The 106774-nt window shown below is 40.2% G+C and overlaps 7 protein-coding genes and 1 long non-coding RNA gene across 20 annotated transcripts; 4 read left to right on the forward strand and 4 right to left on the reverse strand.

Annotated features, from left to right (window-relative positions):
* Positions 1 to 5314: 5314 nt before the first annotated feature.
* On the reverse strand, positions 5315 to 37819 carry phldb1a (pleckstrin homology-like domain, family B, member 1a). Of its 6 annotated transcripts, XM_065962905.1 has the most exons (25): positions 37663 to 37819; positions 34398 to 34496; positions 33701 to 33824; positions 31768 to 31938; positions 29699 to 29824; positions 27329 to 28368; positions 22553 to 22780; positions 22324 to 22455; positions 22084 to 22221; positions 21430 to 21558; positions 20059 to 20214; positions 19850 to 19960; positions 19658 to 19747; positions 19444 to 19575; positions 17973 to 18095; positions 17639 to 17797; positions 17338 to 17475; positions 16003 to 16110; positions 15841 to 15919; positions 15319 to 15466; positions 14908 to 14998; positions 12987 to 13133; positions 11920 to 12139; positions 7384 to 7469; positions 5315 to 6271 (listed from the first exon to the last, which is right to left on the reverse strand). In XM_065962905.1, the coding sequence occupies exons 1-25, from the start codon at positions 37663 to 37665 to the stop codon at positions 6131 to 6133; spliced, it is 4119 nt and encodes a 1372-aa protein (XP_065818977.1). In that variant the 5' UTR covers positions 37666 to 37819; the 3' UTR covers positions 5315 to 6130. The 6 variants fall into 6 exon arrangements, with proteins under 6 accessions (XP_065818977.1, XP_065818979.1, XP_065818978.1 ...); XM_065962907.1 differs by lacking the exon at positions 19444 to 19575; XM_065962906.1 differs by lacking the exon at positions 21430 to 21558 and having other exon boundaries at positions 37663 to 37818.
* Positions 37820 to 44198: 6379 nt separating this feature from the next.
* On the reverse strand, positions 44199 to 45185 carry h2ax (H2A.X variant histone). The gene has a single exon (XM_020646200.3). The coding sequence runs from the start codon at positions 45076 to 45078 to the stop codon at positions 44650 to 44652; it is 429 nt and encodes a 142-aa protein (XP_020501856.1). The 5' UTR covers positions 45079 to 45185; the 3' UTR covers positions 44199 to 44649.
* Positions 45186 to 45787: 602 nt separating this feature from the next.
* Positions 45788 to 67298, reverse strand: c2cd2l (c2cd2 like). Of its 2 annotated transcripts, none has more exons than XM_020646180.3 (15): positions 66935 to 67298; positions 66262 to 66696; positions 55233 to 55328; positions 54871 to 54990; positions 52975 to 53085; positions 52240 to 52350; positions 51998 to 52097; positions 51778 to 51910; positions 51151 to 51215; positions 50813 to 50934; positions 50147 to 50318; positions 49827 to 49919; positions 49280 to 49374; positions 48645 to 48858; positions 45788 to 47785 (listed from the first exon to the last, which is right to left on the reverse strand). In XM_020646180.3, exons 2-15 carry the CDS (start codon positions 66619 to 66621, stop codon positions 47535 to 47537), a joined length of 2043 nt encoding a protein of 680 aa, XP_020501836.2. In that variant the 5' UTR covers positions 66622 to 66696; positions 66935 to 67298; the 3' UTR covers positions 45788 to 47534. The 2 variants fall into 2 exon arrangements, with proteins under 2 accessions (XP_020501836.2, XP_020501835.2); XM_020646179.3 differs by having other exon boundaries at positions 49280 to 49413; positions 66935 to 67297.
* Positions 67299 to 68762: 1464 nt separating this feature from the next.
* dpagt1 (dolichyl-phosphate (UDP-N-acetylglucosamine) N-acetylglucosaminephosphotransferase 1 (GlcNAc-1-P transferase)) lies at positions 68763 to 73060 on the forward strand. The gene is made up of 9 exons (XM_020646165.3): positions 68763 to 69213; positions 69390 to 69510; positions 69607 to 69820; positions 70485 to 70631; positions 70748 to 70832; positions 70922 to 71110; positions 71235 to 71322; positions 71712 to 71867; positions 71965 to 73060. The coding sequence occupies exons 1-9, from the start codon at positions 69047 to 69049 to the stop codon at positions 72028 to 72030; spliced, it is 1233 nt and encodes a 410-aa protein (XP_020501821.1). The 5' UTR covers positions 68763 to 69046; the 3' UTR covers positions 72031 to 73060.
* Positions 73061 to 73731: 671 nt separating this feature from the next.
* On the reverse strand, positions 73732 to 74578 carry LOC136182401 (uncharacterized). Its single transcript, XR_010668667.1, has 2 exons — positions 74454 to 74578; positions 73732 to 74064 (listed from the first exon to the last, which is right to left on the reverse strand). It is a non-coding gene; the product is annotated as an uncharacterized lncRNA (long non-coding RNA).
* On the forward strand, positions 74574 to 79378 carry hinfp (histone H4 transcription factor). The gene is made up of 9 exons (XM_020646185.3): positions 74574 to 74733; positions 75932 to 76158; positions 76364 to 76475; positions 76559 to 76711; positions 76827 to 76904; positions 78101 to 78221; positions 78321 to 78459; positions 78557 to 78681; positions 78764 to 79378. Exons 1-9 carry the CDS (start codon positions 74574 to 74576, stop codon positions 79089 to 79091), a joined length of 1443 nt encoding a protein of 480 aa, XP_020501841.2. The 3' UTR covers positions 79092 to 79378.
* A 311-nt stretch (positions 79379 to 79689) lies between these two features.
* Positions 79690 to 84399, forward strand: si:ch211-117m20.4 (sushi, von Willebrand factor type A, EGF and pentraxin domain-containing protein 1). Of its 7 annotated transcripts, XR_010668666.1 has the most exons (6): positions 79690 to 80246; positions 80459 to 80623; positions 80739 to 80906; positions 80989 to 83066; positions 83432 to 83506; positions 83602 to 84399. XR_010668666.1 is itself a non-coding variant. In XM_020646214.3 (5 exons), exons 1-5 carry the CDS (start codon positions 80129 to 80131, stop codon positions 81339 to 81341), a joined length of 666 nt encoding a protein of 221 aa, XP_020501870.2. In that variant the 5' UTR covers positions 79690 to 80128; the 3' UTR covers positions 81342 to 84399. The 7 variants fall into 7 exon arrangements, 4 of the variants coding, with proteins under 4 accessions (XP_020501870.2, XP_065819027.1, XP_020501869.2 ...); XR_010668664.1 differs by having other exon boundaries at positions 80989 to 83506; XR_010668665.1 differs by having other exon boundaries at positions 83432 to 84399.
* A 3437-nt stretch (positions 84400 to 87836) lies between these two features.
* On the forward strand, positions 87837 to 105478 carry abcg4a (ATP-binding cassette, sub-family G (WHITE), member 4a). Its single transcript, XM_020646187.2, has 15 exons — positions 87837 to 88514; positions 90269 to 90506; positions 95863 to 95980; positions 96102 to 96234; positions 96320 to 96370; positions 97188 to 97333; positions 97430 to 97553; positions 97767 to 97881; positions 97984 to 98123; positions 99634 to 99732; positions 99876 to 100044; positions 100137 to 100237; positions 100314 to 100472; positions 101556 to 101674; positions 101841 to 105478. The coding sequence occupies exons 2-15, from the start codon at positions 90278 to 90280 to the stop codon at positions 102064 to 102066; spliced, it is 1929 nt and encodes a 642-aa protein (XP_020501843.1). The 5' UTR covers positions 87837 to 88514; positions 90269 to 90277; the 3' UTR covers positions 102067 to 105478.
* Positions 105479 to 106774: the final 1296 nt, after the last annotated feature.

Here is a 106774-nt window from a genome sequence, read left to right on the forward strand (position 1 = left end):
CCCCCATCTCATTTGCTGAGTTGCTTCTCTGTGACATTATAAATGTTGCCAAAACCAATTGGCTTATTTCCAGTTCTGCTGAATTTGCATATTGACGGGGACACCGGTGTGTAGCCCGTGATAGATTGGTCCACAGAACAGCATGTCCTTATATCGAGTAAGAGTCCAAACATGCAACTTGAATGGATTACACCTGATCTCATTCTCTAGGATGGCTAGAGAGCAGTTGTTCTTACACAAAGGGAGACATGTGGACTTTGACTTGTGTTAATTTACAGGAAGTTTACGGGAAATTCTATTGAATTGGGGTAAAAACTTTGCGTATGGACGCTGTTAATCTGAGTCATTTAAAGGGCCAGTCTTGTGTTCATCTGAGCTATTCAGCAAAATGCCCACTGAGTAATAGCTGTCGTATGAATAAAGCTTTGAACGATTTGTAGAAAGGAAACCTGATGCAATCGAGATAAATGTAGTTGTAATGGAGACCAGATTGAGATAGTATAGAAGCTGGTGAAGATGGAGGGTCTCTCAGGAAATCGCTGACAGCTCTTCCTGTCGGTATTAATTGGTCCACCGAGGGCTTTGCGCATCATGAGAGAAATCCAAGGTGCTTCTAATGAAAGCACTGCTGCATTTCCATGAAGTCTCCACTATCCAGTACAATTCCCTTTGTCATATTTAGGGGACACGGTGTTAATTACGCAGCAAAACACCTTCAAATCTCCACCAGGCTTTGAGAAGTCCAATGGCATCGGAGTCTCAAAACAAAATCTGGATACGCTAAATGTAAAAAAAAAAGTTCTGAGGAACAAAAGAAAAAAACAAGCTTGATAAATAACAAGTGAGCGAGAAGACAAGTCAACTTTCTGCCAATTAGAAGTGTGATTCATTGGAGATGTTTATTATCATTCCTAAGGCGAGACAAGGCTGTCCATCAGTTGGCATCCAAATCATTGTCTGAATATTGTGTATGAGCCGAGAAGTCAGAAAAGTCAACGCTGCATGCCAAGTGCACGTATGGCACGTTAGTGAGGGTTTCACCATCATTTCATCATCATCTCTCTCAGAATTTATTGTCCTCAACTTTTGCCCCTCTTTGAACATACGATGAAAACATGGAATTCAGTTACGACTTGTGAATGGGAGCAATCTCAGAGGAGATTTTGGGAGATGTTTTGGTGTGCGCGTTGAGCCTACAAATCACGCTCGTTTTGTTTCTGTGTTTGGCATGACAACAGATAATCAAGCCTCCAAAATGTGACAAGCGTAATATCATTTCCAATCGTTGAATGTTATCTAGGCTATTTGCATTCAGCCGTGACAGAGGATCAGAAGCAGTCAGTCACAGGGTTGTGTTTATTTACTATTCCTCGAGGACTTCGTGGTAAATTAGAGGTGTTTGATGTAAAGGACTACAGCTCCTGTGTTGTTCTCCTTTGGGATGTCACAGCTTTTAGTAGATCTCACCTAACTCGCTCTGACTGACAGCGTGCAGGGCCAACGAGGGCTCAGACCTGACATGAAATAAACTTCACATCGTCAAAGTTTGGAAACAGAAAATGAGGTGTTCAATAAAAAAAAAAAAGTCTTGGAGGAAAACCTCACATTCAGATTTTTAAATGATGTTTCTTTTAATGACTTTTTTAATAGTTTAATACCAGCAGAAAGAAAACACTCAAATATTGATTGCTAAAATGATAATGTATGTCAAGATATTTTCACCTGAAGTGACTGTTCGTGCATCACTTTAAAATTTTAGCTCCTTAAATAAAACGTGTCCCTCGTGGTCCGTCGGTGTCATTCACAGCACTCAGACTGTGTCAGGCCGCCCCGCAGATCCTTTTAGACCCCAGAGTCCGAACGTCTGTCACCTCTGAGTCTTACATGGACATTCATCCAGCCCATACGCCTTCTGTTTAACTTAACAGGCACTTTATTTCATTTCAATGCTGCCCTTTAAGTTTGAATTAATCAGCCTCCATGTGCAAAAATACTTCAATTCCTTTTCATTCATCAGTCTATTTTCATGTCATATTTGATACAGCTTTAGCTCTGAGTGACTTAATATTCAATCATCGGTTGAACTAATTCCTTAATTACCAATTGCACAAGCAAACAGGAAGACAAACAGAGGTTAAAGGTCAAGGCCATGTTTACCCAGCGACGTTTGAAGGCACACTCACAGCTTTGTGAAGTGGACCTCATTACGGTGGAGGGATCAGAGAAAGCAGCGAGCTTCTGGACGGACTGAAACATGAAGCTTCATGTATACATGTTTTCATGTCACACAAATAATGAAAACAACATACATGACACAAAGACACACTTGTATAAATCAGCCCACTTCAGGAGCAAAAAATATTTCTTATTATTATTATTTTTTTAAATATTGTATCTATTGTATGTATTGTAATCTATAACTTTAGATTACTTGTATATTAAGCGTCTCCCATGAATGACAATAAAAGCTGTTACACCTGTGCAGTTAATCGACATCAGTGAAGACATAGTAGGTCATTAACTGAGTGTGAGTGTGAAGGGATGGTTTACGAAAGAGCCAGGATGAACTTTCATTTGGTGTCTATTTTGGCATGCTGAGGCAAAGAGATACATCTTATCTCTTTTCAGATCCCATCAGTGTGCAATGTCTTCAAACCCCCACACTTCCTTTTCACTGGGTACCTCTCTCACGGTGTAACTTTGGCTGCAGCCAACTTTGAAACAAACCAGATAAGTGAAATAAATACAGCTGCACCTACATATCAAACACCAGACATGTTTTCAAAAAAGAGACGGACTTAGGGGCTTTATTCTCTCTATGTGTGTGTGTGTGTTTTGTACGTGTGTTTATTAGTGTGTGAGACACCTCAAAGGCATGCTCGACTACACAGAAGTGAAAATGCCTGGTTTTTGTATTTTTTCTCTCAAAATAATTAAAGAAGTATTTTTTAAAACTGTTTTTTTACTCGAGTCGTTTTGAGCTTTGAGTTCAGAAGAGTTTTAGAAAATCCCAGAAAGCTTTATATAGTCAAGGTTTCTTTTGTAAAATCCCCTCCAAAAAAAGGATTACCCTTGTCTCTATAAACTTAAAACAGTATGCTACACTGGTGGATGTATCTCAAAAACAATAAGGAGTTATATCGAATGGTATTATCGGATTCAAAACAACCTTACATTTGAACAATATTCAGTTTGATTACATTTTATTTGTATATAACGTGTCTAATTAACGCCTAACTTGTTTTTGTTCATGTTTTTTGTGTGACTCTGACTTCTAAAAAAGGTTGATTAAGATGTGAAATTAAGTCGTTTAAATCTTGTTTTGAGTAACCACATGTATTTACAGATTCCACAGCAAAGTGTGTGTTTGTTGTTTGTACCTCCAACAGAGAGACAATCTGTGGCACCTTTTCTCTTCACTTTTATCACTTGAGAAAGTATTTATCTAAAGTTCTTTAGATAGAATTAGGAGTGAACACAGTCATACCAAGTTTTCCCTCTGCAGTGACACACTGAAAAAGACTTCCCTTTAATGGCTGCTATTAGTTCAGTAAAAAAGAATCATATCCCACACTCGGTGCCGTCGTGGCGTTCACAATCTATATTTTGGTTGGCCTCATTAGGTCAGCGTGCTGCGCTTTACTTATTCTCCCCCCTCCGGATATTTTTCACCCTTCATTGTTGTGCTGGGCGTGAAATCTGAAAAACATGTTTCTTTTTATTGTAACTTAATGAAGTTCATATATCGTATGTGTGCCATGTTTTGAATTGAACAACTGTCATCTTAGTTTGCCTTCAAAGAGCGTGAAGATGATTTGTTCAAAGCAGTAAACATAAAGAGATGAACTTTCACTTGTGCATCAGATGCATTTAGTGAACGCTTCTTTCATCTTCTATATCTGCGTGTGTGTCTGTCTGTGTGTGTGTGTCTGTGTGTGTGGGCATGTTTGACGCTGGGCCGCACACTTTTCCCTTTAATCTCCTAAATTACTCTGAACTCACATGCGGATATGAAGACTTATAAATTACAAATATCTGCGCTGAGAGTGTATGAAGGGTTGTAAAAGTGGAAGTGTTTGACAGGCGATGGTATGAAGCCGCTCTCATGGCAGAGAGATATCTCTATTTCATCAGAATATTTGAGCTTGTTTTCAGACAAGGTTAATATCTCCCATTAATATTGACAAAACACATGTGAGACCAGTGCTAATTCGCAGCTCGACCATTTCATTTTGTGCTTTAAAGGCCTCGGGGAAAAAGGCCAGTGAGAGTAAAGCTCATTAATATTTCACCAACAATAAGACTGGGTGTCACTCCCGCTCATCACCGCGGTAATGAGCTCACACCGGCCTCTTAAAGATCTGTTTATTATTCAGACGGCTGCAGCAGAGACTTTAAAGATAGTGAGCGTGGCACCATGAGGGGAAATCTCTCCCAAGGTCAGAGACACACTGATGACTGACTGCGATGAAAACCGCAGAGAGCTATAAGTAGGAGCCTTTACCTGTAATGAACTGAATTGGACGTTGGTTTAAATAAACATCACTGAGCACAACATGTTTTTGAAACTAAGGGGGAAAATTAAAAATGAACCTGTCAGATGCTCACTCTAATCTGTTCTTGTCAGAGGCAACGTGTGTTTCCATGATTACCTGCATGTCTGTTCAATATTCCAGTGATCCCTGCGGTAAATTAATAACCTTCCCAGTCCTACATAATTATCTATCTGCACATGTACCTTTCTGTCACAACAGATACAGAGGGTGTGAGTATATATATATATATATATATGTCAGAGCAGGAATTTAAAGAACTTGTTTATGGTGACTTTTCCAGATGTGTTTTTTTTTTTTTTTTTTTTTACATGATTTCAAATTTCTCAATGTTGAATCATGCATGTTAAGTTGCATGTAATTTCACTCCGTGTTGTGTTCTTTTTGTTCCTTGTGGTCTCTACTAGTGCAGCGAGGGCCACATCATTAATTACATCGGGTATGATTTGTAATACTTCCCGTACACATAATCCGAGCTAATTAGCCAATTAGCTAATTCAACTAGCCGCCTATTCTTGTGTAAATAGAGACGGATCTGAAAGGAAACACCTATTATGTGCCCTCGTTTTTTAAAGTGGATGTTCACAGCTATTGAGGGGTGAGTGAGATTATTTAAGGAGGGCTTTTAATTAGCAGCTTGTTTGCATAGAACCACTAATTAAAGAATTAAAGAATCAAGAAAAAGGGTCGTTACTGAATGTTTTCGCTTTAGCCAATCAGTGAGTAACAAAGCAGCTCATCAGACAAACAAACCGACAAAATGCGTCATATGTTTTTATTCACTGTATGGTAGTTTGACAGCATCTTTTCCACTATAATTTATGCTCTCAGCTCATCTTTTAACATCTCCGCGTTTAATACAGACACATGAATGCTGCGTTATTCTTGTGAATAAAAAGCCCTTATAACAATATATCAAGTCATATTAACAGTTACATTGTACAATTCTGACAAAAGATTACAGGAAGTATTTGGCACCAATAATGTCACCAGATGATGAGTAGCTTTTTAAAATAGCTTAAAAATCTTTTTTTTACTAAAATGTTCTTTTTTTTTCTTCACTTTTTTTTAGTGTTTTGAAATACAAAGATATTATTTTTCATCTGAGGAAAAAAAGAGAACAAACTCGAGGGAAAAATGAGAAATGTATCAAAAAAAAGGCATCGGTTAGAGTGATAACACTGCATGCACAGACTGGCTTCATAGGTGTAAAATTGTCCTCTAGTTCCATCTGAATATAAAAAATGTATATTTGAATGTTAACATAGACTTTGTTTACAGAATGTGTTTGATTATAAAACCATCTGCAGGTTGCTCAAACTATTTTCCTTCTAATATTGTCTGCAAGATAAATATCGATCATATGTTCTTACAGATGTACCTCCATCCCTTTACCCTCATTTGCTCAAAGGCATCAGGCGTCTTGTGAAAGCTTTCATCTTTTCAAACGTTTGTCCGTTACTCGCCATCAGGCTTCAGCCCGAGGTTCGTCCAGGAATCAGCCCACAGGTGCCTGGGTGCCTCTGCCGCCCCCCCCCCCCCCCCCGCCCCCCCAACATCTGTCACCCTCTGGTCCCTCAGCTCATGAACTGGGTGTATCCCTCGGCTCCCGTTACTATGACATCCATCCAGATCCTCATGGCCTCTGGGGACGGGGCCACCATGTAGTAGAGGCGGTCGTGGGTTTTCACACAGAAGGTCAAAGACGGGTTTGGACTCTGGAGGATCACAGAGAGAGAGAAGGGGGACGTTTTTAAAGACCAGAGGACTGCAGGCTGCACCTGCTGCACCTTTTCCATCTGAGACCAAAGTCAGAACTACAGACCAACATGTGACAACACTTAAAACTTATCTACGTTTAAAAGTCAGTTTACGTCGTTTATTTTATTCTGTAACACACCGACATGTGAGCAACTCATGATGACAAATCAACTAAAGTTAAGACAAACATATAAACTGAGTTCTTTATATAAAAATGAATATATTCATAGTATATTTGTAACAATGTGGAATTAAATAATATTTCTTTTTTAAAACAACAACACAAACAAGTGCAGAAACATTTGTATTTTGTTTAAGGTCTCTTGAAAACTGCTTCACATCTGACATTATTTCATTCAGTTTACAGACTGTACGTTCATTCATTCATTCATTAAACCTTTTTAATATAGTCCAGAGATCATTGAAGGACAAACCTCATTCACGATGACATCGAGTCATTACAGAATCAGTTCAAAGACAGACAACAAATCATGAAAACAACCAGAAGACAGATGAATACACGACTGCTAATCTCAACAAACTGGGTGATTTCTAAGAAGCTAAGACAAATAAAAGTAACAAGTAAACATCAGAGTGAAAGAAAAAGATTTACTCAAAATATGAAGCCAGCTCAATAAATAAAACACACTTTTGTCAAACAGTTTCAAACAGGTTGAGAGGATTAAAATTAGGTTTATAAAATGCCCGAAAGGTCAAAGTTCATTTGTATCTTTTTTTAAGAGTCGAGTGCAGAATAAGAAAGAAGCTGTTTTTTCCAGTTCTACATAGTGAAGGCTTTAAAATTACTCTATATTGTATTTATTAAAATACTTAATTTAACATTTTATTTTTTAGAGTTTATTATGTGGATTAAGAGTCAGAGCAAATTCATGATGATGATGTGTGTTAGTACTAAATCAATGTTTTAAAAACTCTTGGTGACATGAATATTTCCACTGAGGACGTAGGATTCATCATAAGAGCTTTTAAAGAATAAAAACATGCAGAATCATCCACACAATATACGATAAATCAGATGAAGTTCTGAATGTAACAGAATGTTGTTTACCTTTGTGGCACTGCGCAGGTGATCGTAGTAAACCTCTTCAATGGCCTGAAAGTAAATGAGTCCTTTCAGTTTGGTCTCGTGCTTGTCTGAAAGAAAAAGAAGAAGAAATATTAAGACACGTTACATTAGCTCTCGCACTGATGCAAGACCTCTGTCAGCCCCAGCTCTACAATCACCCGGTGATGTGGGGATACTTTGACATGTTTGTTTCAGTCACATAACAAAAAGTCTCATTTCAGACGGATTAATGCGCTTATTGTTGGAGGCAGGAGAAATGTAGAGAAGAAGAAACGGTCAATGCACAACTCCTTCATGGCACCTTTTTTAACATTTTGTTTTTATTAATATTTTATATATTTGTAATTGCTTCTTATTTTTAATCTTAATTTAAATTGAATTATTTTTGCTTTATTTCCTCTGCAAATTGTTTTGCACCAAAACACCAAGTCTAATTATTTATGTGCGTAAATGTAGTTGGCAATAAAAAAACGATTCTGAAAGCGTCGAAGCTGTGGGCTATTTGTTTTATTTCACTTCTATTAAAACATAAAAAATTGACAAAAAGGGCAAAATATGAACTTAAACTGTGACGCACACTTTCCTTAAGAAGCACAAATTATCAGTTTAAAACATATTTTTTAAATAGTTAAAAAAACTGAAATTTTGTAATAAATCAAGCAAATGTGACTTTGACATGTGGGAAAGGAACCACAGGTGTGATTCAAAACCTTAGGCCGCCCAGACTACAGCCTCCATACACTAACCACTGCTCCACCAGCACCCCGATTCTTTTGATTCTTAACTTAATTGTTTGGTGACAATGGGAAGAAATCCCATTTATTTTTATTTTTTTTGTCTTTTCTTAGTTGTTAAGTTTTAATGGAATTATTCTGAAACTGATTAACACAAACTTGAATGTGCAGAGAAACAAACCACTAAACAGCTGATGAGTACAAAAGGTCTGAGCTTCTTCTCCCATGAATAGGTATGAGCAGCAGAAGTTAATTACAGGAGAGAGTCTATTTCCAGCGATGCCTGCAGTCTTTAAATCCTATTAATCTGACTTGTTTTCTTCACTCGCACTTTCTGGATTTGTCTCCGTGTTTTTTTTTTTTAGACATTTTCCTGCCGGCTACTTTTTTCTTCTTCTTCTTTTGTAACTCTTAAAAAGAAAGTCCTTCTTATTTTTTTTTTTTGTTTGTCTCATTTGATCTTTCAGTACAACATTTCCCTTCAAGCAGGTCAGAGCTTCTGTCCAGTCCTTTGAGATTGTTGCTCTTTATTCAACGAGCGTCTTTAAAGTCAGAACTGAGGAGTTTGTGGTTTTGTTTCAGGAAAAACCAGAAGACGGATGAAGTTTTCCAGTTTTCTGATGAACTTTTGTCATATTTGTGAGGCAGACTTTTTAATATGAAGTAATTTTTCTTTGTGTAAAATCTGTTTTTCTGAGTGTCTGTATTCCACTCCTGTCCAAACAAACACTGGTCTTTCCGTCTCTTTCATTCACAACTGAAGCAGCTATACGGAATAAACATCCAGCAACAATTAAAGGCGATCTTTTCAAACCCGCCTGACACTTTCTCCTGCTTCCCCCCCCCCACACACACTTCTCCAAAAGTCAAATCTGCTTAGTAATGAGATAAATGTTTTTGAAATGTGAGTTTCGTTTTATTAGTCACGAACAAGCCAGGAGCTAGCCTCCTCCCCAAGAAAAACACATCCAGAGAAAGTCTTGCATCTTATTTCATCACCATCATCACCATCATCTTCGTCAGGAGTAAGAGGGTGAAAAGGCTAGGCAAGTGAGAGGAGAGAGAGGGAGCAGAAAGGAGGAGAGGGGCAACCGTAATGAAAATATCCCTGCATCCTATTTTTTTTTAACTGGATTGTAAAAAAAAAAACAATGTCGCCAAAAAACACGCTCGTGAATTATTCAGAAAACTAACTGTGCTCATTTCAGATTCAGGGGACAGTCTGATATCCGGGAATCACAAACCCACTTCAGTTTTTGAACACACAAGAACAAGGAGAAAGATTCCACTTAGTGCAGCTTTAATGAGTGTTTGGATCCACGTGAACAAACGCTGGTTGGATCTGAACTCAGGTTTCATTGGGGGAAAAAAAAAACAACACAGCAAAGTGTAGAACTGCTGTCGGCTGAACTGAATAACTTGGTCTGGGCGTTTTGTACCGCAAGACGATGTTACAGAAAGTTTACGAGTTGACACACGAGCTTCTTCTTCTGTTAACTAACTCTGCAAAGGACGGAAACTTCAGCGGGCCGAGCCGAGCAGAACTTAAACGCTAAATGATCCTTTTTATATAAACTAGAAGAAGTGATTTGACGGGACGCTGTCGGCTCCTCTAACTGTGAAGTCGTGTTGCCGCAGAGCGTATTGAGAAGTCTGAGAGAGAGGCTTTCACTTTAAGGCCTCAAAGGCACGAGGGAGGGAAGAAACTTGCAGAGGAAAGTGGTTCTTTTGTAGTTTTTTTCTTTTGCAAATTTGCCGACAAATAAATGGATTTTGATTAAAAAAAAAAAAAAAAAAAAAGCCTGAACACATGGAGATGTTGTTTTTGGACAACTTACAAGAAGAAGGTGTGTTGTCTGAACTACGGTGGCCCAGAATGGCTGCTTTTTGATGCTGGTACATCAAGTTCAGAGGTTATTTAATCTTGGTATCATAAGAAAACAGAAGGATGATTTTTTCTTAAGATAATAAGTAGTGTTCTAGTCAAGACCAAACTAACCGAGACAAAGACATACAGAGTCCAGAGTGCTCCAAGTCCAAGACAATTAGGGATCGAGAACAAGTCAAAACCAAGACCATAACAATTAATGAGAAATTATATATAATCATTATCTTGTCTTTAGGGGGCATGTCACTAATTTTGACCACAACTCCGGGAAGGTTGCGGTCTTTATTACAAATGAATTGAAGTTATTTGTTCTTTTTGAAAGGGGAGTTTTTCCTTCTGATCACAGTGATGACGTGAGAAAGAAGCCCATCAGTTGTGTGACCGCTCTTGATTTAAAATCTGAAGTCCGCCCAGACTAAGATTGAGTAAAAATGTTTGCGACAGTAGATTTGGTCCGGTGTGTTTTTCTCCTGAGAGCTGTAATCAGTTTAATTTTTTACTTCTTGAAACCGACATTTTAGCAAATGCTTGGTAAATCTTTTATTAAAGCGACACTTCTCTTTGCTCTACCTGTGAGTTCCTTAAGATATTTAAACAGCTGACAATTTTTCATCTTCAATAACGGCTTAATGTTCCTTTGACTTCCTGCATTTGACACCGGGCCATCTTTCTTTTTTCCTTTGAAATGTAGTTACCTATTTTGTCTCAGCAGATACAGAGAGGATTCATTGACTATTATTGAGGTGACACATTAATGAAATCCTCTTCCAGCTGAGAAGATAGTTGAGTTTAAAGCTTAGATTAATCATGGCACCAGATCAGGGGAAAAGGAATCCTTCAAAAACGTCCTTATACCAACTCTGAACAATTCCAGTACTTCTCCTGAGAGGAACTTACTCTTCATGCTCCCTGCATACATTATTCATTCACTTTGTTATAGTTCTGTTTAAGATATTGATCTGGGATTATACCGACTCATGAATACTGAATCACTGGTGTGAATTATGGTTATTATATTTTTTAACAGATTTCGCTGCCAATCTGACTCACTCTCACGTCTCCATGACTCCTCGCTCAGTTTAGTGTTTATGACATCAAAGAGGGTAAGGTGAATGAAAGTTTGAAGTAAGAAGTTGACAGTGTGATAAAAGAAAAAGAAAGAGAAGAATCAAGGTCTGAAATAAATGCAATAATTTTCTTTTATGACGATTAATCGCATGCTGTTTTGTCGCTTCAGGCGCACCGTAGATAAGCCTCCGCAGTGACTCCCAGTAGTCACAGTGATGGAAAAGAACGACACAGCTGCATCTTTAAATGTCTCATTTCACTTAAAAAAAACTTTCAGACAGTTCAGTTGACGAGTCATAAGTAATATCCACCTCATGACATCAAATCATTAACCTTTGTTACCGTTCCTTTGAGCTGATTTCTTTCAGTTTTTGATCCTTTTACCGCGGTCAAGTTATTTCTTAACTTTCAATCTAGCAGAAGGCCGTCACTTCATTTCAAAATAAAAGCGGGGTTGAATTTAAACAGTAAAGTAAAGTACTCTCAGCTAAAGACCTTAAAAAAATCAAAATAAAAGCCTATCAGTTTTTTGGGGTTTTTTTAATGTAAAAAACCCTGCCCTTTACTTTTTTCAGATTTGATGACAGAAGTGTAATTATAGGATTGTCTCACAATATATCAATTATCACTGTATCGTGATATTATCGTTATTGTGGATAATGTACCGCAGGTGTTTTGTTTCTTGAGTTGCCTTGTGATTACGGCCCTTTGTGTCCGTGTGGGATTTATTACCTCTGGATGTCAATAAGACTTCCTTATTAAATTAAAACCTAATATGTGACATTGACTAAATGTACCCATTGTTTTTAAATGTCTTTGTGTCCTCACCGACATAATAAGAGAAGTTCCTCTTGAGACGGTCAAAAACGAACCAGCGTTTCTTCCACGACTTGATCTTGCCGCCCATCTTCACCAGGTGACCCTTGCACATCTTCTCGTTGAGGATGACGAAGGGGCAGGTGTCTATGTTGTGACCCGACGACTCCACGTGGGAACGCAGGTCAAACTCCTCCTTCCGGTTTGGCAGATAGCGCGTCATTGGACGGGCCTGGGAAAAAAAAAAAAAAAAGTTTTCCTGTAAGTCTCGTAATCAAGGCGTGACAGAAGATAAAGATAAAGTGGTAAAGTCACTTTTATTATGCCATGCCCAGACTGGAAGGAAAATGAGCTTTCTGACTCATTGTGGATGTTGTACTGAGAATTGTTTAAAATATAAAGCTTAAGCAAACCACAACACAGCAAGAAACTTCAGCTAGGTTATGGTAACACACTGCAGCCGCAAAGCCAACCTGGGGAGATGAGAAGCCATACTCTCAACTCTACTATCAATAACATATCTTTGAAAAAGTAAGAAAATACAATTCAACGATCATGAGTATCACCTGTGGGAAGCTGAGCCACTTCCTATGATGCCCATGAAAGGAGCCTGAGTTGTGACATGAACTTCTTCATCACACAAACAATCATCGAAGCTTTTATAAAAAATAAAATATTGACAGCAGCAGGTCGGGAATGAAGCTTTCCAATAAGTTGAATGTCGTGTTTCAGCGTTTGATAATCAAAGGGTTTGTGTTTACTCACATCACTCGTACCATGGCGAACTAGTAATTACAGACACTTAGTCGAGATTAAAGCTTTTGTTATGTGTTCATTATATTTGAGTTCACCCTCCTCCACATTTCTCTCTGTTCTTCTTCTCAAATTCCCCACCCTCCTCCACGCTCTCTCCTCTTTCTCTCCCCTCCCTTACAATCTTTGATCCTCCCATACACCCATCCTCTCTTAAGTGTCTCGCCTCTCATCCTCTCCCCCAAGTCTACCGTCCCCTCCCTCCCTCCCTCCCTCCCTCTCTCTTCTTCCCGCCGCCGCCCGTCTCCTCCCGCTGCTCCACTGACCTGGGAGAAGTGTTTCTCTCTCATCTTCACCTCCTCCTCCACCAGCCTCTGCCTGTGGGCCGTCTCATCCAGAAGCCTCCTCTCAGCCTCCTCTCGCCTCCTCCGCTCCTCCTCCAACATCTGCCGCCGAGCCTGCACCTCCCTCTCCTGGGAGCGTTGGGAGAGGAGACAGAGGAGCAGATGGGGAGAAGAGAAGAAAAAATAACAGAGGGGAGGGGGGGGGAGACGGGGACAATATGTAAATGGAAGGCAAATATTGCAATACAAAGTGAGTGAGTGTCAGAAGAGGCACGGGAGAATTCAAGTCCCAATCCAGGGTTTTGTAAAATAGATCCCTTTAGTGTGTATATAGAAGAGTACGCTTTGCTGATGTAAAATGATCCTTTGCAGCTTTCAGATACTTACATACAGGTCTGCTTTATTTCAACATGTGGAAGTAATACAAAGGTAAACAAACTACTTATTACTTCATTTTACTTTCACAATGCTGCTCTGTGTTTTTTTTTCTGTATTAAAAAAGAGAGACCTGGGACTTCTGTGATATTTCAAAGTTATCGTTTGTAAACTCTCCCGGGACGAGCTGGGTTTGGTGATGATATGATGTCACCATTATAGAAAATGTCCTAACCAAATTAAAGATTGGAAACCAACTTTGAGTAAGAACATAAAAAATACGGTTATTCAATTGTTTTTTGTTTTTTTTAACGTGTTTTTCTTTCTTTCTAAAGTTTCCTGCAGTAAACTTTAATTTAATGATTTTATGTCATGTGCGTACATTTACTCCATCATGATACCTACTGATATGTAATCTTCTTTTATCGATTTTGCACAACCTTAACTTCAGCAAACTAAACCAAACAAGTTTAACTCCTGGAAATAACCTTTATAATCCGTGGCTATATTTCCATAATTAAATTGTTGCAAGCAGCTGAACTCAGAGATTTAAAACTGCTGTTAAAACTGCTAGATAAAAAATAGTGTAAATACATTTTGGACAGCATTAGTTATTCCAGAGGTGATTCAATAACTTCAGGTCTGACAAATAAATCTAAAGCTGCATTTTAACTGCATTTGATTAAATATGATGCCAATCATTATTTTTCTTTCAAACTGTTGTTATGGAAAATCAAAAAAAGACACTCACATCCCTCAGTGGGTGCTGGATCCAAAAAAAACAAATAGGCAAAGAAAAAAGAAAAAGATCACACACCAAGAAGCTCCCGTTTGAAGGGTGTGTTGATCTTGACGTTTCGAGCCAACAAGTCGAAATGTCACTTTTTTTCTTTGTTTTTCATTCAATTTGTTTTTGCCATAATTTGTCAAAATTAGAAAAATTAAATTTCCCATGGCCCATGAAGATGTAAATACTTTTTTATTGTTAAAAGAAGACCAGCCATATTTTATTTTTTTTGCAGTAAAGCAGTAAGTCTTCAATTTGAAAAGATGCAACTGTTAAATTTTGAAATATATCTTATTGATTATCAAAAGAGGTGCAGATTTATTGTCCAACAATTGACTAAAAATAATAATGCAGCTCTATTAAAACCTAAACTGAATTTAAAGTCAAGAGAAGTGTAGAAAGTTATGGTGATATAACTGTTTATGACTGATGTCTGTCTCTAGGTGAGGACGTATCATTAAAAAGGCTCAGTCAATTCTAGATGAACAGAAACACACGCTGACATGCCGGACAAACAGACGGAAAAACTGTCAATTCTTTCAACTGACTTACGGCTTTGAAAAACTTCAGATATGTATAAAATGATTAATTGTTATTGGCAGTTTTTTTAAGATGCTCCAGGTAATTTTTTTCTTGTTATTTACTTTTATTGTTTATGTGAAAGTTGGCTGCGTGTGAATGTCTGCATTCATGTAAGAAAGAGGTTTCCACGTCCACTCTCTGCCCAGTTTGGACACTCACTCTGTTCTCAATCAGCCGGGCTTTTTCCTGCTGCGCCTCCTTCAGCATCTTTTCCATCTCCTCTATCCTCTGGGCCTCCAGCCCACAGGCACTACAACACACAGAGGGAGAGGAGTGTGTGATGACAACAGTGCAAACATACATGCCTGGAAACCAAACACTGACAGCAGGAGGAGATGCAGACAAAACAAAAGATCCTCCGTGAGCAGCTCTAAACTGAAGCTTTGAACTAACTGAAAACTTAAAACAGTTGGCATGGCAACAGCCAGTGTACGAGCAGTCCCGGGAGCAGACATGTAACAAAACAGCTTGTCACGGGAACAAAGCACAGTGACCCTTCTCCTTGGAGATGGGGCAGACTTGAGTGTTCCCATGGAAACAGAGCCAATTGCTCATTTCCCAGTCTCTCACCTTTCTGGGGTACAGGCGGAGTTGTTGCCGGTGGAGACGCTGGTCTCCATGCTGTCTGAGCTCTCCAGGCTCAGGGTGTCGTACGCCTGGTTTCCACTGGGTGGTGTCTGATGATGGAGGATGGAGTGATGGACTGTGGGAGACAGATCTGTGCAGGCAGAGACAGCTGTCATAGACTCACAGCGCCCTCTACTGACTGTTACAAGTCTTTGCTATCAGTCCATTTTAATCAGATAAAACAACGTAGATCTTAGACACACCGGGCTGATCAGAAGGTTTATAATCCTGTTTTTTGCTTTTCAGAATCAGGTAATCCATTTGACATTGTCTTTACTTTTCAAAGACAAACTGCATTCGATTACAGATTTGATTACATGATCTGTACCAATGATACAATTAATTATTCCTTAGAACAACCAATTATCAAAATTCAATTCAATTGAACCACTGTGCACTTTCCACCTGATAGAGAGGGGAAAGCCTCCTTGTGCTATAAATACGAGAGACGACTGAAGGACTTACCTTTGTTCTGCAGGACAAACTGTCTCCTGGACTCCATGTCTAATGGGTTTGACATCTCTCTCAGCATCAACTGTAGCCCCTGAAAAGACACATTAAAAAGCATCTCTAATTTAAATACTATAAAAAAAAAAATGTTTTCATGTGTTGAACTGATTTGCTCACCTTGGTGGACGCATTTCTGTCATGAGCAGCAGCACCTGAGTGTGACAGAGCTGCAGCGCTGCATAATGCTGCCTGTCCAACCTCACCGTCCGATTTTGACTTTAATAGCTGAGAAAAATAAATGAATAAAAAAAAAGAAATTAGTGATTTTTTTTTTTTTTATATATGTTTGAGTCATAAAAAAATGTTTTTTGCTCCTCTTCTGCTTTCTGTCTTAATCTGGTAGTTTTTTTTCTATAAAACAAAACTGACAGATTTTTTGGATTTTTATTTTTATTTTTTTATTTTTTTACTTGCTGCACTCATCTTGACAGAAGTGAAAAGTAGCCAAGTGTATTAACTTAAGCACTGCACTAAGAACAATTTAGATCCACTTTACTAAAGTATACACAAGTAGTACACTTGTTCACAGATAAACATATTTGATAAATTTAGTTTAGTATTTTTTGCAGATTCAGATTAATAATAAAAACTATAATCAACATGCAGTATGATCTATTAATAATAAAAACTATAATCAACATGCAGTATGATCTATTTATAATGTATTATAGGTTAGAATACGATATTAGTGTTTATCAACCCACGGTTCTCAGCACAAGTTGTTCAAATGTAATGTACACTTTAAATTCATTAATTTAAGTGAAAAACTGAGGGTGCAACTTTGAATTGGAACAGAGTATTTCTGCTCTGTGATTTCAGCACTTTTACCTGAGTGAAGATCTCATAAGTTCTCCCACCACCATATCTGGGCCACTTTGATTCATAATGCTCAAAAAACAAACTCTTTGAGCAAATTATTTGTAATGCAGTTGTCTTTCAATTTCTCCACAAGATAAGCTGTAGTATTTAGTTTTTCTCAACTTTTTACAAGTCAACACAAATGGTGGTTACAAATACTTTTTTAGCAAGTGTTTTTTTTACAGGACAACATAATATCATACAGAATTTTTTGATTGCATGATCAAATAACAAAATGAAGGTTTTTATCTAATATCAGAATTGAAAAATAAGAAGTACATTCCCTGTAAAGCTATATGCATTATGACTTGGTGGCTGGTGCCAGTGCTTTAAATTATTCCCATGACAAATGATTAGCTTCAGGACAAGTTCACATTCTACCATGTCCTGTTTCTTCCACTAGAGGGCCATACAGTCTCGTGAAATATGTATAGTAAGGCACCAGAGAGCCCTCACTCAGGAGATTAGACAGTAGATTGAAAATGCATGTGACCTGCTGTTGGTGCCCTTTATCAAGACGCTGAATTTAACACACTGTAAAAACGAACGACCACGAGAACATTGAGCAGTGACAAGAAAGAGTGGAGAATGTACCTGCCCCTGTCTGCGTGTGGAAAAAGTCTTTGCAGGCAGTGGAGGAGGACATGACTGCTCCCCAGCAGACATGATCTCCTGGTACCAGCTCTCGAGGTTAAGTGGAGGCATTACATTCCTGCTCAGCTCAGGCTGGCTCTGAGGTGACGACAAGCAGACAGGCAAAGAGGAGCACAGGAGCAGCATCAGTGCCAAATGCATCAAAGCTGATAGAGAAGATAAACATGACAGAGTAGCAAGCTGCAGTGATGGTGTTACCAGAGAAATGTGGCCCACCAATCGGCAAAGAGGAAAAACAAACCTGTGCTGAGAGAAAAGCGGGAGGACCACATGCAGTTTGGTGGTATGAGAAGGAGGCGTGAGAGGAGGCATGTTGGAATGATGGAGTAGATGAGGAAGAGGGGGGATCAAGTCTCTGCATCCCAAAGATCTGGCTTAACTGGTTGACTGTGATGTACTCCTTCAAACGTACAACCAGTCAACACAGGCACACATTGAAACAAGACACATAAACAGACAAGAAAGAGAAAAAAGGTGAAATAGAAAGTAAAATAAGCTGCATTTATAGCTACAATATTTTGAGATATTGTCAAAGTGAAAGATTAAGGAAACGCAACAGAGAGTAGGGTGTCTACCTCACATGGCAGAGTTGGAGCCGCAGTGAGGGAAAGGCAGTGGAGAGCAGCAGGGGAAGAAGAGTGAGGTTGCAGAGCAGCATTTCCGTACATCCTATAGATATCAGAGAGCCGGAGGTACTCCTGCACCAACAGCCATACACAGATAAGATGGCTAAAGAGTCACTGCTTCAAAAAAAAGTCATGTACATAGCTTATACATGTAGACATCACCACTCACATGGCCTCTATTATTCATGTGAATATGGAGGAAACTTTACTGTTCAGTCATGCCAAATTCACCTATTTGGTTTATTCGTTTGGCATCTCTGAGGGTGGTAAGCTAAAATGCTCTTATGTTGTCCTGCTGTGTGGTGTAGAAATTAAACTAAGTTGCATATTTGACAAATATAATTCTGCAGCTGCCTTTTCGAGAAATGTTACCAGGTCGCAAAGCGATATGGCTTTCGGTAACCCCAATCAAATAATACTACTCGAACAAAATAACTTTATATGTATTCAAACCCACTCCATATTTATTGTCAGAGTATGGGGAAGAAGTTTTGGTAGCCTACTCTTATATCAGGTTTCAGGTAAGGCTTATCTCGATGGACGACAACCTCCTATCAAATAAAACTTCAAGTACAGAATCACTTAAAAACACCACTACTCCCTGTATTTGTACTTTAAGGAGAAGGGAAGAAGCACACACTTTTTAACGCCACATAATAAAACGTTCAAGTTTCAGAGGAAGGAAGCCACATGGTAACATCTCTGCTACCCTTGTTAGCAACTGGAAAGACATTTTATAGTGAAAATCCACAAGAAATACTTCAAACTATACATTTACAGCTAACATTCAACCTTTTGATAGACTTTCAAGCTGCCTAGCTTACAATAATGATAGCTGTTTAAGATAAGATAATCCTTTATTTATCCCACAATGGGGAAATGAAAAATCGTTAGCTAAATACTGCTACATATTTGATAATTCATTTGAAACCTAAAGAAAACGGATAATTTAAACATTTATCCATTCACTGGCTAATATTAATGTTTGAAATAACACAACACGGTATGGAAGGTCTGAATCATACACCTAGCTAACGCCAGTGTAAACTAGCTAATACTAACGTTAGCTGTTGTAACTTGCTGTTGATAATGAGTCATCAAGTTTGTAATAACCTCGAAATAAGAGCGATTTTCATCATAAAGTTTGCATGTCAACATGTGGAATCAAGATGTTTTACATTTTAGTAGCATTTGAGCTTCCCACCCTGAGGAAAGAAAAAGACTGCTGTGTTAATTTGATGAATTACTGGAAGGCCGACTAACATTTTAGAAAGTCTACCATATTACCTAGACAATGTAGAAGACTTAAACTACTATTGAGAAAGGCAAAAATAGTAGGCTGCTATTTTTGCTTTTCTTAGTCATTAAAGGTGTTTTTTTTTTTGTGTTTTTATTTTTACGAATGGTAACGAGAATTTACCTCTTGCGGTCTAACAGGATATATTTCAGGGGAGGGGGTGTGAGAGGATGAGAAGGAGGCAGAGGAGGGACAGAGGCTATGAGGAGGACCGTCCGCATAAGCAAGGTCAGGCTCGCTGATGTGAAGAAATTCCTGTTTGAAAAGTTTATCTCAGTTTTAAAAAAGTAGTAAGTTTCCTTGAGCGTGATGTCATGTCTCACAGGTTCCTGCTCACCTCCTTCATGCTGCTGTTGTGTTTTGGGAAGTTCCTCCCTCCTGTGATGGCGTGGTACCTCTTCTCTAGAGCACACAATCTGTCCTGCTCCTAAGAGGTAAAACCGCATAAACATAGTTAAAGCTATTTTACACTGATTCCCCCTGTTTTAGTAGTTAAAAAAGCTAGGTTTGTTAGCATTTAAAGGCTAACCTTGTGTAACAGCTGCAGGGTCACTGTCCTGTCTTTAGCAATCCTCTCACAGTCTTGAGCTGCTTGTAACCCAAGCTGCTTCACCTGAGCGTCCAGAGCACCCATCTTCTCCTGCAAGTCAACAAGTCAGTTTTCTTGATGCCACTCAGACTCACAATCACATTTTTACCCCATGATTCATGTGTTCTCTGTTTTACTTGTATCCCTACCTTCCTCTTGGCCACACTGCAATGATACTCGGCTCTCTCCTGGAGAAGCTGTGAGCTCTGCGTGTCCTTCTTCTCCTCCAGACTGCTCTCTGCCTCCAGCTGACAGAACTCCAGCTCCTCAAACTGCTTGGTCCCAGACTCCAGAGCTTCAGCTCTCTACATATGGATGTACGAACAAGTTATTCACACTCTCGATTCAGTAAAAGATAGACTACAATGGGTATTAAAGTTTTCTTAAAGTGAACACTCTCTCATCAAAATACCAAAACCAACTAGTAGTAGTACTTTCTGAGTAACTCAATTTTTTAAACTTATTTCCCTGTGCAACATATTCCTTCCGTCTCAGGAACAAGGCCGCCCACAAGGGGGGAAAAGGGGAAAGCTTTCGGGGGCCCAGGCACATAGGGGTGCCTCAGCACTACTTATTAATTCAACAAAGAAACACATTTTATACATTTTTGCTTGTTTCAAAATGTATATCCCGTCTTTTTAAAATGGTATGAACCCCTTTTTAGCAACATTAAAGTTGAGGGCGAGCCCATTGAAATTCCCTGTTAACGCAACCGAGCCAACAAATGAGTAATGATATTGTTTAACGACATCTGTCGAGGGCCCATTCACTTGGCCTTTCGGGGTCATTTATTTGAATTTGAATTTATTTAGTAGGATATCCCCTTGAGATGTACCATTTCTTTTTGAAGGGGGTGGACCACATTAGGAGTAGCTACTAAGGCAGTAAATGCTAACATCCTTTAATCCATAGTTGAAAAAGTCCCCAACAAATAGTTCATCTGAGACAGGCTGGAGTGGCCGTAAAGTATTTTCAGATTTTAGGCATTGTTGGTTTTGGTGTTTTGATGGGATATGTTCACAATAAAAAAAAACAGACAAAAACACAGGCCTCATCCTTTAATATCCATAATGATGAACGTAAAACACCAAATCTGAGAGTAATCTAATCTGTGTGCTAGTGTGACTTGAATCATTCATTGTAATTGCCATGCAAACTTTTAGGGCAAAGCTGTTAATGAGATTAATTTATACTTACTGCAGCAGTTAAACTTGTAAGCGTCCAGAAAGAGGAAACTGATTAAACAGCGATCTACAAAAAGCTGGAGCTGGAGCTTCAAAAGCGTTGTTTACTGTACAGCAAACGACACTAAAGTAATAGACCTTAAAAGTTAAGATGAAGAAGAGCAAGAGCAGCAGCAGAGGGAAATGCAAAGTCTGCAGATGTGCATGTAACTCTAAGCGCTTGTAAATCGAGTCATTGTTATATCTGTGGCCTTCTGTGCAGGTCATACAGTACTGGGGTATCTGGTATATTATAACTCACTGTTGCCAGCCTGTGGGCTGCGTGAGAACACTGACCCTGCTGAGCTGCTCCTGTAACTGTTCCCTTAGAGACAAGGGGCACTTATCAAACTGCCTCTTCAGCTCATTGTACTCATTCCTCTGCTTTTCCAGGGCCTTCCGCTCAGCCGACACATTAGCCCTCCCCTAAAAACACACAGACACACATGTACGCACAGTTTTGTACGCATACACACACACCAATGGAGGGAGAACAAAAAATAAAAAATCACAGACAACTCAAAATCCATGCAGCCAAGCTTGAAAGTTATTACAAGGCAGTTAAAGAATTAGGGGATTAAAGCAGATGTAAGGTTGTCGTCGGGAGTGTTAGGGGTTACAATGCTTGAAAGATTTGGTAAAATGGGACAAAATTATAAGTTATGTGTATGTCTGAATTGAACGTTTTAGTGTTTGTCACATCCATCCAGCTTTAAGTTGTATACATTTCTTTAAACCCAAGAAGTTTTGGATGCTTGAGATAGAAGATAGTTTGTGGTTTAGGGCAGGCAGGAAGTTAAAAAAAAGCAGTTCTATATTGATATATTTATCAAGACTGTTCATTCATGAAGGAGTGAGTTTTAACTTTTTCAAACAGGTTTTACGTTTACGTGCAACTGGAGCAAACCGGCAGCATATACTGCATCGCATAGTTTTCTCCGGGCTGCCCACCTTGTCCTTCTCTTTCTGGGTGGCCTTGTCCAGCTGGCTGAGTTTGAGCTGCAGCTGTGAAATGATTTCATTTTCAGCCTCCACCTGCTCCTGCTCTGCCCGGCGCTCTGCCTGCAGCAGGGCCTGCTCCATCTCCACCTGCAGACAAATGCAAGGTCAGAGTCTGCAAACGAGCAAACAAGCATGCACTGTCCAACTAGATAGATACTTCAAATTAAAAAAAAAAAAAAAAGCTTCCACCTCCTGTTTGGTCTCTTGTAGCTGCTGCTCCAGTTCACTGACTCTCTGCTTCCAGTCATCAACCCGGGCAAGGACCCTGCTCCTCTCCTCCTCCAGGTAGATTTGCTCTTGCCCAACTAACAGCTCTTCACACTGAAGGACAAATTTAAATATAAATGTATAAATGTGATTTGAAAAAGAAAAATAATCCTACATTTCACTTGTGTGCCTGTATGAGAGTGTTTATGACCTCTTGGTGAGTGCTCTCTGTGCTGCTGGACTCCTCTCTCTGGGTCTCTTCATCGTTCTCCGTCACCCTCTGGGCTCGGTCTAATCCCTGAAGAGACATACCGCGTCCTGTCTCCGAGCAGCTTCCTCCCAGAAGCCCACTCCTCACCACCTCAGCCAGCTCCACAGCACTGTCCTCATGGTTATACTCTGCACACAGATTCAGGATGGTCTCCAGTCTCTGTCGCTCCTATAGCAGAGATATGAGGTAAAGCATGCAGGCCTACGTTAAGGATCATATTGCAGATTAGCTTCACGTGTCCTTGGCTGACATTGTCCCATTTAGCCAGCTGTCCCTCAGACACTGGCACGGGACGGGGCTGCAACCTGATAGCCGAAGAGAAGCTGATGTAGTTTGTCTCTCAGGAGGGGGCTCATAGTAAAAGCTGTCAGAGCTAGAGCTGTTTATGAAAACCTTTTAATAAGACATGGTTTGAATGTTGCTCTTTTACGAGATGTGTTTTTCCAATTATCATTCTTCATTGTGTCGTGTATTTCTTTGATCAAATGTCACGTTGTGCCAGCTTGAAGCCAGACTGTTTCTGAAATTATTCTAGACAATGGGTCTTCTGCTTGAATCTAAAAAAAAAACACAGAATGTGTGACAGTGATTACAAATCTGGCAAGACGAGAAAGAATTGTGCCTTGTGATTTCTGCTGCAGTCTTATTCTTTCCTAAACCGTCCGCCCACTTCTGTCTGGTATTTGATTCACTCAGGCTGTTAAAATAACCACAACAACTCTGTCGTAAGCTTCGACTTATACTGTAAAATGAATGACAGAGCCAGGTTTAAATGCTGTTTGGCTTGTTCATTCCTTGTGAAAATCAGAAATAGCAATAAAGAAATAGACTATATTAAACTAAAGTTTAAACTTGTAAGATGTCAGATTAAGCATCCCCCTCCACGCCCACGTGAGGAGATTTTTGCTGGTTATGAAACAGACTGAAATCAATTTTTTTTATGACTCACAAAAGCAAACAAGACCATCAGAAACAACATTTATATTTCTACTGTGAAACCCAATTTAAAATACCTGTAACTGGGGACACGAGTTGGAAATTAGCAATAGCTATATACTCTTTATGCAGCACATCAGTTTCATGCTTTGTATTGAAATTATGTCAAATTGCATTGTCCCTATTAAAATAAATACATTCAAATTCAACTGCTGCAAGTGTATTGACAGTATGCTGAAGAAGCGACATTAAATAGGTGATATATCTGCTGTTATTAGAAACCAGGATGAGTTTTTTTGCCTTTTTTTGCTGAAAATCCTATGTTGGCATGTATAGGTTTTTGTTTGATAACGACGACTTATAAGATGGTTTCTATACTGATTAAAGCTCTCAAGAACTGCCCTCAATGTTGTGCTTTGCCTCTGGTCACTTCCTGTCAGCACCTGTGTGTCCAATCAGACTCAAAGCTGATCGTTTGCTCTTACTGACATTGTTCCCTTTTTTTCTAGATCCTTGCTTGTGTTGTTCTTACTCTCTGATGTACGTCGCTTTGGATAAACGCGTCTGCTAAGTGAATTGTAGAATTGTAGGATTGTAGGACAAGATCAGAAAAAGATGTACGCTCTTCGTCCACACGGGGCGCCAAAATCAACACAAACAAAAAGGTCCACACAGAGGCTTTAGGTAAAATGTAAAGTGATGAAACTATATATTTAGAACAGTTTATGCTAAAAGCAGAAGTTCATAATTTTGAAAATTTGTGCTCCTGCGGATAATTGAGTGGATATAGATACTACTCTCATACCTGTCACCTAAATTCAGGATAGCCTGCTAGCTTAGCTTAGCACAAAACAGAGTGGGAAAACCGTTGTCATGGTCTTTGAGAGGGCAAAATAACTGCCCCTAAGCATTTCAGAGGTCACTGATTAACATTGTGTATCATGTTATCTCTAACATATTTGTGTTTTCAGAATTCCCGAAGTATTTAACCTTGCTACAACTCAAATTGGATTCTTTCCAGTGGGTCAAAATAATGTAACACTGTTAGAAACTCTTCTACTTTGTTAATAACAATTAAAAAGTTGGGCTAAACAAATCCCGAGAACAATCTCTCCAGCCTGACCTCATCAGAAATACAAATATTTGTGCTATGTTGTCAGCAGTTTGGCCTCTTTCCAAGAGATCCAAAGCTAAATTTAACATTTCTATTATATCTCTTCCTCCCTACAGTAGCTTTGCCCTTTAGTTTCAGTGAGCGATAAGGGGCAACAGGTTTTTAAAGTTCAGCTTTCTCCCTGTGTGTATGCTCGGTTCAATAATCTGAGATAACAAAACAAAAAAAACACATCAACAAGCATATACCTCTGCCAACTGTGCCAAGAGAGCAGTGTGCCAAATGTAGGGCTCACTGAGAGGAAATCCTCCCTTTGTCTCTCTTCTATAGGTCTCCCCTTCATCATTTGTATGTGATTCTTTTAAGGCTATTACAACCAACAAATCAAGAAAATATTCTAGGACCCAAAATGTAGAAAGTTACAACCCAGCTTGTCTGATATTAAATGTTATTTGTGAAGGAATAAACAGAACAACTGCCACAGAAATAAGGGACAGCTTACGGATGCCATGATACTGTATACGCGTATCTCCTCTTAAAGGAATACATCTTTGGGTATGATGAGTCTGACTTTTTTTATTCACACAGTGGATATTTAATCAGCTTGTTTATGTCCTATGTGTTTATGTAGTGCAGATATTTTACTGTTTATATGAGGACAACCACTATCAAAAACATGAAAACCTCCCCTGACAACAAACAAATCATGGTGATGGTTTGTCAGAAGAGGTTCTTCATGGGATACTGTTTGCTCTCAGACTTTCATGTGGCTAATTGGGTATTACAGCTCAAAACACCAAAACATTACTCAATGCGTCCTTGGCCCAAAAAGAGTCTTCTCTTTTGTTCTTTTTTCTGTTTATGTGTTTGCTGACCCCTGCCTGAACATGCTGGGTGACTCAACACAAACTGTATCCACACAGCAGGCAAACTCCCGTCAGTCCAGCTCAGATGCATGCGGTCTGTAACTCTCTTATTTGTTACAAGAAACCTTTTGGTTCCTGAAATAGTCTGTGAACATGGAGAGCTGGGAATCACACCCTCCTCTTCCCTCCCTCCCTCCCTCCCTCCCCCTGTGGTCCCTTCAGCTGTCAGTTGCAGGCTGGGGTGGGGGCTTAAGAATGGAGGTGTTGGGGCTGGTGGGTGTGGACTGAGGATGGATAAGTAGTAGTCTATGATCTGGAGTGGGTACGAATAGGAAAGAGCCTTTAGTCAAGCACGTCCAGTTCAGAATGAAAACTCCACTAGTCCTTTTGATAAATATAGTGTTGAGCAACATCCAGCCGCACCCTTCGCTCTGGACCTTAAGACATGTGGAAGAATGTTCACCCCGCGTTACTCAGGGCCACATGGGCCGATGATGCCAGTAATGCTCTGGAGAGATGCGCTGGTGGCAGAGCGCCAGGAGACTTTGACGAGATATCTGAGGGCAGACTCGATGTCTGCGGTGCCAGAAGTCTCATCGCTTTCTTCACATCACTGATTTCATGTCCTTTAAAACTATGACGGTTGTTAACTCTCCTTGTTGCTATTCATTCTGATGAGTTATGTTTTCCATCATGCAAAGAAAAAAAAAGCTTTTTTCACTCTTGGGACAAAAAAGTTTTCCAAACTAGCCCACTGGTCCGACTACAAGAACGACTTCAGAACACTTAAATGGCTTCAATCAAAATGGTTTTGATTAAAAGGGTGAGGTGAAACCCCTGCTTTGTGCACACTCCCTTGTTGTTAATTCCCTTGAATATAACATGATGCAACCACAAAATGTAAGACACCCCTCATTCTTGACAGGGGCCTAAAAAAATGCACATAAAGTCATCCTGAAAAATGTGGCCGGTTTTAGTTCACACATGCAATTTTCAGGGGTGCAGTGCATATGTGAAAAGTGCTTGTGATAATGTAGGTCCAGTGTAGGTGTGGAATTTGTGTATGTGTCATGTGCGATTGAAGAAAACATCAAAACAGGATGTGGTATTCAGAGCTACAACTGCATCGTCTAAAAACTGGTGGTCCAACCCACGAGTCTTGGAAATTACTTGTAAAAGGCATTTACATAATGGAAAAGATAACTTTCAAAATAAGACTGCAAAATGCAAAATTCCTTGACACATGGTTTCCATGGCAACACGTGATGGAGGATGTTTAGATACAGGTTGGCAAGGGAAAATGTGGTGATATCTTAATTTAATAAAATATATAATGAACAGGGGATGTATGGAAACATTATTTCGCTTCCAAAAGCTGAAAGTAAATCATGGTTATGTTTTGTTTTGGGTTTGTGTGTGTTTATTTTTTTATGTGGGTTGCTTGTTTTTTGTTGTTATATTTTTCAAAAAATAATAAAAATAAATGAATGCAAAAAAAAAAAATAAATAAGCTGGTGGAACCTCTGTGCAATTAATGAAAAGACAAAAAACGTCATCATAGCCTCAGACTCTTCTTCGTCTACCATCTTGAATATGTTGTAAAAAAATGACACTGTGGTTTCAGCAGCATTTTGTTTATGTCATGTCCCGCCTCTGGAAACACCCAACATGTCCTCCCTATCCAACAGGGAGAATTCTTCGAGACTTCCTCAGTTTTTTTCAAATTAGCATCCAGACGCCTGCTGTCCCTCTCATGTAAAAATGATCTTTTAAAGATAAGTAATACATAACATCACTTACTATTTTCTCCATCTCCTGCTCCCGCAGCCTCTCCTCTCTCTGCCAGCGGTGGTACTCCAGTAGCTCATCCTCATTGTCACTGATCTTAGAGATGCTGTTTTTGCGTTCCCGAGTATATGGTTTTGTAATACTCTGGTCCTTGCTGGAGGATCCGGTCATGCAGGGGGTCTTTCTTTTGCCTTGAGGACTTGAAAAAGGAGATAAACCAGACATAGAGCCCAGGCCTGACATGGTATCTCCAGGTCTTGTCTGCTTCCCTCCGGGCTCCTTCTCCAGCTCGGGGTGAGACAAGGGACTCTGGGCGTACATGACCCTCATGGCTTCTGCCTTTGAAGCGGTCTGCTTGCGATGTCCCTGGGGGCTCTCGGGGACAGGAGCCGTGCCCTGCAATCCTGGAGTCCCCTTGCGGGACGCGTAAGGGCTGTGAGGAGGAAGATTTCTCCGACTTGTGGATCCAGCGGGCTCTGGAGTCCTGATCCTTTGAGGGACATCTACATGAGAGTGGTGCAAATCTCTCATGGGACTGGGCGATCTCTTCTGCAGGGAGGAACCTCTCACCCGGGGGCTGGATGGAGCTGCTGGGGAAAATTTGGCGGGGGATGGTATTTTAGAGTTTTCTGTGCTGTGCCCTGACCCCCTGCTAGGTGTGGGGCTCGACGTTGCTTCTGCTCTTACATTCCTAAGAAGCTTCGGACTCTCTTGGGCCCTCAGACCTTCACTAGTACCGCTCCCAGCCACAGAAAGTGTGCCTCGTGGATGGGGGACAGGAGCGCTGTTGATTTGAGGGGACCTGGACGGTACAGGAGGGGTTTTGTTGCCAAGGTTCTGACCGCGAAAGCCGCACGAGTCCTCTGTCGTGGAGCCGTTTCTCCCGTTGAGCATGTTAGGAGGAGAATTCTGACGTATTGGCAGTTTGGATCCTGATGAGGAGGAGGCTTTCAGCACCAGGGAGTCCTGCAGGTTCTTTGCCAGGTTGTTGTTTTTAGAGTCTCCATTACTTGTAGGAGACTGATAGTTCCCGTTTAGGACACTGTGGATGTCTGAAGGGAGACAAGAAACACTTGTGAGTGAGGATGCTTGAGAGGGCAGTTGCAAAAACACACGTAAACAAAACACTGTGGGAGGGATCTGTCAGTCTCGTGTCATCTTTGTCCCAGTGACATCTACCTCACCTCAGGTCTGGGCTGTAGAACACAGCAGGTTGCCCGCATAAGGTAAAACACACGCATGCCTTGACATGTTGCACATATTAACACACAGCGTCTCAGTGGTCCACTTTAAATAGTGCTAAATGTCTCAGAGCCCATATGTATGAACCAAACCCAGCAGTTGGGATGTCGGTGCTTCTCAGTTTTGTCATAATCCTGTAGGGATCTGGAGCTGGCTAAATATAAAAGCTGCAGTCGTGTAGCTCATACAGAGCTGATGAAATCAGGGCCTGGTCAGGAAAGAGTGGGCAGGGTGTGGTGGCTTTTACCGTACAGACAAACACATAAGGTCATTGGAGAATGGCTTCTAAATATCATCAACAGCAAGATTATGTAACATCATCTGAATGTAGGTGTAACAGGGAAGATTACAACCATTTGTCATAACGGGGTCACAGGTTGAGCGCAAACCAAAGATTTTTAAATGAACTAGATCACAATGTAGGCCAAAGATAATTAGTCCTGAACAAGCTATTTTTTGCACCGTTTTTTGCAAGGATGGTGACCAATATTTCGGTCACTCTTCCAAACCAATTGTACTGCAGATATGTCTGAAAAGAGCTAGAAAACTTGGTTTCAACTTTTGAATTGCAAGAGTACAAATACAGCATTTTTTTTCTTTAATAAAAATGTCTTGTTAGTGTCAACAATCGTTCATTTCCCTCCATTTAACAGCAAAACTGAATGTCTTCAGTTATCTTTTATCATGTTTGCTGAATGTCTTCAGTTATCTTTTATCATGTTTGCTGAATGTCTTCAGTTATCTTTTATCATGTTTGCTGAATGTCTTCTCGTTGCGTTTTTAACTAACATTTATAAGGACTTAAATCCTTTAACATGGACCGAGTCAATAACTTATTTGATCCCATCTATTCTCTGTAACTGATCTATTTCCTCCTGTTTAGCAAAAAAAACTTCTTGATTTTTATACAAAGTATTGGAAGCCTTCTGTGACAATCACTACAAACATTTCCTGAGCCCAAAGTAACTACTGAGGAAACTGTGTAACCTTCTAACACACAACTGGTATTGACCAGCTTATTTCTGTATCCAACATAGGTTGATACTAAGAACCTGCATGCACTGACTCTGAACATAACACCATGTGAGCTGTTAAGTCTGGAGGTAATTAACTCTCTAAATGCCAAAGCAGAGTTTTTACCGTTAGGATGAGATTTTGTGCTGCTCAGTCCTTGGCTCCCTCCAGGCAGCATGCTCTTCATCCGCAGGGCTTCCTCTGGATGGTTGAAGCGGAAAAAAGCAGACTGACCAAAACACAGCATGCACCCTGAAAGGACAGGGGACCATGTGGAGGGAAAGATGTCAGTGATGAGTAAGCACGTGTCAAATAATTTGCACAGGGGGGGGGTGATTGCAAAGAACTATTTCTGTTAAATCTAACATGCTTTGAATTTAAAACACATTTTAGCTTGACAAATTAGATAATAAGGGCACTGTTGAGTCAAAGAAAGTTATGATCCAGCAAGAGGAGGAGGAGGAATCTTTTAGTGCCATTTAGTAAACTAAAGTTAATCTTTTGGAAACTCACAAAAAATAAATTAAATCAACCTCTTCTTCTTTCCTTGAAATCCGCCTTTCAACAATGTTTGAAATGTTCCCCGACGGTCATACAAAGAGTTTTTTTTCCCCCACTTGTTGATATTCCACTGGTAGCTCAATATTCATTTCATCCTTCAAAGTGAAGTCAAAGTTCCAAATGACCGCAAAATTGTTCCTTATGATATGGATACAACCGTTTCCTCCATTCCAAAGCTGTTTTATTCAGTATTTCATCACCGTCCTTAGAAAGAAGCAGAGCCTGAAGTATTCCTGTTGAGCAGCTGCTGCCTCCACACACACACCAGCCGTCAGCTTCAAATGACACTGTAGCTGCTGGCTTTGGTCCCATAGAGAGGGGACTGAGAGGGGTGGGACTGTTTTACTTTTTTATAGTATGTAAGGAAGCATGTCACTGGAAGGACATGGGGCTGTTTACTCAGTAGAGGCCTGATTATGTTCATGTGTTTAGTACAGTAATATACAGAGCTAAATTGGAGTCATAAAGTTGGTAGATAAGTCAATTGTTCTTAGTCATGCAACAGTTCATTAGTGTTCATCTAGCTTTCAGCTAAATCATAAGGTCATTGTAATAAAAAGCTCACAATGATAACGCCAAAATACAGATGCCAGGCTGGTGCACTTGTTTATAACAGCCTGTATAAAAAGATGGACAACACGACAGCTCCCGGAGAGTGAAGCCCAGACATTTGAAGCTCCTCCTAACTAACACTTATAAAAGAGTCTTGAGTCACGTTTCAAACCGACACAAGTGACTTTTCTGTGGACTTTGACGGCCTAAAGGACTCTTTGCAGATTTATCGGTAAGTTAAATTTATGTTGAGGTTAGCAGAAGGGGGGAGGGCGTCAAAAACCCCCAGTTCAATATGCCAGGGCTTGTCACTCGGGGTATATGGGCGTCACTTTTTTTAAACTCGAGGAGGTCTATCTTTATGGACGCTAACTGGTTAAAATCACCATCTTAGTTTAGCATGCTAACTTTTGCTAATTGGTGGCGTAGTTTGTATGTTTGCTAATGAGTAGCGGCAGCATAATGGCTGGTATTTCGTCATAAAACAACATTTTTGACTTGATTATGGTGCTTTAAAAGCTTGGACACCAATGAAATAATAATTATCTCTAAGGGAGATCAAATTTGATAGCAATCTTTTTTTAAAAGCCTTCGAGCCATTTTGCTTGATAGTACAGATGTTAACCTCATGGTAGCGCTAAAGGAAAAGACCGAGGATCATCATCTGGCAACCATGAATCTTTGTTTAAAATTTGGTGCAAATGTATCTTGTCAATATGGCGAACAACTCCCCACTTTGAACTTCTGCTGGTACTACATATAAAAGACCGTATAGTGGTCAGCATTCATCCCCTGGAAACCATGGATGCTTGTACCAGACTTCATAGCACTCCATCAAAGTCATTTTTGAAATATTTCCGTCTGAATCAAAACAAACAATACTGACAAGGACTTCCTCTCCAACATGGGAATTCAAAACTTTGACTCAATCTCTTCCTGTTGTAGACACGATGTGTTTCTGTCCTTCTCACTGTGTAGTAATCATTTGGCAAACATTTTACAACTTTATTTTTAAGAGATACAAGTTAAAAACATATTCTAACACAGACGTGTGTATATAACAAATCTCTTGTCAGAGCTACCTTGTGACAGGCGATATGGTTTTGTGATGGGCAGCCCATCCACTAAGCACTGGTTCCCACATGGGTACAGTGTGATGCTGCCTGCTTGGTTCTCAATGTAGCAGTGTGTAGCTGCGATCCCGGGGCCCTGCAGAGGGATATCTGTCCCCCCGCTGCCCAGCGTGGTCCTCCCTGCAACCAGAGAAAACATTTTCTCAGCGTCAGTTACCAGAGAGCTGTGTACATACTTTATGAAGTATTCTTAGGTTGCTGTTTGAAGCCAGAGGTGACGGTGTCGTCTCAGAGGTCGAGGCCTTGTCGGCAGAGTCACAAATGCAGTCATCACGTGATGTGATTGAATGTTGGACAACAGCTGTTGGAGATGTGTTTAAGCCGGGGCAAATGAAAGGATTCTTGCCAGAATTATTATAACTACAATTTAATGTGTTTTAATTAGATTTTCAGTTATATTAATACAGCTGCCCGAGTGCAAGGGGTTTAACCCAACAGAAACACATGCATTATGTATTCCAATGTGATAGCTGAGAAGATGCATAGCAGAGAAAAATACCCAGGAGGCTTTTCTCTAGGGCGCTAATGTCACACCCTCTTCGTCTGGTGTCGGGGCGACGTGCAAGACAAAATCACAGATGAGGGTGTAACTGAGACTGTGGTAAAGTTTGAGTAACAACACGATTGTTGGAAAGCATCAAGTGTCATCACTTTTAGTAGAATTCACTACTAATGAGTAGTTCTGTAACTTACTGATTAAAGGACAGCCAAGTTATTGACAATAATGTGCTGATGGAAGTGTCTTTACATTCTAACAATAACTTAGAGTATAGATTCTGTTGTCTGCACAGAGATGTCTGCAGGCTTATGAGCTAATAATAAGTATAAGTAATCAGGCACTCTTAGAGATATATGATATAGTCACTATAAAACAGAACTGGGACAGCATGATAAGGCAGGAATGCAAATTTGTCAAGATAATCACGAGGTTTCAAATGTCTCATTCAGCAAGATATCTATAAAGTAAGTGACTGATCAGCACACTGTAACTGTGCAGACATCTTATTTACATAATTCATCCTGTGATAATGAGTCAGTTAGGGGTTTCTGAAGATCTCCACTTATGTATCTCATTATCTTGAGATGACTATGGGGGTATGACCATTATAGAGAGTTAATTCCAGTTATTTTCTTGAGATCTTACTTTCGTTCTTGTTATCTTGGAATAACAAAGCTGGTTTTGTTGTGACGGGCAATCCAGAAAACAAAACAATATGCTGTTCACTGTGATAGACCAAACCACAACATGCCTTGGTGCCATTGCCCACTCTAAAGCCGGGCCTACACTCTGATTGTAGTAATGAAACACTTGATTATAGTTTACGATGCACAACATGTAAAGCTCATGACTTTTCTGCTCACACTCTACGGTCAAATTGTAAAGCCAGACCTGAGTGCTCACACTGAAATTGTTAAAATCGTGAAGGAGAATTTATTGATTTAAGCCAAGTTGAAGTCACATACATGTGTGTTTCAGTTGTCTCATATGCACAACTTAAATGTGTACCTCATAAGCTGTATTGTCTGTTTTTTTTTCTTCTAGAGATAAATAAGTTGTGGTTTAAGATGTCAGCTGGAAATGAACCATAATCACCTGGAAGCGGTGTAACTGAAGTGTATGGTTGCATTCCCACTTAGGGCCTTCCCATAGATGTAAATTTTAACAGGCAAGGCAGGGTACCTTTCATACATAGAGTCATTTAAAGTGCTTGACAGAGTTAGAGCCTAAAGGACATCATTAAGCACATTAAGAAATTAAAATACAAAACATTTTAAACTTAAAAATCAAATAATAAACTGCAACGTCTTCATATCTCATCACCATCCAACAAAAACCAACATACAGTCCATAACATGCACAAACACAAGCGCAGGTCTTTACCTTCCTGAAGTGGAAGCAAGGTTATAGCCGTGCTCAAGCGTCCACTTCCCAAACTGACCAGGTGGGGGCGCTCTGCCTGGACTCTGAGAGACTTGCCTGTCTCTATCAGGTCTAAAGGAGTGCTCTGCCAAGATAAGGATGGAAAACATCTTCAGCATGCTTCTAACACTTTCAAGTGTTTCACCTATAAATATATGAACACTAAGGGGAGTGGGTGTCTTCTATTGGATTAAAATAAAGCGAAAACAATCCTTCTGACACCTGTCATTTTTTGTATGAATGAATGAATTGAATACATGAAGAGGGTAAAATGTGATGTTAGGATTTCAGCAGTAAATGAGGTGCTACAATATTCAGCCTGCACTGGTAAATGAGAAGCCTAATGTGCAACGTGAATGTTTGTCCACAGCTAAAAGGTTTTATTGTGTCATTTTAACGAGATGTTTTATTACAGGGCATTAAAGATTAAGAGGAATGCAACAAATACCGTCTATATTTGAGTGACATAGTAATCACAGATGACCGTGCAAAGTTCATGTCTTTGCATTTCAGCGATTAATGTTGATACAACTACACTGTAAATGATTCCTACGTAACTGATTTAGTCTGAGTCAGAGCAGATGGCAACATTTATCAGTTTATATAATCCGAGGTGTAGCAGCTGTAAACAGTTCCTGAAGAGAGAGCCATGACTCACCTGTAAGACCTGGTGCGTCTGTCTCCCCTGGTCCACTTTAGTCCTGCTCATGCGCTCCATGTTGGCTGGACTGTCAGAGTTATCTGACACATGAAGATCCTGCAGCAGGCACACACACACACACACACACACACACACACACACAGAGTAAGAGAGAGAGAGAGAGAAGAGCAGGGTATGAATGGGGGCACTGGGAATACTGCTACTACAGTTGTACTACAATGGGAACAGAGCTTTCCTTAGAAACCAGCCTGCCCCACTTATGAGCCCATGTGACCAAACCATTATAGTGGGTAATTGTCTCGCCCAAAGCAGACACACAAAGCCATCCATCATAACACTAGCATTGATTTTATGTCTTAATTTAAAAAAGAAAGACTGATTTTAAAGAATTAAGCGTAGCAACATTAGCACGCTTTTATATAATCTTCATGAGTTTATGAATCGATTATATATATATGAGCTCTGTAGGTGTGTGCACTCAGTGTAATGTAACAAAGTATTAATACATGTAGTGCAACTATTTTCTGGGAGTATGATTAAGATTTCTGTCCACTTTCACTTTAACCCGACTATATTTCCTAAATGAAATGTGTACTTTACTTAAATACATTTCCCCTGAGAATCTGTTTTCTCTAAATTAAACCAGGATTGATGTGGTAGTCTCATCATTTTAATGTTTTAAACAGAAAATCCAGCTTCATATGAATGGATGCTAAGAGGTTAGAAAACTGAACATGTGTGCAAAAACAACAAAATCGTCTAACTTTCGCCATCGACGTTAGCAAACAAAACCATCATCGTTATCATGATCAGTATCATTAAGTGTGAAGAGGGGTGTTTAACTTTTTCTTAAAGGTGAAAAGGGGACTCTGCAGATCGAACAGAGTTTGGTAGTTTTTTCCACCTCCAGGGGGCGACCTTGTTTTTTTTCCAAGTGACTCTAAATTTAAATTGGTTTCGAGTTAAACATAAAGTTCCATATTCTTAAAATTCTAACCACTCTTTTTTTTATTTCCACCATATGTGCACTTTAACTTTCAGTTGTTAAGTAAAATGAATATAAGAAAAAGAGTTAACTGAGTTAATTTAGACCAGCTGGATTTGAATTCTTCAAAAGTTATTTTCTGGTATGATATTTGTACTTTTACCCAAATGTGCCTTTTAGGTTCTTTATCAACCTCTGGTCTGCACATCAGGGGTCTGATCACTGCCTCCTCAGACCCTCATGACTCACTGTGACTCATGCACAGAGCCTACACATGTACACACACAAACATACACAAACACACAATATAAGCAGACAGATGCTGCAGATTACATCCAGCTGTCTGCTCATCAGATGAGAGGGTAAGAACAAGCCGCGAGGACCAGACAGACCTCAAACAATCACACACAGACACATACGCACACCAGATGACTCACCATGTTTTCCTTCTAAAAGCTTGTGTCCCCGTCTATTACTTTCACACACATGCTGTCCCGGCAACAGTTTGGTATCATCTCAGCATTCCTGAGCAAATCTGAGACAGACACAACTTTTTCACTATCTAGTGTCTGTTTTGTCTACATGGAGCAAACAGAGATGAAAATGTTGATTTCTTCATTTCAGGGAAGAAAATTTGACTTCATTCATCTGACAGTCTCTAGATACAAAAAAAAGTGTCTGATAATATTTAGAAAATAAGCAACATAAAGTGTCTCAGTAAGGGTTTGGGCCTAAATAAGCCTCAAAATCAGCTTTTAATAGTCAAGTCAGTTAAACTTACCTAATTGACATTGATGTGAAAAGAAAAAAGAAAGCTTTATTTTCTGGCACAGTGAGTTAGTATTTTGTAGGGAACTCTAAAAATTGTCAGTTAGAAAGATGTGTTGCCTCCTGTGATTTTTTGGTGGTTGCAGTTTAGATATTGTGACTTTGTCGGCAAAAGCATATAGCTCCTTTCACACATGCACACCTGAAAGTTTCGAGAAGATTTCAGGACAGTCTGCCCCTGAATTCTGCCAGAGTTTTCCTATCACACCTCCTTTAAGTTGTTTTTCTGTATAACAATGCCTCATGTATTTAGACGTAATCACAGAATCAGTGAAATTGTGGACAAACATCACCCCGCCCACGTGCTTGCAGTGAGTTGGATTTAAGGCTACCTGCTGCGTTCACTTATCAGCTCATTGACTTCTTGCCCAAATTTTACTAGGAGGCTGGCCGGAAAATGTCAGAAGGTTTGGGTTCACCCTTTCTGCCTAACCTGAACATTTTAGGAAATTTCCTGGATTTTTATGCATGTGTGAATAAGGCTTCTGATTCCAGTCAAACTTCTTTGCTCATAAAGTCATTCACTAGGACCTCCTGATCTGCATTTCTCATTAATTCTGCTTTTGACTCTTCAGGAAATGACCACATCAGCCCTGTCACACAACAACACATGACTGTTACATCAAATAGAAACGCTTCAAGCTCTCTGTCGCTCCTGACATCACCGTTCATTTCAAATTCTTCACCAAAAAAAAAAAGGTCAAAAAACGCTCCACAGCTGCTTGGCTCCAAGTTTAGCCCCGGCAAAGACAACAGGACGTTCTCTCTACGTCTGATGTCACCACAGACCGCTGGAATCACACTTATCTGACAATCCCGTCCAGTGTGTGTGTGTGTGTGTGTGTGTGTGTGTGTGTGTGTGTGTGTGACACAGAGAACAGACCATCCCCTCTTGTTCAGCTCTGACACTGGACCCCTCACGCCTCTGCCGTCAGCCCACTGCCTGTCAACACTGACCCTCTTTGAGCCACGCAGCCAGACACAGGAGCAGAGAGTGGGCATGGAAATGTGTCTCTGGTTGTCTGACTCACACACACACACACACACACACACACACACACACACACACACACACACACACTCCAGCTCCCACAAGCCTCAGTGATTTAACGTACACACCCAATCCGGAGAATAGTTTTAAAGCTTGAAAATGCTGGGCCTTGCACAGTAACCTGTCATTACGGGGGCAGTTATGTCCTTCTGAGCTGCCATGAGCTTCTGAAAATAGACACCACCAGCCACACAGTCTGCATTGCTACTCTAAAAGAGAAATGATTTATACTAAGATTAAGTTTACTCTGTAAAATATAAAAGGAAAATATCCTCTTAAAATGAAGAGCAAAAATAAGAGACTCTTATTGAAGTGCCACATAAAAATAGGAAACTATTTTTAAAAGCTGTGTTGTCAAACACAAATAAATTGTTTTTTTGTAGCCTTGCAGCTCTTACCATTCTTCTTCTCTTGCAAACTCCTCAGGACAACAGCTATCCATTCGTATTCCTGGAGTTTCTTAATCCATAGAGCAATGTCCACATGGTTGTTTATGTCTTGCTCTTAGCTTTTTTCATTCACTCACTGATCTCCTCTGCTATTTCCCTCCTCCCAACCCCTTCTCCTCCCTCGTCCCGGTGCAGAGTTACATCCCCGACACGCAGCAGCGGAGGGGGACCCGGCATCTGCACTTGCCATCCAAAATGAGCTGTTTTGCTATGACTTAGAAAATGTGTTGCATTTATTTGTAAGTCAGATTCCTTTGTATATTCAGAGATGTCAAAATGTTTGTAGAGAGAATTTAATTTTAAAAAATGTGTCTGTATATAACCACTCGTAACTGCAGACTTTATGTATTCTAAGGCTAAACCTGTCGTCCCTAGTGTCATATATGATGTATCTGAATGAAAACTTACACGTGTGTTGTTCTGTGCATGTATGCATGTGCACATGTATGTATGCAAGTTTGTTTAATCTGTATATATAGACATTTGTTTCTCACTTTTCCCATTTTCTCTCTTAATGTTTCTTTCGAGAACTTTTACATTTCTTTTTAGAATGGTTGAGTTATTGTTGTTTTCTATCACAAGACACTGACTAGACTCTTCTCCTCTGTCGCCCCCTGGTGGTGGAACTGCATTCTATCTGCAGAGTCCCTCTGCACCTTTAAGAAAAAGCTAAAGACCCAACTCTTTCATGAATACCTACGACCTTAATGATGACGATGGTTTTGATATTATTGATGATGATGATGATGATGATAATGATGGTAATGACAATGGATTTGTTTGATAACGACAATTTTAAGATGGTTTCTATACTGATAAGAGCTCTCAAGAACAGCCGTCAAATTTGTGCTGTGCAATGCCTGTCAGCACCTGTTTGTCCAATCGGACTCAAAACTGATCATTTGCACTTTACTGACATTGTTTCCTCTTTCCTAGATCCTTGCTTGTGTTGTACTTACTCTCTGATGTACGTCGCTTTGGATAAAAGCGTCTGCTAAGTGAATTGTAGAATTGCATAAAAGCCTTAAATTAACATATTTAAATACAGCTCTCACTCCTGTCTGACATCTTTGTCATGGATTCTTTTAAAATAGGATTTATAACGATAAGGCAAAAGTTCAGATCCTCCTCAGAGATGTGTTCACTCCTACAGGATTTCCATTCATTGAACCGTGTAGGCTGCAGCACATGATCAGAGGGGGCTGCAGTGACATTGTGTATTAGTAAAGCAGGTGTTTAGGGTCTGATCCAAGGAGGGAATCAAAACATTGTGTAGGAGTAGGAGATAGAAAAGACCCTGTGTTCTCTAACTTCCTGCTCTGAGCCATTGATGTAACAAACTAAAGAGCGGGTATTTCCACTCAATAGTTGCACAACAATTCATGAAAATATGACTAAGCACAATGGATCATAATGCACCCTCTATGCTTGATATATCAAAAAATGATGAGATTGAGAGTTACTACACTCCACAGGAAGCGAACGAACACATGTGAGCCATCTTCTCAGGCGTCCCACAGGAACCGTTTGGCCCAGAGACAGACACAGAAAGAGTGGAAGAGAGAGTGGGAGAAAAGAGTCCACTATTGATCTCTCAGGGCTTTTCCCATGGTTGGTGGGCCAGAAAGGAGGTGGAGGAAATGAAGAAGAAGAGGAGTCACTAAGGAAAATAATAAAACAAACAAACAGTTGCAGCTAAGTTACCAGATGGACTGGAAGCAAAGTCTGCAGAGGAGGGTTGATGTTTGGAGTCAGTGGTGATGTGGAGGTAACAGCTGAGGGGGTGAAAAGTTACTGAATGTTTTTGAAATGGTCATTTCAAAGTCGAGAATTCAGTCGAGCTACAGCGACCGAGGTAATGAAGCACAAGTAAGCCCAATCAGTCTTTACAAACTAATAGAATTTAAAACATCATCTAACCTAAAGAGGCATAATTCAAGAGTTTTCACATTTAAATTTGAGCATGTGCATAGAAGAAGATGAATTATTAGAACACTGCTTGGCTTCAATAAGGTAGCATTATTATAAAGATTATGACATGATTAATTAAATAAGGGTTTGAAAAGCTGAAGTTTATGACATGTTTTAACATAAATTTAGAGACCCAGTTTGAATGAGTTTATTCTTGTTAGATAAATAAAATGACTCAAATTCCACCTGAATGAAAGTGCGATGTTATTAAGGGAAGTTCAAAGCTCCTGTGACGAACTCTCTGTTTGAGTTGGTTCTGGCGCCCCCTGTGGACACATTGGTGATTACCTTTTGCTTGAGTGCATTCTGTGTACGTGTAAGAAGTGTTTTGTGATGGAAAAATCTCATGCTGCGGTATTCTAACAATCATTTACTTTGAATCTTTGAGGCAGAAAGTGCAAACAAAGGCAGTTTTTTTTTAGCGTGCTGTAACTGACAAACCCTGCGGCAGTGGTTACATGCAATAAAAATAAATGAATTAAGAAATCTTTCTTGTCACAGTAACGTTGCTTGCGTTTGGAGGAGGTCACATAGAGGCCTCAGTATTCATTTCAGATTGTTTCATGTCCAGAAAAGTTATGTAAAAAAGTTCATAATAAAAATGAAAATCAGTTTTACTGATATATAAATCATGCAAAACGATCCAGCTGGATGAGTGATTCTTATTTGCCGTCTGTCGTTGCCATACTATGACTTGATTTCCCCTTTAGAAGTTCTTGGTCGTACGCCTGACAGACATTCAAACAGGTTATGAGCGCTGTGGGAGGATGATAAGAGTTCATCACTACTGGAAGAGTTTCCAGTTAGAGTAAAGCTGTCATACTGGTTTTAAATCATTTGTCTTGTTCAAGTTTCAGATTGGTCGTCTGAGTGTTAATACTCACTCTTCTGCCCTGCCAGAATGGTTTTTATAAGCAGATGTCTGCAGATCTATTCAAGAAGTCTGGTCATGACATTATAGGAAACAGGTGGAGGAATGCAAAGTGCAGTCAGGTGGAACCCGCTAATATTCACGTCCTTGCTCTGAACCCAGTCCCCACTTCCTCCCATTGGCACAAATCCTTCCTCTTCCGCTACATTTGACAGACCCAAACATGACTTTTGACCTGACCTTGACCTTAACTCAAATGAAACATGACATACATGCCTGACAGACTCAACGCAGGATAAGAAGACCCTGCAGATTTAGACAGATTAACACCATCTACAGCAGCCAACAAGGTAGAGGCAGGACATTATTGTTAAACACAGAGTCTAATTTTGCTGCGTTGTTGTATACAAACAAAATTAATTCCTCATCGTTTATTGACAAAGATAAAAGGTATTTTAAGGGGCTGTCATGAAATGTGGATTCTTTTGTCTCAGCATTTGTAATATTTTTTTTTCCTGTCATGATGCTTTTGTCTTGTGTGAAGCACTTTGAATTGCCTTGTTGTTGAAATCTGCTGTATAAATAAACTTGCCTCGCCTAGCCTTGCCTATATATCTAAGTATATCATTGTATACAGCAAAAGGAGTTTGCTCTGCTTGAGATAACACTCACATACTCCTAAAGCGTAACGAAATAAGTCATCACAATGCACAGAAAGTACATCTTGTGATCAGCTTCTCTTCTGAGGCACAACTCCACAAAACCAGAACAAATCACCCTCAGGAGACAAGAGGCTGTGGATATTCCCAAAACCTTATCCTTGAGTCTCCCACCAAACAGATGTGCTGTCTCCTTCTCAACATCTGTCCATTTGTCTCCTAGAACGTATCAATCCAAACATTGGGAGAGTGAGACATACACAGCCAAGCAACATGTAATGTTTAGATACTTATCAGTGTCCCCTAAATGGGTTAAATTAACTCTAACCCTAAAATGTACTCAAACTAGAATCCTTAGCTCCTGATGTAGCCTGATCTCATATATAAAGTTATCCACACACAAAATACTCAGTCCTCTTTTTTTTTGTAAACAGATAACTTACACCTGTTTTGTTCTTTGTCATTTAAGTAAAAAAATAGCTGACAGGCAAAGAGACTCTAATAAATAAAAAATGATCAAAAATGTGTAAACTCTCTCACACAGTGCACTGAGTGTGAAATAAGAGGGTCATATAGACCGTAAAGCATGAGTGTAAACTTCAACAATAGCCCCATTATCTGCTCCTCTAACACACTCCTATTGTACATTTCCAACACACACACACACACAAAACACACACAAATATTTTTGTTTCTCGTTACCAGAACTGGCTCCAACCATCGTCTGGTCTGTTGAACGATTCAGTCCAAAGAATAAAAAACATCAGAGGCGAGACATCTTCCAAACTCTTCCTGAGAAAGTTCTCCCAGCTCCCTCTCTCTCTCTCTCTCTCTCTCTCTCTCTCTCTCCTCCCTCCAGCATGGAAATATGCTGTCAGTCCTTCACTCCACTGTGGGTGAAATATTCCCTGCATCCACACATGCATCTTTCTGCCGGGTCCACCCCTCTTTCCGGCCCTTTTTTCTCTCCCCACTTGTTTGGCTCTCAGTCCGTATCTGTACATTTCTCCTATGCTCTTTTGAGGCATATCTTGTTTCCTAGAATTTAACTTTTTCTCATGTTATGCTCATGCCCAGTGCAAACATCTAGGCTTCTGTGTTTTCCCTAAAAAATTCCAGAGATATTTTAAGATGTTTTTTTCAGCTCATTATTTTTTTTTCCCTGTAATAAACAAAAAAATAGAAAAAAGTACGACGATGAGATAAGAATCTCCAGAATGGTTACACTGGGAAGGCTTAAGTTTGTTTGCACTTTTAAGACAATTAAATGTCCTACGCTCTCCTAAACCAACCATACCTGTGGCTTCAGATCCCTGCTTTGTGCATAAAATAAGACAAACACTACACAGCCACACAAACACAGACACACTGAGGAAGAACGGAATATGTTTGCTTAGCTCTGCCCCAAACAGCTGAGGGGGAAAAAACACAGACCATTTTAGAGCCTTTTAACAGAGTGCAAATCAGTAAATTATAGTCATCACAGCCAACGGACACTCTGGTTTTTCCTCCCAGGGTGGAATTTTTAGCCTGGCTGTTGGTGTTGGACACGTCGTCAAGGCCCGGGTAATTGGTTCAGCCTGTCCTGGGATCAGTTCAAACTTGTCGCGTCATGCTGCTTTTCCCAGTAATAAAACAATCAAAGCAGACAGAAATCTCTGCATGCTCTTTTCCTGTGGAAAGGTTACGGGTGAAAATCAGCTGCTTAGGTAATGTGCAGCACCGGTGACATCCTTCTGAACTGATGGGTCCTCAGATATTTTACTTTTTCCTATCAGGCTTACTAGTGGTGATTTTAAGTTCTTCATTTCCAATTAGAAGTATTGTCATCCGTCTTTTTTTGGCATGATGGTGACAGTTGAATATCTGCTAGAACAATACGTGCCCTGAGAATAATTACTAAATGAAAACACACATGGACATCAACGCCACACATTTCCTAGATTAAGACTTGAAAATAATGACCCCTGGTGGAGAAATCAGCAAAGTGCACATTCATCTAAATCAGGATTATTTGGTTGCCTAAATAAGATAAATTATTGGCTATAATTTCTGCTAAAACTGTTAATTAAATGGATTTTAAACACAATGCAGAACATATTTTGCAGAAGCATTTGTCTTGTCGTGGGTAGATATGAGACAATCTCAGTAATGCTGATGCATCTCATGTGTTAAGTCACACCTTGGCACTGTGTGAATGTATGGTAAGATATCAGAGGGCATCATTTTATTGAACATTTGTATTAATAGCAGGGAAACATCTTTTGATGAGTTGTTTTTTTTTCTTCCAAATGGTTTAATTTGGCCATTCTAGGTTTTCATGTCAAACATGCCACTTGTGGTGGTAAACTGAACAACATCTGAAAAGCAGCAGAGCCACGTGGGCACCATAACATGTCATTGTCATATTTAAGGAGGAAACACCTGGAGCTCCACATAGAAAACCGTTACTGTTTTCTAACCACAAAGATGCACAAACAATGTTTTCCACTTTACCTCTACACATCTGTTTTAACTGAAACTAACAATACTGAGAGTGCAGTAACATTTAACATGATCCTATACCTACATGGAGACTTCTCAGGTGAATCATGTCAGGGAGTTGTTGATGTATATACAGACAAATGGGCACTTCTGTTTGGCATATTTGGCTCATTTCTATACAGCCCCAAACAAAAATTGACCCCTTATTTCCAGTAGTTTAAAGCAGGGGTTCCCAAACTTTTCAGGTCATGACCCCCAAAATAAGGGTGACAGAAACTGGGGACCCCCCTACTGGTCTTTAAGGTAGTTAGTTAGGTATATAACGTAGCAACAGCCACGCACTAATAAACCTATCCAAAAACTAGTAACACAAAATACAACAGCCTAAAATAATTCAAAATTTCATTTCACTTAATGATACTGTCTTATATGAAATTAAACTACTTTTTGTATATTCCCAAAAATGGTAAAAAGATCTACTTATGCACTGTTAAATGATTTTTAATGGAAGGAATCTCGCGACCCCCCCTCTTGGTGGATGGCGACCCACCTTAGGGTCCCGACCCCCATTTTGGGAACCACTGAAGTTTCAGTTTTGTTGATTGGTTTCTTGACCCCCATTTTCACTAACCATCCCGCATTTACATTCCCGTTTAGAAGCCCTCTGAGTCAGCTCTGCGTCTGCGTTTCTCACCACCTTCTTTACATTATTCTTAAGACCACAATTTCCCAGTTTAAGATCAAAAAAGTAATTCTAGTCTGTTCTAATAGCACAATGCAGCCTGGTCAATCAAGTAGAAATGACAACATTTAAAAAAAACAGGCGGGTTTATTAAGTTATATGCTGCGTAAATCAAAACAAAAGCTGCATGAACAAGGAGTCGCTCTTTCAATGAGAAGTGGGGTGGCCCTTAAAAGGGCCTTTGGGGTAAAAGTTATCAGCCATGACGCTTAATACTCCTGAGACTGAGAGGAGGCCTTCTTTCCCGCCTTGCCGGAGCTGGGTGCAGACTGGCCGGTCTTCTTGGGCAGCAGGACGGCCTGGATGTTGGGCAGGACGCCGCCCTGCGCGATGGTCACCCCGCCGAGCAGCTTGTTCAGCTCCTCGTCGTTCCGCACAGCCAGCTGCAGGTGACGCGGGATGATGCGGGTCTTCTTGTTGTCTCTGGCGGCGTTTCCGGCCAGCTCCAGGATCTCGGCGGTGAGGTACTCGAGCACGGCGGCCAGGTACACCGGAGCTCCGGCGCCGACTCTCTCCGCATAGTTGCCCTTGCGGAGGAGACGGTGGACGCGGCCCACGGGGAACTGAAGACCGGCGCGGGAACTGCGGGTCTTTGCCTTGGCGCGGACCTTTGCTCCTGTTTTGCCTCTTCCAGACATGTTTTTAAATCTTGAGTTATTAGTCTCCCAAAACAAAGTACTGCAGTAGAATATTCGGAAGCGATGTGGAAGTCGCAGCAGCACGACCTGGATATAAACCACGATCTTTGTCCCGCCCTAAGACGTGATTGGCTTGTGAAACGACTAAAGCCAGATATGATTGGCTCTCAGAGGTCAGAGCACACAGAGCGGAAATTACGTGTGGGATAAGTCTCGGGGCGTCAAACCAATCACAACGGGTCTTAATCAAGAAATAGAAGATGATTGGCTTTTGTTTTTCCTCCTTTTCGGTGAATGGGTAGTAAGGGGGAGAGGCGGGCGTGAAAGACCAATCGAGAAGGTTCCCTCCCTCCACCAGTTTTTGGCGCTTCTTTCAATTTTGCAGGAAGAGAAAAGCAAAAAGTGAGTAAATCAATATATATGAATGGGGCATTCAAGTTTGTTGGTATGTTTGAATATCTAAAATAAGAGGAAGAAGTTTGTTGGTATGCATATATTTATTGTTTTCATCTTTATATTTAGCATCTCCTGAGCTGAGCAAAGCTGCACGTGAAAATAAAATCCTCACACCTCAGTGTAAATGAAAAGCATTACGCATCATAAGGTCAAATGTATTGCTGTTTAAAACACAGAACCTCAGGGTAAGTGTGTGTGTGTCACTCCTTAATGAAATATATCCACAGTAGCCCAGATTCTGGTACCAAAGAAGTGATGCTCCAAAAATAATTTATTTGCAATAAATTACACATTTCAAATATAACAGAAATCACACATTTGTTAAGATTATATCAGCGGCTATCTGCTTCCCATTCCAGCATTAGACAGGATAGATTGTGTGCCTTCAGACAATGAAGTGGCTTTGTTTTTTCTCAGCATTTTAAATGGTTGTAAAGCACATGGTACTTTTCGTCATAGTCCCTGGGATTGCAGTGGCTCAACCTCTGTGATCGCTTTTCAATAAAAATCCCTTTATTCATGAAAGAAAACACACCTTATAATTTAGTCAAAAGTAATTTGGTTTTTCTGATGTCCAACAAAAAAAAAAAAATGCAGATTCTATATTTTCTCTGTATCACACAAATGCCCCAAAACCCTATGTACATTTTTACATACTGGTTCAGTGTGCCTTTACAGGGCACAGCGGGTTTCCTTGAAACTCAACTTCTGTTTCATTTCTAGCCCTGAGTTTGTACTCGTTTCTTAACTCCGACCATCACCTCTTCAGAAACTGTGACAGTCCTGTTGCTCATATTTCATTTTCAATCTCTTAATGCTTCCTAAACATTGTTTTTTTTTTTCCAATCTTAACTGGAGAACTTTACCTGCATTATCACTCATGTAAGACTTACATAATTATTCAAGAAGAACTACAACATGATGATGCTCCTTTATGTAGTTACAGGATAGGGTTTGCATGGTTTAGTTAAAAGATTATTAGCGAAGCATTTCCTGCAAGTGAAAGCTTTGCAACCCTGCGAGGCATCACCCCGGATATATATGCAAGTTAATGATTGTTATTGCGATAAGAAAAATCCATATGAGCATGACTGGAGTCTTAATAAATAGTTTTGATGCACTCGGCTCAAATGGAGCCAACAGAAGCCACGCGTAAAGTAGGAAATCATTCTTCTTTCAACCAAAAGAAAAATCACAATTAAAAAAAACACAAAATCCAAACATAATTACCAGCTGGTCAGGTAGGTATCCTGGTAGTTGAAGTTTTAAAAGTAAACTGAAATGTGTCATGATGTACAGACAGTACTTTCATAAATTAAAGAGTACAGTAAATATATTATTTTTTCAGCGTCTTATATAAGATACAACATCGACAAACATTCTAATGTTGAAGCAGAAATCAACAGCTAGATGAAGAGTGTTTTTTTTTTTTGCTTTAAATTACCTTTGCATGGAAAAACACAACAATGTCTTTATTATACAATGCAATGCAACTATGATGACTTTTTTTTGGAAGGTCAAATAAAAAGCACTGTATTTCATTAGATCCACATAATAATAAATTACCTTTATACAACCCAGGAATTTTACATGTGCGGTTTAAAAAAAAAAAAAAAAACAACCTTAAGAGTTCAAAGTGCAACCAGCTGCATCTTACTCGCCTTTTATGTCATTACATAATGTCAGGACATTCTTGGTATTCTTGTTAAAATACCCTCACTGTAGTTTGTTTTCCAACTGTGCATGAGGTATTTCCATGCAACTTTTACCTGCCAATGACCCTGCAGAGGATTTCTTCTCAAATTAGACAGAATGAGTTACTTGATTTATCATGATGTCCGTCCTGAAGGTGCAACTATTTCTCTCCAGAGGAAAGACCTCCCAGAGGTATCCTCATCTCAAGGTGTATAACCCACCTGGGGTGTCACCCTGTCGAAACTGGATTCTTGCCTTGTTCGGTCGTCTTACAGTCAAGATGAGAAAATGTCCTAACTGGCTTGTCAGTTATCCAGAGAGCCTGCTCCTCCGTTGGTCGCAGTGGCTTTGCCTTTTGATTTTCCTGATGAGCGGAAAGAGAAGCGCTTGATGAGACGCCTGGAGAAGCTGCCAGACTTTTTACGGCTGCTGGTTGCTGCAGCAGCAAAGTTATTGCCCATGTTGGAGATGTCTTCATGTGATTGGCTGAGGCAGGACTCCTTTTCTCGATGTCTTCTGCGGAACAACAGCTTCGACCCGCTCTGCAGAAAGCTCACTGCAGCAAACAGACAGAACACTTCAATGTGTCAAAATGTGAATCCACATGTGCAGTATTGAGACTTTGTCAAAAACACTTGGCCAGTCAGCCAACTACTAGTTAAATGAAACAGTTCACTGATACTGTAAGAAAGCAGGCTCATCCAATTGGTTTTCAAGACAGTTCAGCATGAATCCCCTCAAACATCCATTTGGTCTGTTCAGTTTGTGCTGCAAAAAGGCCACCAGAGGGCAGCAGCAAAAGCACTTAAGAGTCGCTCATATCATACAGCCTGTAAATTAAATTCTGATGAAATTATGTAAGACTATAAAACATGTTGTACAATGAATTTTATAACTTCATGGAGATGTTTCAAAGAATAACAATGAGTGCAAAAATAATGAAAGGTAACATTTTCAAAGACAAAAAGGGTAAAAAATCTTTTCATATGTTTCAATTATTCAACATCAGGGGCTCCTATGGCAGAGTTGTCTGTTTGCACACCATATATACAGAGACTGTAGTCAGTGGTGTAGTGATGCCTAAAGAAGTGGGTATGTTCTTAATTTTTCCCAAAATATCCAAAGGATAAACATCCTCTGCTAAAGACATATTTTGACATTTAAACTAGCCAACAGACTACAGGCTGAAACTACACAGTGACGCATTTTGAGTGAACTATTTGTTATTCCTAAACAGTGTTGGGGGTAATGCATCACAAAACAATGCACAATGTTTCAATGTAACTATTATTATGATTATAAATAATTGAAATATTTCATTTACACTTTCATAACAAAACTTACCGTCAGATAAAACCTCTTCTTGTAATAAATTGAATCCCTGAACCAAGCACAAACAAGGACACCTGGCTTACCTTTATGGTCCTTCAGGCTGCGTGTTTCCAAGGCACCAGTGGAACCAGTATCTGACTCCACATCGTCCACAGACGGACGCTCCGACACGTCGGAGGGTGTGGTTTCTTCTGGATCCTGGTAATGCCCGGCACCATAATGGTTGCCATGCATGGCTGCATCCATGGCTGCAGCATAGCCGCTGGACAGCGCACAGTCATCTTCAGAGAGCGGAACCTAATGAGGGACAGACATAATGAATCAAACGATGCCCTTTAAAAAGCATATAATTTTGTGTCATATTTCCAATGCAGCCACTGAATACAGCGCTGACGGCTTTCAGAACGGAATCAGGTCAGAAGACTCTCATCCTGCCGTAATGTGATCCTAGTGGGGTTGTGCCTGTGGACTAAATTTAGCTCAAAGTCATTTCACCTTCTTGTCATTGTATTCTGAGATTCCTTTAAAAGAAGGAGTTTTTCTGGACCTGTTATTGTAGTTATAGTAAAAAATATATAAAAAAATGTGCCAGTAGCTGACCTCCCACTGATGAGCTCAACGACGTTGAAAGAAAAAAAAGTACATCAGTTTTGATGTATCAGTGTTTGCACCAATTCAACAAGCCACCGCATTGAAACGAGGTTTTGAATTCTCTGACCTTGGACACGCCCGAGATGATCAGCGTGCTCCTTTTGGTCGGGGTCTTCCGAGCTGCTTTGGATGCCGACTCTGTCAGCTGCCGAATGGCCGTCTCTGCAACGGGATCCAGGCCATTAGACAGGCGGCTGCTCTCTGAGCAACAAAACACAAATATGTAAATCAGCACTACACTAGTTCACTGTGAAATACTGTTCAATATGAGATTTTGAGTGTAGTGCACATCAATTTGAAAATGTATGCTTGATCAAATATTTGTATTTTATTCTTTTTTAATTTCTAAGAGGTATTATATATATATTCTTATCAGCAAAAAAAGGTAATCCTGTTTATGTTCCAAGTCTAAAATCCTGTTTCCTGTATTTAAGCTGGCGGGTTGCAGCGGTAAAGCCCTGTTCAGGATTTTGAGCAGGAGTACCTGCACAGAGAGGACATGATGCTTGCTGAAAGGTGCATTCCTCTCCTCTCATGTTACACAGCAGCCTGCTGCTTAGCCTACTTTGCATCTGTTATGTAAAACAACGTCTGGCCTTCCAGCCTGAACTCACTGCTCGGGTTGGGGCTGCCTTTGGCATCTGACAGGATGGTGGGCTTCTTCTCCGTCACCTCCACTTTGGATGGCGTCCGCAGAGGAGACTCACCTGAAATGCATCCCACAAAGTCACTTTTAATATAATCACAACACTTTTTTTGTTTTTCTCTTCTGTTGCGAACATGGTGATACTTTTCTAACAGGGTTAGAAGATGTTAGAAATAGAGGCAGGCTGCATCTGAACAGGCATGAAATTATGACTGACAGAGAAATATAATGAAGTTTCAAATGCAGCATTTTCTCAACAAGATCGATTGTAATATTTGTCAAACGAACCTGGGCTGCGTTCCAGTTTGAGTCGAGACTGAACGGTGGTCACGGTGGTGACGATGGTTCCGTCTGGCATGATGGTCCGGTCCACATCCACTTTCTTAGTGGGGGTGACAGAGGAACGGTGGGGCAAAGCATTGTGGGTGCTGCGAGGCTCCTCTGCTTCAACGTACAGCAGCTGGAGGAGTTAAAGAAACAAACAATGTATGTATTTATGGCTTTGGACTTTTCATTTAGCAAATAAATGTCTTCAGGGAAAGACTTCGTTGAAACCCAGGAGCTTTATCTAAACCGACATGTTCATCTATCTGCAGGGATGATTTCAGTTTGATTACCAGTGTGGGTATAACAGGTTACAGGAGATGTAGAGGACAACAGGTGGTGTTAATGTAAATATTGGCCTGCAGACATAAAGCAGATGTTACTGTATTGCTGTCTTTGAAAAATATGTAAATCACAAGAAGGAAAAAAAGGCAACAAGTCTGCAGAGACAGCTGTCAGCGGCATGACAATGGACCACTGTTATACAACGCTGCCTCGGCCTTTGTAGTGAATCTTTGTTTCAGTTAGATAATAAACTGCGATGATGTAACAGCACACTTCAAAGCATGAGAATGGCTTTGAAAGTGTTTTTTTTTTTTTTACAGCGGTGTGCTGCGTCTCTACACTCACCTCTGCTGTGACTGTGGCGTGTGGAGCCAAGCCGTGGCCGGGGCTGATTGACAGTGTGTGCTGACCAGTGGGAACTTTGTGGCAGAGGTCGAACACTATGGAGGCGTAGCCGGGCAGGAATTCTAATGGAGATTAGAAAAAATCAAAAAGCATTAAAACGTTCTCTTTAGCACTTTCACATTTTCTACGTTACCAAAAAAAATGCTATGAGAGACCGTCGCAGCCTGCCAACAGCACATTAAAGGCATCAATGAATCTGCTTAAGAAGTCTAAACATTCATGCTGATCAGGCTTTTGAACGGCAGCCAATAGTAAATTGCTAAGCAGCAGTGCCTTACGTTCCCTTTTTCCATTTCGCTCCAGAAGTCTGACCCTCAACTCTTTGGTCTCCAGCCCGAGCTCCCTGCAACACACAGGGACAAAACACACGTTAGATTTAAAGGGAAACCGCAAAATACAAAGAAATACAATTAAAGGAATATTGCAACTCTAAGGCTGATTTCTCCTTTAAAGCTTCTGTAAATCTTAAGTTGTGACAGCATGAGAATGACTTGACAGCATGAGAATTCTTGACTGTATTGGCTACTAATCCCTCCTCTTGAAATGTCAATGGAACATGTCTTACAAACCGCAGGTCGCTAAACCTTTAGAGACGGTGTAAGACTCCCACACTGCCCACATTTTCATTCATGTTTGAAAAGGAAAAAAAGTCAGTTTGTCAAACAGGTGACTTCTTCTGCTTTAAATCAAACTCTTCTCTGAATCAGCAGTAAGCTATACGAGCTTGTCAGCATTCATTTGATGCGTCATATTTTTTGTCTGACGGGCCAGTGTTTGTCAACAGGACTGATGTCGAATACCGTTGTTCTACCGATAACATAAGTGCATCTCTAGAAGTTATAATTTTTAAAGTGATTAAGAAAATGTTTTGGCAGGAACAGCACACAAGCTCGAGCCTTCCTCACAGTGAAATCTCTTCGCCCCATTCCAGCGGGGCGTTCGGGTTGCCGGGCACAGACAGGAAGCTTGTTGACCTCTCTGTGGAGGGTTGGTCCAGGTTCAGGACACAGCACAGCTCCCCTGATCTGGAGAAATGACCTGCGTGCACACAGAGACACAGTGAGACCTCGGCAATCGGCAGGAAGCCGGGCGGATATGATCTGACGCAGAGGGAGAATGTCTGACCTTTACTTAAGGTCGCCCCGAGCTGCCGGAGCAGTAGTCGTCTCACCAAGACGCTCTGGGGTGCAGAGTTTAATCCCACAGACAGATGGTCCATGGGGGCCTGGGAGCGTGAAGGGGGGGGGGGGGGGGTTCCACAGCAGAAACAGTTTAACTCAGGATGTTTAATACAACATTCAGTCTAAGCAAGTCATAAAACAAGTCTTGGTTAGTTTGACTTTTATTAAAACCTAAACATTTCTTACCAAGGAGGACACGCAAGTCTTGAGGTTGAGGACCATCGCTGGCTGAGTGCTGAACAGAGTGTCCTCTATCAGTCCCTTAATGGTGTCCAGGTCGGCGTTACCTTCAGCGCTCTGATGGAGAAGAAGGATGTGTTGGAGCGGGAGAGTTGAGAAAAGTGAGTAGAAATTGGGTCTTTTAATCACTTTTTGTGCCTCATATCATTGTCATTAAAAGAATATCAAAGCAGCACAAATACAAAAGAATTGTCACGGCTGCTTTAATCTCTTAGTTTGCTTGAGAAGCCTTGCACCTCTGGGGGACTGAACACTGAATATTTCATACTCGCTAATTAGCATGAATTAAAAAAATAGAAAGGTTATTTTTTTTAATCACTCTCAGTGTTTTTCCCAAAAGAGCTTTTTTCTTTGTCCAGAACAGAAACAGCATCTATCTTTTTCCTTAATAGACCTTGTTGCTGTTTCAGACAAAAAGACATGACATGGCTTGCAAGCGCACATTTATACAGCTATTTTCAGAACGGCATTTCCTCCATGACTCATGAGGAGCGTAATGAGGCCGAGAGTGACTCGCATGCAAAACACGACGTGTTGACTGAGATTGATGAAGCATTTGAATAATGTGTGTTTTCTGTTTTGAATGTGCACGGCTTCTCCATACCGAGTCTGATCAGTTCTTCAGAGCTGCGTGAGGCCGACGTACGTGTATCAGGGGGGATCAGTATCAGACGTTCTCACCTGTCTCTGCAGCCTGCAGGGAGTCACACTCAGAGTAAACGACGGCTGCTTTGAAAGAGTCCAGGACATCAGCAGACCCTCATCCGCCATCTCCTCCAGAAACACAGCCACCTGATGCAGACAGACAGGGAGAAGGTGTGAGAAATAGAGGCGACATTGTCAATTGTCAGTGCATATCTACATTAGTTCATTTAGTTTAGAAAAGGCAGGTAGGTGACTGTGATGTTGCTTCATAGTAACTGTTCCTTTAAGATGCTTTAATCTCAGGAGAAAGGTAAGTTTAGGGAAATGAGGCTTTGTTCAGACAAGCGGAGGGTGGAGCCACACTCTCTCTCTCTTTTGTATTATGGACAATTACACAATTACCCCATTAAAACTTTGTCCTGTTGATTCTCTTGTGTTGAATACAAACGAGGGAATTGTTAATAGTGTCAATCTCCGGCTTTATTCAGTGAAAACCCTCAACTAATTATACTGTTTCATTTTGATAATTAAATTTAAACAAGGTCTCCTCCTCCTAAGAGAGGCAGACCGTACTGGCAGCTGAAACACATTTTACAGTGTAAACTATCAGGTCACATTTCACTTTAAAAATTTAGGGAAATTGTGAGAAACAAAAAATGTAAAGGACTCTTTTTTTTTTTAAAATCAGGTGATAAGACTTTCTTTTCTAAAGCTAGATGGTGGAAAGAGTTAAGTCCAGATGGAAAAAACACACTTACAGGATTTAACATCTGCACGACTATGTTCTTTGAATCTGTTGAGGCCAGTGCAATCCTGTTTGCTGTTGGGCGCAGCGGCAGCAGGCTGAGGGCAGCAGATGCGAACTGACTGAACAAACTGATCCGCGAGGCCAGTGAAGACGTGGGAGTGGAGCTGAACTCTCCGAGAGCAGGATGCTCTTCAAGCTACGTGTCATGCCATACGATGCGATGCAAAGTGATACTTGCAATGCAATAGAATGGGATGCAATAAACTGTATTGACTCATTGGGGATTTGTCTTAGACTTCAGGTGTTGTATACATTTAGCTGCCTCCACAGTAGAATCAATAAAATATAAAAATAAAACCAACAACAATCCACTTGTAAAAATAGAAGCACATACCCATGACAAACAAACAAACAAACAGCATATTGCACATTACCCATAATGCACCAGATCTACATAAAACACATTATAATCAGGGAAAAAGACGAGATCATCATGACCATGTTGCCTCTTTGATGATGAAATCCATCCACACCATAAGGTACTGGTGAAGCACAGAAGCACCTTCAGTTCAAGACTCATTCCCCCATGATGCACCTCAGAACACAACAGGAAGTCAATCCTGTTAGTGGCCACAAAAGCTTTTGAACTTCACCCTCTGATTGTCAGACACTCGGTCTGACCCGGGACTAATTTCACTGTCAGCTGCTATAAACTCCTTCACTATTCATTGTTTATGTGCATCTGTGAAACACTGAAACTCAACTGGTCAATATTTCTTTCATGAATCCTAACTATGCAGAACTCAGTACTTTTTGTACTTCTGCTTATAGTAATTGTTTTATTCCAATTAATATTTCATATTTATCTTCATGTCATATCTTGTATAACAGCAAGTGCAACAGCCAAATATTATTAAAATAATGTATCTCTGATTCTGATTTAATTTGGCTAAAACACACGTGCATTGCTGAAATAAAACAGAGGATATTGACTGTCATAAGAAATAAAACTATAAAAGACTCCTCATCACATGACCATGACAGTGCGGACTGTATCACATGTGATGTTTTTGTACTCATTTGAATAACAATGCAAATAGATCTCTGTCATTGTCATTTGTTTTAGAAGCCTCCCCTCGAATGTGCAAATTGCAAAAGAAAATCCAGGTGGTGAGCTTTTATACCTGTGCCACAGTAGGTGCTATGGTGATCTGATAGGTGTCCATGGAAACGGCAGCATGTGACTGCTGAGTGACGGTCACAGGAAATGTCACTGTGTCCACCCAACATTTACAGTGTAACACCTGCAAAACAAGAAGAGACAGCACTGAAAGACTGAAGATAAAATCCCTTTGTTTCTATCACACATCCTGAAAATGTGTCTTCATCTGCAGCTCATTTGACATGACACTGAAATTTGGGCCAGGATATTTCATCTCATGTCTTGCCCTCATTAAAATGTTAATGGGTGAGTGGCTAAGAAATGTCGGCTTCAGATGTTAATCCCTGTTTGTGTTAATGAACGTGATACATTTAGATTACTCACCATTCTGTGTGCTGATTGGTCAGTGCAGGTCACGCTATCTATGGCAGAGGCAGCCGTTAGCTGGAGACTGCTGTCAAAAGTGATCTGGATGGAGCTCTGGAGGAGACGGAGGGAGGAGAACAAATGTCCTAAATATTACATAAGAGAGTGAGAAGAGACACTTGGGGTAGACGTGCAATATTTTGTACTGCAGTTTGCAGCCTTTCATGTAGCTGGTTAGCTGGCAGTCCCTGTGCTCTTGGATCTTTGGTTAGAAAAAGGAATCTGCTGCTGCTGCTGCTGTAACATTTCAATGTAAATGCAAATGTTGTGAATTTTAAGTAGCAATGTTTTGAAACCCTTTTTTCCTACCGAATCCCAATGCCAAGGCATGTGTCATCCCTTTTCAACCAGTTTTAATAAGTCTCAGAGCTCCCCAAAACATGTCTGTGAAGTTTCGTGTTCTAAATCCACTCTGATCCTGTATTTGATCATGCCTATAAACCCCTCTATTTCAGCCCTGCTCAGAACAGGCTGTTTCTGTGTCTATAGCTTTAAATGCAAATGAGCTGTGTTTGACCACGCCCCCTCTGGAAGGGCTCGAGTGGTTTGGGCTTTCTTGCACCATGCCATACTTTACGTTGAGAAGGCAGACTCAGAGGGCAGAACAAACACCTAGCTGTGGGAGTGTCACCCACCTGGGGGAGGGGTTACTGCCCTTTATGATGTCACAAAGGGAAACTCTTCAAAAGGGCCTGTTTGAGCACACATTTTCTACTTTCAAAATGTGCTGTTGCGGTTTATTATAAAGGTGTTGTTTCATTCAACAACCTGTTTGGAGATTTATAATCTAACCACAGACAGGAGGAAAGATCACATTACATTTAATCCCCCCCCCCCCCCCCCCCCCTCAGGTATCAACAGAAGTACTCAGTAAAGCATTACTTTGAACTTTTAGTTGAGTGTAAATTTAAAGACCAGTAATTTTACTTCTACTAAAGTACAATTTAATCAAAGTGACTGTTCTTTTCTTTGAGTATAATATTCTTGTCTTTCCACCCCAGAGCTCCTTCCTGATTGGCCCAAATGAAGCAGCTACCAAAGCTGTATGAAATCAGCAATCTGTTCGACACTCCTAGAGGAGAAGGATGTGAGGGGAGCCAGTTTGTCCTTTGTCTTGACTTTTTTACAGTGTTGTCTTCAGAGGACCGTAAGTAATGAAGAAAATAGTTTTTTGTTGTTGATGTTTTTTTTTGTGGCCGGCCTGAAAAAAACTGTTCAAATTAGAAATCTGAATTGCGGTTGTCAATCCTTTCCACTCACAATGCCTGCCAGCCACACGTGTACACCAACAGGTTCCCCTCTTATACAACTTTTACGAGAAACATGTTGTGATTATTCTTTTACAGCTGTGAACTACTTGAATTATACAGAGTTATTTCATAGCTGTAAGGCTTCATGTACTAGTTTCTTCATATTTGGTGCCTTGTCTTTTGTTGAAATAAAGTAATAATTAAAAAAAACTATGAATGTTGTATTTATTATTCATTACAGTACACAAACGTCCTTTTCCCTGCCTTTAAAAAAAACAGGTTTATTTACTGCTGGTTAACTATACTTGCCAGAACATTCTCCCAATTTCTGCACCAACAGGAATATCCTGTGATGAAGAAAGGTTACTCCTCATGTGTCATTACAACACTCTTAATAAACAGTCTCTTGCGAGGAGCCATAGTGTATATGTTAAGAAGCAGTTTCTACAAACATGCTTGTGTATTCAATAAATGGCAAAGCATCATTGTTTTTTTGTTTTTTTTCTCCAGGCTGCTCAGTGGATTTGTGCACTCGGATGAATAATGCCTGAAGGTGCTGGCAAAAACATTACGACATATGTTTGACCAAAGACTGCTAGGGAATATAAGCTTGTGGATTCTCTGCCTGGATCTGGCTAATAAAAAAAAAAGTACAGAGCCTCTACTTCACCTATCAGCATCCATTATCAAGCCTGCATTGGTCAATGCTTAGTCATGCTTACAGCCAGGCAGATTGTACTGTGGGAGTGTTAGACTTGGAAGAGACCCCTAACAAGAGGAATTATTGTCTCAGTTGTAAGACAAGATTCACAAGGAAACGTGACAACACCAGTGGCCTACTCTCACCGTGTGAGCGTGCCAGAGGATCTGCTTCAGACGCCGGCTTTAACGGTCTCAGGAGAAACAAGCCAGGGAACACAAATCCCCTATTGTCAGGACATATGTTCCTCTAAGGTCCAAGTCCAATCACTATCACACACAACGTTGGAGGCGGGGCAGAGGTGGGAGGATGATATAACGAAAGTCTGTGGTGTGTATCTGTGTGTGTCTGTGTGTGTGTGTGTGTTCCAGTCAGAAGGGCAAAAAGCCAAGTGCAATGCTGCAAGCTTACGTAGGTTTCCCTGGACTCAACACTGCAGTCACATGACCGCAGAGTACAACCGGCTGTGTTCACCTCGGTTGGCTGGAGCCTCTAAAACTGCTCAGTCACCCAGCCGTTCATTACATCCAGAGTGCAGAACAAATATGATGTGATGTATTTCAGATCGTGAAAGGCGTTAGAGAAACCCAATAATCACGTGGTCGTGATTGTGCGTGGTTTTGTAGATGTTGCTTTAGTGAAAGCTGCGTCACTGCAGTCGAACACCACCCGCATATTTTTGCTGTGAGGCTAATTTGAGTTGGCAAGAGGACGTGAGAGAATTCTCCTAAATGTCAGGCTGTTTTTGTGAACACACACAATCTTGCAAAAATGGACATAAAGAGAGCAAAAAACAATCATAAGTTAACATCAGTTTTGCATTTTTGTGTGTTGATATAGATTGATCTATACATAGACTTCTATTCCACATTCGTTGCACCTATATGGCAGGTCAAATAACCACAAGGCCACCAGACGTCCTCCCTAATATGCCAATATTTAAACCTAAAAACCCTCCGATCCAGAGACATCTTTCTGAGAGGAGTCACTTCACATTTACATCTTAGATTTGTCACTTTTTATGTAAAACCTAACAAATACATATGACAAATAGAAAAAGACAACCTCATCATTTTGCAGATTACTTCAGGACACATGGCAGCAGAGGCTCGCCAATATTTGTCAATCAAATTCTCGCATGCTTAAGGGAAGGTTATGTCATCAGATTTGTTTTAAAGTCGGTGTTGTTTATGGCGCTCGGTGCTGTGAACAACAAACACTCTCTGGGCTGAACTCTAATCCAAGAGTTGTATTCTTTAGGGCTGACTCATAGACTGTATGAAACATGGACATAGTGTGAATGACGCCAGCCATCGGTTGTAGCGTTGTGAAAGCTGATGATAGCGGCTGCCATACTGGACATGCTGACTCCAAATAACCTCTGGCTAATCCAGAAGCAGGCAAACACATCTCGTTAGCGGAAACAAGCCCATCCAGCTCCACTAGTTTGTTATTTGGCCAACAAAGTCCTAACAATGAACAAAACACAAACAAAGCCTAAAGTTTAAGGTCAGTAACAGGATTTAGCGGAGTTCAAGTCCATCCTTTTTGCAAACAGCTACAACACGCCCGCCTGTCCGTCAAATCAGCCATGTCCTTATGACACCTAATTATACATAACTCTAAGCCTTAATGTAAACATTCTCCCCACTAAACTTTTTCCCGGTAAAGAAACGAGCTGAAGAGAACAAACCTGTTTTCAGATCCAGACAGTAAGCTTGTTTATTTCTGCTGTAAAAATCTGTATTTTAACATGGGCTCAAATGGGGATTTCTTTATTTTTGGAGCCTGCCTCAAGTGGACATTTGAGCAACTGCAATTGTTTTGCACTTCCACAAGTGAATTATTTTTTTTACCACTCAAGGTCGCCGCTTAGGTTGACCATGGTGCTAGCTTGAAATTTTGAAGTTTATGTATTTGTTTATTTATAAGGGACACATAATGAACATTGCTTCATATGTAAAATACAAAGTATACAGGTTTCTAGCCTTAGGCTAAAAGCCTAGGCTTTTAGTTTTTACCTGCTTGGTCAGAAAGGTAAAGTCTTTCCAATTATTTTGGTCCATCCGTGTCCTGACAATAAAGTAAGGTTGGAAAACATTTATATATTTTGTATAAAAGGACGTAGAGAATCTAAATGTTCACCTGTTCATTATCTTTCTACTCCTTCAAAGAGACTGGACTCAAAACATTTTTGTTGCATCTACTGGCCTCTCGATAGCCATCTGGTGCTCTGTGGTGTTGTGTATCCTCCTGGCAGAAGCAACAGAGCTCGTTTTGTCATGGAGAGGCCAAAGCTAGCAGCATCACCACACGTTTGTCCTTGTGAACCACCACAGTGTATATTAAAGATATTTCTGGAGAGAGACCGTTCCTGAGGACATCCACGGTGTCACTTCAGGTTCGTCAGCGTCAACCCTTTGGGTCCGGCTGTCTGAAAAGCATGTGGGTCAGCCAGAAATACACTCCCCCTGTGGCTCCTGTTGACCCTCATCTTCCTTTTATGCCTTTTCTAATTGCAGCGTGGATTTCAGGTTTTGGCAGCAAAAAGGTACAAATGTTTGTGGTGTAGAAAAAGTTATTTTTACATTTTGTTTCACCTCTTTTACTTTAAGACAACAATCAAACCTAAATATAATGTTAATGTTTCCAAATAGCTTTAGAGAAATATGTTAGCCCAAACACAAGCCCACTGCTCTGACAACATGACAAAATGAATTACCGTTACTATCACTGGGATGTAAACGTGTGTTTGCAATGTTAGCATGCTAACACAAATGCAAAACAAAGTAAGTATGCTAACAGGTGCTTCAGAACTATGTTACACTGTTAAGGTAAACTTTCACTGACATTAGCATGTATGCAGTCTCATTCAAAGCATTTTAGCATGCAGTTGTAAGCATTTAGCCTTCGCTTTAGCTAGTGATGCTAGCTTTACATTGTAGCAAGCTGATTCAACTGATTATTTTCAAAGTTATAAATAATTACAGCATTTGAAGAGCTGATTGTGTAGCTGTATACAACTACTACGACATAATGTGTCAAACACAGCCATTAAAACTATGAAAAGTAAGGACTTCTGTTAAGCATTTAGGATCCAGCTTCCGTTAGCATTAGCAATTTGTTCATGAACTATTTGATATAAGAATAATTAAGAGTGTGTGTCTCCACTTTAAATGCTGAGTCAAAGGAGCTGTGTGGCCAATAAATAACTACGGTGGGTGAGAATAAAAGTCAATTTGAGTCAATTTGAGTAAAACTTGCAGGTGAATGTAATCAGCCAGCTGTGACTGAAACAAATGAGTGCTTGTTGTCCCCTGTCGTTAAGAAGAATCTACTTGAAACATAATCATTGGGGGCATTAATCATCTACCAGCAGCTCACAGCCAGAGAGGGAAGAAGTGAACTGTGTCCTCTAGCTAATCACCAGCCTCTGTATAATTGCAGATCGTGAATGGACTCGGAGCTTCCTTCCCTGCAGATGCACACTCGATTGCTCTATTAATCCCCCTCTACAGTACCACCCACTGAACCCTTGGCATCATGTGTCAGCTGCAGGAGCAGGAAGAGTCTGACAATATGATTATGATCTGCTGGTCTGAAGAGGCCAGTCCTTCAAGCCCAGTGCACCCAACTAATCCAGTCAGACATCTGAGAAGCTCCATATCAAGTCCTCCTGCCAAGGCAAGATTACATCCAAAGACTCCCACAGTAATACTTCAGCATACAGACATTTTCAACAACAGCAGCTGAGTCATGCAAATACAAATGCAGGGGTAGTTTTTATGCTCCTGTTCAGATTTATGTGTCTTTAATGTCTTTGTGTGACAGGATTTGAGTGGAGCAAAAGTCTGCAAACCATGTTTAATGGCTTGTGTTTAATTTACAAGACCCTTTAGAGGTATACACTTAGCATGCTTAATTGTTCAAGTGCTTGTGCATGACAAGTGCAGCTATAGTTACTGGTGACTCCATGGAAATTACCATCATGTAAGAAAGTGCAGACTTAGGGCTGGATTGTTGGGTGTCTCACGATTCGATTTTATTTCGATTCTTGGGGTCACGATTCGATTCATAATAGATTCTCAATTCAAAACGATTCTGGATTCATAATTCAAAGTTTGTTTTTGAGTTAGTACATACTACAGGATCTACTCCAGTCATCTGTGAGACTGGCTGAATTTCTTGACGCTCCATTTGTCATTTTACAGATCTAAACAGCTAGCCTGAGCACTTCGATGTTTGTAAGTTATGAATCTATTTAAAATCTAATTTTTTACAAAAATCGAGACTCCTGTAAACATACATTGTGTGTTCATAAATAAAGAGGACGTCCTTTAATGCCACATTTAAGAAACTCAGACAAAGCCTGGAGCTAAAGACTATAGACTTGGTGTATATCTTTAGACTAAACCCCAGCTGCAACACATCAGCGCTGCTACACTCTTTTCCCCATAAGCTTGCAATTGTCTCATCAAATCTGCATCTTAAGTCAATCAATATCTCTTCAACCTTTTCAGAATCATCCACCTTATAATTTTCCTTTGGTATTTAACTTATTGACATAAAAATTAAAAAAAATCTCCAGACTAAGTTTGTTAAATGAAGAATCTAGATAACACACTGACACGTTATCTCTTGCCAACGTGGTGCTTTAGCTTGTAGCATGTGTTGCTGCTCTCCATGTTTATGTAACATCCCCCCCCCCCCCATGTTGCTGTCATGATTCAGCCCCATAACGCATTTTTTTTGTAGGCTTGTCCTTTTTTGTTCTTTTTTTTTTTTTTTTTTTCTTTTAATACTGGATTTCAGGGGTCAGGGTCATGGCTCCCCTCTGGATAAGTTCAACTCCAAGGACATCAAACTCAAAATTAGTGAGACAGCATGAGCTGCTCTGTAAGTTTGCCGTGTTTGCTCATTCCCATTGGACGGTTGGAGGAGGTCCAGGATGGTGTTTCTCTCTCTGTGGTAGTGAACTGGGTATCCATGAAAGCATCCAAAAAGTTAACTAAGCTACTGACACTTGTGAAATCTTTATTCTAAAGGTTATTAGAAATTCTTTGTCAGTGTCCCCTGGTTGCCTGGCAACTTCACATTGACAACATGACATGTGGAGGTCAATGCCTTACAGCCTATTAGGTTGTGTCTGAAAAGTCGCCCTCATCCCCTTCTCCCTATATAGGGATTTAAATGTAGTGGATTATATTGTGCACTTATTCGGCTCCATTAAAAAACATTTTGGACCTTACTCGCTCACTCTGGGCCCTGACAGTGATGTCATTGCTATCACACTAAACTAAAACGAGCAGCTTAACTCCAGCCAGTGATCAATAATAACGGTAAATTACAGCATGAATTTCAGTTATAACTTGTGATATTCTGAGTTTATTTTCCAAAACAGTTAAAAATAATGAATCTAAAAATAACAGAAAATGAGTCTCAGAGCGGTTGGAAATAATTTTGAGCTCTTCTTTGGTCCAGCCAAAAGCTTGAAACCCAAAGACGTTTACTGGAACAGGAGACGGGGGAAAAAAAACTTTAACTTATTCAACTTGTCTTTGATTGGATGAATTTCATCATAATTATTTAAAGACCTCCGTCAGCATCAATCTTCGATGCCACACAAGTACTTAGGTTAATGCTATAAATGGGATTTTCTGCTAATCCCCACATGATCACACTGAAGCTGTATCTTTATCACGCTGTTGCTCCTCCGGGGAAGCTCACGTTTGCTCCGATGCAGAAACATGATCAACGGTAGATGAGACTGCATGGGACGGTAGTTTGGAAAGTTTGTCTGGTCAAACTGGCTGTTTTGAAATTGGCCTGGTATGCCTGGTAGGTGACAGGTGTTTGCAGGAAGCAAAGAATGTGAAGTGACTACTTGCTGGTGGCCACACTTAATAATTGCCACAAAGCCCCACAGCAGGTTTTTCCAGTCCAGATTTAAGGGAGCAAGTGAAAAGGCAGGAGGATCGGTGAACCATAAGGTACAACTCTGAGTCTCAGCATGTTGACAGAAAGACAGAGTTAGTCGGCTTTTCTAACTTTATCATGAACATCTGAAGAGTCAACAATACTCTAACCTTTAATGCATCTCCAAAGACAAGGATGGAGTCTTTACCTTGGTGCTCATACGTTGTTCTGTGTATATTTAGCAACACATGTTTGTGATTTACGAAATCAGTTTTAACTTCAGAGCTTTATTAACAACCACACAAGTGATTTGCATACGTCCCAGACACAAACAGATTGCTCTGCAGGCATAAACAATGACTGGCAAATATTTCGTTGTGATGAATGTGCCCAGGGAGCTTTGGCTCACATTCTCACTTCACAAACTAAACACCACATTGGACATATGGACGCATGCAGCTCGTCTCTGTCTCCTCAAACACTGATGTGTTTACCAAGTCTGGAGAATGATATTCAAATAAACTAAATACACCCTGTAACTGCAAGTAAAAGCTCTGTATCTGGTGATTCTGTAAAGCACTTCACAAGTCCAGTCATCACAGATCAAACACACTGAGAACCGTGAAGTTATGAGGGTCTTACGTAACAAAAAGACTAACAGCAACCTCCTTTTTAAAATCACAAAACCCTTTGGAAGTAATCTAATTTCTAAAGTAGTGATCTTAAACGTGCACAGAAATGTACAGATTCTGTGGTATATGTTCAAAACTCTACACACAAACTGTCCTCAGAGGAATATTTGGTCCCTGTAACACTGTTTGAAGATAAAATGCTACGTGAGAAGTTATGGTGGGGGGCCGCAACAGTGAAACCGGAACTCTCCTGGTCGCTTTTTTTTAGCTCCAAACAGTGCTGCAGGGATCCATTTTTTTCTTTGAATAAAGTTTGTGTATTTAGTTCAGAAAATATAGCAGAGAATTGTTTCACTTCTCCAACTTTCACATTTTATTACCAAATCTAAAGTGCACCTTTAAAGTCCTCAAATGTGTTAAAACAGCCAAAAGCCAAATTATTGTTCCATTAATAAATCTATCCCACCTACAAGAAGTTCATAATGTTCAAATAGGGAGCGAGGCAGCGTTAGCGTCAAAGTTCAGCCAAGGTTCGCTCCAGTGTTTTGGAGTGTCTTGGTAACCGGGAGCAACAAAGGTCACTAATTGGGCCATTGTAAGGTGGCACGCTCTCATTTAGCATCAATCAAAGAGAGTCGGTCGGTAGCCCGCGGTTCACTGACCTCTTACAACAAAAAATGTTCCGCACTTTGATGAAAACAGATACGAGCTGACTGAGCGGGCTCCATGCTGCATACCGTACACATCATGCGTTGGTATGCAGAGAAAATTCATGAAGAACATCCCGAGAGCATGAGGGATTCACATGAGGAAGCATTAACACGAAGCAATCACAGTCTGCAAAGCAGCTCTGTTAGCTTCTCTTCAAGCAAGTGATCTCCAACGACAGCAGTCTGCACACTGTGGAAGCTATTAGTCATAGTAACTTATTAACCATTACATAATTTATTATCAGTATAATTAGTGTATATGTTGTGATAACTCAATACTTTGTTACACAAACTTACAAAACTGATAAACCTGAAATTAACAGCATGATTCAAAGGACATAACTTAAGATAACGTTGATCCAGTAGAGTATGAATCCAGAGAGCAAAAGGTTCATTATCTTCCTTCTGTATTTTTACATGTATCCTGTTTTTACTGACTGGTGGAAGATTTTTATTTCCGCCTTGTTTTATGATCTTGTTTGGTTTTTCAAAGGTTCACCTTTAAAGCATTGGGCACTACGCTCAGTGAGTCAGTCATGCCTTTGGGTTATTTATTACTTACTTCACTGTAAGCCACTTCTATCTGAAGGAAATCTAACTTATCATGATCACCTCTCACAGAGAAAAAGTAAAAGTGTTTAATTCAATTATTATACTGGGACACATTTTCCACTTGTACGAGTGAAATCAGCTAAAACACAAAACACTTGTATTATGATTTGCTGTTCAATGTTTCCTTTTAGAGCAGTTTTTTTTTGTTTGTTTTTAGATCCCTTTAAGTCGCTTCACTTGAACATCGGCTGAGGGTGATTTCAATCCGCCGAGGTGAGCTGACCCTTATGAGTCAAGAGTTTTCTTTGTTGTGCAGGTTCACCCCGCAGATCAATCCGACCCCCTTTTAAACTCCCCTACAACTCATCTCTCATTCAGCATCCACACACACAGTTTGTGGGTGGGTTGGGAGGTGGAGGATCTGTCTCCTCTTCCAGCGCTCAGAGGAAACATCTGACTGTGTGGCAGACTTTGATTCACACGGATCAAAGGAGCTACTTTTAAAAAAAAGGGGAGGGGGGAGAGAGAGAGAGAGACCTTTAGCAACTTATGATAAGCCTCTAACACGTGCTGGACTGCCAAAGGCCTGCAGTTGTGTCTCGCGCTGAAACACCAGAGTAGAGTGTGAAGCTGTTGATGCAGAGTTATGAAAACACGTCTTCCTCCACGGCACAGCAAACAAGAATGCAGATCATTTAGAAAAAAAAGAAGAAACATCCTGATTGGTTTTTTTAATCCATTCTTAGTAATAGTTCGCTTGCTTTAGGTTATAAGCAGCAGGAAATGTAAGACACTGTAACACTCTCCCTGTCTGATCCTTGCCTCTTCCTACTGATCGCACACATCCATTCCCCCCCCCCCCCCCCACAGTCAGGGGTATCCGACTATTTTTAAGAGGCGTGGGTGTTTGTACTGTGGCTGCCTTTGCCTCTCCACTCTTATATGTGCATTGATTCAGAGCTGTTACGCAAGCCTCTGCTCCCCATCCTCTTACCGATTAGACACTCCAACTCCCACACCTCCACCTCTCTGCCTGCACACACTTCCAGCCCACATGGGCACACAGGCAGCAGTATCAACCCCTTGCTTAACTATTTATGCTCCTTGCTTAGCGGAGTAACCTTAGGCGCGTTCCCACCACATGCCGGCACCGTGTTTTCATAAATTTGTGCTGCACCTCTCCTCTTCCTTCGCGCCTTAAAAAGACCCTCAGATTCTTTCACTCACCCCGTGCCTGCAGGCCTGCTCGTTCAGAGCGTTGACCCAGCTCCTCTGGAACTGCTCCCTGAAGGACTTGAAGGAGAACAGAGAGGTCAGCAAGCCTTTCACCCCAGCCTCAGATGTGGGACCTCCTCCACCCTGGCCCGAGCGGAGCTTCAGCAGGAAGTCCCAGACACCTCCAGTCTGGCTCTGGGGGGGAGGTTTCTTCCAGGAGGAGTCTCTCTCTCCGTCCCGCTTGGCTGCCCTCTTGGCTCTCCACAGGCGCAGCACGGTCACCAAGTACTGGAGCAACCATCCCAACACAATGAGCAAGGAGGCAAGGAAGAGACCCACCAGACACAGCCAGCTCAACTCCTGGAGCTCCATCAGCGTCTCCTGAGGCCTTTCATATCACCAGGTCCGGATGGAAATATCAGGACTGTCACTCAGCTTCCCTTTAGCCTGCAAGTGGCAGATTTGCAAGTTATAACTAAGGTCAAAGGATGCACTGAGATGGATAATGTTGCGTTCATTTGCTTGTTTCTAAAACGCATTAAAACGCCACTGGCTGCATTCACAGCAGAGACTCGTATAGGCTATCCAAATGCGTTCAAGCTGCGGGGACTTTCTGAGAATGCATTTTAAAGACGAGATGCAGCTAAAAAAAAATGGTGTGTAGATTCACTGGGATATAACCTACCGTGCAAGTCAAACAGTCCGAGGTGTAAGCTGCAGGTCATCGACAGTAACGTGAAGCTGGCTCCGTGTCGTTGTGCAGCGCTGCCAACAGCAGATGTGTGTGTCCCATCTCACGTTGATCAGCGCCGCGTCGAGCGATGTGTGTGTGCTGTCATCTGTCGACTCAAAACAAAAACCTGCTCCTCACTCCTTGTGGGTTTCAAATCTCCGCTGCTAGTACCCTCCCCCTCCTCCTCCTCCTCCTACCTCTCTCCAAGCACCCATGCTCCAGCCCTCTCCACCAAGATAATGACGGAGGGCCGCAGTGGCCTACAGGTGGCGCTGCAGGCAGAGAGATGAAAACAAGAGCACAAAAAAAAAGGCGGGGGGGGGGGGGGGGGGTGTAGGGCCTTCAGAATAAGAGCTGGGAATTTTAAAATGAGGCAATTTTTTTTTTAAATCAAAGTCTGCATCGTGGGTTCATTTAATGTTTGTCTCTTGGATTTTGGTTGTATCCATTTTTTTTTGTAATTTTTTTGTGACATTTTTACTTAAATACATTATTAATCGGGTCCTGCTTAATTACCATAGACTGTAAATATTACCTTATATTTATTGCCTTAATATTTACAGTCTATTGTTATTACATAATTGTATGTCCGCCTCTTGTAGTGACACACTTAAAATCCATAAACTCTTAGTTTCTTTTGTACATGGCCTAAGTGATGCATTATCCAAAACAAATGTGTTAAATTAAGTTTATCGCTGTGATAAAGACAGGGTAAAGGAAAATGATAAAGATCCTGTAAATACAAAGGCTAATACTTTTAATTTACAATATTTACAATAATTTTTACAATTTTGCCCTCTCTGTTCATCTCTCTTCTGTTGTTGTTTTGTTGTATTTGCTCTGTCTGTCACAGCACTTTGTAAACATTTGTTTTTAAAGGTGCTATATAAATAAAGATATTATTATTGTTGTTATTATTATTATTATTATTATTATTAATAGAGGGATAATAACAGTGACAATAAAGATATTGATCAAGTAAAAAATGTGACGCTATAGGCTATTTACATTATTAAATTGTAATCTCGACTTGTAATTATTTAACAGAAAACAGATGAATATCGCTCAGAAAGCTGATTGCATTTATTTTAGAATGAAAGAAAGAAAGAAAGAAATTAAGAGAAGTCAATACCATAGACTGTAAATAATAATTGTATATGGTGAAAACCAGCGACACTGTGAGCTGTTAACACTGATTATTTCTTTACAGATCATTCACAACAACAATAATAATAATAATAATATCTTTATTTTTATAGCACCTTTAAAAACAGATGTTTACAAAGTTCTGTGACAGACAAAGTAAATACAGCAAAAACACAATTCAAACACAATGGGCCACTATGAGGCACAACAATTATTTAAAGAGATAAAGATAAAGATAAAGTTTATTGATCCCCGTGGGGGAAATTTGTGCATTACAGCAGCTCCAGAAAACAGGGGACGGGAATATACTTATTAAAAATAAAAATAGAAGTTAAAAACAGATCAAACATATTTACATCATTTAAATAAAAAAATACAATAATGTAAAAAAATACAATAATGTAAATGTAAAATTACACAGTACACATAAAGCATTTATAGTTTGTGAAAGGCAACAAATAGATTACATTAAGCATAAATTAGCTTTTAATGCAACTATCTTGTTCAGCTGATAATGGCTTGTATCGTTTTTATTTGAAGAATTTCACCAGAAAAAAAAAAAAAAACTGCTCCTCCCTCCTGTCCGGTAGGTGGCGGTAATGCATCTTTAAGCTCGTTAACAAACCGCCAATTTGATTCTAGAGAAGAAGAAGAAGAAGAGGAAATATGACAGACGTGTAGTTAACACAAGCAGTTTACGGGCAATGGCAACAATAACGCAAGAATGAAACACTTTATGGACAACCTGCGAGACTCATGGACACACTCTTCTTTAGCATCGTGAAAAAAGAGGATGTATTCTGCTTTATTATAACGATATGACATGTTTTTACCGACGTGAAGACAACGGAAGCTCGTTCATCGACCGCCTGAAGGGGAAACGTCACATCGGCCAAACGTGAAACCTAGACAGCAGAAATGCCAGCGAACATGTCACCTGTACCTGTCCTACCACTGGTGATCAACTGCTTCATGTCTGCATTGGGCTGCATGGCCACATTAAAACTCATTCCTGCTTTTAAAGACCATTTCATCTCAGCCAGACTGTACGGAGTGGACCTCAACAAAACAACCAAAAAGGAAGTGTGAGTTGTTGTTGTTGTTGTTGTTGTTGTTGTTGTTGTTAATCTTTCTGTTTTAGCCAATATCCATGAATCTGTGTTTGATAATGTCCTTAGTAAATGTGTCCAGTTTTGTGTTTTTCCTGTTCTTATTCCTGCTTTGTTTATCTTCCTGGTCCCCTCTTCCCCCCTCTTTGCAGTCCAGAGTCCCAGGGAGTCATCAGTGGGACGGTCTTCCTCATCATCCTCTTCTGCTTCATCCCAGTGCCTTTCCTCAGCTGCTTCGTTGGAGATCAGTGCACAGGATTCCCTCACAATGAGGTTAAGTCCACTTCAGACTTTGTGTGTTTTGTCTCAAATCTGGAACGCAGCTTTGTAATCTCTGTTGTTTGTTGTTGTTTGTTGTTTGTTGTTCAGTTTGTGCAGCTGATCGGAGCACTCCTGGCCATCTGCTGCATGATCTTCCTGGGCTTTGCTGACGATGTCCTGAACCTGCAGTGGAGACACAAGCTCCTTCTTCCCACCATGGCGTCCCTGCCCCTGCTCATGGTCTATTTTACGAACTTCGGAAACACGGTCATTGTAGTTCCCAAGCCCTTCAGAGTCCTGCTCGGGCTTCACCTGGACCTGGGTGAGTTGATGTCCATGTATTTTAACTCATAGTGGCTGAAACTGGTTGACATATACGTCTAGCTGTTGTCTTTTACTTTGAAAAACAGCTTTTCTGTTCTAGATGCTTGTAGAAAATGGAAATCACAGTAAAAAAAAGACACATTGTAAGAATCTGGATTTACTGCAGTGAAGAAGAAAAGTCTCTTTGTCTCACTTGGCATGTATACATTTTAACATATTAACTATTTGATGGAGGCCTTGGTAATATTGCTGTAATATACTTTTTAATGACGTTAGATGAAGCTCGAGCTAGCTATCTGCTACCCTCTGATACATTGGTTCATTAAAAAAAAAAAGGTTTTTTGGATTGATTATGGATTTAGTAAGGGCGATGTTTCAAACACAAATGTAGTGCACAATATGAAGAGCAGCAGGCAGGCATAGAAACAGAGTAACAGCAAGTATGAACTCCTTAATAGTTGTTATTTATTGCACTTCTTATTGTTATCACAGTATTGCACAATGTTCAAAAAAAGGTAATCACATATTGGATATTTGAATCAGGTAGCCGTTAAAAAAATTACATTACATTTGAGGGATTTAAATATTTGATGTGGGAAAGTAAATATTGCTGCTTTTTTTGTTCATTTTGTAATAATGACATCATTTCTGATTGTCTGCAGGTATTCTCTACTACGTTTATATGGGAATGCTCGCAGTATTCTGCACAAATGCCATAAACATCCTTGCCGGCATCAATGGCATCGAGTCGGGTCAAGCGCTGTTCATCTCCGGCTCCATCATCATCTTCAACCTTGTTGAGCTCGGCGGTGTGTGATGACTGATCACATCCACCACACGGCAGGATCTGACCGTGTTACTGAACATTGATTTATAACAAGTCAGAATAGTAACACTTGGTTTGATGTGTTTTCTTATTTATCAGGAGATTTCCGTGACGACCATGTGTTCTCACTCTACTTCATGATACCTTTCTTCTTCACTACATTAGCGCTTTTTTACCACAACTGGTGAGTTCAACCTGAAAACCCGAGGCTGTTTGAGAGAATCTTTGTGATGCTGTCGGTGTAACCGAATGTGGAACCTGTTTTTATCCCAGGTACCCCTCGTCTGTGTTTGTGGGAGACACTTTCTGCTACTTTGCCGGGATGACGTTCGCTGTAGTCGGCATCTTGGGTCACTTCAGTAAAACAATGCTACTGTTCTTCATTCCCCAAGTGATTAACTTTGTCTACTCATTGCCTCAGCTTTTTCACGTCGTTCCCTGCCCGAGACATCGGCTCCCCAGGTGAGATACTGTGGAGTTTAGTGTCTTGTCATATCTTTTAATTCATCATTCACTCTTAATTATGTTCTCTCAACGGCTGCCTTTCTTCCTTTTGTCTTTCTCCAAATGTCACTGCTGATGACAGGCTGAATCCAGGGACGGGCAAGCTGTGGATGAGCTACTCTAAATTCAAACGGAAGGACCTTTCTAAATTAGGACACCTCGTTCTGCAGGTGAAGCCTTTAGCGATCGCTTCTCCATTTTTGTCTTTTTTTAAAAACATCTGAAAATTGCACACACAAAAACCCAAAGACAAAACAATGACAACATTGATCCCACTGGAGCTCCAGTGGTTTTGCTGATTGTATCACACAAGTCGGGATGACAATATTTTGCTGTATAAAATACCTTTACCCAGCCCTAATCAGAATTTCTAACGGCATCATATTACAGTTTTAATGGCTCAAAAATGTGTAGAAATGTGCAAAAATGAAGGCTGCCTGGTAGAAGAGGGCATTTTTGAGGGTTGGTCTGGGTGGATAAACACACACACATGAGGTAGACAAAGGGCCGGCCTCCAGCTTTGACAATAAAATTGCTTCTTTTTTTTTTTCCTCGACAGGTGGCAGAGTTATTAAAGCTGCTGGAGGTGCGGCGCGCCCAGGAGGGAGACGATGAGTTTATTGAATGCAACAACATGACTTTAATAAATCTGGTTCTGAAATTACTCGGCCCCACTCATGAGAGAAACCTCACAGCCATCATGCTTATCATCCAGGTATTTCCAAAAAAAAACCACCTTCCTCTCTATCGAATACAGAGCGAGTCAGTGAGAAAGTATTGAACTTGAATGCTCGTTCTTGTGCGTCTCTCAGGTGATGGGCAGTGTGGCGGCTTTCGGGATCCGTTATCATCTGGTGCGTCTCTTCTACGACGTGTAGACATCTCCCGGGGAAAGAGGAGAGAGCCCTGACTGAAAAACTATGATTTTTTTTTTTGTTTTGTTATGAAGGCTTATGTTTCATCTGCCTTTTTAATAGATTTTATTACCTCACTGGTACTTTTCTGCCTCAGACTCGACCTGCAGTAAAGACTCAGAGCGAGGTTTAACGCTATATTTCAGTATAACAACCTTTTCACATATAAGCATGAAAAACTAAGGATCAAGCTGCAGCTTCAGAGATGTTTGCTATTCTCCTGGTTTTAGTGACAACAAATCAAAGAGGAAATTAAGACTGGGCCTTTAATGCGCTCCCCCTGAAAGTATATTTTCATACTTGTTTTTTTACAAGAAAGTCCAGCAAGTTGAGGAGCCAGAATCCGAAGCGTACTGCTACTTAATTGTTACCATTTGATAACTGGTTTATGGATGGGGAAGTTCTCCAAAAACCATACAGATATTCCCGTAGGGAGCTATTGCTTGGATCTTGCTGTTGAAATTAAAATGGCTTAAAGAAAATGTTCCCACTGACACTGCAATTTTCATAACAACCAGTACATGCAACATGGGTGGGAAAGTTAGTATCATCTTTGTTGTACTTTTTTCTTTTTTCAAATGTTTTACCTCTTAATTTTTTTTACCTCTGAACAAATGCACACAATGGTGATTGTGAAGAAAAGCAGTAAGAGGTTATTATCAGCCTGATGACGATCATAAGGAGTTAGTCGGGGACAGAAAAATAGAGACGATAAAGTGAGATTATTAGTCCCGTGGTGGTTTTAAAAGTTACTTAAGTTCTTTTATTAAATGAAGTCTGTCCCGGCCACAAGACTGAGAATTGATTGTTGATACCGTTCTTGGTAGCTTTGGGTACATATCTATATTTTCATGCCTGATATGCTATCTCCTCCTCAAAACAAATCTATGTGAAGTTAACTGGCACTGGACTACTTTGTAAAGGAATGTGAAGACGAGTGAGAAGCTTTACTGTTGAGAATTGAGAAATAAAAGATGAGAAATTGTAATATAAATGGTGTGCCAGCATTATAATTCGCAGTGGTTGAAGATTTATTCAGAGCCTTAATTAGAGGTAGAAATACGACATGAATGTATCACCCCAAGTTATTGAGTATTTATCCACCACAAGTACCAAAAGGAAATGTTTAATAATTATCATGTTGGGGTATCACAGATCTATTGCTATAAGTCAGCTTAACTCTTTTGAAATTGTACTCCAAAAGTGCATAAGCTATTACTAAACACAAAGAAAATTGATGACTACATTCAGTGGGCCCCTTATCAACATATAATACAACAAAAAAGGACTCACATTTTCAGTGTCACGAACGTAACATCCACCTGCCTTTCATGAATTATATAGAATTTAACATTTACTTTTTATTTAATGCCATTATAAATCCTTTTCTGTCACTTGTACATTTTAGAATGAAAGCTTGTGGAGTAAATTTCATCATATTGACATTAAAATGTAGTGGGGCAGTGCAACGTATAAGGTAGTACTGGAGTTTCCCAAACTTCTCAGCGTTAGACCCTGAAAAAAGGCCTGCCAGAGCCCGGAGACCCCCACTGTCCCTGGACGTGGTCATAGCAATTAATGTATTGCAAATCCACGCATGCAGAATAATGAGCCTGTCCAAACACTGATAACACAAAAGAATACAACATCATAAAACCCATACAATTATTTTTATATAGTAATTTATTGTAAGAAAGATATTTCCATGTATAGAGTGGACATACAAATCTTAGATACTACACACAGCTGTGTGCATCTTTATGTGTAACACAGGTACATTGTTGCTGTCATATGTCAACTTACATTTTAAATGTTTTTAAACATAAATTTCATTTTCATTTTACTTAATAATTTGGTTTTATTTTAAATTAACTCGTTTTTGGTTTATTGTTTTAAAATAATGCTTAAAAAAACATTGAATTATTGTTTAAAGTTGTAAAATTGAAGTCTTCTAGCGAACCCCCCCCCCGGCGGTGCTGACTCCCTCTTTGGGAACCACTGAGAAAACCGTAATAAAAATACAGAAGTTAAGCACGAGTACTCAACTTCAAAATTGCAGTGAAGCATAATCTCGCTTCTAGAAAAAAACTGAAGTCAACAAAAACATTGTGAGGTGGACTATATCACATCCGGAACTAATATAAAGAATACTTGTTTCTGGGTGGACATGATCAACGATGCACACAACCCGCGTTCGTCTGAACGGTCTGAACACAGCCACGACTTCACTGTTTACATTTTTTCATTCCTTCGTAACAGCGAGTTAATGCATTGAAGTTCATAATCTAGTTATAATTTATTGACTTTAATCTTTGTTTGTTGTTTTGTTTGTTAAGTCGTTTCAGGAAAATGTTTCTTGAGTCCTTTCACAGCTCGTGAACATTTACCTTGGAGACGGTTACCATCCAGCAGGTGTTAGCTAGCAACGGGTGCAGGACAGGCCATGTTCAGAGCGAGGGGGCATCTGTAGGTTCAGTTTGTCTGTGAAAACTCCGGCCTCACTAAAAATGCCTCCAAACAAACGGATCCGGAAGAAAGCTCTTAAACTTGTGTGTGAATGGAGCTCGTGTAAGGAGTCGTTCAGTGACGTGGATAACTTCTGTAGGCACGCAGAGGGTCACCTTAACCCGACCAGTGAGGAGGAGGAGGACCCGGATGAAGCAGAGGGTACGCAGTTTTATTTTTTAATTACCGGTAAATTATCTATTCAAAAGTACAGTCAGTTTACTGCACATTGCACATATTTCACAAGTTTACTTTTTGTCTTATTTTATGTACCATTTTATTTTATTTTATTTACCAATTTGTCTTATTTTATTTACCATTTTATTTTATTTTATTTACCATTTTATTTTATTTACCAATTTGTTTTATTTTTTTTACCATTTTATTTTTTTACCATTTTATTTTATTTTATTTACCATTTTATTTTATTTACCAATTTGTTTTATTTTATTTACCATTTTGTTTTATTTTATTTGCCATTTTATTTTATTTACCTTTTTTTTTATTTTATTTACCATTTTGTTTTATTTCATTTGCCATTTTATTTTATTTACCATTTTGTTTTATTTTATTTATCATTTTGTTTTATTTTATTTACCATTTTATTTTATTTTGTTTACCATTTTGTTTTATTTTATTTACCATTTTGTTTTGTACCTTTTTGCACAATAAAATATTATTTTACCTTATTTTGGTTGTATCGCACCGTGGGACGGAGACAAACGCAATTTCGATTCTGCTGTATGTCTGGCATATTTTCTGGCGATAATCAAAGCCGTAGTTGATTCTAACTCAGTCATACTTTAGATATTTGTACAAAGGATGCAGGCCGTAAGCGATGTGACCTTTTAATTTGAGCTACGAGCTACTGTAACGCACAGTATGGAAATTAATTAACAGCAGCGTCAAGATATTTATTTTTTTGGCAAACAATTTACTGCCTTTAACCAGCAAGTTAACTGATCTTCTGTTTCACTTGCTCAAAACCAGGCAGAATGATTAAAGTCCATGCATCTAATATACTATATAATGTGCTGTGTTGAATCCTAAACGCCTCTCTCTCAAAAGATTAAGATTTACTTTATTGATCCTGCAAGGGGAGGGTCATGTAACACACACATGCACAAACAGGATCCTATATGCGCTAATAGAGAGATGTTAGAGTGACGGAGCCGCTCTGGTGGTGGGTAGAAAGCAGTCTGGCACCTCTCCAGCTACCAGACCAGCTTACATATTTGGTCCGCACCAGGACTTGAACCGGCGACCCTCCAGTTCCCAACCCAAGTCCCTACAGATTGAGCTACTGCCGCCCATTAGGACTACTAATGGCTCAATCTTTGTTTTTGTTTTTTGTGCCCAGGGGAGAGAAACTGCCTTTGGAGAGAGTGTGGTTTCTGCTCTGTGGAGGGTCCTGAGGAGTTACGAAGACATCTGTACTTTCACTGTTATCACACGAAGCTGAAGCAGTTGGGTCAGCATGTACTCGATGCCCAGCCCAAGATCGGCACCTGTTCCATCGGGTGTCAAAACCGCAACATCATCCCTGAAATCCCGGACAATTTCATTTGCCTCTGGGATGAATGTGAGGTGAGCTGATTGAGCATGGCAAGATAACTTGAAAGTGTTTTGTGTGTTTAACCTGCTCCTCTCATACAGGTGTCTGTTGAGTATGGAAGCTGAAGTACTTAGTTTATGTCAGCCGATGGGAATGGGATGCAGGGAGATAAGACTTCTCTCTACAGCTTTTTTGGTCTTCAATTATATACATGTTCTCTGTGCATATTTGTTTCAGCAACCACCATATGAAAACCCAGAGTGGTTCTATCGACATGTGGAGATGCACAGCCTGTGCATAGACCTACCAGCAGGAGACTGTGAAATCCCCTTACGCTGCAAATGGAAAGGTAGACATTTTAAAAGTACATTTCTGCTATTTTGTAACAATGTAATATTGTTGAGTCCAAATACTGAGCCTGTCACTCCCCAGATTGTGAAGCCACTGCTAAAGGGCGTCCTAAACTGCGGGAGCACCTACGCAGCCACACGCAGGAGAAGATAGTGGCATGTCCAGGCTGTGGGGGGATGTACGCTAACAACACCAAGCTCTTTGACCACATTATTCGACAGAGCGCCATGGAAGGTAATAAAACCCCCCACAAATTATTCAGCATTATAAGAGAAAGATAAATAACAATATTATATTACCTTTGTGTTCAAACATTTTCATGTAGTAATTCATGCTCTGTGTGCTGTAGGCCAGAGGTTCCAGTGTTCTCACTGCTCCAAACGCTTTGCAACAGAAAGACTCCTGAGAGATCACATGAGAACTCATGGTGAGTCCCTCCCTCTATTCATATTCATAACATATATATTTTCAATTCATTGTACAGTGTTCCCCTTTGTTATTTTTTGTATTATTTGCTTTATTACAGTGTATAGCCTCTGTACAATTTATTTTAATTTACTTAGCTGTTACTACAACTTATTTTTTATTTTATTTTTTTTATTTGTACTTTTCTACTCTTTTTTTCTTACAATGCTATTCTATTTTATGTAATTTTAACTTTTTTGTAGAAGCTGACTCAGTGAGAAACGCACAAAAACTCCAATGTACCTGTACTGTCCTGTACCTGTGCAAATGGCAATAAACATCTATTCTATTCTGTTGTTACATCCAATGCATGTTTTAAACTTTTTCTTTCCAGTAGGTTTTCTATTTATATCCGTTTAAACTTAAACTTAAAACCGTTAGACTTAAAGGCTGGTACACTGGTCTCATAAAACCTATGATATACTGAGTATGTCATGTGGAATAAAATATTCCTTTACTAAGTTTGAGTTTTATTTTGATCATAACCACTTCCAAGCCAAACACTGCCACCTGACGTTTTGCAAGTGTATTCACATGAATTTAAAATGAGTAAGCCTCAGCTCTCCAGAACCCTGTAAATAACTGTGTGATATATTCTACAATTCACTTGGCAGACGCTTTTATCCAAAGCGACGTACATCAGAGAGTAAGAACAACACAAGCAAGGATCTAGAAAAAAGGGAACAATGTCAGTAAGAGCAAACGATCAGCTTTGAGTCCAATTGGACACACAGGTGCTGACAGGAAGTGACCAGAGGCAAAGCACAACATTGAGGGCAGTTCTTAAGAGCTCTAATCAGTATAGAAACCATCTTATAAGTCGTCGTTATCCAACAAAAACAATCATCATCATCATCATCAATAATATGGAGACCATCATCATTAAGTTAGTAGGTATTCATGAAAGAGCTGGGTCTTTGGCTTTTTCTTAAAGGTGAAAGAAGGTCCGCAGATGGAATGGAGTTTTGATATGAAATATATGTGGCTCTGTTGTGACATTGTTATGTTTTGAAATTAGGATTTCTTCGGCTTGACACAAGCATAAGTACAAGTGGGCCTTTGTGGTTTTTATGAGAGTGAGGCACTAATCAGCTCTACAGGATTTAAGATAATTTACACTCATCACTTTTTTTTTGTCTTTTTTTCTTGTCGGGATAGTGAGCCACTACAAATGTCCGCTGTGTGACATGACCTGTCCATCACCCTCTGCGCTGCGTAACCATATCAAGTTCCGGCACAGCAACGAGAAACCGTACAGCTGTGAATACTGTGAATACAGGTATCACATACTCTGAACTGATGCAATGCCCCAAAAAAAACATGTTCTCATAATTGTTTTTTCCTAATGCTTTTTTTTTTTTTAATTTGACTTCCACAGCTGCAAGAATCTGGTCGACCTGCGAAAACACCTGGACACCCACAGCAGCGAGCCGGCTTTTCGCTGTGACGTCCCCGCCTGTGGCTTCACCGCTCGCACACTCATCACCATGAAGATTCACCACAAGAGAGAGCATGAGGTGACAAACACAATCTATGGCAGTCTTGATTTCATCTTAAGAGGGAGGTTTAAATGTATTAAAAAAACACTATAATGTTTCCTCTCTCTGTGATCAGGGGAATTTTGTGCCTTGCTACAAGTGCCATGTTTGTGATCAGTGCTTCACCCGGGGCAACAACCTAACTGTTCATCTGCACAAAAAGCACCAGTTCAAATGGCCTTCTGGGCACCCGAGATTCAGGTACATATTAAATTGACAAATCATTCAATCCACTTATGAGGAGGCGTCGCAGTCCTGATGGCTTTCTTTATTTCTCTGTCAGGTACAAGAAGCACGAGGACGGCTTCTTTCGGCTGCAGCTGATCCGCTACGAGAGCGTGGAACTGACGGAGCAGCTGATGAGGGAACGACAAAACAGGCAAGCTGAGGACGACGAGGACAGCGGGCAGGCTGAGGGTCAGGAGATGGAGGGCGGGGACTTGGGGGGAGCTCCTTCAGAGATACAGGAAGAACTAAGAGGAGTGCTGCTGGAGGAGCAGAGGACTGAGGAGCCATCCAGCGCTGAGGAGCAGATGTTTTACTTTCTCACTGGAGCGGAGGACTCTGCCATGCAAGATTCTGCTCAGCAGCAAGGAATGCAGGTGGTTTGACTTCCCCAAACAATCCTGCACAGTGCATTTTTACAGCTAGAAGAACAATGTGAAGAGGATTATGTTGTGCCCCTAAGCCTTTATAAGAGCTGTGCAGAAATCAGATTTTCATTAGAAAAGAGAGGCACTTAAATGAAAAGTCTTAATCAAGTTATGAGTGCTCTGTGGTGATGAACATTGACTATGAGCCTATATTAGGTGAAACATCTTCTTTTTTTTTTTTACCATGTTTACTGTTTACTGCTGTTGAGTTGTAGACATCCTGTGTGCCATATTTAAAACATTTTCCATCCATTCATTGTATCTCATACTGTTACACCCTTGGACTGCCACAGCATCTGAAAGGATAGTTGAATATTCACCAACATGTGTGGAGACCAGCGAGGAAAGCCTACCTCTGAGAGTGTGCTTTTTGAAGATTAATTTCCAACTTGAATAAACTCCTTCTTTTTTTTTAAACTCAGAAGAAGTCTTCTGTAACTTATTGACATGTTTTCAATGTTATCTTAAAATATGAACAGTCTGTCTCTTTATAAGTCGCTGAGAAAGAAAAGCATCTTTTGATTATTTTCCCAACATTTAACGGTGAAACTATTGATGTCCACAATTTGTACCTAAGATGTTGCGCCCTCTGCTGGGTGTTATTTGTTACTACTAGAACAGACATTAATCTGACAGACATTTGTCATCTGTTAAACTGAATGGTTTTATTTCTGTATATGTTTTTCTCTAATGTCTTGATCCTCTGAATGCCTCAGGTAATCCAGAGACTTAAATCCCTGCAGACCTTTTGACATAGTGAGTGAATCTAGTCCCAGCTTCACACACACAGCATAGTGAGCATTACCTGTGTGTAGAAGATTAGGCAGCACAGGAAGATTAGTCCCTAGCGTTACTTCCTGCTCTTTGATTCTTCATCCTGCACTCACTGGGGCAACATCTCATGGCGTCATGCCTGTTGACTGTGCAGAGATAATGTGTAGAATACGGTAGGTCTCTGTTCACAGATTCTCCAGCAGGTGTTTCGTACAAAGTGAATGCATCAGGAGTGTGGCACCATGAAGTTGTTTCTACTGCTGCTGCTGCTGCTGTTTGGCTGTTTGCAAAGAGCCATTTCTCAGTCGCCTGGATGGAACGAGGAGGCAGAAGGTAGTGGTAAGACCTCTTACAAATAAGATTGTTTTAATGATTTTTTTCAAATTAATTTCCTTATTCACTCGGGGAGCAGTTATAGATTCCCATATCACACATTTTCTCTATCATGGCCTCAAACCCTAAAAACTTTTTCCAGTTAGAAATGTGTTATTTGTTGCAGAATGTTTGTAATGTAATCTACGAAGAAGCTACTAAAAAATGATTTACTTTAGGCGTGACAGAATGGATGCCTCAGCCAAATTTCATCGATGACATCTATTGGACTGGCACGGCCCCCGTTTGTGTGGGCGGCTGTAAGGGGCGGCACAAGGAGCTGAGGAGAGATCCTTGTGGAGACTCGAGCTGCTGCTGGCTCGGATACAAGTCCCTGTGCAGAGGTAAGACCTCCACAACAACAGCACCTCTCAGATGTTCGAGCACTGAAGTCACTGTGTCAGATCAACCTGTTACAGAGCGTTTTGTCTCCTCCTTTGTCTCCTCCTTGTACGGCAGTTAACTGTGGAAGGCCAGATGTGGACTATAATGGAGCAATATACGGTAACGACTGGTGGGTGGGCTCTGTGGTCAGGTACACCTGTCGCTCCGGCTTCATGCTTTTGGGAAATCCAACCAGTACTTGTCAGGCTAGCGGCCTCTGGACCCCGAAACCTACCTGCCTCAGTGAGTTAACCCTGACAAACGACAACACAAAGATCTTCTCATACCAGACACTGTTTATGTTCATCATGTGATTTCTCTTCAGGAATGTGTCCTCAGGGACGTATTGAAATCAGTGAAAGGGAATTAAGTGGTTCATGTAACTCCAACTGCACTAATAAGAGTTACTTCGGCCCCCCAAAACAAGGCTGCTCTCGGATAGACAACTGTGAGAAGAAGCAGACGGGCTGGAAGCGTTTCTTTGCGCAGTGTGTCCCTTGCATTTGTGACTGCGCTTTATCATGTGGTGAGTATTTTGCCCCACAGTCCCCGTCCCCCCTGTCCCCCCCGTCCCCCCACCCTGCAATTTTCTCTCTCAGTGTAATGCACTAGAATTTGGTGAAATGACGCTTTTAAAAACACATTTGTCTTCATATTTTGTAAGCATCTGCAGGCTAACACATGGGGAAAACAACATGTTGACTGTACGGTGATATTATTGAATGAAGAAGAAATACACAGACAGCTTGTACACTGAAGAGACACTATATGTTTTGCTGCTTCTTCCAACTGCCGACAAATCAGTGGAAAAAATATGGATTTTTTAAGTCATTAATTTAATCACTCTGGCCGACAATGACTCCTTGGTTTCTTGGATTTTACACAAAGACAAGAACATTTCAGTGCCTCAGGTTCAAATCCTTCTGCGTCAGCAGGGAATGATTAATGAGGCAGAACTTTGAAATGAACTCAACGATTTAAGGCGGAAAAAGTTAAATCAGTTAATAACCCTCTGTGTCAGCCTTAGGTCAAGTTTTAGATTCTTTGAATGATGGTTCAAAGAGGAGTGTTGACATGGATTATCTGACATGCTCTGTGTGACATGTTTGCATCTGTAACAGAAAGGAAGAAATAAAGATAAAAACCAGGAAAGAGGTGAAGTGAAACCGCAGAGATTAACCGCTCTGCTTCGTGACTCCTCGTCTCAGTCCATCTGCACTGGAAGGAGATGAAACCTTAATCCTGTTACGAGGGAGGAGCTTTGGGTTTTGAGACGCAGTTAAATCTTTAAGTGTTGTGAAGGTCCTATCAGCTGAGTGAACTGTACAGGTAGAATACAGTGTTTGCTTTCTAATATTTAAATTATTGTTCAAACAAAAAAAAAATTGTTGATAATTCAAATATTCATTTTTTTACTGAGGGATTGTTCAAATGTGAAATGATGACTCGTGCATTTCAAAGGAATACAAGGAACAGTTGTTGGCCTATCGGAAGTCGAAGCATCCACATGCTGATCTCAGCAGTAAACAGCCTCTACGATTCTCATCCTTTGTTTTCTTACAAGTCTTTGCAGAATCTATGGACAATTCAACAATTGAGAAAATAATCTGTGGCACATTTCTCATCAGATTTTAAGTTGCCCTGAGCTGACAAATGTTGTCACTCTCAGATGTTGTATATAAAACTCTCTCAGTGGTTAGTACACAGCCTGACATGTCTAAATTTTAATTTCATGCAATCCTAATGCCCCACCTATATCCAAGTCCAAAGTGATTTAAAAATAACTCAAAGACTTTTGTTTGATGTTTTTATATTCCTAACAGCTGTGGGTTGATAAACTGCTCCTGTTAGCCACTAGATGGTGCTGTTTATTCTCAGAAATCAGGTCACAGCGTTGAGCACTGATTTGCACTCTACAGGATTTACAAAATAAAGACAGAATCCAGTAAAAAAAATCATCCTGAAGAGAAACTCAAGATTGTTTAAACTTTCAATTTGTTGTACATCTGTGCAATATCAATAGAGCATTTTGTTTCATTATGTTCTATTATATTCAACTCTATTCTACTCATTTATTTTTCTATTCTAGTAAATTCTATTTTATGCTATGGTGTTCTATTCTGTTCTACTCTATTTCATTCTATGTTGTTATTTTCCATTCTATTTCATTTTATACTATTCTATTGTATATTATTACATTCTATTTTATTTTAATAAATTCAATTTATGCTGTTGTTATGCTATTCTTTTATATTCTATTGTATTGAAAGTATTTCAGGACAGCACATCATCTTTCTCTTTTTCTCTCCACACACGATGGCTAGAGAAAGTTGTTTAGCTTTCCTGAAATACTTTTGATACTGTTTTTGTTTGGACATTCAGCACCCCTACAAGTTACTGACGGTGAGTGTGTTTTCTTTTTTAATTTACTTTATATTATTTTCTTTTCCGATCTATTGCACCCCTTTCTTTCTGTTTGATTCAATTTTATTTCACTCTATTCTATTCTGCTCTTCTCTTATCTTATCCTTTTACAATCTGGTCTATACTATTCAAGTCGAGTCTGTTGATAGTGTGATCCTTTGTTTACGTTTATAGCAGCCAAGTCTTGTGTAAAAATGGACACTTACAAAGTTTGTATCGGAAACTCTTTGATTTTGTTCATTTCCACAAACACAGACTCATTCAGACACAGTTGAGTAGGTTTTGTAATGGTAGTAGTAACAAGAGAATAACATATCACAATTCATCCATTCACTATATTCCAGATTCCAAAGAAGCACACTTTAAATAACCAACTTCAGGAGCTGCAGAGATCTCACCAACTGTATTTCAGACACAGCGTGAGTCATCACAACAATAAAAAATTAAGAATAATCTCACACAGGGACATCTGGCAGTAAGTGAAAGAACAGTCAATTCTCCTGCTTCATTACAGCTCATTAAGTCTTCCTCTTATCTGCGGCGTTCAACTCTGGGGAGGAAACTCACCCACACACGGCCTGCTGTTCTCTCCTGAGCTCTCAGACAGGATCTCCCAGTACGTCTGCTTACGCTCACTTCCTGCTTCTCCATTCATATTCTACGGGGAAAACAAGCAAAATGCTGGGTCCATGTGAACCCGGGAAAAGCCACTGAGTCAGGACTTGAAGCTACCGTAAAAATGTTCTGCCCTTGTTTGCATTCTTATTGGAAAGAAGAAGAAGCCATGGATGGTGTTGCTGGTGTTTGTTTCTCAATATGTCTGATGTAGGATAAATAAATAGTTGTTTGTTTTTTTTGAGTAAATTGCAGAATTCCCATTAGGTGCAGGTTTAGACCTTTAGGGGTGCTCAGCTCCTGAAGAGATTGTGAAATGTAGTGAAGTGTTTAATGCTCCTGCTAAAAAACTAATTTCACTGAACAGCAGGAAATACTTTTCTATACATTAGATTTTTGTTGACTACAATAAGTAGAATGTGTTTTACACCACCAAGTATTTTTAGGACAATATGCTGTTTTTGCATTTTGCATGTCATCATCATACAGTTTCCATTATTATTAGTATTTTCACTTGTGTAATCCTGCCTCCCACAGATCAGCTGTACCTGAGGTTAAAGTTAGTAAGTATGCTTACATCATTACAGTAGAATTATTAATTTAATACTTAAGTAACTAAAAACTGAAAAACATTGTAATGATTATTCATCTTTATTCAAAATGATAGAAATTAAAATGAAGATATTTGCAAAATTCATATCAGATTTCAAACATTTGATGGGCTATCAGCCCCTGACATTTTACGGTGCGGAGATTAAATGTAAGTGTGCTTCAGCAAGAGTCTTAAATCAATTTTGGATTGCAGAGCTTCATAATGTTTCTGGGGAGGCTGAACTACAATACACAACAATACATCTATTGGAATGATTTACCATGCAGCGCGAAGACAATTAGCAGAAGTCATTGTTTGGATTTGAGAAAAAGGGTTAAATATCTTGTTAAAACCAAAATTACTGACATATGTCCAAGTCAAGCCCATTTATATACTTAAGATGAGATGAGATGAGATTCAACTTTATTGTCATTACACATATACAAGTATAGAGTAACGAAATGAGGTTTGGCATCTCACCAGAAGTGCAAATAAGCAGAAAGTGCAAGAGTCTGTGCTATGTACAGTAATTGAGTGCAAAAGTCTGTGCTATGTACAGTAATTCTGTGCTATGTACAGTAATTCTGTGCTATGTACAGTAATTGCAAAATTTACAGATGTAGACAAAAAAAGTGAATTATTAGGTAAATCTGGATGGCTGGATTAATGGGATGCAATAAACATAAATAAATGCTATAAATAACCTTGTGTTTTTAGTAAAGTTAACAAGACATTAAACATCTTTGGTAGCTTAGCTGAGAATTCTTTCTCTGATTCTTGAAGTCGTCAGATTTATAACATCCAGGAGGATCACAGATTGTGTGAATTAGAAGACGTTGAGAAAGAATCCTGTTTTCTTTGCATTGTCCCTGCGCTCTTTCAAGTGCAGCGCCTCACTCTGAGATGTCTCCATTAGTGCAAGTGTTAGTGCAGTCTGAGCTGATTTTGAAGAAGTATTTTTATATTTTCCAAAAAATGTCATCCTTTTTTCTATTAAGCATCAAATGTATTACACATTGCTGATTCTACAGCCTGAAGTGGATCACTTCATCCAACACTTACCCCGTCACCGCAGTTTCAGACATTGTAAATAACTGGTTCTATAAATCAATCTCGTTGCAGATGGTCTAGAGTGCTTATATACATCGTAAAGAGGCATTTCGAATTAAGTTCTGTCTGTTTCCTCACCAGTTCAAAACTCCTCACAGGAGCTTTAATATTATTGTACTTTTGAGTGTCAACGTTTGGTTTCTGGTCTCTTTGTCTCACTGATGGTGAGAGTCTGTTTGGGCTTATTTTTTATGCATTACACAATACAAAATTAAATAATCAAATGACAAAGAAACGTACTTGAAGTCCTGCTGTGTTTCCTATGGTCTCATCGGAGCACCCAGCAGCCCCCCTTCCTCCACCGCAGAGCTTTAGTAGAACTCAGGATTGATGTTATTCCCCACACAGCCAGTCTGACAGAAAGAATCTCTGCACATTAACGCCATGTTATCTTCTGTTTTATTCAACTTTTGCACGATGCATACACAAGGTGATTTTTAAAGGTAATATTCTTGTATTTAGTTAAATATAGGTTGGTTTTCTCAGAGCTCATTGTGTCAAACAAAGTTTAAAACCCAATGAGAGGAGAAAAGCTGGTCTATGTACCGTTATGTAGGCTACATATCTCATGCTATTAACAGCACTTGGGCCTTACCCTCATCTGAGAGCAAAGAACACCTGTACTGCAGCTTTTAGTGGTGTTTAAATATGCACACTCATACACTGAAAACAACATGTGTATTTGCTCTGACCTCACACATGTGACAGTATAGTGCTAATAGGGAAACACTGTTTCCTCTACAGTGATGTAATGATCAGTCAGTTGATTGATGATCTGTCTCGTGGTCTCCCAGAAGGCATGAATGAGAGCAGCAGCTATCGTTAGATAATTTATGTATGCAAAGTAATATTCTACAGAGAATGGGAGAAAGGTCGAGGAAAATATCACATTATGCAACAAGGATTAGACCTTTAAAGGAGAATAATAGATTGAGGTAGGGACTCGCTGTCTGAAAATGGCCTTGCGACACGTTTACTGGAAACACAATGATTTCTTTTAAATTTGGAAAAATGGCTTGTCTTCTTCACACCAAGGTTGTGTTAGGATAAAATAGGCTTTTATTAAAACAGCTCACAGCAAAAGACAAGGACAATCAAGTGAAAGATGTTCTGACAATGTTTCAAAAAGGAACGCATTAATAATAAATAGATCATTCCTATGCATTTAGCCTGTGCACTGAAAAATGTATTACAAAACATGATGCAGCATATCTATAGCCTATGTATGATTAATATAGGCACATACACATCCCATATACACAGATAGACATTTAGAGATATGTATTAGTATAAATGTATTCTATAAAAATGAAAATGCAAAATTATCGTGCATTAACTTAGTTAGCCTATATTCATAAAATCTAAAAAGATGTTTAAATGTTACTTGTGCAGGTCTGAAAATAATCCTAATATTACAACGAGAGGAGGGACAGCCTGTATGTCTGGCACCAAAGAGCTGCTAATTTACAGCATTGCAATCAGGGTAATGGATCCAGGTTTAGATTAGTCTCCATGTCTGAGTGTCTGGAGGAATGGTCCAGGTTGAAAACATGAACAACAATAGGGAGACTGCTGCTCACGCACAGAGGAGCAGACAGAGGGAGAGATGGGTTTCTGTGCTGCATGAATTAATGCTCAAGCTGCGACACGAGTGCTCGCTTTTAATTCGGTCTGATTAAGAGGCAGGTGCGATTGGCTATAAATGGTCTTGGTTTCCTCTCAGGGGTGATGTAAGGCATGTAGGGCCCGCTTGAACGCGAGTAACCCCGGCAGTTTTACCGAAAATAACCCGGGCACTGCAGCATCAGCACCAGGCAGCTGCGCAGGTGCGGCCTTTAAAGAGACAGCGGGGCCGAAAATCTCACCAAAAAAAAAAACAACAACCTTTTACATGTTTACACTAACTGTCAACAGCGATGGAGCCCACAACGATTATCGGTAGCCTATGAAGAGGCAATGATAGAAAAAAATGTTACACACATACCCAGCTTGTGTAGCCTAATTGTTCCCAATGATTTCGATCCTCAGGGATGGCAGCCCTGTAGTCCAGGAAAAGGAAATGAAATACTTAAGTATTAAAGGGTTTGAATTGGCATCTAGAGGCTAATTTAATAGAAGTGGTTGTATCGGTCAGTGTGATTAGACGAGCAGTCATCAACTTTTAGGTCAGTGCTGGAGCCTTAAAATCACCACATCATTCAAAAGTCTTTACAGAGATTTAAAAAAATGTGTCTTTGATAAACTCTTACACTGCCTTTACAAAATAGGCTATCCCTTTTCTTTTCTTTTTTTTTTCTCTCCCTGAGATTTAATTCATCCCAAAACATGAGGACAGGATTGGGATTAGGAGGAAGCGATCAAAGCCAAAACTGTATTTTTTTTTTTTTTTTTTTCCTCGAGTAGCATCCTGCCAGCAACGCCCTGCATCCCAGACCGGCGTGCGTATACCACACAGACGCACCAACCGGTAAGAGGATCACTGCTGCTGCTGCTGCTGCTTGTACACCGAGCTGCTGCTACTGCTGAAGCATCTGCAGCACTGCTCGCCTGGTCTTTTTTTTTTTTTTTTTTGTTTCAATCCTGATGTCGAGACACTGAAGACTGTCATTCTAATCATCGGCACTGCTGAGGATGTGTGCGAGTGTCCGAAGACGGATGGATGTAAGGACAATCGTATAGGGGAAGAAAAAAAAAAAAAAAAAACCATGACAGGAATCCTGATCCCCCGGACGATGCTCCTGGATGCAGTCATAGTTTGAGGCCGGACATGATTTTAATCTTAGGAGTTGCTATAGTGGATGCGGGACGATGTGCGCCGCACCCCGAGGCATATTGATAAGAGGAACACAGCTCTGTCCTTAAATGCATCTCAGCGGTTTTTTTCCTGGACTGTGTCGCACCGTGAGCATCTTGTTGTTGTTGTTTGTTTTTTTGTTTTGTTTTTTTATTTCTCTTGAGCAGGTTGGGACTGTTTGTTAGACCTTCTGATGTGGAGGAATTGTGTTGTCTTACCCGGAGGCAACATCTGAGCACTGTTGCTCTGACCCAGAGAGGAGAAACCCGGGACAGAGCTGCTCACCTGGTCTGCATCTGAACACACAACCAAAGAAGTATGTGCAATGGGCGCGTGCGTGTGTGCGTGCGTGTACGTGTGCAATGCAACACACAGTGCAAGGTTGACTGTGTGTACTCAGAGCAGGCTCATTTATGACTCATCCACCTTGTAAAAGAAGTCACTTTTTTTTTATTTTTTTTTTCCCACACTCACCTACCATTTCCAGCCTGCACTGTGTCTCATGGTTTCATCTCATCATCAGTTTGTTGTTAACAGGTGCTTTTAAAAAGGAGCCTCCTCATCCATCAATGAGAGTCACTGCAGAGCACAAAGCCACTGCATCACTATCAAACACATTCAAAAACCCATATTTCAGCCCTGTTGCAGACTTTAACCACGTCTGTGTGTGTCCGTGTGCTCACGTGTTCTGGCTTTTGGGCCGCACATGACAGAACATGGAGGCCTTCATCTGACTAAGAGGCCATTAAAGCCTGGTAGGGTTTTTTTTTTTTTACAGAGCTTTAAATGCAGGCTGGTAATGGAAATTCACTAATGGTATGGTGGTCAATAGAAGTCACGGTCAATTTTCTTCACTGCTCCTCTTTCTCATGAAGGTATTTTACGACATGCACAGTACTGTAGGTCACACAGAGCAGTGACCAGAGACTACTACAGGTTTGCTTTAGATGATTGATGCCGAGATTTGATTTGACAGTTTGACCCAGCCGCATGTGTGTATGTTTGCGTGCCATCGTGTGTTGTTTACGTCTGAAATTCTCTAAAAGAGTTTCAAACTGTGTAAAAGGCTCTAAAATCAAATTTAGGCCTAATTCAGTGTGAATGAATTAACCTTTTCTGTTAGATGTTATTTCATGTACATTAAAGTAATCATAGGTAACCAGATCACTGAATGTTATCAGGTAATTCCCCTTGATAGAATCCTTTTATGTATGACATAATCTGGGGGTTTTTGGATGCTGTATATTGTTTTTCGTGCATCATTTTCCTCAAACATGACCGTATAGCCTATAAACATTTATCTGAGGATTTCACGACTCTTTATCTAAAACTAGTCTTCAATCTTAAATAAGACACTTGATTAAGTTTAGGAAACTCATTTAAATGCTGCGCATAATCCTTTTAATTAATAAGGACTGGGGTATTGTTTTGGTAAATCGCTGCTGACACTGACCCCATGAATTAGACTGTAACATGACTCTGAAGATATCCTGATATCTTCAGGATGCTGATATTACGGGGGAAACAATGTGTTTCAGATGATTGCGAAGCTAATGGATCAGCAGCAGCTTCACAAGCTTTTACCAACACTTCAGTTTAGGAGGAAATTTATGTGGATCAGCAGTAAGGGTGCCGCAGGACTGAAACCAGACCTCGACTCTTCACATGCAGACTCTCATTCCTCTCAAGCAGCCCCTCCAGGAGACAGAAGTGTAATCGGATCATGTGCAGTACCTAGTTTTAAGATGATGCCTTCAGTCGTCCTAAAATCATTTTACAGCAGCACCTTTGTGTCAACACGTCTGCTCAGGCTACAGTTTTATTTGAGGTTAGCTCTTGTGTTAGCTGCATGGAGGCCAAACTGTCAGAAAATATAAAACAAAGGGAAATCTAAATCTTGGAGGAAATCATCTTTTACATGATTTTTTCAGGTTTAAACGATTCTTTATGAAGGTTAATGGTTTTGCCGTAGAATGAGAATATGAGGTTTGATTGCACCTTCTTCTTTTGAAGTAATTAAGTGGTGATTAACAGTTAAAAAAAACAGTGTTGTGTGTCCTCCTTTTGCAGCGTTTCAGCATGGCTGAGAGGACCCTGGAGGCGGGATCGGTCAGCATCCCCATGGAGGAGACTAAACTCCCCGGCGGAGCTCCTCAGGAGGCGCCCCTGCTCGTCCACCTGAAGAAAGTGGAGAATCACATCACCGAGGCCCAGCGCTTCTCCCACCTTCCACGCCGCTCTGCCGTGGACCTGACGTTCTGTGAGCTCTCCTACACCATCCGCGAGGGTCCCTGGTGGAGGAGGAGAGGTACTGCCCGCTAAGCTCACGTACTGTAGTAAACATGATGGATGAGCAGGCGAGCACCACCCATGCCGATCAATATCTTGAGCCCAGAATATTACCAGAGAGGCATTTTGTGACAGTTAAGAAAAATATTGTTTCCTCTGTCTCCCCTCCCTTGCTCTGTTGTTCTGACATATGTAGCCCTGCCCAGTCCTCACACACAAAGACACACACACACACACACACACACACTTGCAGACTTCCTCCATGTTGAAGCAGGCAGTGTGGCTGTGAGCCTTGCTGTGCTCAGCAGAGTTTAGACGACGTAAATAATTTACACTCACAGGTTGGCACACTGCTTTCCTCTCTTTTCCCTGTTGTTGTCCGATGGCAGGCGGTGGCAGCGAGTCACGATTGATCTGCTGATGAATTATAAACTGCATTAAACTTCCCAACCTTGAGATTAACAATCAACAATTAGTAATATCTGATTAAACTATTCAGTTATGCACCACGTTGTTCTTCAGAGGAATCCTTTGTTAATGTGTTCTCAACATATAGAGTTCATACATGATGCATTGCAGGTTGTCCTGTGTTATTTTAGTCTTGTGTAAAATTGATGTGCATATTGAAAGCCTGCTCGGGGTGTGTGAGAGGCCTGTAGTGTAAAAAAAAACACACACAGAAGAACAGCGAGAGAGCAGTGATCATTGCAGTGCTTTTGTCTGAGCGCTGATTATGCATGTTTTCTCTCATCAAATCAACCTGTGGTGTTTGCTTTTGTTTGTGTTGTCTCTGGGCGCCTCAGCGCATCAGGCCGATGTTGTGTGAACAGGAAGTGTCTCAGCTTTTTACTAATTAAGCGGTGTCTTTTCATAAAGACGTTGCTTTGCATTTTACTCACTTTTCAATCTCAGTGAATCCCCTGTTATATATACAGCACGCACATCCTGCTTTACTGCCTCTCCAATAACCTCTGCCACTCACATAAAGTAACAAGCCACACCTAGCTTTAATATCAGCGACTTGCCGTGTATTTGACCCATGCTGTAGTTTATTCAGAGGCGCTTGTCAGTGTGTGTATTGCTCATTTAACAAGATAAGGAGATAGCTGATTCTCTGCAGTGCCTGTCTGCCTGATCAAAGCTCTAAAAAAACAAAACAGGTGTAATAAGAGCTTAAGGCTGTTGTTCTGCTGTATGCTTTTGTAGTCAGAGATAATTTCATCTTGGTAAAAACATTCTTTTATGTCGTTTCTGCTGAATTATATGCAATTATTATACAGCTTGCAGAGAGAGAGAGAGAGAGAGAGAGAGAGGAGAAAGGATGATGCATAACATGAACCATTAATTGATCCCATGATATCATCTGTAATTTGTTAGTCACTGGCTGGATATAAAGATGGACAACACGTCATCACCTCCTCCCATTGTACAAAAGTGAAGCAAAAATACACCACGCGACTGGCGCCGACAAATTGCGCTGGTGAGGTCATTCAGAGCTAGAGTTGTACAGTTTAATCTGGTGAGGTTTCTGCCCGTTTTCGCTGACCAAAAAACACATTAAGCTTACCTATTAAAACCGCAGAGACCTCTTAGGACAGTACAGTCCACAGCACAACAGATTCCTGTGTTGAAGAAGATACTTGGGGTTAATTACAGTTCAGTGACTCTTGTGTAGTCCATCTTTTTTACACAGTTCATGGCACATCCTTTTATGTGTTTCTGCTAAATTGTAAGCAATACTTATACAGCTGGTGGAGAAGAGGGGAAAAGAATGGATGACGCGCAGGATGAACCATGAGTTGAACCCTTAATGTCATTTGTGAATTATATGTTGAAGTCTTGGAATTATTGTCACACACCACATATTTGCTAAAATCTCTGAAAAACCGAAATAAATATTTATTTGAAAACGAGAATAAAGAATTTAGTATAAAAGAGTTCAGGCAGGTTAGTTGTTAAGCTATCTGCCTGCTTTCTGTACGTGTTATTATAGGTTGTGTTATAGAAGAGGGCAGTCATTGATCCCTGTTAGGACGCTGTGACGGCTGTGACCTGCTTTCGATGTGGAGGGATATTCTCCTCCCGTTGAAGTATTCTCCAGGTGAAATGTGAGACCAGCCATTGAAGGGGAAACACAGGAAGAGAGGAGGAGGGAGGGAGAGAGGGAAAATGTTGCCATGCCTCATGGTGATATCAGCATTGCAATTTGTTATTTACTGCAAACTGCATCTCTGCATTGTTAAGAGGAGAGTGGTATCATCAGATACCATCACGAGCATTTGCTTCTCAGCCTCTGCTCCTTTTCACTGGTGGAACATAAATGAGTAGCCTGCAAGTGTGAGGTATTTTGAGGTTTTTAAGTATTATCATCTCAGGCCTGTTAGTACTCCAACTCCACTTTTACTTCATACCTGAAGCTTGATTTTGCCAATTAATTTAAATGTTTAACTGACAACTATGTTGATAGCCGTGTCATGTATGTGATGGGTGGTCTCTTATGTACAAAATGAACAATCAATAGAGAAACCAAGGAACTATTTGGCGGATGAATCCATAATGACATAATTTGTTGCAGTGCCATACGACCTTGTAACATAATGAATTTAAAATTCTGCATCGGCCTTCACGAGTGTATGAATAATAATCATTTTATTAAATCGTAGAACAACAGCCACTACTGTGTAGCCTATAGGCCTATGTCCCTTTTAATATTTAAGTTATTCCTGATACTTTTACCTAATTAGAATACTAAATGTAAGGCATTTGCTTGTTAAATAACATATGGTAGCCCTGGTAGTGCTTCTTCTGAACTGACTGAACACCTACTCCATTACAGCTTATCGTTAAATACTTCATTATACTACATTATAAAAATTAATTTTCCAACTCATAGTTAGGTGCAGCACTATTGTATTAGCTTATTTATCCTTTTATGTTGTGCACGACATGGTCAGTCACGGTAAAACAGAAGACAAAATGATGTAGAAAAAAACAAATCACGTGAAAGATGCTAGCATTGTATGCTGCTACCCTGAATTACAGAGAGCAGAAAACATCTAGCTTACCTGACATTCCTTTATTTTATATTTCTGTGTACAATTTTGCAGCTTGCACAAAATTACGTAGGTTATTTTCCACAATAGTTTACCTTAAAAACTTGTTTAGCTTAACTTGACAGCAAAGTCTGGCAACTTCACACACAAAGTGTAGTCCCAGGTTTGTGGGAGCAGGGCAGCATTAGGAAAACTTAAAGGCTATTGTGGCTTTAGGGAGCCTATATGAAGTCTGATAAATTCCTTAGAGAGATATCAGCTTCACTGAATGTAGATAACTGCAAGTCTGGAAAAAAAACATTAAATATCTGCTTATATGAGCTTACCAACTTAAAGCTTGGTCCTCATCTCTCCTTGAGGCTAGCTTCTCAACGTTAGCCGATTAGCAGAACATAATCGTCAGCCAAACAGCCCGTGGTTTAGTTACATTGCAGATAATGTAGGCCCCATTACAGTCTATGGTAGGCCCCAGGGTATTTTTTGGACGAAGAATAGGTCATGTTTTTAATTTTAAAAAATGGACAGTATCTTGTCACACTGCTGTGATTCCAACAATGTTTCAGAAGATATCTTGCTGTGACACAATTCATATTTTCAATCTACTGCAACCACTGCCAGGGCAGATAGCCTGCATGCTCTATCAAGATAGGATAGCCTACAGTAGCCCCTCTGAAAATCTCATTTAAGATTAGATTAATATAGCATAATATAGATAAGACTGTTACAAACACTGATTGAGTGTGCAAAGAAGAAAGCATTTCCTTATAGGCCTATAGTTTATGGAAACATTTTGTAGCTGGTTTAACAATTAAGCAACATTTCTGTAGCCTAATGGGCTTCAGTTCAAAGACTATTTAACCCCCTCCTGAGCCATGACTGTGAATACCAACAATTATTTTGAGTTCAGTCTGGGATCACTGTTTATATATTGTCACAATTTGTGGAGTCTTTATGTCTTGGTGTCATGAGTAGACATTGATGTAATAGACTTATAGCTCCCATGAGACGGGGTGATCTGGATGCTTCTGCAGCCTCACACAGATAAGACCATTATTATGGGCGACCTACAGCAGTGGGTTAGATCATCAGTATGCACCACATGCCAGAGCAGGGCTGCCTCACTGACAGCAGGCTGCTCGGCTGTCTGAGACAAGGCTTTCTGATGTAATAACAGTGCGAGGAGGTGGTGGTGGGGTTTGCCATTAGATTCATATTGAGGGTTTGAGGAGGCTAGCGGCTCTGCTGAGACCCTAATTACACAGTTTGAGACATCCCTGCAGACAGTTGAGAAAATTTTGAGGTGAGAAAGAGGCAGGCTTCTTATGGCTTTTTTTACCCACTGTATGAGGAAGCTTTCTGAGTCAGTTCTAAAAGGGACAGTTGTACTGTTTTCACTCAGCTTCAAACCCTGCAAAGGTTAATAAATGCATCAAAAAATAGCCTGAGACATCTTCATTCGCAGGCCACACCACTATGATCCCTTTCAAGAAACACTGCACGCCTGTGGTCTTTCTGTTGGTGCCACTGAGGGCCTCCTGATCATAAATATTTCTGTATGCATGCTACTTCTTTTAGTGTTTTGCTGCACACCTGAAACCCTGCTCTGATACAGTCCTGTGAAATCTTCAGGGTTTATTTCCAGACAGCTTCACCTTGAATCCTTTTTTTTTTTACTCAGACACTGATAAGAGCTTTCACTTCTTTGTCTATCTAATTCCCCTTATCCAGCAGTTTTTGTAGTTTACTTTTAATGATGGCTGTAGTCAGTGTAGCCTGCAAATACAGATGATTTTTATTTGTCACAGGATATTTGACAGACCATTGACTGTCTGGGATTGCTGGTTTTCAGATTGGGTAGCTTGTGACTTCCCCTTTGGGAGTTTGCCATCTACACAACCATCTGTAACAACACTTTAAGAATCAGTGAAGTTTTAAGTTTCATCAGTCAGTTGCATCAGAAGAAAAGCTATTAGACTGAAACACAACCTCTGTTCCCCCTCCTTAACTTACTCACTGACTCTGTCTGAGACTATAAAGATGTTTTTAAATTAAACATGTCTGATTGAGCAGATGGACCATTTCAAAATGGTAACCGGGCAAAGGCAAACAGAATATAGCATTTCGAATTATTTAGTCTTTTATTATTCTTGTAAGGAGCCAACACCAGTACCTGTTTTTCTTATATATCACATTTTTGTCTTGGATAATCTTGTTTTTTGTTTTTTTTTACATTAAACCTTATTGGGAGAACATTTGGTAAAATGTAGTACAATGTCAGATCAATAACACCTGTATTAATATGTTTTTTCACCGCTGAATCAGGTTACAAAGCACTCCTCAAGTGTCTGTCTGGAAGTTTCAACAGCAGAGAGCTGATTGGCATCATGGGGCCTTCGGGAGCCGGGAAATCCACTCTGATGAATATTCTGGCAGGGTACAGGTGAGATTAGGGATTTGATGGGGTTGTGCAGATTATTATCTCTGTTATCTGTGCTTGAAATCATTTTAGTGTTTGGAAAAGGCTGAAAATGTTTTTTTTTGTTGTTGTTGTGGGGAAACAGGGAGACGGGCATGAAGGGGCAGATTATGGTGAACGGTCGACCGAGGGACCTGAGGACTTTCAGGAAGATGTCCTGCTACATCATGCAGGATGACATGCTGCTGCCACACCTCACTGTGAGGGAGGCCATGATGGTGAGGTCATCTTACAAAAAAAACCCTCTTAATCCCTCATTAAATCTTTATGATCGATAACATCGTACTGACTTCTGTCTTTTAGGTTTCTGCCAATCTGAAGCTGAGTGAGAGCGTGCAGGTTAAGAAGGAACTTGTAAGTCTGAATTAATTGATTACATCAAAATTACTGGCAACAGAAAAATGCCTCCATTCAGAGATTCCCCATGCTTCGACAGTCTTTAAATATTTCATGAACCTAAATATTTTTAGCTAAATTGTAAATGGACGGCTTGTAAAGAGCTTTTCTAGTCTTCTGACTACTGAAAGTGCTTTTACACCACAGGTCACACCCCCAACCTTTCGGTTGAGAGATGACCAACTCAACTAACTGAGCCGCAGCCGCTCTATATAGATCTTTGTGGGTTATGTTTCTAATTGGTAAACAGGACTGCTTTTTTAAAAGGATTTTTATCATGGATTTTTGCATAAATTAAATCATAAATCCCAATTTTTATGAATCTAGTTCACTGGATGAGCCAAATAAACTAATTTACATCTGGTTGATTTATAGATCATATAGTTTATAGATAGAAACTAATTGCCCCAAAGACAGTTAATGGAAATCAACAATGTAAACCTTTTACAGGAAGTCACGGACAAATTGGCCGGTAAAGTTTAAGATAGTTTTAGTTCCATTTTCAAACAGGTGCTTTTATTTGTATTCACATTATTCAAATGAACAAAACCCCCAAACAGCTTCATTATGTTTTCTGTTTGCCATGTATGTTCTTCTCCGCTATTTTGTTGGTATTATGAAGATGTTGACGCGAGGGAAACTCTAAGGGAATGTCAGAGAGCCTGCCCCTGACGTTCCCTTAGAGTCCCTTAGGTCCTGAAATGTTACTGACATTTACACAGTTTGTGTGTGCAAAGGTAGGTATGTACTCACGCAGGTTTGTTTGTGTTGTAAGGTGGATGAGATCCTGACCGCTCTGGGTCTCCAGGAGTGTGCTCTGACTCGCACCAACTGTCTCTCTGGAGGTCAGTGTAAAAGACTGGCCATAGCCCTTGAGCTGGTCAACAATCCTCCTGTGATGTTCTTTGATGAGCCAACTAGGTTAGTGATTACCCGTCTAATATGAATCCAAGTAATTTATACGGATAAAGCTAAATATCTGACTGAGTTTTTGTCCCTTCTTGCATCCCTTCCCAGTGGTCTGGACAGCGCGTCTTGCTTCCAGGTCGTCTCCCTTATGAAGTCTCTGGCTCAGGGCGGACGGACAATCATCTGCACCATCCATCAGCCCAGTGCCAAGCTGTTTGAGATGTTTGATAAGGTAACCTCGAGTGCTTGACATGTCTGGCCTTCCATTAGCTGCTACTCAGACCAGGCTACAGGTTAGCAAAAGCAGGATTCATTTTGTCCAGCCGACGAGCAGCGCAGCAGTCGATATACGGGCCTGTTGTTTTGTCAGTTCTTCATTTATTATTCAGAGAGTCAGTGTGTTGGGAACTATGTTGATCACTGTGTTCCTGTGTCCCTGCACCAGCTGTACATCCTCAGTCAGGGTCAGTGCATATACAAGGGCACCGTACCTTACCTCATCCCGTATCTGAAGAACCTGGGCCTCCACTGTCCCACATATCACAATCCTGCGGACTTCAGTAAGATAAAAAAAAATAACACCTTCAGTGCCAATGAATCCCTGCGTGTCTCCGTGTGTGTCTGTGTTTGTGTTCTTATCAGCATCTACTCTGTGTTCGTAGTAATTGAGGTGGCGTCAGGAGAGTACGGGGATCTGAATCCAGTGCTGTTCGAGGCGGTCCAGGGTGGTCTGTGCTCTGAGGAGGGCAAGAAGAACTCTAAGGACAAAAGTGACTCCTCCTGTCCCTCTCAATGTCACAGTGTGAGTGAAACCAGCATTGATTACTAGCTAAACCACTCCTTTATAACTACGCATTACATCTTCACATTACTGTGTATGATAATGGAAAAATGCCAAATCTACAGCCACAGAATGCTGAGGATGGCTGCTTTCTCTTACCTCAAAGCTTTCGCAATAAAACGCAACTGCATCAGAAATGATCAATATCCTTCCGCGGCTTGTGATGAATTACTCTTTCCTTAGAACGAATATAAAAAGCTTCTGTCTGATAGAAATGATTCTTAAAATCTTTAATAAATAGAATAAAGTAGTGTTTTCTTGCTTCCATTTAAGCAGTTCAAATAAGCTATTACACCAAATAACTTGATTTACTTAAAAACAAAAACAAAAACCTTCAACCTGTCAGTGGGACTACCTGTTCTTCCCCAAAAGGCTTCCTCCTCTCCTCGGCTTCATCGATCTGTCTCCTCAGCCCGTCTCAGCTTCCTCTAACTCGCTCTTTCTCGGCTTCATAAGTTGTTTTTGATAAGAGCATCGGCTAAATGCTAAAACTGTAAATCTAAACCACTAAAAGCTCTCTACAGCTTCCCTCCTACATGCAGCAGGTTTCCCTTTCACTCCTATAAACATTTGATCAGTTTATTGATTTTCTCTGCTGCCCTTTCTCTTTTCTTCCTTATTTCTTTCTTTGTAGGCATCAGCCACTAACCTTTACCACAGACAAAGAGATCACTGTGTTTTCACTTCTTATATATCGTTATCGTACATGCCATGATTTGATTGGATATATGGTGACCTTTTGAATGGACTTTCAGCTTTTTCTGTATTTATACCTTCCATTATTGACATCAGGAGTTAGTTTTGAGACACAGTGTTTTGAGTTTTGTATTAATCAAGGGGGGAAGTGTGTCATTGTAACATTGTTAAGAGTAAGGGTAACTGTTTCTTTTAGGGAGGGTAAAAAATCTGAAAAAAAAAACAAAACATGTCGTTCAAGACAGATCTTTTCTATTTGCATGTTTTTACATGATAGGTCATCAACAAAAAACAAGTAGTCAAGCAGCAGCAGAGTTTTCTTCCACTGCTCAGTTCCAGTAGAAGATTTATTCCCAACATGACAATGGATGAAAGGGTTCGGATAGATACGGCATAACAGGCTGGTTTGATCACTTGTCTATTCAGTAATTGTACAGAATCATAGGAGTTAAAAATACCTGTATCTACAAACACTCTATGAGCCGTCTGTTATCAGACAGGCAAAGAAAATAGTGTCGGATCCGACCCACATTCTTCACTCAGAGTTTCAGCTTTTACCCTCTGGGAGAAGATTAAGGGTCCCTCGGCCAAGCTGAACTGCTGTAAACATTTATCCCTGCCTGTGTCCATTAAGATTCTGATTAACAAATGATGTAGGATGTGCCATGGGGTCGTGCATTATGTCAGTATTTAGCTGTGATTTCTCTCTTTTTGAATAACAGTTGTCTTGTGTTTATATATGTTAACTCCCTGCTCTCTCCGTCTTTCTCCACAGGACACGGGAACTCTTGAGAAACATAGCTTTGCCACGAGTTCATTCACACAGTTCCGCATCCTCTTCAAGAGAACCTTCATCACAATATGCAGGGACTCGGTAAAATACATACTCTCTCAACTACTCCTGCACTAACTCAGACTATAATAGGTCGACTCTATTATAAAAACAGGTTACGTTTGACATATTCCTATTACTTAAGGGATTCTGAGTAGTGTTTGTTTGTCTTGTGTGTTTTCCAGGTGCTGACCCACCTTAGGGTGATGTCCCATCTGTGTATCGGGGTTCTTATCGGCTTGCTTTATCTCAACATTGGAAATGATGCCAGTAAGGTCTTCAACAACACTGGCTTCCTTTTTTTCTCCATGTTGTTCCTCATGTTTGCCGCACTGATGCCCACCATCCTGACCTGTGAGTGTAACGAGACACTGGAAAACATTGATTTGCTGTGCTGTTTACCTGGATGAAGTGGAAAGTCTTTTAACGCTGCTGTTGTTCCACAGTTCCTCTGGAGATGTCTGTGTTTATGAGAGAACATCTCAACTACTGGTACAGCCTGAAGGCCTATTACCTGGCCAAAACTATGGCTGATATACCGTTCCAGGTAATGTTTAAATGAGGGAGCAGGCAATGGTTTGGAGAGTCATGCAGTGTGTTTCACTCTGAAATCTCTTTTGCAGGTGATCTGTCCCATCATGTACTGTAGTATAGTGTACTGGATGACTGAGCAGCCTGCTGAAGCAAGTCGTTTCCTGCTCTTTATGGCCTTGTCCACATCCACTGCACTGGTAGCCCAATCCCTAGGCCTTCTTATAGGAGCTGCATCCACATCACTGCAGGTAGGCACACCTGTAAACTACTAACTGTATATAAAGATGGACCTCCTCCTGTTGAACAAAAATAAAGCCAAAATACCCCCGGCAACAGGCACTGACATATTGCACTGACGTCATTAGGAGCCAGAGTAGCACTCTAGAGATTGGCTGATGGAGACGCAGTATTGACGTCACTTTAAGGGAGATGCCATGCAGTCAGTGCTGAAAACCTTTGAGCCACCCTCCTCTTCAAATGGGTTTTGCATTTTGTTAAGTTACATTTATGTTTTGCCTGCGAGCACAGAATGGTTTCAGAGACAGCTTTGACATTTTTCTGCTAAAGCCAAGTTTATTTGAGCTGTGTACATACAAGCCAGATTATGTTGTTTTATCAAAATATATCAGTTTGACTTTTAATCGAGAAAATATGTGCACATTTCTGTATTGTGGACATTGCAGTGGGGGGGGGGGGGGGGGTCTCTTTGCAGTGGTTGACAGAGAGGACTACTGAACATCTGAAAAAGCTGTATGAAGCATTTTCATCTTAAGAACAGACTTTGAAGTTAAAAATGAAAAGAAAATTGTAATGTCATTACTTAGTAGTTTTGAGTTAGATAACGGGCTGATATCGGCACATGCTAGCTTAGTTAAGGAGCTGAAAGTGTGGGCCTTTATTTTAAGGGGATACATGTTACCAACTTAACTCCAGCGTTTGTTCTTGGTCAGTTTGCTATGTAATCCACAAGTACAGTATACCTGTCATTAACGCCTCCGCCCTGTTGGAGGCTAGTGGGTTGAGGCTACATTTGCTGCTACTAGCTTAACAAACCCAAATTAGCTTCAACTGTATGTAGTTAGGTTGCAAAGAAGACTATGAAAATATGAAAAGTGAACATAAACAACTATATTATCTGCCATATTGAAGAGTAGGATGTATTTTACCTAAACCCCTGATCTGCTTTGTAATGATTATACAACATATGAGTCAATAGCAGAGAAAAATAAAAATGTGAATGAAATGGTAACTTTAAGAAGCAATCACAATCGTTCTTCTTCTTTGTGCTTAATGAACTGTCTATGATTTAATACTGCTTATTTTATCCTCAGGTTGCAACCTTTGTGGGTCCAGTCACAGCCATACCGGTTCTCCTCTTCTCTGGCTTCTTTGTCAATTTTGACACCATACCTAAATACCTACAGTGGAGCTCCTATGTTTCCTATGTCAGGTACTTGAAGCTACTTTATGCAGTTCACATTTTTATGAGAGTGCAATAACTCCTTGTAGACTTTGTTTGCCTTAGGCCTTTGTGCTTGGAATCTATTTGAAATATTTCTCTTTGTACAACCCTGGTTTCAAGAGCTTTTATATTCTAAAATAATGCTTTCTTTCAGGTACGGCTTTGAGGGAGTGATACTCTCTATCTATGGGATGAACCGGTCAGAGTTGGAGTGTCCCGGCCTGGTGTGTAAGTTCCAAAAGCCAGAGGAGGTCCTGCAGCTGCTGGATGTGGAGGATGCTAAGCTGTACGTGGACTTCATAGTGCTGGGGATCTTCTTCTTGGTCCTCAGACTTGCTACTTACCTGGTTCTGCGCTACAAAGTCAAGTCAGAGCGTTAAGTTAAGACGTCCAGTAGCAGCAGACTTGAATGCTTGCCCATATTCTGGCGGGGTGAGATTGAAGCAATCATATCGTCTCTTTCTTTGTCTCTACTTCATATACATGTTCAAAGACAAACACAAGTCCAGCACGAAAAAAATCATCAGAAAGTTGTGCTGCAGCATCGCCCCAACAGTACAGTATGATATCAACTCTAAAATAGTTTGTTAATAAAGACAGAAGATGGTCCAGACTGCAGATCGCTGTTCTGCCCATGTCCATTCATGGTTGTCTGCCACGAGATAGTATTTTTCAGATTACCATTACCCCCCTAAAATATTGTGAATCTGCACCCCACATACACAGAATACCCAACAAATTAATGAAAGCATGTTTCTTAAGACTGACAAAATGTGGATTTGAACTTGTTTGGCCATGAAAGTGCTACTTGAATCATGAGCCAAAGCATCCAGGTTTTGGAGAAGCCATTATAACCATCCTGGTGCAGAAGTGTGTGATAGCTTCTCCATGCAAGCAACCCGCCCATCAAGATGCCCCAGGGGGCAAGATTTCAACATGGACACCCTCTTTTTTCTCTCTAGAAAAAATGGAAACAGTCAGCGCCAGAAAACCCTTTGTAAAGTTTCTCCTGTAGGATTATAACATCAGGAATCCTTACCAAGATGCAGAACATGATGGCTTTTCTTGAGGAAAACAAAACAAACCAACTGCCAGGGAATGACTATCAATGCTTTCCATTAACGGTAAGCATTGTTTTTGCAGGTCTTCTGCCCTACCTTGCTGTTGGTTTGAACATGGATCAAATGTTTGTAAAAGGGTCAAGTCAAGCACAACAATGGTCGAGTGTCTCATACAAAGACTGATGTGAGTTCACCCTGAGAGCAGGCAGTTTTCCTGAATTGCTTCTTGATACGACTTTGTCTGCAACAACATTTCAGTCATTTTGGAGCAAAATGTGAAAGCAAGCATGACTGCTGCTTCCGGCCTGATGCAGTGAGCTGTCTTCATACCGGGTTGACATGAGAAACGTGTTTTCAGTGAGGTGCAATAGCCTGTTCTATTAGGGAGAAAAAAAAGTGTTTGTCAAAATGGTGTCTCTCTTTTGACCCATTTCTTTGAACTGCTTGTTTCCACTCTTTATCTGCCTCCTGTCTGAGCTGCAAAATGAAATATCCCTCTCTCCTCTCCTTCTCCTTCCCTCTGCTTTGCTGATGTCTGACAGATGTGTGTTGTCCAAAAACAATGCTAGATACTTGAATTGCAGGCTGGGCAGTTTTTGTGCCTCTGATCTAGAATGATTTCAGTTTCCTCTGCTTTGTTGTTTGCACAGACAGTACTCCTTATTGCAGTGTACATTTATCACACACATAAGTACATATACACACACACACACACACACACACAGACACACACACACACACACACACACACACACACACACACACACACACACACACACACACACACACACATTTCCCCTGACAATGTTAAGAAGAGCCTCTCCTTGTCACAGGACAATGCAAATATTTTCAAATAGACTTGCTATGAAATATTTCTTACTCAAACTATGCTACTTAGTAATCCTTATTATAATGCATAAAATAATGTGAGTATATAATCAATGATTGTACAGTGAATATGCCATGCTGTAAACAAATGTACATTTGCACTTTTCAATGTATGTTTATTCTTTTTTTATTTACATGTATTTCATTTTATTTTTATATATCTATGTGATGAGTGCTGTTGAGAGTATAACGGGGGGGGAAAAAAACAGCAACCGAATGTTGCATGTTCATTTAAGGAATGAAATTACTGAAATATTACATTTCAGAGCAAAGCATAACGATTTTGTTTCCTCATGCAAATGTACGTATCCAGCCATGTCTGAGGAGATGCAAATCCTCTGCTTTTCTGCTGAACATCTTTGGAATATATCTGGAATCAGGTGTGTCAGATGTGTAGATAAAAACGAAGGGATCAGGAGTGAGGTAGCAAAGACATGTGAGGAGTATGCTGCATGGAAGAAGGCAAAGAGAGACATTCAACCAAATGTATTTAAGTGTATGTACGGATTGGCGGCGTCTATAAGAACAGGCTGAAGAAGAGAGCTGATGTGCTTCATGTGAAAGAGAAGGGTGCAGCTGTAGGTGTTTGGATTCTGTCATTAATAGCAATAGTCCACATTGTGATGTTTAATCGTTATACCTCCCACTGTCGCTGCATCGGTCACTTTATATATGTGTTGTATTAAGAGTTTGATTTGAGTCCTTTTGTTCCTCACACTTTTATTATGTGCAATAACCATCTAAAGGTACTTTCAATCTATGAGACCCATATCATGAAAAGAAAATGTGACTACATGTGTCTTTTTGTTTTTGTTGTGTCCTATTATTATTGCTTCTAAGAACCATCTAAAGGATTTAATTGGAGAGATCAAAGGTCATTTCTCAGGCTGCTCTAATCCAGACCCGGTCATGATATTTAGTTCACATGAAAAAAAAAAAGGGAAACGTTGTACAAAAAAAAAAGAATATGTGAAGTCGTTGTGTTTTTAGCATTGTGCAAATGATGTCAAAAGCCATGAGCTGGTAGAAGATCTTCAAGTATGACATATTTTGGTTTAAAGGAAAAAGTACTGTTTACTGCAGGAAAGAAACAGCTCCAACTCCACAACACAGGAGAGATAATAGGCAGGGCTGTAGTGATTTACAAGTCGAGGGAAAGTGTTGGCCTGAGGTCTTAAGGCCTGTGGTACCAAAGACAACACAGATCCGCCTTTATCTGCTGCAGCAATGAAAACGTCAAACGTGCACTTCACAGGGATGTTGTGTTGTACGCTGACTTGTGCGGGTGTTTGGAAAAGACCTGGTTCTGATTTCTAAATTTTGAATTCTACATTCTTTATTCCTTTAGATTATTTTTCCTCATTTGCTTCATATTCCTGAATAGAAAAACGATCACTGATTGATAAGATTTGGCTCAAAGGAGAAACTGAATAGTCGCTCTTAATCGATAGTAAAAACGATGAAGTGTGAACTGTATACGCTCTGGATGTGGCTCTGCTGAATGCAGATAAGGAAGGTATGCTCAAATGTAGTGTTTCCCCCCCCCCCCACTCTTTTCTGTACTTTTATTTATCCTGTCACCATTTCACCTTTTTGTCACAATCAGCCACCTGACTTCAGTGCACTCGATCATGCATGTTTAATAATAAGCAGAAAGCTACGACTGTCTGACTGAGCTTAAGTAATGAAATGAAAGGCTGGTAAACACGACTTATTCTTTCCATATTTGTCTGATATCATTTCTTAATCATTAACAGTTTTATGGTTTCTCAACTCAAAAAATGCAACTTCTGTATACTGAACGCTGTTCCAAGGATTATAATAAAGATCATTTATAACCTTTGCCCTTTGCTCAGTGATTCCTTAAACATTGGTTTTAACTTTAAAGCTCCTGTGACGGGTTTTTTGCTTGTTATGAAACAGGCTGAAACTAACAGTGAGAACCACTGATATAGAGGCACTATATCAGTGGTTCTCAACTGGTCTAGCCTCACGACCCAGAACTCAACTCCCTTGTAAAAATTGGGACCCAAATTTTGGATACTTTTCAGATAATTAACGAGTTAATACAAAATTGTAAAAAACTAACAGGTTTATTGCTGCATAGGCTTTTTGACAGTTGTTTTTCCAGGCACACATTCTGCAACCCATTGAAAACAGCTCCCGTTTAATAGCAGTTTAACCAAAGCTTATATTAGTCATTTAGTGAGGCATCTCAGCAAACACTGAGAGCAACAAGGAAAATGTTTTGAGACTCCGACAGGGACTTGGATTGATAGCTTTAATCACAATGGGGCTCTCTAAAATCTCACAGGACATAGATCCTTAAAGACTGGTAGCAAGATAAGGGAAGGTTAGGAAACTAGATTTAAGACTTGGGCCTTCAGCTACACCCGTAATGGCTGTAGGAGAGAGAAAAATATTTAGCTGGGATCAGTGTTGCAACAGCAGGAGTAGGAGTCAGTAAGGAAGTATAGAACACCAAATAATGTTAAATCATTGTTAGTATTTAAGTCCTGAACTTTAAAATGTGTTAATGTTTGTTAATCAGATGGATTACATCACTCTGTTTTAACTAATCTCATTAAACCCGGATTAATGTTACCAATTATAGTCTTGTAGGAGGATACATTCTTTACAATACCTTTGTTTAACTGAGGCTGGATTACATCGTAGACAAGAGGGACCCCTGCTGACAAAAAAATATATATATACAAATTTCCCACTGGGACAATAAAGTTCATCTCATCTCTATCTACTAAACAGTTCTAACTCAGATTAACTTTTCAGTAAAGTCAGAGCGTTAAGTGCATAGCAATGAAGAGGTTTTTATTGGCTATAAACTCTAGAGTCTCAGCACCTTTTTACATTGTTTTTTGGGCTTTTATTAGATGGGGAAGCTGAAGAGATTTAGGAAATGCAGGGAGAGAGAGAGAGAGAGAGAGAGAGAGAGTGGGGGATGACATGCACCAAAGAGCGTCAGGTCCGGTAGTCGAACCTGCAACTTGTGCAACCAGGACTGCAGCCTCTGTGCATGGAGCGCCTGCTCTACCAACCAAGCATAACCAGAAACCCACCCTCAGCACCTTTTAGGCAGGCTTATGATCTTATTGTCCAATCAGTTGCTGGTAGTCATTAT

Source organism: Labrus bergylta, chromosome 14, assembly GCF_963930695.1.
Source record: "Labrus bergylta chromosome 14, fLabBer1.1, whole genome shotgun sequence".
Taxonomy (NCBI): domain Eukaryota; kingdom Metazoa; phylum Chordata; class Actinopteri; order Labriformes; family Labridae; genus Labrus; species Labrus bergylta.

What these genes read in the sequence shown, in the direction of transcription:
- phldb1a (XM_065962905.1), bottom strand. An exon ending in TACAGGAGCAGCTCAGCAGG is followed by an intron (nt 20,215 to 21,429) that starts GTCAGTGTTCTC and finishes ATCCATATGTAG; the next exon opens with AGAGCTGAAGCTCTGGAGTC. An exon ending in CCCTGCAGCTGTTACACAAG is followed by an intron (nt 19,748 to 19,849) that starts GTTAGCCTTTAA and finishes TTTACCTCTTAG; the next exon opens with GAGCAGGACAGATTGTGTGC.
- h2ax (XM_020646200.3), bottom strand. Translation starts at nt 45,078, where the DNA reads ATGTCTGGAAGAGGCAAAACAGGAGCAAAGGTCCGCGCCAAGGCAAAG.
- c2cd2l (XM_020646179.3), bottom strand. Translation starts at nt 66,621, where the DNA reads ATGGAGCTCCAGGAGTTGAGCTGGCTGTGTCTGGTGGGTCTCTTCCTT. An exon ending in ACCAATCAGCACACAGAATG is followed by an intron (nt 54,991 to 55,232) that starts GTGAGTAATCTA and finishes CTTGTTTTGCAG; the next exon opens with GTGTTACACTGTAAATGTTG. An exon ending in AGACTTGCGTGTCCTCCTTG is followed by an intron (nt 52,098 to 52,239) that starts GTAAGAAATGTT and finishes TCACGCTCCCAG; the next exon opens with GCCCCCATGGACCATCTGTC.
- dpagt1 (XM_020646165.3), top strand. Translation starts at nt 69,047, where the DNA reads ATGCCAGCGAACATGTCACCTGTACCTGTCCTACCACTGGTGATCAAC. An exon ending in CAGGATTCCCTCACAATGAG is followed by an intron (nt 69,511 to 69,606) that starts GTTAAGTCCACT and finishes TTTGTTGTTCAG; the next exon opens with TTTGTGCAGCTGATCGGAGC. An exon ending in GCGCTTTTTTACCACAACTG is followed by an intron (nt 70,833 to 70,921) that starts GTGAGTTCAACC and finishes TTTTTATCCCAG; the next exon opens with GTACCCCTCGTCTGTGTTTG.
- hinfp (XM_020646185.3), top strand. Translation starts at nt 74,574, where the DNA reads ATGCCTCCAAACAAACGGATCCGGAAGAAAGCTCTTAAACTTGTGTGT. An exon ending in GGACCCGGATGAAGCAGAGG is followed by an intron (nt 74,734 to 75,931) that starts GTACGCAGTTTT and finishes TTTTGTGCCCAG; the next exon opens with GGGAGAGAAACTGCCTTTGG. An exon ending in CTTACGCTGCAAATGGAAAG is followed by an intron (nt 76,476 to 76,558) that starts GTAGACATTTTA and finishes GTCACTCCCCAG; the next exon opens with ATTGTGAAGCCACTGCTAAA.
- si:ch211-117m20.4 (XM_020646213.3), top strand. Translation starts at nt 80,129, where the DNA reads ATGCATCAGGAGTGTGGCACCATGAAGTTGTTTCTACTGCTGCTGCTG. An exon ending in ATACAAGTCCCTGTGCAGAG is followed by an intron (nt 80,624 to 80,738) that starts GTAAGACCTCCA and finishes CTTGTACGGCAG; the next exon opens with TTAACTGTGGAAGGCCAGAT. An exon ending in CCCGAAACCTACCTGCCTCA is followed by an intron (nt 80,907 to 80,988) that starts GTGAGTTAACCC and finishes ATTTCTCTTCAG; the next exon opens with GAATGTGTCCTCAGGGACGT.
- abcg4a (XM_020646187.2), top strand. Translation starts at nt 90,278, where the DNA reads ATGGCTGAGAGGACCCTGGAGGCGGGATCGGTCAGCATCCCCATGGAG. An exon ending in TGTTTGAGATGTTTGATAAG is followed by an intron (nt 97,554 to 97,766) that starts GTAACCTCGAGT and finishes TCCCTGCACCAG; the next exon opens with CTGTACATCCTCAGTCAGGG. An exon ending in TGGCTGATATACCGTTCCAG is followed by an intron (nt 100,238 to 100,313) that starts GTAATGTTTAAA and finishes TCTCTTTTGCAG; the next exon opens with GTGATCTGTCCCATCATGTA.